Here is a 119,887-nt window from a genome sequence, read left to right as displayed (position 1 = left end):
AAACCTGATGTTTTTTCTTTGTTTGCTCAGGGATAGCACCGCTGCCAGTGCAGAACAAATCCACTTTCCGGTACAGATTGGGTTGTAGCAACACATGGAACCAAGATGTACATCTGTTTACCGTACTTTTTTTTTTTTTTTTAATTGTATAGTCACTTTATTTATAAAAAGATTGCTTGCTGATGAGTGGTGAGAGGATGTAGGACTTAAGAACCTTTCACAGAAAACTGAAGTCTGCAAACGTACTTGTGTATATTTGTTTGTAAATACATATACACAAAAACACTCCTGTACAAAAATGCTCTGTGGTACACCATCTTTGGCATAAAACCAACAAAAAAAAAACAACAAAAAAAAAGAATTTTTCATTAGCATACAGTTTTATTTCCTATGAATTTATGGTAGTATTGATACTGTGATAATGGATTTTGTTGACTTGACTCTTAGGATTACACAGAGCTGAGTGGTGTTGAGGACGGACACGCCAACCTCTTAACCCTTAGTACTCCACACTAACTCCACAGTAATACTAACTAACTAGGGCTGTTCAATTCTTCACAGTATGGTGACAAGCTGATTTTCAGAGTTAAAGATTTTTTTTTTATTTATCTAATTTATGGACCAGGTTTGAAGGTGTTGATAATTTGACTGCTTTTGATTCTGTCATGTTTGAAATGCTCCTTTTTCTCATGATGGAGCAGACTTGAGTCTGAACTGCTGTAAGAAAAAAAAAATCAAAAAAACAACAAAAAAAAACAAACAGATGTCTGGTATAGTAAGGACTTTTATCTCTCCTTTCTCTTTCTATTGAGACATTTTGAGTCGTATTTGCCATCACATTCTGCATCCATGATAATACTGTTTCTTTAGGAGCCCTCACATTCATTTTGTTTTGATTTCTTAAAAAAAGAAAAAAAGAAACTTGTATTTCTTCTTGGTTTATAGACGCAGCGCTGTAATGCATACATAGAAAATGTACAGTACGAACGTAGATGGACTTTTTTTTTTTTTTTTTTTTAAATCAGTGGTTGAAGACCTACACGGTCCATGCTTGCTATTTGTAATTTAACACACAGTTCTGTTGTTGGTTTTTGCTCTGTTAATTTCCAGTTTTTGAGGCTTGCTTTGATAGTGCCAGTGAAGTGCAGATATACTTTTTTGGTCTTTGACCTTTTCTACAGGTGACTTCATTCTTCATCCTCATTAAGGGCTATCACAGTGCGTCTGGCATCAGACAGTGGCGAGTACAGTACAGGACCACAGTGAACCCAGTCATCCGTGGCTAAACCTCCAACAGCTGTAGGCAGAGTGTGTGTAGGGACTGTGTCCAGTCTCCTTTGTGTATTTCTTTGTCATGTGGCTTTTTGGTTAATCACACAAACCCAGTATGTGGGTGCAGACCTTCACTATTGGAATCTGGCACTTCTGTCATTTAGTTTGGAGTGAACAATTGAGGCTGCATTGTGTGGTCAAAGGGGGGCGCTATAGGCTACGTTCCACATCATTGTAATAAACAGAATATAGCTGCTGTTGTCCATTAAAATAGTTGTGATGTTTTTTGAGGATAGATGAGGAATATTTTGGTCTATTCATCAGTACACACAATATATATAGTGTGACAAATATCTAATCAATAATTAGACTGAAATGATCACTGTGGAAGAATTTGAGAGTCATTTCTGTTTTCCCCTTAATGCACATTCACTCTCTTTTATTTATTTATTTTTTTTAAAAGTTAAAACCTACAACAGCGTATTAGGGCCACCTAGGAAAAATAAAAACACTTGTCACTACAAAAATAAAGTCATATTTTGAAAATAAAGCCATAGTATCATGAGAATAAAGTCGTAGTTTTTAAAAAAAAAAAAAGCTCATAATTTAATGAAAATGTCATACTTTTATGAGATTAAAGTTGTAATATATTGAAAATAAATTTACAGTAGTGCGATTAAAATGTCATAATTTAGAAATTGTAAGCCACTAAAGAGGCAATTTGCTCCAAATTGGTTCGGTTCTTACAACAAAACAAACCCAAACGTGTGTAAACTGTGTTCAAAGTCCTTCGACTAATGCCAATGAGTTGATGGTGGGCGGGGCTAATAGGCTCAGTATTTGGCCATTGTGCATAAACCCCAAATGAAAGTAGAACCTCACAAAATGTTACAAGTTCTACATTAATGCGACGAGTGTGTATGACTTCATTCTCGTAAATTAGGATGTTTTTCCCGCCTGTTTTTAAATTACGATGTTATTCTTGTAGTATTACAACTTCATTCTTGGAAAATTATGACTGTATTCGTCTTTATTCTCATAAAATTATTGGTTTTATCTCAATATTTTACAACTTTATTCTCGTAGTGATGAGTGGTTTTATTTTCTTATTTGGCCCTAATAAGCCTTTGTAAAAACCACCTCAAGCAAGTTTTTTTTTTTTTTGTGTGCTAATTTCACAACATTTCTTTTTTTACTATTTCCATAAACATGTCTTAATATGAAAGTTTAGAAACACATTAAATATGTTTATGGAAATGCTCCTAGTGTTACCTGTCATACCTCATGCAGTATAGACACTAATCATTACACACTACTACCCAAACACCACAGAGTATTGCTTCACCCGACAAAGGTTGGAGACTACACTAGTGTCTTTGCACGTTTGTCCAAATCTGACTCATTGTTGGACAGTATTCCACTTTAAACACCTGTAGAGCTTGTTTTTCAGTCAGTGTTAATATTGGCTTCTAGAATTAATGAAATTCTGTCCGATGGGTTTTTCAGGTACACGTTTGCGTCGTTCAGCGGAGCTCAAAGTGCTCTGGTCAAGCCTTTGATGATTGGCCCAATGGGGGTGGAGTTCTGTCAGCTGTAATGATCAGTATCAGATTTGTTACCAGGTGTAGGTTTCACAGAAATAGACGTTTCCTAGTATGCTAAGCTTCACCCATTACATATTTGGCCTTTAGCTACCTGACATTCAGTGGCGACTATGGTCATTTGTTGCGTTGAATCTTTGCTTCTCACTTGAAACATATCCACTAGTATTTTGCTGTTAGTGTGTTGTGGCTGTGGAGAAAGTAACTACGTCATGCCCAACACAAGCGTAAAAGGAAAAAGTCAAAAGTGGAATTCTTAAATGAGTATGAAACTAGGGTGAAAGGTAGAGAACCAGTCTGAAACATGGGGTTTGTGGTATCTGTTTATCTGAATACCATCAGTATGTTCTCTAGTGCCACTGCACCTGCTGAAAATGACAGTAACCCAGAGCAAAGGCAGCTGAGGTGTGGACGTGTCAGGACGCCAGTATTTAAGCAAAGCGCACCAATGTGGATACCCAAGTATTTATCAGTAATAGTATTCAGATTACTGTAGCGGTGACTTACAGCCGTCACTCATGTTAAAGCTGACAATACAGCTGTGGCACACGGCCAAAGGGCTGACGGGCTGTTGGTGTGGGACTGTCAGCAGCACGGTGTTGAAATGTGTGTGTGTTTTATGACACTAGAGCTAGAAAGGGGAAGACAGTCTGTTAGACACTACCATCTCCTTTATATTCTTTGATTCTTGTCCGTTCAAACAAACAGAAAGACTGGATGTGTTTGTCACTGCAGCTCTCTTCTGTTTTGCCTTTCATTGCCTTGAATAATGACATCACTGGTCCTTTCATGGCTGTGGAGCACAACCTGTGACCTGTACTTCATAAGAAAATGTATGTCACTACCCAGTTTCTTCAGTGCATGTACTCAAATACTACTTCCTGTTAGCTGTGTTACACCCAAGGTTATTATCATTAATGAAAACTAACGAAATGACAAAAACTAGAATTGTAAAAACATTTTCATTAACTGAAACAAATAAAAACTATGATTAAAAGAAATAAAACATAACTAACTGAAACTGTATTATGTGTTTACAAAACGAACTAAAATGGATAAAAATTATGGATAAAATTCCCTTCGTTTTCGTCTTTGTCAATGTCAGATTGATATAAAATCGATTTATTTCCCTCAAGCAATTTTTCTTGTGGTTTCCAGTCGTCTTCTGGTCCCCACTCTACCTGGAAACATGGAGACTAAAGTTGGGAGAAAGCAGCAGAGTCCTGTCTGGGATTTATTTGAATACGACGGAGAAGAAGAGAAAAGATATGACAAAACTAAAATTAATACTAAAGCTAAACTAAAACGAAGCATTTAGAAAATAACAAAAACTAATAAAAACTAGCAAACCTGCTCTAAAAACTAATAAAAACTAACTGAATTAGAGAAAAAAAAGTCAAAACTAAAACTATTATAACCTTGGTTACACCAATATATGTTCCAGTAATTTTTAATAATTGTAGTTTTTTTTGGTTGTAGTTATTGAAATGTCAGATTCTGCTCATACACATACAGGTACCCAACCTTACACAGTGAGGCAGATTTAGCAAATATCAGCTACTGAGGCAGAAGCAGCTAATGTTAGCTTTTGAGCGAGCCACAGTTAGTGGTCAAACTGCACGAAAGAAGAGGTTCAGTTACTTAAAGGTTTTCATTAGGCATATTTGAGACACTCTTTACAAAACAAAAACGTTAATTTATTATATCCCAATAAATGGACTTTTGGGGATATAATGGCTGTACACCGTCCACCGCCGCTGGATCTCCTTGGTGTTTTGGCGATAACTCGACAGATTTAGTTGGATTTCTTCTCCTTGATAACCAACATAGTGGACCCCTGGTGGAAGAACCCTGTGCATTTCAGCTTCTCCATGAGTATTATAAGTCATCCGCTTTAGTTGAAAATCGGTTCTTTGGACATAAATCAAGCAATAATAGGCTGACTGAGATAAAAATGACAAATGTCCCTGTTCTGTCTACCATCCAGAGTTCAGATGGGGTCATTTTCATTCACTAGGTGGAGTTTTGTTTGAAAAATTGGTTCTTTGACCATTATTCTGCCACTATCAGGTCCATGTAGCTCAAACTGAGTTCATATCGATTGTCTGTTAATTATCGTGAATAGATTTCTCTATAGAAGAGGACTGGGGGGATTTCAGGGATATGCCCTTGCTGTTGCCCCCTGACAGCATAAGCCTCGTTTAATTAGAACTTGTATGAATCTTCTGTTTCATCACTAATAAATGAACAAATGAGATTACCTCATAAAAGTACACGTGGAAGGATGTAAACCTCATCTGTGTGTGACGGCTGTCGGCTGGAATTTTCAACAAGAAATTTCCCTTTGATAATGAACTACATTTATAAGCAAAATATAGAATTCAATCAGTCGTGATTTTCGTGAATATTAGAGAGTGAAAAAATAACCAGAGATTAAAGACCTGATTATTTTCCTGTCTGATATTCAGATACAGTCTAGACCGGGGGTGTCAAACATACCCCCAACAGCGGACTGCCGTAGGTTCCATTCTGGCCCGTGGGATGAATTTGCAAAGGGCAAAAAAATTACAAGTCAAGTTTAGTTCTAAACCTGCAAAATTTATGATCTGTGATGCACATGGAGAAGTGATAAGTTGAGTAGTAATTTTGTTGAAATGACTCATAAGCTGCTTTTCGTAAGAAATTTCAGGTTTTTCACATTTTATTGTGAAAGGGTAGTTTGTAAATGTAAACATTTTCATAATATAATTTTACTTAAACAAAGAGAAACATTTGGAGTGGTCATTATTTACAGGCTGTTCAGCTGTTATTTTACTGATCCAGTCCATTTGAGACCAGACTGGACTGAATGTGACCCCCCCTGGTCTAGACATTAGAAACTACACCATCATCAACATAACAATGGACCAATAATGGAGCAGACACACAGGAGGAGGAGGAGACAGGGTGTTCCAGATGTCGACATGAGTTCAACCCAAAGTTCAGCTGTTTGTTCGATCTGTTTTCACAGAAGTAACAGCAACAACAAACTGCCACCAGTAAAGTGAACTGCACTGTAAACTCCAATAAGTTGATTTAACTAAAAAAAATAGTTGAAACTTATCACATCAAAATTTTTAAATAATGTAACTCTAAACCCGTTGCCTTAAAAATTTCAGTAATGAGTAATGAAAACTTGAGTGGATTAAACTTAAATGCTTGATTTGAATGGAATTACGATTTTAAGTACAACACACTAAATGCCAAGTGAATTTAACTTAAAATTTGTTCCAATGTCAATTGCTTTGTAGAATCATTAACTTAATATCAGTTCATTGAATTAAATTCAAAGTTGATTTAAATTAAAATCTTCTGCAATATAAATTGCTTTGCATAATTATTAAACTTAATACATTGTAGCATGGATGGACATTAGGCAGGGAGTTAGCTTAATATAATTTACCAGTACAGGAAGTGCTTTTAATTTGGCAAAGCATAAAGATTTACACTGAACAGGAACAATATAAGAAGAACAGTAAATCCATAGTTCTTCCTGTGGCTCTGACTCACGGTGCAGCTGTGCAAAAATACAAAACCAAACACAAAAAGGCCAATAAACTGACACACACACATTCAGTCCAAATGAACACTAGCAGCACAACCCACTGAACCCCTGCACAGAAAAAGAACACATTTACAACAACATGAACAATACCCACAATGAAAATAAATGTAAAAAAAAAGATGTGGTCAGGACTAAAACGTAGTGATTTAAATCCATTCAACTTCAACTGTTTTCGTACGTTTGACTGTGTCTACAAATTAGTAGAATATACTGAACATTTTATAGTAATGGAATAAAACTGAAATCATTTAAGTACATTGGAATTAAAACCTTTTAGTAAATACGAAGTCCAGGTTTACAGTGTGTAGATCAGTTCAAACCAAATCCGCCTTCACCTGAGCTCTGAAACCACCACGTCTTAAATATCCAGTGTTAGAGTTTAGTGGATCTGACAAAGGACCAAGTTTTCCACAGCCAGCTCCTGACCGTCTGTGTCAACAGTGGAACCTTTTCTGGACTGAACTGATGCTTTTTTTCAGGGTTTCAAATCTTCTGTCATGTTATAAACTCTGAGCTTGAAGCAGACCAGTGGATCCACCACAGACGGGTCATTAAATGTGGAGCAGGTTTTACGTCGGTGACAGGAACTAGTATTTGAGTGTTTGCGGTGTGGACCAGGTGGTGGCAGTGCACCTTCCTGTGGGCCGTTCTGAGTCGGGGTCCGTGAAATCAAACGTATCATTCACACGTGGATGTTGTCGATGCATATTCAGAACTTTTGGCTCAGCTTTGTTTAGTTTGTTCCTTTTGATTTGCTTTCTTTGTATGATAAAGCATTACCAGAACACTATTATTTAGGACCACTTGATTTATTTTCCTCACTCCAGTGTAACCTGAAGGTCAATTGTGTAGTGGTGTATAAAATTTTGTTTTGTTTTTTTTTTGTATGTAAACCAAATGTAAATTGTGTATCATACTGAGTGTGCCAACCCCACTCTGTAGAGCCAGGCTCTCTGTAAGTGCCAAAGCTGTGGTCATCACTGAAGGACGACCACCTGAGATGGTCCCCCTTTTAAATCAAACACACCAGAGACTAAAACGATAGCTGATTTAAGTTCACACAAAGACTTTATTATCTGTATTTAAGATTGAAGATTTAAAAGATAATCTGCTGTTTTTAAAGAAACTGTAATTATAATGCATGTGCTGTTTATTTTTGTGTTGGAGGTGAGGGCTTGGATGTTTTCAATGAAGCAGAGCCCTTCTGACAAAAGGGTTTGAGTTGGTTATTATCGATTCTTGATTTACATAACTCTTGCCATATTTTTTTAAGTGTTTCATGTATTTGTTTCAACCACTGTTGCCTGATCCTCATTCAAACATGAACATGATTATGATCATTGCCGCCTTCTAAGAGAGAAACATAATGACAAGGTATTTGTTTTAAATTGAAATAAATTTGTTCCTATACTTGCTGACTGTGTTTGTGTTGAGTGGGTTTCATCTTCTTAACACTTTAAATCAGTGGTTTCCAACCTTTTTATGCTCCTGACCCCATTTTAACATCACAAATTTCAGGCGACACCAGACGTTCAAAACAGAGACGTTTTATTTGGCTGAAATTAATTTGTTTTTGATCATGTAATAGTTTGTTATACTATGTTGCAAATACACTTTAATTTGAGACATTTAGACCAGGCATGTCCAAAGTCCGGCCCGGGGGCCAATCACGGCCCGCGGTCAGATTTTATACGGCCCACAGCTTCAGTTTTAGAATGTATTATTTATGGCCCGCTTGGACTGTTGAACCGAGTGCATGAATCATAAAAGGTTCAAAATGCAGTTCCTCCTTTCACCTCATGGTGGCAGCACCACTCTAACTCTATCTGGATCTGTGACTTTGCCGTGAACCCTTTTAGCTAATTTCTAACCACGGCGCCTGTAAATAAAAAAAAAAAAAGTTGACAGTGAGGGCCACCGCTTCCAGGAGAGATGGGAATTACAATTTTTTTTTCACTGAAAATCAAGGCGATTATGTTTGCCTAATTTGTCAAGAGACTGTTGTCTTGTTTAAGGAATTCAATGTAAAGAGACACTAGCAGACAAAACAAGCTAACACGTACAACAAGCTAGCAGGGAGTGAGCGCTCCGAAAAAGTGAAGCACATTCCAGCTGCTTTAAACTCACAACAGTGACTCTGCATGTGAACCTGGGAGTTCAATGAACTCACCACCAAGGCAGGATACCAAGTTGCCAGGTTAGTTGCCTATAACTGCTGGTGTTATGTACTTGTAGATGTGACACAAAATATTACTTTCTGAAGGATTTTGTGGAAGACAAGAGTAAGAGTCATATGTTTTCATCTTAAATGTTAACAGACTTTGCATTACTGAGTAATATATGAGTAATGATTACTTATATAAGTCATGTTTAAAATGAATGTGGGGTTAAGATTTTTATCAACTTCTTGGACGTTTAAGATACTCCACACAGTTTGTTCTATGTTATCTGACTCCAGATGTGAAAGGAAGGCAGAATTTTTTTTTTTTTTTTTTAATTTGTTCACACCTGAGTGGCTTAGATTTGGTTACATTGCCATTTAAAAAAAATGATATTGTGACAATGAAAATAAAATTGTTGTAGAACAGCGCTTTTATATGTAATTTTTACTGTTTAAAAAACATCTGAAGCGACCACTGGCCCCTGGCAATCTCCACATTATGAGATCTGGCCCTCTTTAAAAAAAGTTTGGACACCCCTGATTTAGACTATATAATAGGCCTGTAACGGTACACAAAATTTTCGGTTCGGTACGTTTTCGGTTTTGAAAGCCACGGTTCGTTTTTTTTTTTTTTTTTTTTCGGTTCAGTACGGGAAGAAAGAAAACCCCTCAAAATGTCTTTAATCCATTTATGAATTTTTGAACATTCTTCCACCGATTTTTGGAGACAATAGAATATAGAAAAACAGGAATTATATAATTCTGCTGCTATAAATCAAATAGAAAATAAAATATTACTAAATGTATTTTAAACATTAGTATTGCACTTTTCCCTGAAAGGGAGTTTTGAACAAACAAAAATCTAATCACAGTTCTGTCAGTTCACATTCTGCTTTAAAATAACAAAAAAAAAAAATTCCACATGAAGTGCAACATTAACAAGAGAGCAAACCGGTATTCTGTTTAAACAAACTGAAGAGAAACACTGACAAATAAATTAACCTAATTATTTATTTTAGGACAGATAAACTGTTTAGCCCACTGTGTGTGTGTGTGTGTGTGTGTGTGTGTGTGCTGGGTGCGATTTGTCAAAACACAGAGGGGGGGATTTCTTTTATTTGTTTTTGCTGGGGGGGCTGTTATATGTAGGGGTGCGGTCCATAACTAACGCTGCCGTGAAACGAAAGTGAAACTTTACATCCTTTCAACTCCTTCACAACTTCCAACTCCCAGGTTCTATTCCTCTATTATACAGTGTGTGAGAGAGAGAGAGAGAGAGCTAGTGTCAGTGTTTCAGAACTACCGTAGTTCCTCGGGGCCAAACAACGTCCGTCTTCTCTCCGTCTCTTTCCTGGTTGTTGTCTTTCACCTGAACCTGAACTGATCCAAACTGGACTGGACTGATGCTGGAGGGTCTGCAGTCTGTTCCCTTCAGGTTCACATCAGATTTGTTGTTTTTTTTTTTAACCTTATATCAGCTGTTATTTCAGATTTCGGGTCGTTGTGCACTAGTTCCATATGTCCGTGTGGAACTTGTGCAGATTTAAAGTTGTGCATCGAACGACGCCTTTCGTTCCTTTTTCTTTTTCTCATCATTCTGTGCTGTTTCAGAACAGCTGTGTACCGAACCGAACAGGTGTGTACCGAAAGGGTTCGGTTCGGTACATGAACCGTTACAGGCCTACTATATAATATACATTTTTATTAGTAAGTTTAATTTTTTACATTTTTTAAAATAAATTATTAGAAATTTCAGGCGACCCCAGACATTCAAAACAGAGACATTTTATTTGGCTGAAATTAATTTGTTCTTGATCATGTTATGGTTTGCTATAATATGCTGCAAAAAAAGTTAATTTTAGACAACATTTAGACTATATAATGTACATTTTCATTAGTAAGTTTTAATTTTTCCTTTTTTTTTTTTTTTTTTAAATAAATTAGAAATTTCAGGCGACCCCAGACATTCAAAACGGAGACTTTTTTGGGGGGGGGCTAAAATTAATTTGTTTTTGATCATGTAATAGTTTACTATACTATGTTGCAAATAAATGTTAATTTTAGACAACATTTGGACTATATAATGTGCATTTTTATTAGTAAGTTTTAATTTTTACATTGTTGTTTTTTTTTAATAAATTATTAGAAATTTCAGGCAACCCCTAACATTCAAAACAGAGACATTTTATTTGGCTGAAAATTTGTTTTTGATTGTGTTATGGTTTGCTATAATATGTTGCAATTAAACGTTAATTTTAAACAACATTTAGACTATATCATGTACATTTTTATTCTTCAGTCTCAGTGTAAATACAGCTGTTCTGTGAAGGCCTGAGAGTTTCGGCAGTGAGCAAACAGCAGCATGAAGGCTGAAAGAACAGCCCAGTTTAAAGCAGTTTGAACATGTCACAGGGATCTGTTCAGTCCATACGTCACAGAGGATGGCACAAGTGTAGACCTACCGAGACATGGACGCGCATCTACGGCCTGGACCAGGACGACTTTAATCTAAGACGCACCTCAAAGGCTCATGGGAACTGAGGAGGAGCTGCACAGATCCACAGCTCAGCTGGGACGGGATGTCCATAGACAACTATCGAGCACTCCATAAATCTGGCTTTTATGGAGGAGTAGTAGCTCAAAGAAAGCCTGTTTGCCCAAAGCCATGTAAGACACACAGGTTTTTAGCCTACATGCAAAACACTATGTGTGGCAAAACCCACAAAAACACTGTCCATGAACACACCGTCCCCACTGTGGAACATGTGGTGGCAGCATCACACTGTGGGGATGCTGTTTCCTTCCACTTCACACTTATGACCTACATCGTCTTGGTCCATCACATAAAATCCCAATAAAATACATTTAAGTTTGTGGTTATAATGTGAAAAATGTGGAAAAGTTCAAGGGGGATGAATAGTTTTGGAAGGCAGTGTGTCCGTCCTGTGGTGTGACCAGATACTGATGTGTACAGTCGGATTCTGATTCAGATCACATTCACATTTATTTGTCATTTCAGCATATAGAATACACACAAATGAAAAAAACATTGTACACTCAGGTCCCTGACTGTCAGCAAAATAATAAAATACTGATATAAAAACAATAACAACCCCCCGCCCCCCCCCCCCCCCCAAAAAAAAAAAACAACAACAACCTATAAATAACTAAAAAGTTTTATTTTCAAAGTGCACAGCTGGCGCACTGCACGGGTTACTTCAGTTAGGTTTCTATTCCATCATTATTTCACCACATCTCTGACTGACTTTTACTCTAACTGATAATACTACGCCCTCTAGTGGCCACAGCCTGCAGTAGAAATGATAACGTCCCTCTGCTAACATCCACCCATTCATAGACAGATTTCCATCCAACCTATCAGCATGTTTTCCTTTAACCAAGAAATCATTTACATGAAATGGTAACTTAATAGTAAGGGCTCTAAACTACGGTGGCCCAGAGGTGCAACGGCCCAAAAATTATCCACTATAAGAAAAAAATAAAAGAGAACAGCCCAAAAAATTATCCACTATAAGAAAAAAAAGAGAACAGCCCAAAAAATTATCCACTATAAGAAAAAAAAGAGAACAGCCCAAAAAATTATCCACTATAAGAAAAAAAAGATAACAGCCAAAAAAATTATCCACTATAAGAAAAAAAGAGAACAACCCAAAAAATTATCCACTATAAGAAAAAAGATAACAGCCCAAAAAATTATCCACTATAAGAAAAAAAGACAACAGCCCAAAAAATTATCCAAAAAAAAAAAAAAAAAATAGAACAGCCCAAAAAATTATCCACTATAAGAAAAAAAGAGAACAGCCAAAAACATTATCAACTACAAGAAAAAAAAGAGAACAGCCCAAAAAATTATCCAATAAAAAAAAAAAAAAAAAGAGAACAGCCCAAAAACTTATCTACTCATGAAACATGTAGAATATTCACTATCATCACGGCTTATGAAGACAGAGGTATTTTGTTGGACCCATCTTTGTGCATGAAAACACAGACACACTTTTGACTTTCAGACTTTTCGCTGTGGAAACACACAAAACTAACAAAGCCTACGCTGGATCCACATTGTAGGCTGCGAACTTTGGGTTGATTTTCTGAGTAAATATAAACTCGTATTTCTGTATCAAATCCCGTCTTCCTTCCTTTCTTTTTCACTTCTGCAGTCTCATAGTGTTCAGGACTTCCTGTGTGCACCACCCCCACTGCCGCTTTTAATTCACAAGTATTTTTATCTTGTCATTTGGCGCCTTCACATCTCAGACCATGGTGAGGGGTAGCAGCAGCTGAAGGGGCGGAGCTTGTGTTTATAGAGAGCACAAGTCATTTTGCAACGCACGCCAACATTCAGATTGTTTGTGGACTGGAAGAAGAAGAAGAAGTGTGCACAGTTAGAGACAGACGAGTACTGCTATGACTGACCGACAACAGGACACACCAGACACAGACCTGAACCCCCCTTTGGACCGTGGAGACGACAGCAGAGAAGACACAGATATGGACTCTGTGGACAAACAACAGGATTCCGCTCCACATGAAGAGGACTCGGAGTGTCCTGGCTGTCAGACTCGGGGTGTCGTGGTCCTGCCCTGTGGTCATAAACTGTGTCCCACATGCGTCAAACTGAGCCAGGGGGAACTGGGCCAGGCCGGGTGCACCATCTGTTATGGGTCCCAGTTAATGGATGCGGTCCTCCGCACTCTGCTGGACGCCCTGTTTCAGGACCAGCCCAGGAGGCGCTCGGCCACACACGGAGACACCGAGCAGAAGGTCAGAGGTCAAGAGGATGGAGTCCAGACCGGCGACGCACATGTGACCGTCGGGAGCGAGGAGTTGTGTGAGCAGCATGTGGAGGTGTTGAGTGTGTTCTGTTTGGAGGAGGAGGAGCCGCTCTGCTGCCGATGCCAGACAGAAGAACATGAAGACCATCAGAGCTGTTCCATAGGAGAGGCAGTTCTCCACTGTAAGGTCAGACACACATGAGGTGCACTCAACTCCTCCAACTGCTCCACCTGCTGCCTGAGCGCTAGTTTGTCCCTCTAGAGCAGGGGTGCCCAACCCTGGTCCTCGAGGGCTACTATCCTGCATGTTTTAGATGTTTCCCTCTTCCAACCCACCTGATTCAAATGATAGGCCTATCATCAGGCTCTGCAGAAGCCTGATAATGACCGTCAGGTGTGCTGGGAGAGGGAAACATCTAAAACGTGCAGGATAGTGGCCCTCGAGGACCAGGGTTGGGCACCCCTGCTCTAGAATCAGCTGCTTCTGTGTCCACTTTTCCTTATTTTGAGAAAACAGTTTGTAAACGTCACCTGTCTGATCTGTGATGTTTGCGGAGTTCTCCATCATCTTCTGTGTGGAACAGTGTTGACTGTGGAAGGAACCCTAAACAGATTGTTCACATGTTCTAAATCTCCACAGGCTTACAGATAGAAGAAGTTAAAAATGGACATAGAACTTTGTGATTCCAAGGTGTGGAAGTGTTCCCTGGTCCACATGTTCTATGTCCACCAGAGGAGCTGGTGCCTTTACAGGTGTCACTGATGATCCACATCAGGAAGTTCTATGTCCACCACAGCTGTTTGAAAAAAGTTATGAACAAACTAAGAACGTTTTAGTCACTGATTACATGGATTTTAGACTGAGGTCACAAATGACACAGTCAAAACCATCCTCTGCTAGTGTTTTCAATCCACATGGATTTAAGGTGGACAGCTCAAATGAGCACATCTGTCCTTTTTCATTAAAGGTAGAATGGTGAATAAAGGTGTTGGGACACCTGGAGGACCTGAGGAAACTGTGTTCACTCAGTTTTCATGGAAAACAACCATTTTCATCCATACTTCAATCCTCAAAGGAGGAGAATTAGTTGTGGGATGGAGGCAGATGATGTGGAACAGCATGAACCACCTTTAAGACTGAGGAGTGATGAGGAGTGAACATTCTGAGTCCACTCAGATGAAAGTCCATGAATGAGACACATTCTCATTTGAACCTGACACCAGACCACACTGACCACTGGACCACAGTCTAGAACAGAAACAATAAACATGAGAAAAAAGTGGATAAAATGCACAAATTGCATCCAAATTCAATCTCCATTCACGGATAAAAGGATTCTATCAAATCAATGACAAGTCTGTAAATGAGACACATTCTCATTTGAACCTGAGGAGGACAATATTGGACACTTGAGCAAAATCTAGTCTGAAAGAATGAAAGGATGAAAAAGAAAACTGATCCACAAATGACACACTTTGCGTCACAATGCCTCATCCAGTCCAGTCTAAAGTGACTCAAACACTGGTTTATCTGTGAGCCTCCTTCAGACCTGACTGGACAGCCTCGGCCGTCTAAAAAGGACACATTTGAACACTGAACTACTGTGAACAAACATCAAACTAAACTATTTCCATGACAGCCCTGTTCAGAACAACCATTTCCAACTGTTCCCAGGATCCAGATGCCGTACTGAGGCATCAACGGCAGAAAGGAAACATGGCTCAGTCCGTTTCAGATCCCCTCTGTGTATTTTCTGAGCATACATCTTTTTTGAGCGAATGTCACATGATCCAGGTCTGGCCCCTGATTGGCTCCTCTTGGACGTAGAACGACCTGATCTGAAACCAGCTCCACTCAGGACATAGAACTACATGTTTGTAGGTGTGAGTGTGTGGAGATGTTTACCTTGGAGCTCAGAACTGTGGGACACAAACTTAAATGGTTTTAGAATGTCCTGATATGCTTAACTCCATTTCTGCAAAAAGTGGACGTAGAAGCAGCTGATTCTCAAGGGACGAGTTTTCAATGCACCGGGTCACAGGTGTCAAACATGCGGCCCGGGGGCCAAATCTGGCCCCCCGCTGAAGGTCCCATTCCAGCCCGCAGGATGAAAGAGAGAGAGAATTCACCAGAATGTTGCCCAACACATGCACTGCTGTAGTTAGATGGAACCTAATGGGTCTTCCCTAACATCTCCTCCACAGAGAGAGCTGCGATCCACCATCAGAAACCTTCAGGAGCGCTTCCAAACGTTAACCTCCATCAGACAAACCTGGGAGGATACAGCAGCACACATCAAGGTACGAAATGATGTTCCAATCACTGAACCACAACCTCTGAAGAGAACGAAGACTAATGATAAGAGACTCATTTTAGTTTCAGTTATGAATAGATAACGGGGTTAGAAAACAGAGAATGTGACAAAAACAATGTTACTTTTATCTTTATTTCTTCATGCTTTATAGTGACATTATTCTGACTCCAGATTAATAACAGATTTTGATAGTTATGTTTATGCATACACTGTAAAAAAAAAAAAAAATCTGTGATTTAACAGAATTTTCACTGTTTATTTTACATATTTTTCCTGTATTTTTAAGATACAAGAAAATATCAATGAAATTACAAAAATAGACTGTGATTTTACACGTCAAATGTAAAAAAAACAAGTAAAAACTGTAACTGTGAATAACCAAAAAATTTCCATTTTTTAAAAGATTTTTTTTTCTTTTTTCACAGAAAAATACAGTTCAAATCCATTTGCAAATGTATTGTAATTTCACAAATATTTCTTTTCTATTCATGAGATTAAACTGTTATATATATATATTTATATATGTATATATATATATATATATATATATTTCATAATTGATTCACGTATAATAAAAATGAAATATGTGTAAATAACATTACAAGTTAGGGGAAATATTTTATATATTATTATTATTATTATTATTATTATTATTAAGTAAAATTTGAAATAATGTAAGTACACAAGTCAACAAAATATAGGACAGTTATGTAAAGTGAGCGTTTTAATGATTTTAAGAAGGAAATGTTCATATTATTACATTATTATTTCCATACTTGTTGATTTGTGCAGGGTTTGTCATCATAAGCAGTGGTGGTGACTGGTAATTATTGGATGTACTATAACCACATATCATCACCAGGGTACACCAGCACACCACTGTTTTAAAATATGACTTTAAATATAAATAAAAATACACAGTACTACTAAGATCCCAATGTGCGTGTAATAATTTGCGTGTACAATCTAGAATTTTGTGTGTGGGGTTGAACTGGTGAGTGAGGTGAGTTTCAAAGAGTGAATGTGTGAATGACAACAGGTGCAAACGTGGTGGAGACACGTCTGTTTAACCCTTTGATGCATGAATTATGAGGACATTTTGTCAAGATTTTTTTCCTGAGTGTTTTATTCCTCTTCAGGCATGAAAACCATACCATGCCATACCATACCATACCATACCATACCATACCATACCATACCATACCATACCATACCATACCATACCATACCATACCATACCAACTTTACTTATAAGCACTTTAAGAACTTCACAGCTGGCCAGTGCCGTACACGAAACATAAAACAAGGAAATAAATAAATAAGTGAAAAGTGATAACACAGGGTGAAAAGGTGGGTTAAGAACAACAAAATCCAACCATCATAAAAACAAAGACTGATAAAAACAGCATAGGAAATATAAAAAAACAAAAAAAACTCCAATATGATTAAAAATTTTTTATGAACCTGTTTTGTATGGAGTTACAAAAATGTCCACTCAGCTGGACAGCATGCAACAAACACGTATTTAAAACAAAATATCAGAAAATGATACACTGTGTGAAAACTAGGATTTTTTTTTTTAGTGCAGATAATCGGATGTTTTCTCACATTTTAACATACTCTAATACTAGGTATTACTCACTTCATGGAGATAATATGAAAAAAAACCAACAACTTTTTGTTTAAGAAAACTCTTAATTACGTCTAATAACAAATAGCAATTGATTTCCACTCAAACATGTTAGTGCAGATCAGGTTTATCAAGAACAGCAAAATTACAGTAATAGTATGAATTACAGTGTATGAGATGATGCATGAGCGTCCACTGTGTTGTCTGATATGGAACTATAACTGGAATAAACAAGAGAACAGCAGGAGAATAACTGTCCACTGTGGTGACCACTAGGCATGAAAGGGTTAAATGAGGGTTTGTGTGTTTTTTGTTGGTTTGCAGCATGGAGAGTTTGGAGAGATGAAAGCACAAAGCTAAATTCAACCGTATAGAATTAGAGGTGTTGGTAGATGAAACCAAGGAACACTTAAATGTGCTACAGCGAAGAAGCCTGGTTTGGACTCATTCAAGGAGTCCAGAGTGTGTGAAACCTCATAAACCTGGACATCCGCTACGACATGGCATTTAGGACGCACGACAGCACATCTGAAAAACAGGAGGGGGGGTCCAGCTGGAACAGCTGCCGTACGCTGGAATGACCCAGATGTAAAACTAATGTCAGCTGTCCAGGAGTTCAGTCGCTGCAGGTATTCTGCGACTCCTTCTCGTGGCTGGTTCCAGGTCAGTCTGACGTCCTCCAACAGCTCCATAAGCACCAGGCTGGAGAGGACACATGTTTACCTCCGCCAAGGAGGTTCTGTTTAGGCCGCCGTTGGTTTGTCTGTCGGTCTGTGTGCAAGATAACTCAAGATAATTGGCTTAGAGTCTGGTTTTGACCAACTCTATATGTAAAGTGTCATGAGAGAACTTTTGTTATGATTTGGTGATATATAAATAACATTTGATCGATTTGATTGAAAAAGATATGGACAGATTTGGATGAAAATTTCAGGAAATGTTGATACTGGCACAAGAAGCAAATGATTACATTTTAGTGATGATTGGGGGGGGTGTTGAAGGGAGGGTATTGAAGCCCACGCTGCCACTCATCTCCCTCTTTCTGCCACTCAGTGGGCGTAACCACAGTGACTTCCACTATCGGTGACATCACATGCATACTCTCTATAACTCGTTTATTGAAATATTCATAAATTTTATGTGATTCCTATTGTCGTCCTCTTCATGTGGTGGGGCAGCACCTTAGCGCCCTCTATTAATGATCATAGGTAATACTGCATCAGTCTTTAAACCTGAGTGTGTGTGTGTGTGTGTGTGTGTGTGTGCGTGTGTGTGTGTGTGTGTGTGTGCGTGTCATACCCTGAACCTCAGAACCAGTCGGTACAAACAGCCCAGTTTCTGAGGGAGGAGTTTGAGAAGATGCACCAGTTCCTGCGTGATGAGGAAGCCGCTCTGATGTCCAAGCTGAAACAGGAAGAAGACGAGAAGAGTCAGAGGATGAGAGACAAGCTGGATAAGATCAGCGCTGACATCCAAGCGCTGAACCGCAGTATCAGAGGAACCCAGGAGGCCATGGGATTAGAAGACATCCCATTCCTCAAGGTCATTTGTTCATCATCCTCACTCACTGTATCACAAATGCATGGATCACGAATGGATATAACGCCAGAGTTAAGCTGTGATTAGGATTGTGTGTTAGCAAGAATCTGCCAATACGATACAAATCACAAACCTAGGATCACGATACGAATAGAGATGGAACCATATGAAAAGTTCATATCACGGTTATTGTGACCAAAATCATCACAGTTATCATTATTAACACGGTATTGTTGAAACTGTGCTCAAAATGTTCAAAAAGTACTAATACACACACTGAAATAATTTAACCAAGTTGTATTTAAAAAAAAAAAAAAAAAAAAGAAACACACACAAAAAAAAAACCAAGTAAAATAATCAGAAAAGTCATTCAAATATTAACCCTTAGTGGTCTGAGTCTTTTTTTGTCTGTTTTTCAGTCCTTTTGATTTGGCCTTTATATACTATAGAAACAAATGTTTACTATACCCATGTTTGGATCTGTTTTTTCAGCACAACTTCATCTGTCTATTATTTTTTCACTTTAACCTACTATAAAAACATAAAAGGCCAGAAAACACACAAAAAATTATAAAATCTGATTTGAAAAATGTATATAATTTATTGCATAAATAACACAAAGATGCTTAATAAACCTTTCCAAAGACTTTAAAAGTGAATATTAGTTCCAAATATTAGGTATAGAAAATTAAAATTATAATAAATTCAAACTATACTCAAATATTTGACATAAAAGCAGATCTTTGTACAGGCGTTTTCTCTGGAAAAGTGCGGTAATCAAACACAGTTATCATGAGAATTGGAATTTAAATGGTAATACTAACTGTTGGCAATTTTACCACGGTTTATCGTTATATCAGTAATCATAGATACGATAGATAGGATATATCACGATATATCATGATACTGTTAAAAAGACAATTTTTTGTTTGTTTCTTTTTTAAATGATTATTTTCTTGAAGAATTGAATTACAGCAGAAATCTGCACAAATACTAAACACATTTTTGTTTGATCACAACAGGATCTAATGTTCTATCACAAAATTTTCCTGTGTTAAAACTGAAATTATTTTTTACAGACATTACAGATTAAGACCCTGTTCAAATGTTTATATTCTATTAGTTCAGAACTAACATCAGAACAGTATTTTTGTGTGATCTCAACAAAGGAACTCCCATCTGCCTCTCAGACAGTAAAAAGTGCTTTTAGGATGATTCAAATAACAATTATTTAATATAAAACAGTGTTAAATAATAATAAATACGATATAAACAATAAAGAAAAACAAAAAAACAAAAATGAACCTCCGCCATACCTGCATTTGAATAAATACCTAAAAATATCAATACAGTACTTTTTAATATTGATCCAGTATTGTGCAATGAAATATCGTGATATACTGCAGGACTGATATTTTCTTACAGTCCTAGCTGTGATGTGAGCCATTTGAGGAAAACAGTCATTAAAACAGTCAAAAGGTTTGCTGTTTGATTAACCTAACTAACCTGTGAATTAGGGAATTCAACAGAAAAGTCTGTATATTCTGATCAGTAAAGATTATAGTAACGACAGCAACAGATGAAACACATGGTACTGAAAACACAGATGTTTGATGGGACTGTCCTTAGACCATGTTTAGTCGGTACAAATCACCACAGACCTACAGTTTTGGTGATGATCTAACTGAGTCGTTTAGTCCTCACAACTTGGCCCATGTTACTCAGATCCTTCTGCGGCCCACTTTGAAGCTCATCAACATCAAGGGTTAGATGTGCATTTACCTGTGGATGCTTCTATGAAACTGGGTTTATTTTGGTATCTCACACTTTTCCAGCTTTTTAGACTCAATAATAAAAGGTAAATGCAGACATATTTCCCCGCAGGATGGACCTAATGATGACCTCAGATAAATGCAAGAACAATGCTCTGAGCAATCCCATATTTAATGAATTTTTAATCAAATATTGGGTCCAAAAATAGGACCCAAATATGGATATTAAAGCTCCCTAGGTGTCAGTGCATTAGATGTGAAAATGTGTGTAAATGCTCTTCTATAGACACTAAATACAGACACTGTGTTCAATGTGTGGATCCTAGTGGTTTGTCTAATCCACACATGTGGGTGTGTCATCAGTCTCAGTCTTATTCCAGGTTTGGTTTGGAACCCATCGTGTCCACTGGTGTTACATGCAGAACCTGCCCAGTTAAACGTACAAAAATCACAAATGATTTTGCAATAGTGGTCATTTTGTCAAACACTCTGACTTGCATAATTACTTCAATTCCAAAAATGTACCTGTGAGAATAAAAAGAGCTATTAACCTCCTCAGACCCAGCTATGGGTTTTCTGTCCACGTTTGTGGACAAGAGTTTCACAACTTTACACAGAAAAAAAGAAAAGAAAACTGTCCACCACAAAGGACATTCCATAAATATTTTAAAAAACAAAAAAAGCTTGTACTTTGCTGACGTTTCCTGGGTCTTAGGAGGTTAAAAAAATAGTAGCACATAATTTCCATGTCCTTTTGACCGTGTTCCAAACAGATTTTTGTATTAAATATAATGTAAAATAATATAAAAATGTGTTGTATGTGAAAAATAGTTTCTCTTTCACCTCAGTAAGTATTTATTTTTCAAATAGACCCAAAGTGCTTCCAAACCTGCTTCATAACATTCGTCTCCTCTGTCCAGTCTCACAGAAGTACCCTGTACATTCCACCGTTGTTACCAGATAATCAACATTAACACCACTTCACCTTCACTATGCTGTGGGGGATTGACTATACTGAATATATCTGATAATACTGGCTGTCAAAAAGGGATCAGATACATTTGTCATATTTAGAATTACTGATCATATATTGCACAGAAATATTAATGCAAAGGTATAACACAGATAGTTGATTATCATTCATCAGAAAGCACTGATGAATGCTGCACAGACTGCTGTAGGTCAGGGCAGTGACGAGTCTCATCACAACAGAAGTGCCTTTTAAACATGATGCTGTAAAACAGGATTATTACTGCAATTAACACACATGAGCTACACTTATACTGCGGTATGTTCCATGTTGGACAGCTGAGGACAGAGGAGGGGAAGCAAGTGTGTACGGAACAAGTGAGTGTGATGGCTTTGAAGGGTACAACTAACTGTGTTTGTTCCTGTGTCCCCTCAGAACTACAAGCAGACCTGTGAAAGGTGAGCTCCTTCAGGTACAGCTGACAGTCCTGTGTGACTAACGGATGCCTTAGTTTCACTGCACTGACACGAGCTCTGCTGCAGAGGGGTCAAAGTCATGTTAGTGCAGGGCCACATTCAGCCCAACAGGATCTGAAATGGACCAGACCAGGAAGAATGAAGGAAATCTGAATGAATGAATGAAATCTGAATGAATGAATGAAATCTGAATGAATGAATGAATGAATGAATGAATGAAATCTTTATTATGAACATGTAGAGCAGGGCTGTCAAGCTCATTTTGGTTCAGCGTCCATATTTAGCCCAATTTGATCTCAAGCGGGCCAGACCAGTAAAATTATGACTTAACCTACAAATGATGACAATTTTTTCTTCTTGTTTTAGTACAAAAAAAACAAAAAAACAACACCAATTAAATTATGAAAATATTTACATTTTACAAAAAAGATGTGAATAACCTGAAAAAACTGAAATTTCATTTGAAAAATTAGTGCAATTTTGACAATATTATGCCTGGACTTATTATTTATACATGCAAATTACACACAATATTACATAAACATTTGGTAACAGGCAGAATATTGTTAAAATTTTGGAGTTTGGAACTAAAATTTGAACAATTTCGACAATATTACAGTGAAAAAATGTAAAATTACATTATGATCAGGTTTACATCTACGTTTCCTTAAAAAGCTGAAAAACATGAACAACATGAATTGCCTTAAGAAAAACAAGTGCAGTTTTAACAATATTCTGCCTCGGTTTATCAGTTTATCATTTACACAAGGGCATTACAATCACAAAAAACATTTAGTAACAGGCAGAATATTGGTAAAATTGCATTTGCTTTTCTTAAGACATTTCCATTTGTTCATTTTTGTTCAGGTTATTCATGTTTTTTGTAAAAGTAAAGTTTGGTAATGTAAACATTTTCATGTAATTTTACTTTTTTACGCCAAAAAACACAAAGAGAGAATTTGGGGTTGTCATTATTTATAGGTTTTTATGATAATATTTTACTGGTTCTGACCCACTTCAAATCTAATTCGACTGTATGTGTCTGTATGTGGAACCTGAATTCAAATGATTTCGACGCCATTGACTGTTAACGTCTTTAGTGTAATTTTTGCATTTCACAAATTCATCCTGCGGGCCGGATTAGACCCTTTGGCCGGCCAGATTTGGACCCTGGGCCACATGTTTGATAGCAAAAATCAACCAACAAAACATAAGTAGGTACATAAATGATTGATAAGGAAACAAACAACTAAATAAATAAATAAATGCTTACTAATAATAGTAATAATAAATCAATCAATCAATCCTACTATATAAAGCACATTCTGTGTCCAATCGATCGATGTTGCAGCACAGGAGGGCGTCTGTACAGATTTTCCTCAGCCTTCACAGGCCTGATCGCTGCCAAACTCGTTAAATGAATACTAACATTACCTGACTATCTACTAGGCACAATTTAATGTCCATATTCAAATGTTGTGAGGTACGTAGGGGGATTTTAGCTTCTCTCTACTGTGAATTCTTCATCCCAGCTGCCATACTCCATGTTGAAGAATGTAAATAGGCAGTATTTCACTGCATGTACCATAAACTGATGGTAATGAAATAAGCAAACTGCCTAAATGCATAATTGTGTCTTGAAAATATTCCTTAAATATCCACTCCCAAATAAAGTGAACAAATAACGACAGTTTTTTACAAAATTGCTGCTGCTCTTGCTGTGTCCATTTACAATCATGTATCGGCACTTTTCACACACAATGGCATTACGGGTACAATGCTGCTAGTAAATAAATAGTAATAATAAGATAAATAAAACAAATGAAATGAAATTATAGATGCTCGAAAAGGAGTAGGAAGAAGTATAAACTTATGTACTCCTAACAGTGGAAAAAAATACAGTTATATTATACAAATGTATACACAAAGTTTGAAAATCTAAATAACATCAACAACTTCAAATGCGTTAAGAAAAATAAGTGCAATTTTAACAATATTATGCCTCAATTGATCATTTACACATGTGCATTAGAACTTACATTACAATTACAAATACACAAAATATTTAGTAACAGGTATAATATAGTTAAAATTGTATTTACTTTTCTTAGGACATTTCAGGTTGTTCATATTTGTTCAGGTTATTCACATTTTCTGTAAAAGGATATTTACCTCCGCCGAGGAAGTTCTGTTTTGGCCGGTGTTGGTTTGTCTGTTTGTCTGTCTGTGTGCAAGATAACTCAAAAAGTTCTGGACGGATTTGGGTGAAAATTTCAGGAAATGTCGATAATGGCACAAGGAACAAATGATTAAATTTTGGTGGTGATTGGGGTGGGGGGGCACTGATCTGCCTTGGTGGAGGTCTGCGCTCTCTGAGTGCTTTTCTAGTTTGAAAATGTAAAAATTTTCATGTAATTTAACTTTTTTTTTTTTTTTACATGAAATCAAAGGGAAAATGTGTGATTTTCCTTATTGATAGGCTATTATGATGGTGTTTTGCTGGTCCGACCCACCTGAGATTATATTGGTCTGTATGTGGAACCTGAATCTGAATTAAGATGATTTTGACACCACTGATTGTTAATATCTTCAGTGTAATTTTTGCATTTCACAAATTCAGTGCACAGGCCGGACTGGACCCTGTGCACATGTTGGACACCTGTGATCTACTGTGAACTTACTATGGATGATGACGGAAATGTTCATTGCATTATGAGGTGCCTTTGTGTGACAGGCTGCAGTCTCATTTGTAAAACTGTCTTATTAACCCTTTCATGCACAGTGGTCACTACAGTGGACAGTTCTTCTCCAGCTGTTCTCTTGTATATTCATGGATTTTGTTGTTTTAGTTCCATATCAGCCAACACAGTGGACGCTCATGCATCATCCCATACACTGACATTCAGACCATTACTGTAACTTTGCTGTTCTTGAGCTGCACTGACATATTTGAGTGTAAATCAGTTGCTTGTTATTGTGATTAGACTGTAATCAACAGGTTTTTTAAAACAAAAAGTTGTTTTTTTTAATATTATCTCCATGAAGTAAGTAATACCTAGTATTAGTGTATGTTAAAAGGTGAGAAAACATCAGATTAGCTGCATTAAAAATGTTTTTATGCCATAGTTTTCACACAGTACATCAATAAATACATTTCTTTGCTTCAAAAATTTAATGCATGGTGTCCAGCTGAGTGGACATTTTTGCAACTCAATGAAAAATAGGTTCATAAAAAAATTTCAATTGCATTGTTTTTTTAATGCCTAGATCAGGAGAAAAATCTCAATTAAGGCTCGCAAAAATTAATGCATGAAAGGGTTAAGACCATCAGAGGGTTTCATACAGGGTGGGGAAGCAAAATGTACAATGAACATTTAGTTGTTTTTTCTCAGCAGACACTACGTCAGTTGTTTTGAACCCAAACATATATTGATGTCATAATCATACCTAACACTATTATCCATACCTTTTCAGAAACTTTTGCCCATATGAGTAATCAGGAAAGCAAACGTCAAAGAGTGTGTGATTTGCTGAATGCACTCGTCACACCAAAGGAGATTTCAAAAATAGTTGGAGTGTCCATAAAGACTGTTTCTAATGGAAAGAAGAGAATGACTATGAGCAAAACTATTACCAGAAAGTCTGGAAGATACTATTAAAGAAGAATGGGAGAAGTTGTCACCCCAATATTTGAGGAACACTTGCTCAAGTTTCAGGAAGCGTGTGAAGGCAGTTATTGAGAAAGAAGGAGGACACATAGAATAAAAACATTTTCTATTATGGACATTTTCTTGTGGAAAATAAATTCTCATGACTTTCAGTAAACTAATTGGTCATACACTGTCTTTCAATCCCTGCCTCAAAATATTGTACATTTTGCTTCCCCACCCTGTAGATTCAGAGTCCTCAAATAACTGTCTTCTTTCTTCAGTTTTTACTCAGTACGAAAAAAATGAAGTTTAAATTCTGAAAAGAAATAAGGATTTTTTATTTTTCATGATAATTATCTGTATCAACTCAACTCAGAATGTCTGATTGTCCAACTCTGGCTTGTGCATCAAATGGAATGACTCCTAAGACACTGCAGCTGATGGCTTCCTTCTCGTTGGTCACAGAGCTCAGTGCACAACAGATGAACCTGCAGAAGAAGCTGACACTTTGCTTGATGTGGCCAAACTTCAGGGTTGTGTGCAACACCGAGTTTGGGACAAGATGCAAAGGATCATCCAGTACTGTGAGCGAACTAAACTGTCCCATCAGAACATTGTTAAAGTATGTTTCATGACAAGCTGTAAATTACTCTGCAGTGGCTACTGCCACAGCACTGTGGTACGAAATATTACCACAGAGCCAATCACATGATCTGAATTCTGCACTCGGAACATTGTCCCAGGGGCTGATTTATATTCCTCAAAAACCCGGCAAATTCCTCATATGAGGCAAAACAGTGGTCATGTTTCATGTAGTTTACCTGCATGATGAAACTGAGAGTGTGAACAGGCACACGCCAGCCCCCCTTAACTGGTCCCCCTGTCCTGTTCCTGACCCGGATAGGCCCAGGGCATGTGTGATGTGGTCTCCACTGTGCACTTTTCTACAGCATCGTCAACCTGTGATGAGTGTAAATCCTTAAATATTCATGCTGGATTTTGGGCACTGGCCTTTAGTTTCTCTTCTCGTTTTAATGATCTCTGTCCCTGTGTGCCTCAGTTCCAGTGGTCTTGGACCCAAACACATGTTCGGTGTGTCTGAGCGTGTCCTCTGACCTGGCCAGTGTGTTTGTGGGTGAGGAGCAGCATCTTCCAGACAATCCAGAGAGGTTCGTGAGCACCCAGAGCATCCTGGGCTCTGAGAGCTTCACTTCAGGGAGACACAGCTGGGAGGTGGAAGTGGGAGACAACAGTCACTGGGCTGTGGGCGTGGCCAGGGAGACGGTCCACAGAAAAGCCTTGTCTAACGCTGACCTCAGCCCCAGCTCTGCCTCTGGCTCAGACACAGACCCTGAAGACAGCATGTGGACACTGTCCCTCCACTCTGGAGAGTACTACAGCTCATCCAGCCCAGGGACCCCCCTCAAACTGAGGCGCAGACCCTGTAGGGTCCGGATTCAGCTGGACTGGGAGAGAGGCTGTCTGACTTTCTCCGATGCCAATGATAATACTTTGATCTGTCGTTTTAAAAAGCAGTGGAGTGGCCCGCTCAAACCCTACTTCTCGACTACTTGTTCCAAACATCCACTGAAAATCGCAGCCGGGAGAGTTACCGTTACTGCCGAGTAGGCTCACATGTGTTATTAAAAGGTGGTGGTGGGTAAAAGCCGCTCATCACCCACTAATGCCGCCTTTCCACTACATGGTACTGGCTCGACTCAACTCGGCCTTTTTGCGTTTCCATTACAAAGAAGGACCTGGAATCTGGTACCCGGTACTAGTTTTTTGGTATCACCTCCGCCGAGGTTCCAGGACTGGGGACCAGATACTAAAAGGTGACGTGTAAACACTGCAGACCACTGACTGGTCAGAGTCGTCTCTGTGACCCACTGTTTTACAAAAAACAGATGCAGAAGTTGACAGTAAATATGTTGGTAGGTGAATCCACATGATGACAGTCTGTAAAACTACACCATGGTTTGTTGAGGAGGTTCAGATGTAAAAATTCAGCATGAGCTTGATGAAACAACACGCATCGAGCGAGTTTATCAGCAACTCTCTGAGCAGACGACACGGAAGTAACGCACTGCATCGCTATGACGTCCAGGTACTGTGAAGTCGGTCCTGTCCTGTAATGGAAATGGTCTCCAAGAATAGGACCTGGTAGCCGAGTCGAGTCGAGCCAATTCCACGTAGTGGAAACGTGGCATAATTGATGATTAATAAAAACAGATGGACTCAAAACCATGGATACAGAGCTTATCACCAGATGGAGGATGCAAAATAAAGAAAACTCCACAATTCAGGTTTGCTCTTCAAAACACATGTTCACACTTTGGTAGAAACAATCCAGCTGCCTCAAGCATTTCCCGTAATTTTCATTCATTAAAGCAGTGTATGACTTTAATCTCAAATTTTTTTGGAATATGTCATAGTGTAGGCTTATCATACACGTACTGTAAGGAGCGAGTGAGCGGTGAGGCCCCGCCCATACCCTGTATGCTTGTGAGGCACAAACGATAAACCTACACAATGACATATTCTGAAAATGCCATGAAACTAATGCAGTGTTTTTCAACCTTGGGGTCGGGACCCCACATGGGGTGGCCTGAAACTTCTAGTAATTGATAAAAATAAAAACTTACAGATAAAAAATGTATGGTGAGGTGAGAGAGACAGTCACTATCCATAAAAGACATGACAAACTGAGAGTGTGAAACTGCAGCACTGTGGTTCTGTTCATCTGTCAAATGTTCACTGTGGTCAGTTTCAGATGCTGCAGCTCTTTCATAATTCATAGTTTCAGTTCTTGTTTGTTCAGTATTAATTGTCCTCCTTGTAAATCACAGCTGGACTGACTGGACAGATCCTGACCAAGGAAAATAAAGTTCTCCCTTTGTGCAGTAATCTACACCTGGATTTACTGCCTCTGTCCACAATAATATACATTACATAGACTAAATGTCCTCTAAAATTAATGTTTATTTGCAACATAGTATAGCAAACTATTACATGATCAAAAACAAATAAATTTTAGCAAAAAACAAAAAGTCTCCGTTTTGAATGTCTGGGGTCGCCAGAAATTTGTGATGTTAAAATGGGGTCACGAGCCAAAAAAGGTTGGAACCACTGAACTAATGTCTAAGTATTGTTTTTCGCCCCCACACACCCCGTATTATAAGATGACCATTGGTTTACAGTGATTCCTTCCATTTCTTCTGACCCGATAGCAGACACAGTTTCATTACTTGTCTCCATGTTTGTTGCTGCTGCGGCTGTGAGGAATTCTCATTCCCACAATGCACTTTGCGACAAAATTTCAGTTAAGGCCCGAGTGACGTATCGGTTTGGTATGTAAACAAACGGACTGGTTGTGATGGGGTCATCTTCAAAGTTGTTCACCATGAGGGAAGGGATTCAGGTGCACGGAAAGACGAATGGATTAGTGATAATTAGGCTATCACTGGGGTTTTACGAATTTGATGAAAAATTTGTGATGAAAGTCCTACACTGCTTTGAGCTTCTTCATTAAACACAAAATCATAAAGACACAGAATTAGCACGGCACTGAGCGAACGCATATACTACTTATTTAACTGGTCACCACTCATGACAAACTACTACCACCACATTGTCCTTCCCTTTGACACATTTGATTTCAAGCAGTATTTTATTCAAGGCTGATCTTCAATGGAGTAACATAGTGAAAGGGGTTTGCTACAAGAACAACAACAAAGTCCTCTATTCCCTCTGCCATCAGGCTGCGAAATGATTCAGGTGTAGAAGTTGGTTCTGAATAAATTAATGTGTGTGTTGACTATCTTACCTGTGTTTGATAAGCCGCTCTCACTGTTTGATGTGATGTACGTCTGAAATGGTCAGTGTCTTGTGCATATATTGTATTTATGATTCACTCCCTGAACCAAAACTGGAGACTGCTAAACTGAGTTGCCCATGGTGGGATAAATAAAATTATCTATCTAAAAAAAAGTGTAGAGCAGGGCTGTCAAACTCATTTTGGTTCAGCGTCCATATTTAGCCCAGTTTGATCTTAAGTGGGTCAGACCAGTAAAATAATGACTTAATAACCTATAAATAATGACAAATTTTTCTTTTTGTTTTAGTACAAAGAAAACCCAATTACATTATGAAAATATTTACATTTTACAAAAAGATGTGAATAACCTGAAAAAACAAAAATTTCATTTGAAAAATTAGTGCAATTTTAACAATATTGTGTCTCGACTTATTATTTATACATGTAAATTACACACACTATTACATAAACATTTGATAACAGACAGCATAATATTTTAAATTTTTGGAGTTTGGAACTGAAATTTGAACAATTTCTACAATATTTCATCTGTTATTATTAACACTACTACAGATCACATCGGATCCATAAATGCACAAAACATTTACTAACAGGCAGAATATTGTTCAAATTTCACATTTCGGGTTGCTCATTTTTGTTTTCATTTATTTATTTATTTTTGTTTTATTGTGAAAGAATAGTTTTGTAATTGTAAATATTTTCACAGTGTAATGTTATTTTTTTCACTTAAATTTTTCCACATAATTTTTCACAAAGATAATTTGTAGTTGTCAGTATTTATGGGTTATTGTGTTGTTATTTTTACTGTAGATCACATTGGTCTGTATGTGGAACCTGAACCAAAAGGATTTGGACAAGCTGGACTGTTCAGGTTCATTTTTGCACTTTCATCCTGCAGGGCCGGAATGGAACCTTTGGCGGGCCAGATTTGGCCCCCGGACCGCATGTTTGACACCTGTGATGTAGAGAATAGTGTCATTTAACATCTTTGAACAAGTCAATTAGATGTTGTTTTAAAATGGACTGTAAAGTCCTGTCTGTCCCAGAGGACACAAATCCACAAGTGACACAACTACAGCTCTCATGAAGGCAATCAGTAAAGTGGTCTCAAAGGCTCATGGGAACGGCGTTTGTTTGGAGGCGGTGCAGCACTGGAGTCACAAACAGAATAAACATCACCTGCTGCCGTCTGTCTGTTTTAAAGTCTGTTTGTCCACTTCTCAGCAGCCACAAGCATCTTTCCATCTGTCCTTCTGAGGGAAAACCTCTTCTGGAAATGTCTGTGCAACATGACACTGGCATGTTCACATTCTTAGGAGGATCTGGCACATACACATGGATCTGACCTTTTCCACTACGCAATATGCACTCACCCTCTCCTCACCCACACACACATACACACCTTACTCAGAACATAAAATACCCCATCCCAGTGGGGAACAGCTCCATAAACACTGCCCCATCACCACCTGTAAGGGAACCTGACATCAGCCTGTCATCCTGAGCGCTGTTGTGTTATCCAGTCAGTGGTGTGCCATGGTCCTTGGTTGCATGCTATTATATCCGACTGCTATATGCCGAGTGTAGAAGCATAAGGAAATTACAAACCTGAGTTACGTTTCAATGTGTGTTTATTTTAGCTGTTCGGCATGTAACAATAGGCATCACCACATCTGGTTCTCCCATCATACATTGCCCTTGTACGGCCAGCATACATAACACATGTCGTTCTCTTTACTTTCTTTTGCCGGTGCCTCATGTTCTGCCCATTATTCCTCCATGAGCTGAATTCCTTTTCGGTGTATTTCCATCCACCCGCTGAAACACCAGAGTTTTCTCCTCTGCTGTAAGGTTCAGGTGTTCCATTCAGTCCATTTTGGGTACTGTCAGAGCCAAGTCCAAATAAAAGTAACCAAGTGAGTTTTCCTAGATCTAATAACTCCACCACCAGGTTTTCTCTTAAAGCATCTGTTCGTTTTTCTTGGCTCTACCTTTTCTAAATGTGGACACATGTATCTGCTACTAATAAACAATGTTATATGATATATCTGGAGTCCCCTGGGAAGCCCAGTGAGAGTCATGTTCTTTGACTTGTCCAGTGCATTCAACACCATCCAGCCATCACTGCTGCAGGGGAAGATGGAGGAGGCAGGTGTGGACCAACATCTGGCTGAGTGGACCACTGACTGCCTCAGCTACAGACCACAGTACATGAGACAACACAACAGTGTGTCAGATGTAGTAGTCTGCAGCATGGGGGTGCCCCAGGGGACGCTGCTCTCACCATTCCTATTCTCCTTAGACTTCACATATAACTCCACACATACATCTTGTTTTCCACAAAATTGCCAGGTTACAGCATAAACACTTTGGCAACCACGTCAGTTTCATTTCTTTACCCATGGCTTCTCATTGTCTCTGACTCGGATTTACCCCGACATGCATGCATGTATGGGAGGTGGGCACTCCCCAGATTCCAGCACCTGTCTGCACATGAGAATGCATGTTGCAATAACAGGATGGCTGCAACCTGGGAAGTTTAAATCCATCCTGCCATACTCATCTTTCCGTATCTCCCTCCATCCCATTTCCACGCCTAAACAAGTTGAATTGACTTTGAAAGGCAGGAACAGCTGCCATGGGTAAAGAAATAAAATTGACACGGTGGCCAAAGTGTTAATGCTGTAACCAAGGTTCTAATTTTGGATTTTTCATTGTAGTTTAGTTTTATTTAGTTTTGACTGTTTTTTCTGTAATTCAGTTTGTTTTAATTCGTTTTTAGAGCAGGTTTGCTAGTTTTTATTCGTTTTCGTTATTTTCTAAATGCTTGGTTTTGTTTAGTTTAAGTTTTTTATAGCTTTTCTCTTCTTCTCTGTGCTCCTATTCAAATCAATCCCAGACAGGACTCTGCTGCTTTAGTCTCATGTTTCCAGGTAGAGTGGGGACCAGAAGACGACTGGAAACCACAAGTGAACACAAGTGACGGAGCAAAAAGTGTCGTATGGAGACAGCAGCTAAAATTGCTTATGGGAAATAAATCAATTTCATATCAATCTGATATTGACAAAGATGAAAATGAAGGGAATTTTATCCATAATTTTTTTATCTTTTTTAGTTAGTTTTGTAAACACTCAATACAGTTTCAGTTACTTATTTTTGTATCTTTTAATTCTAGTTTTTATTTATTTTAGTTAAAGAAAATGTTTTTACAATTGTAGTTTTCGTCATTTCGTTAGTTTTCATTAACGATAATAACCTTGGCTGTAACCTGGCAATTTTGTCAAAAACAAGATGGATGCCCATTGTCTCCTCCCATGACCTTTAATTGGAGTTAAATCCCACCGCTACTTTGCGTAAACCAGTTTTAACTTGGATTGCGCAATTTGCCCCTGCTCACTCATGCATGAAAACCTAGGTCTGTAAATTTGGACAAATATCCACCGATCCCTTACCTACCGACGTCCATAAAAGAAAATTCAGAAAATTATTAAATGCAGAACTGAGGGTAATTTTTCAAAATGTATAGTTTGTACTCTGTCAGGGTCAGGGTTAGGGTCGGGGTTAGGGTCAGGGTTAGGGTCAGGGTCAGGGTCAGGGTCAGGGTCATCGTTAGGGTCAGGATTAGGGTCAGGGTTAGGGTCGGGGTCAGGGTCAAGGTCAGGGTCAGGGTTAGGGTCAGGGTCAGGGTTAGGGTCAGGGTTAGGGTAGGGGTCAGGGTCAGGGTCAAGGTCAGGGTCAGGGTTAGGGTCAGGGTTAGGGTCAGGGTCAGGGTCAGGGTCATCGTTAGGGTCAGGGTTAGGGTCAGGGTTAGGGTCGGGGTCAGGGTCAGGGTCATCGTTAGGGTCAGGGTTAGGGTCAGGGTTAGGGTCAGGGTCAGGGTCATCGTTAGGGTCAGGGTTAGGGTCAGGGTTAGGGTCAGGGTTAGGGTCAGGGTCAGGGTCAGGGTCATCGTTAGGGTCAGGGTTAGGGTCAGGGTTAGGGTCGGGGTCAGGGTCAGGGTCAAGGTCAGGGTCAGGGTTAGGGTCAGGGTCAGGGTTAGGGTCGGGGTCAGGATCAGGGTTAGGGTCAGGGTCAGGGTCAGGGTTAGCGTTAGGGTTAAGGTCAGGGTCAGGGTCAGCGTTAGGGTCAGGGTTAGGGTCGGGGTCAGGGTCTGGGTCAGGGTTAGGGTCAGGGTCAGGGTTAGGGTCAGGGTCAGCGTTAGGGTCAGGGTTAGGGTCGGGGTCAGGGTCAGGGTCAGGGTCAGGGTTAGGGTCGGGGTCTGGGTCAGGGTTAGGGTTGGGGTCAGGGTTAGGGTCGGGGTCAGGGTCAGGGTTAGGGTCAGGGTCAGCGTTAGGGTCAGGGTTAGGGTCAGGGTCACGGTCAGGGTTAGGGTCAGGGTTAGGGTTAGGGTCAGGGTCAGGGTCAGGGTCAGCGTTAGGGTCAGGGTCAGGGTTAGGGTCAGGGTTAGGGTTAGGGTCAGGGTCAGCGTTAGGGTCAGGGTCAGGGTTAGGGTCAGGGTTAGGGTCAGGGTCAGGGTTAGGGTCAGGGTTAGGGTCAGCGTTAGGGTCAGGGTCAGGGTTAGGGTCAGGGTTAGGGTCAGGGTCAGGGTTAGGGTCAGGGTTAGGGTCAGCGTTAGGGTCAGGGTCAGGGTTAGGGTCAGGGTTAGGGTCAGGGTTAGGGTCAGGGTTAGGGTCAGCGTTAGGGTCAGGGTCAGCGTTAGGGTCAGGGTCAGGGTTAGGGGACTCTGTCTGGATAACTCTTCCCACTGAGGCTGGCAGCCAAAGCGATTTGATGTGAAGAGTTAAAGGTGATGCGCAGGCCTGCGATGATCACACAGATAATGGCTGATCTATAAATGCTGTGTAGTTTGGGAGATGCACATGCAGTCATAGAAATAAACAATGTGTTGTAGTCTTGGAGGATATTAAAACAAATGTTTAAATCATCATAAAATAGGCAAAAGGAAAAGTCTAAATATTTACTTATAAAACAGGATTTTGTTAAAACTACAGACAGATTAAGATATTAAATGTCTCACTAAACCCATCTGAATGTAAACTAATATCTACATTATTAATTTAATTGTAATCTATTGTGAATTTAGGAAAATCGATGTGTTTTCTTGGTTCCTATTTAAGAAAAATAATCTGAAACCATGTAGTTTTAACCCATGAGTGTTAGAAAACATAAACAGGATTTAGAAGTGGGATGCGTTGTATATCAGTCGACCACGACTGGCTTCATTCAGCCTATCCTGTCTACATAATAACACCCATGGCATTCAGAGGATGTACAGATAGTAAATTGATACTGTTATTATTGTTGTTATTAGTATATTTAAATATCATATCTTTGTGTTTATACAGTATTTGTGTAAACATAAAAAAAGAATCATTGTTTAAGATGAAAAAGTCATTCCTTAAGTATTAGAATTAAAACAATATATGTGTGTAAACCTAAATCTCAACCCTAATAAGTACATAAAATGTTACATGTTAAATATTTAAAAAGCAAGATTTGGAAGTGGGACATCCCATTACATCGATCAACCTCAGCTGGCTCCATTAAGCCTATCCCACATCCAGAGGATATACAGATAGTGAAATGGAGAAAAACATAAATGGTAAGGGTCAAGATTAGGGTTTAAACAACCGGATACTTGTTACACCTGTAACTCTTAATGTTATCAGCCTAGACACTGTTATTTTTATTATAATAGGCTACTGTTGTGTTTAAATATGTGTAGACCTCCATTTAGAATCAGAGCTGTTGTGTTTGAGTTCAAGTCAAGTTGTGATAGTAAACATATCTGTGAGATTCTTCAGAAACATGAAATGAGAGATGTTGTTCCTTTAAACAACCACTTTTTAGAAAAAAAAAACAGACAAAAAAAATAATTGTATGTTCCTGACTGCACACACGCACACACGCACACACGCACAGACGCACACGCACACACACACACACAAACACAACACACACCTGGATAAAGCTTATGTGAAGGGATAAAGCAGTGAACCATGGTTCTGTGGGTGGAAAAGTAGTAATGGACCAAAACCCAAAGCAAAGACACAAGACCACCTGAGCACAAAACTAATCTGAAAAGATCTGCTTAGACTGAAAATATTACTGAGTACAAAAATGGACCAAATTTCAGTCCTTATTGTTTTAGTCATCTATGGACTTGACATTTTTCAGTGTCACATTTGAAGATGATTCCAGAAGTGGACGTTTGTGGACCAAAGTTCACCCGGTGTGATGGTCCTGATGGAGCTGCACTGACTCCTCCAGACTAGCAGAGGGATCTGCAGGCCTCTGTCCTGGAGGACTCAGACACATTGGACATGTTTTCAGTGGAACCTTCCATCCCATCCAGCTGGACGACTGTGTGTTTGACAGACACTAGAAGGAGGATTTTATTCCTGAGTGAGAGTTGGAAAAAAAGGGAAAACAGGGTGACACGTGGTTTAATATAATAATAATTTGTTGTCAGAATGGGACATTTATTTCAGAAACATAGAGGAAGAACATTTTAAAGTATTCCCATGAATGAATGAATGAATGAATTAAATCTTTATTTCGAACATGTCGACAGTGAAATAAAAAAAAAAATCAACCAAAAAACTATAAGCACTGGTACATAAATGACTGATAAGCAAACAAAGACCTACCTAACTAACTAACTAACTAAATAATAATAATAATAATAATAATAATAAATAATAATAATAATAATAATAATAATAATAATAATAATAATAATAATAATAGTATAATAGTAACACACATCCTTTTTCCTGTATACGCTAATATGATAATACCCATTTACAACTTATCCTACTAGATATTAATAAAAACTAAAAACAAAACAAAAAAAGAAATAAAAAAAAAAACAGAAACACATATACATACATAAAATATATACATATAATATTCTATATTGTCCTCCAAAGTAATAATATATTCAGAGTCTGAAAGCACCATCGGTGACATTTTTTACCCCCGGCGGGTGACCGGCCACATGAGAAATGTGTGAGCAATCTCTATTTGGGGGATAAGCATGCACCAAGGAATTCGCCCACGAGGCTTTTCTCCTCCTCCTCCCGCACTGACTGTCGACGGTTGCGCCCTCTGATTGGCCCAGGGCCCCGGTAAAGAGACATGGTTTTCCATAGCCTTACTTGTCTTGAAACTACCGGGCGAAATCTTACCTAGCCAGCATGGGCGGGCATTTAGATATCCCAGTGGAAACTGACGTTTAAGCCTAATCAAAAGGGACCATCCCGTTTGAGCCACCACCCTGTGGGGTGCCATTCGGGGCCGAGAAAACACACTCAGCGGTCCAGGTAAATCTCGGCCCGGGCAAAGTGAAACGGAGCGGCACAACATTTCAGAGACTCTCTCCCACCGTTTGTGAGTGAATTGCAAGGCAGTGGTTTAACCAAAGCCTTTTCCAAGGAGACACACACAAACAGCGGTTGTGTTGGATGTCTAACGAGGTCAACAGCAAGCTCTTACCATTTGACACACAGAGAAAAAGTGTCACACCATTCCAGGAAGCACTGGAATACCAGGTCGATGCATGGAGCGGATGGAGCAAGCCCCTACTCCAGCTCCCTGAGCCAAAAAGCAATTTAATATATGGTCCCCGGGTAGGGGACGTATCAGATATTAAACTGATAAGAACAGATACTACACTTGATCTTAGCCAAAAGGCCGAGAAGCGATGCGAGATGGAGGTCGACAAGAGCGGCCCATTCTCCGCATTGCAATTCTCCGTCACGGGTTAACGGAGTGTAACCTGAGCCGACGGACGCATTCTTATGGGACACTGGCAGTACAGTCAAACGTGGAAACAAAGGTACGCTACGAGTGTCCGTTTCTTCCAGAAAATTAATAAAACCACCAAAGACACATCATGGCATTTCTAGTCATGTGACTTGCAACTGTCTAACTTGGCGACATCTGCCATCTTAAGCCCAGCCCAAGCTTTTTCCTTTCAGTCACCCAGTACATGTACACGGTCCCAAAAGAAACAACATACGCTGGCTAACAGCTTAGCAAAGCTCCACGTTGCAAGCGGCTTCTCGGTGGAACTCTGAGCTCCGTCCGCTCTCTTGAATGGGAAAAAAAAGACAAAGTCAACTGTTTGTTCTCTGCCGCGCCCTCCCTCCGTCTGAGCCTGAACTCATCCTTAAAGGTGCACCGACCAAAGTGACACGCTAATCCCTACAGGTTAGCTCGGCATGACGGTAAGTCCATGCTTTTAAGAAAAAAAAATAAGTGGCACACAGTTAGTAAACCTGCGGAGCAGGACACAAAAGGTATTCCGCAGGTAAAAACTGAAATGAAAGCTATTTCATCACATGTTAACGATGATGTGAATTGCCCCATTTCAGAGCTGTTGACTTGTTCCATTCTCTAGCGAGGACAGAGTCACTGCGCTTTCTCGCAGGGCCGCAGCCCCTTTTCTTCCTTTGGCGCATACCTTTTTATTTTATGCCCCCCCCACTTTCTTTCTTTGAACATACTTTGAGGGGAGAGCGCGAACGCAGTCCCCCACTGCCAGAAATAATGCAGTCGAGATTCCCACATTTGGGGAATTTGCAGGGGTCAGCGCAACCTCAGTGCAATGGTTGAGCCTCGCCCTGGGTGAACCACCTTCTTGATCATGGTGTCTCCCCTGCCAGGTAAGTATGAGGCACAAGCGCGCCACAAAAGGGGGTGTTTTACAGACAGGCCCAGCTGACCTATGGCGCCCATCATTTACGCGGCACCCAAAGCACAGTCTGAAAGCACCATCGGTGACATTTTTTATCCCCGGCGGGTGACCGGCCACATGAGAAATGTGTGAGCAATCTCTATTTGAGGGATAAGCATGCACCAAGGAATTCGCCCACAAGACTTTTCTCCTCCTCCTCCTCCTGCATTGACTGTCGACGGTTGCGCCCTCTGATTGGTCCAGGGCCCCGGTAAAGAGACATGGTTTTCCAAAGCCTTACTTGTCTTGAAACTACCGGGCGAAATCTTACCTAGCCAGCATGGGCGGGCATTTAGATATCCCAGTGGAAACTGACGTTTAAGCCTAATCAAAAGGGACCATCCCGTTTGAGCCACCACCCTGTGGGGTGCCATTCGGGGCCGAGAAAACACACTCAGCGGTCCAGGTAAATCTCGGCCCGGGCAAAGTGAAACGGAGCGGCACAACATTTCAGAGACTCTCTCCCACCGTTTGTGAGTGAATTGCAAGGCAGTGGTTTAACCAAAGCCTTTTCCAAGGAGACACACACAAACAGCGGTTGTGTTGGATGTCTAACGAGGTCAACAGCAAGCTCTTACCATTTGACACACAGAGACAAAGTGTCGCACCGTTCCGGGAAGCACTGCAATACCAGGTCGATGCGTGGAGCGGATGGAGCAAGCCCCTACTCCAGCTCCCTGAGCCAAAAAGCAATTTAATATATGGTCCCCGGGTAGGGGACGTATCAGATATTAAACTGATAAGAACAGATACTACACTTGATCTTAGCCAAAAGGCAGAGAAGCGATGCGAGATGGAGGTCGACAAGAGCGGCCCATTCTCCGCATTGCAATTCTCCGTCACGGGTTAACGGAGTGTAACCTGAGCCGACGGACGCATTCTTATGGGACACTGGCAGTACAGTCAAACGTGGAAACAAAGGTACACTACGAGTGTCCGTTTCTTCCAGAAAATTAATAAAACCACCAAAGACACATCATGGCATTTCTAGTCATGTGACTTGCAACTGTCTAACTTGGCGACATCTGCCATCTTAAGCCCAGCCCAAGCTTTTTCCTTTCAGTCACCCAGTACATGTACACGGTCCCAAAAGAAACAACATACGCTGGCTAACAGCTTAGCAAAGCTCCACGTTGCAAGCGGCTTCTCGGTGGAACTCTGAGCTCCGTCCGCTCTCTTGAATGGGAAAAAAAAAGACAAAGTCAACTGTTTGTTCTCTGCCGCGCCCTCCCTCCGTCTGAGCCTGAACTCATCCTTCAAGGTGCGCCGACCAAAGCGACACGCCAATCCCTACAGGTTAGCTCGGCATGACGGTAAATCCATGCTTTTAAGAAAAAAAAAGAAGAGGCACACAGTTAGCAAACCTGCGGAGCAGGACACAAAAGGTATTCCGCAGGTAAAAACTGAAATGAAAGCTATTTCATCACATGTTAACGATGATGTGAATTGCCCCATTTCAGAGCTTTTGACTCTTTCCATTCTCTAGCGAGGACAGAGCCACTGCGCTTTCTCGCAGGGCCGCAGCCCCTTTTCTTCCTTTGGCGCATACCTTTTTATTTTATTCCCCCACCTTTCTTTCTTTGAACATACTTTGAGGGGAGAGCGCGAACGCAGTCCCCCACTGCCAGAAATAATGCAGTCGAGATTCCCACATTTGGGGAATTCGCAGGGGTCAGCGCAACCTCAGTGCAATGGTTGAGCCTCGCCCTGGGTGAACCACCTTCTTGATCATGGTGTCTCCCCTGCCAGGTAAGTATGAGGCACAAGCGCGCCACAAAAGGGGGTGTTTTACAGACAGGCCCAGCTGACCTATGGCGCCCATCATTCACGCGGCACCCAAAGCACAGTCTGAAAGCACCATCGGTGACATTTTTTATCCCCGGCGGGTGACCGGCCACATGAGAAATGTGTGAGCAATCTCTATTTGGGGGATAAGCATGCACCAAGGAATTCACCCACGAGGCTTTTCTCCTCCTCCTCCCGCACTGACTGTCGACGGTTGCGCCCTCTGATTGGCCCAGGGCCCCGGTAAAGAGACATGGTTTTCCAAAGCCTTACTTGTCTTGAAACTACCGGGCGAAATCTTACCTAGCCAGCATGGGCGGGCATTTAGATATCCCAGTGGAAACTGACGTTTAAGCCTAATCAAAAGGGACCATCCCGTTTGAGCCACCACCCTGTGGGGTGCCATTCGGGGCCGAGAAAACACACTCAGCGGTCCAGGTAAATCTCGGCCCGGGCAAAGTGAAACGGAGCGGCACAACATTTCAGAGACTCTCTCCCACCGTTTGTGAGTGAATTGCAAGGCAGTGGTTTAACCAAAGCCGTTTCCAAGGAGACACACACAAACAGCGGTTGTGTTGGATGTCTAACGAGGTCAACAGCAAGCTCTTACCATTTGACACACAGAGACAAAGTGTCGCACCGTTCCGGGAAGCACTGCAATACCAGGTCGATGCGTGGAGCGGATGGAGCAAGCCCCTACTCCAGCTCCCTGAGCCAAAAAGCAATTTAATATATGGTCCCCGGGTAGGGGACGTATCAGATATTAAACTGATAAGAACAGATACTACACTTGATCTTAGCCAAAAGGCCGAGAAGCGATGCGAGGTGGAGGTCGCCAAGAGCGGCCCATTCTCCGCATTGCAATTCTCCGTCACGGGTTAACGGAGTGTAACCTGAGCCGACGGACACATTCTTATGGGACACTGGCAGTACAGTCAAACGTGGAAACAAAGGTACGCTACGAGTGTCCGTTTCTTCCAGAAAATTAATAAAACCACCAAAGACACATCATGGCATTTCTAGTCATGTGACTTGCGACTGTCTAACTTGGCGACATCTGCCATCTTAAGCCCAGCCCAAGCTTTTTCCTTTCAGTCACCCAGTACATGTACACGGTCCCAAAAGAAACAACATACGCTGGCTAACAGCTTAGCAAAGCTCCACGTTGCAAGCGGCTTCTCGGTGGAACTCTGAGCTCCGTCCGCTCTCTTGAATGTGAAAAAAAGACAAAGTCAACTGTTTGTTCTCTGCCGCGCCCTCCCTCCGTCTGAGCCTGAACTCATCCTTCAAGGTGCGCCGACCAAAGCGACACGCCAATCCCTACAGGTCAGCTCGGCATGACGGTAAGTCCATGCTTTTAAGAAAAAAAAGAAGTTGCACACAGTTAGCAAACCTGCGGAGCAGGACACAAAAGGTATTCCGCAGCTAAAAACTGAAATGAAAGCTATTTCATCACATGTTAACGATGATGTGAATTGCCCCATTTCAGAGCTTTTGACTCTTTCCATTCTCTAGCGAGGAAAGAGCCACTGCGCTTTCTCGCAGGGCCGCAGCCCCTTTTCTTCCTTTGGCGCATACCTTTTTATTTTATGCCCCCACCTTTCTTTCTTTGAACATACTTTGAGGGGAGAGCGCGAACGCAGTCCCCCACTGCCAGAAATAATGCAGTCGAGATTCCCACATTTGGGGAATTCGCAGGGGTCAGCGCAACCTCAGTGCAATGGTTGAGCCTCGCCCTGGGTGAACCACCTTCTTGATCATGGTGTCTCCCCTGCCAGGTAAGTATGAGGCAGAAGCGCGCCACAAAAGGGGGTGTTTTACAGACAGGCCCAGCTGACCTATGGCGCCCATCATTCACGCGGCACCCAAAGCACAGTCTGAAAGCACCATCGGTGACATTTTTTATCCCCGGCGGGTGACCGGCCACATGAGAAATGTGTGAGCAATCTCTATTTGGGGGATAAGCATGCACCAAGGAATTCGCCCACGAGGCTTTTCTCCTCCTCCTCCCACACTGACTGTCGACGGTTGCGCCCTCTGATTGGCCCAGGGCCCCGGTAAAGAGACATGGTTTTCCATAGCCTTACTTGTCTTGAAACTACCGGGCGAAATCTTACCTAGCCAGCATGGGCGGGCATTTAGATATCCCAGTGGAAACTGACGTTTAAGCCTAATCAAAAGGGACCATCCCGTTTGAGCCACCACCCTGTGGGGTGCCATTCGGGGCCGAGAAAACACACTCAGCGGTCCAGGTAAATCTCGGCCCGGGCAAAGTGAAACGGAGCGGCACAACATTTCAGAGACTCTCTCCCACCGTTTGTGAGTGAATTGCAAGGCAGTGGTTTAACCAAAGCCTTTTCCAAGGAGACACACACAAACAGCGGTTGTGTTGGATGTCTAACGAGGTCAACAGCAAGCTCTTACCATTTGACACACAGAGACAAAGTGTCGCACCGTTCCGGGAAGCACTGCAATACCAGGTCGATGCATGGAGCGGATGGAGCAAGCCCCTACTCCAGCTCCCTGAGCCAAAAAGCAATTTAATATATGGTCCCCGGGTAGGGGACGTATCAGATATTAAACTGATAAGAACAGATACTACACTTGATCTTAGCCAAAAGGCCGAGAAGCGATGCGAGATGGAGGTCGACAAGAGCGGCCCATTCTCCGCATTGCAATTCTCCGTCACGGGTTAACGGAGTGTAACCTGAGCCGACGGACGCATTCTTATGGGACACTGGCAGTACAGTCAAACGTGGAAACAAAGGTACACTACGAGTGTCCGTTTCTTCCAGAAAATTAATAAAACCACCAAAGACACATCATGGCATTTCTAGTCATGTGACTTTCGACTGTCTAACTTGGCGACATCTGCCATCTTAAGCCCAGCCCAAGCTTTTTCCTTTCAGTCACCCAGTACATGTACACGGTCCCAAAAGAAACAACATACGCTGGCTAACAGCTTAGCAAAGCTCCACGTTGCAAGCGGCTTCTCGGTGGAACTCTGAGCTCCGTCCGCTCTCTTGAATGTGAAAAAAAGACAAAGTCAACTGTTTGTTCTCTGCCGCGCCCTCCCTCCGTCTGAGCCTGAACTCATCCTTCAAGGTGCGCCGACCAAAGCGACACGCCAATCCCTACAGGTCAGCTCGGCATGACGGTAAGTCCATGCTTTTAAGAAAAAAAAAGAAGTTGCACACAGTTAGCAAACCTGCGGAGAAGGATACAAAAGGTATTCCGCAGGTAAAAACTGAAATGAAAGCTATTTCATCACATGTTAACGATGATGTGAATTGCCCCATTTCAGAGCTTTTGACTCTTTCCATTCTCTAGCGAGGAAAGAGCCACTGCGCTTTCTCGCAGGGCCGCAGCCCCTTTTCTTCCTTTGGCGCATACCTTTTTATTTTATGCCCCCACCTTTCTTTCTTTGAACATACTTTGAGGGGAGAGCGCGAACGCAGTCCCCCACTGCCAGAAATAATGCAGTCGAGATTCCCACATTTGGGGAATTCGCAGGGATCAGCGCAACCTCAGTGCAATGGTTGAGCCTCGCCCTGGGTGAACCACCTTCTTGATCATGGTGTCTCCCCTGCCAGGTAAGTATGAGGCACAAGCGCGCCACAAAAGGGGGTGTTTTACAGACAGGCCCAGCTGACCTATGGCGCCCATCATTCACGCGGCACCCAAAGCACAGTCTGAAAGCACCATCGGTGACATTTTTTATCCCCGGCGGGTGACCGGCCACATGAGAAATGTGTGAGCAATCTCTATTTGGGGGATAAGCATGCACCAAGGAATTCGCCCACGAGGCTTTTCTCCTCCTCCTCCCGCACTGACTGTCGACGGTTGCGCCCTCTGATTGGCCCAGGGCCCCGGTAAAGAGACATGGTTTTCCATAGCCTTACTTGTCTTGAAACTACCGGGCGAAATCTTACCTAGCCAGCATGGGCGGGCATTTAGATATCCCAGAGGAAACTGACGTTTAAGCCTAATCAAAAGGGACCATCCCGTTTGAGCCACCACCCTGTGGGGTGCCATTCGGGGCCGAGAAAACACACTCAGCGGTCCAGGTAAATCTCCGCCCGGGCAAAGTGAAACGGAGCGGCACAACATTTCAGAGACTCTCTCCCACCGTTTGTGAGTGAATTGCAAGGCAGTGGTTTAACCAAAGCCTTTTCCAAGGAGACACACACAAACAGCGGTTGTGTTGGATGTCTAACGAGGTCAACAGCAAGCTCTTACCATTTGACACACAGAGACAAAGTGTCGCACCGTTCCGGGAAGCACTGCAATACCAGGTCGATGCATGGAGCGGATGGAGCAAGCCCCTACTCCAGCTCCCTGAGCCAAAAAGCAATTTAATATATGGTCCCCGGGTAGGGGACGTATCAGATATTAAACTGATAAGAACAGATACTACACTTGATCTTAGCCAAAAGGCCGAGAAGCGATGCGAGATGGAGGTCGAAAAGAGCGGCCCATTCTCCGCATTGCAATTCTCCGTCACGGGTTAACGGAGTGTAACCTGAGCCGACGGACGCATTCTTATGGGACACTGGCAGTACAGTCAAACGTGGAAACAAAGGTACGCTACGAGTGTCCGTTTCTTCCAGAAAATTAATAAAACCACCAAAGACACATCATGGCATTTCTAGTCATGTGACTTGCAACTGTCTAACTTGGCGACATCTGCCATCTTAAGCCCAGCCCAAGCTTTTTCCTTTCAGTCACCCAGTACATGTACACGGTCCCAAAAGAAACAACATACGCTGGCTAACAGCTTAGCAAAGCTCCACGTTGCAAGCGGCTTCTCGGTGGAACTCTGAGCTCCGTCCGCTCTCTTGAATGTGAAAAAAAGACAAAGTCAACTGTTTGTTCTCTGCCGCGCCCTCCCTCCGTCTGAGCCTGAACTCATCCTTCAAGGTGCGCCGACCAAAGCGACACGCCAATCCCTACAGGTCAGCTCGGCATGACGGTAAGTCCATGCTTTTAAGAAAAAAAAAGAAGAGGCACACAGTTAGCAAACCTGCGGAGCAGGACACAAAAGGTATTCCGCAGGTAAAAACTGAAATGAAAGCTATTTCATCACATGTTAACGATGATGTGAATTGCCCCATTTCAGAGGTTTTGACTCTTTCCATTCTCTAGCGAGGAAAGAGCCACTGCGCTTTCTCGCAGGGCCGCAGCCCCTTTTCTTCCTTTGGCGCATACCTTTTTATTTTATTCCCCCACCTTTCTTTCTTTGAACATACTTTGAGGGGAGAGCGCGAACGCAGTCCCCCACTGCCAGAAATAATGCAGTCGAGATTCCCACATTTGGGGAATTCGCAGGGGTCAGCGCAACCTCAGTGCAATGGTTGAGCCTCGCCCTGGGTGAACCACCTTGTTGATCATGGTGTCTCCCCTGCCAGGTAAGTATGAGGCAGAAGCACGCCACAAAAGGGGGTGTTTTACAGACAGGCCCAGCTGACCTATGGCGCCCATCATTCACGCGGCACCCAAAGCACAGTCTGAAAGCACCATCGGTGACATTTTTTATCCCCGGCGGGTGACCGGCCACATGAGAAATGTGTGAGCAATCTCTATTTGGGGGATAAGCATGCACCAAGGAATTCGCCCACGAGGCTTTTCTCCTCCTCCTCCCGCACTGACTGTCGACGGTTGCGCCCTCTGATTGGCCCAGGGCCCCGGTAAAGAGACATGGTTTTCCATAGCCTTACTTGTCTTGAAACTACCGGGCGAAATCTTACCTAGCCAGCATGGGCGGGCATTTAGATATCCCAGTGGAAACTGACGTTTAAGCCTAATCAAAAGGGACCATCCCGTTTGAGCCACCACCCTGTGGGGTGCCATTCGGGGCCGAGAAAACACACTCAGCGGTCCAGGTAAATCTCGGCCCGGGCAAAGTGAAACGGAGCGGCACAACATTTCAGAGACTCTCTCCCACCGTTTGTGAGTGAATTGCAAGGCAGTGGTTTAACCAAAGCCTTTTCCAAGGAGACACACACAAACAGCGGTTGTGTTGGATGTCTAACGAGGTCAACAGCTAGCTTTTACCATTTGACACACAGAGACAAAGTGTCGCACCGTTCCGGGAAGCACTGCAATACCAGGTCGATGCATGGAGCGGATGGAGCAAGCCCCTACTCCAGCTCCCTGAGCCAAAAAGCAATTTAATATATGGTCCCCGGGTAGGGGACGTATCAGATATTAAACTGATAAGAACAGATACTACACTTGATCTTAGCCAAAAGGCAGAGAAGCGATGCGAGATGGAGGTCGACAAGAGCGGCCCATTCTCCGCATTGCAATTCTCCGTCACGGGTTAACGGAGTGTAACCTGAGCCGACGGACGCATTCTTATGGGACACTGGTAGTACAGTCAAACGTGGAAACAAAGGTACACTACGAGTGTCCGTTTCTTCCAGAAAATTAATAAAACCACCAAAGACACATCATGGCATTTCTAGTCATGTGACTTGCAACTGTCTAACTTGGCGACATCTGCCATCTTAAGCCCAGCCCAAGCTTTTTCCTTTCAGTCACCCAGTACATGTACACGGTCCCAAAAGAAACAACATACGCTGGCTAACAGCTTAGCAAAGCTCCACGTTGCAAGCGGCTTCTCGGTGGAACTCTGAGCTCCGTCCGCTCTCTTGAATGGGAAAAAAAGACAAAGTCAACTGTTTGTTCTCTGCCGCGCCCTCCCTCCGTCTGAGCCTGAACTCATCCTTAAAGGTGCACCGACCAAAGTGACACGCTAATCCCTACAGGTTAGCTCGGCATGACGGTAAGTCCATGCTTTTAAGAAAAAAAAATAAGTGGCACACAGTTAGTAAACCTGCGGAGCAGGACACAAAAGGTATTCCGCAGATAAAAACTGAAATGAAAGCTATTTCATCACATGTTAACGATGATGTGAATTGCCCCATTTCAGAGCTTTTGACTCTTTCCATTCTCTAGCGAGGAAAGAGCCACTGTGCTTTCTCGCAGGGCCGCAGCCCCTTTTCTTCCTTTGGCGCATACCTTTTTATTTTATGCCCCCACCTTTCTTTCTTTGAACATACTTTGAGGGGAGAGCGCGAACGCAGTCCCCCACTGCCAGAAATAATGCAGTTGAGATTCCCACATTTGGGGAATTCGCAGGGGTCAGCGCAACCTCAGTGCAATGGTTGAGCCTCGCCCTGGGTGAACCACCTTCTTGATCATGGTGTCTCCCCTGCCAGGTAAGTATGAGGCACAAACGCGCCACAAAAGGGGGTGTTTTACAGACAGGCCAAGCTGACCTATGGCGCCCATCATTCACGCGGCACCCAAAGCACAGTCTGAAAGCACCATCGGTGACATTTTTTATCCCCGGCGGGTGACCGGCCACATGAGAAATGTGTGAGCAATCTCTATTTGGGGGATAAGCATGCACCAAGGAATTCGCCCACGAGGCTTTTCTCCTCCTCCTCCTCCCGCATTGACTGTGGACAGTTGCGCCCTCTGATTGGTCCAGGGCCCCGGTAAAGAGACATGGTTTTCCAAAGCCTTACTTGTCTTGAAACTACCGGGCGAAATCTTACCTAGCCAGCATGGGCGGGCATTTAAATATCCCAGTGGAAAGTGGCGTTTAAGCCTAATCAAAAGGGACCATCCCGTTTGAGCCACCACCCTGTGGGGTGCCATTCGGGGCCGAGAAAACACACTCAGCGGTCCAGGTAAATCTCGACCCGGGCAAAGTGAAACGGAGCGGCACAACATTTCAGAGACTCTCTCCCACCGTTTGTGAGTGAATTGCAAGGCAGTGGTTTAACCAAAGCCTTTTCCAAGGAGACACACACAAACAGCGGTTGTGTTGGATGTCTAACGAGGTCAACAGCAAGCTCTTACCATTTGACACACAGAGACAAAGTGTCGCACCGTTCCGGGAAGCACTGCAATACCAGGTCGATGCGTGGAGCGGATGGAGCAAGCCCCTACTCCAGCTCCCTGAGCTAAAAAGAAATTTAATATATGGTCCCCGGGTAGGAGACGTATCAGATATTAAACTGATAAGAACAGATACTACACTTGATCTTAGCCAAAAGGCCGAGAAGCGATGCGAGGTGGAGGTCGACAAGAGCGGCCCATTCTCCGCATTGCAATTCTCCGTCACGGGTTAACGGAGTGTAACCTGAGCCGACGGACGCATTCTTATGGGACACTGGCAGTACAGTCAAACGTGGAAACAAAGGTACGCTACGAGTGTCCGTTTCTTCCAGAAAATTAATAAAACCACCAAAGACACTTCATGGCATTTCTAGTCATGTGACTTGCAACTGTCTAACTTGGCGACATCTGCCGTCTAAAGCCCAGCCCAAGCTTTTTCCTTTCAGTCACCCAGTACATGTACACGGTCCCAAAAGAAACAACATACGCTGGCTAACAGCTTAGCAAAGCTCCACGTTGCAAGCGGCTTCTCGGTGGAAGTCTGAGCTCCGTCCGCTCTCTTGAATGTGAAAAAAAGACAAAGTCAACTGTTTGTTCTCTGCCGCGCCCTCCCTCCGTCTGAGCCTGAACTCATCCTTCAAGGTGCGCCGACCAAAGCGACACGCCAATCCCTACAGGTCAGCTCGGCATGACGGTAAGTCCATGCTTTTAAGAAAAAAAAAGAAGTTGCACACAGTTAGCAAACCTGCGGAGCAGGACACAAATGGTATTCCGCAGGTAAAAACTGAAATGAAAGCTATTTCATCACATGTTAACGATGATGTGAATTGCCCCATTTCAGAGCTTTTGACTCTTTCCATTCTCTAGCGAGGAAAGAGCCACTGCGCTTTCTCGCAGGGCCGCAGCCCCTTTTCTTCCTTTGGCGCATACTTTTATATTTTATGCCCCCACCTTTCTTTCTTTGAACATACTTTGAGGGGAGAGCGCGAACGCAGTCCCAAACTGCCAGAAATAATGCAGTCGAGATTCCCACATTTGGGGAATTCGCAGGGGTCAGCGCAACCTCAGTGCAATGGTTGAGCCTCGCCCTGGGTGAACCACCTTCTTGATTATGGTGTCTCCCCTGCCAGGTAAGTATGAGGCACAAGCGCACCACAAAAGGGGGTGTTTTACAGAAAGGCCCAGCTGACCTATGGCGCCCATCATTCACGCGGCACCCAAAGCACAGTCTGAAAGCACCATCGGTGACATTTTTTATCCCCGGCGGGTGACCAGCCACATGAGAAATGTGTGAGCAATCTCTATTTGGGGGATAAGCATGCACCAAGGAATTCGCCCACGAGGCTTTTCTCCTCCTCCTCCCGCACTGACTGTCGACGGTTGCGCCCTCTGATTGGCCCAGGGCCCCGGTAAAGAGACATGGTTTTCCAAAGCCTTACTTGTCTTGAAACTACCGGGCGAAATCTTACCTAGCCAGCATGGGCGGGCATTTAGATATCCCAGTGGAAACTGACGTTTAAGCCTAATCAAAAGGGACCGTCCCGTTTGAGCCACCACCCTGTGGGGTGCCATTCGGGGCCGAGAAAACACACTCAGCGGTCCAGGTAAATCTCGGCCCGGGCAAAGTGAAACGGAGCGGCACAACATTTCAGAGACTCTCTCCCACCGTTTGTGAGTGAATTGCAAGGCAGTGGTTTAACCAAAGCCTTTTCCAAGGAGACACACACAAACAGTGGTTGTGTTGGATGTCTAACGAGGTCAACAGCAAGCTCTTACCATTTGACACACAGAGACAAAGTGTCGCACCGTTCCGGGAAGCACTGCAATACCAGGTCGATGCGTGGAGCGGATGGAGTAAGCCCCTACTCCAGCTCCCTGAGCCAAAAAGAAATTTAATATATGGTCCCCGGGTAGGGGACGTATCAGATATTAAACTGATAAGAACAGATACTACACTTGATCTTAGCCAAAAGGCCGAGAAGCGATGCGAGATGGAGGTCGACAAGAGCGGCCCATTCTCCGCATTGCAATTCTCCGTCACGGGTTAACGGAGTGTAACCTGAGCCGACGGACGCATTCTTATGGGACACTGGCAGTACAGTCAAACGTGGAAACAAAGGTACACTACGAGTGTCCGTTTCTTCCAGAAAATTAATAAAACCACCAAAGACACATCATGGCATTTCTAGTCATGTGACTTGCAACTGTCTAACTTGGCGACATCTGCCATCTTAAGCCCAGCCCAAGCTTTTTCCTTTCAGTCACCCAGTACATGTACACGGTCCCAAAAGAAACAACATACGCTGGCTAACAGCTTAGCAAAGCTCCACGTTGCAAGCGGCTTCTCGGTGGAAGTCTGAGCTCCGTCCGCTCTCTTGAATGTGAAAAAAAAGACAAAGTCAACTGTTTGTTCTCTGCCGCGCCCTCCCTCCGTCTGAGCCTGAACTCATCCTTCAAGGTGCGCCGACCAAAGCGACACGCCAATCCCTACAGGTCAGCTCGGCATGACGGTAAGTCCATGCTTTTAAGAAAAAAAAAGAAGTTGCACACAGTTAGCAAACCTGCGGAGCAGGACACAAATGGTATTCCGCAGGTAAAAACTGAAATGAAAGCTATTTCATCACATGTTAACGATGATGTGAATTGCCCCATTTCAGAGCTTTTGACTCTTTCCATTCTCTAGCGAGGAAAGAGCCACTGCGCTTTCTCGCAGGGCCGCAGCCCCTTTTCTTCCTTTGGCGCATACTTTTATATTTTATGCCCCCACCTTTCTTTCTTTGAACATACTTTGAGGGGAGAGCGCGAACGCAGTCCCAAACTGCCAGAAATAATGCAGTCGAGATTCCCACATTTGGGGAATTCGCAGGGGTCAGCGCAACCTCAGTGCAATGGTTGAGCCTCGCCCTGGGTGAACCACCTTCTTGATTATGGTGTCTCCCCTGCCAGGTAAGTATGAGGCACAAGCGCACCACAAAAGGGGGTGTTTTACAGAAAGGCCCAGCTGACCTATGGCGCCCATCATTCACGCGGCACCCAAAGCACAGTCTGAAAGCACCATCGGTGACATTTTTTATCCCCGGCGGGTGACCAGCCACATGAGAAATGTGTGAGCAATCTCTATTTGGGGGATAAGCATGCACCAAGGAATTCGCCCACGAGGCTTTTCTCCTCCTCCTCCTCCCGCACTGACTGTCGACGGTTGCGCCCTCTGATTGGCCCAGGGCCCCGGTAAAGAGACATGGTTTTCCAAAGCCTTACTTGTCTTGAAACTACCGGGCGAAATCTTACCTAGCCAGCATGGGCGGGCATTTAGATATCCCAGTGGAAACTGACGTTTAAGCCTAATCAAAAGGGACCGTCCCGTTTGAGCCACCACCCTGTGGGGTGCCATTCGGGGCCGAGAAAACACACTCAGCGGTCCAGGTAAATCTCGGCCCGGGCAAAGTGAAACGGAGCGGCACAACATTTCAGAGACTCTCTCCCACCGTTTGTGAGTGAATTGCAAGGCAGTGGTTTAACCAAAGCCTTTTCCAAGGAGACACACACAAACAGTGGTTGTGTTGGATGTCTAACGAGGTCAACAGCAAGCTCTTACCATTTGACACACAGAGACAAAGTGTCGCACCGTTCCGGGAAGCACTGCAATACCAGGTCGATGCGTGGAGCGGATGGAGTAAGCCCCTACTCCAGCTCCCTGAGCCAAAAAGAAATTTAATATATGGTCCCCGGGTAGGGGACGTATCAGATATTAAACTGATAAGAACAGATACTACACTTGATCTTAGCCAAAAGGCCGAGAAGCGATGCGAGATGGAGGTCGACAAGAGCGGCCCATTCTCCGCATTGCAATTCTCCGTCACGGGTTAACGGAGTGTAACCTGAGCCGACGGACGCATTCTTATGGGACACTGGCAGTACAGTCAAACGTGGAAACAAAGGTACACTACGAGTGTCCGTTTCTTCCAGAAAATTAATAAAACCACCAAAGACACATCATGGCATTTCTAGTCATGTGACTTGCAACTGTCTAACTTGGCGACATCTGCCATCTTAAGCCCAGCCCAAGCTTTTTCCTTTCAGTCACCCAGTACATGTACACGGTCCCAAAAGAAACAACATACGCTGGCTAACAGCTTAGCAAAGCTCCACGTTGCAAGCGGCTTCTCGGTGGAACTCTGAGCTCCGTCCGCTCTCTTGAATGGGAAAAAAAGACAAAGTCAACTTTTTGTTCTCTGCCGCGCCCTCCCTCCGTCTGAGCCTGAACTCATCCTTAAAGGTGCGCCGACCAAAGTGACACGCCAATCCCTACAGGTTAGCTCGGCATGACGGTAAGTCCATGCTTTTAAGAAAAAAAAAGAAGAGGCACACAGTTAGCAAACCTGCGGAGCAGGACACAAAAGGTATTCCGCAGGTAAAAACTGAAATGAAAGCTATTTCATCACATGTTAACGATGATGTGAATTTCCCCATTTCAGAGCTTTTGACTCTTTCCATTCTCTAGCGAGGACAGAGCCACTGCGCTTTCTCACAGGGCCGCAGCCCCTTTTCTTCCTTTGGCGCATACCTTTTTTATTTTATGCCCCCACCTTTCTTTCTTTGAACATACTTTGAGGGGAGAGCGCGAACGCAGTCCCCCACTGCCAGAAATAATGCAGTCGAGATTCCCACATTTGGGGAATTCGCAGGGGTCAGCGCAACCTCAGTGCAATGGTTGAGCCTCGCCCTGGGTGAACCACCTTCTTGATCATGGTGTCTTCCCTGCCAGGTAAGTATGAGGCACAAGCGCGCCACAAAAGGGGGTGTTTTACAGACAGGCCAAGCTGACCTATGGCGCCCATCATTCACGCGGCACCCAAAGCACAGTCAGAAAGACCCATCGGTGACATTTTTCATCCCCGGCGGGTGACCGGCCACATGAGAAATGTGTGAGCAATCTCTATTTGGGGGATAAGCATGCACCAAGGAATTCGCCCACGAGGCTTTTCTCCTCCTCCTCCCGCACTGACTGTCGACGGTTGCGCCCTCTGATTGGCCCAGGGCCCCGGTAAAGAGACATGGTTTTCCAAAGCCTTACTTGTCTTGAAACTACCGGGCGAAATCTTACCTAGCCAGCATGGGCGGGCATTTAGATATCCCAGTGGAAACTGACGTTTAAGCCTAATCAAAAAGGACCATCCCGTTTGAGCCACCACCCTGTGGGGTGCCATTCGGGGCCGAGAAAACACACTCAGCGGTCCAGGTAAATCTCGGCCCGGGCAAAGTGAAACGGAGCGGCACAACATTTCAGAGACTCTCTCCCACCGTTTGTGAGTGAATTGCAAGGCAGTGGTTTAACCAAAGCCTTTTCCAAGGAGACACACACAAACAGCGGTTGTGTTGGATGTCTAACGAGGTCAACAGCAAGCTCTTACCATTTGACACACAGAGACAAAGTGTCGCACCGTTCCGGGAAGCACTGGAATACCAGGTCGATGCGTGGAGCGGATGGAGCAAGCCCCTACTCCAGCTCCCTGAGCCAAAAAGCAGTTTAATATATGGTCCCCGGGTAGGGGACGTATCAGATATTAAACTGATAAGAACAGATACTACACTTGATCTTAGCCAAAAGGCCGAGAAGCGATGCGAGATGGAGGTCGACAAGAGCGGCCCATTCTCCGCATTGCAATTCTCCGTCACGGGTTAACGGAGTGTAACCTGAGCCGACGGACGCATTCTTATGGGACACTGGCAGTACAGTCAAACGTGGAAACAAAGGTACACTACGAGTGTCCGTTTCTTCCAGAAAATTAATAAAACCACCAAAGACACATCATGGCATTTCTAGTCATGTGACTTGCAACTGTCTAACTTGGCGACATCTGCCAGTCTAAGCCCAGCCCAAGCTTTTTCCTTTCAGTCACCCAGTACATGTACACGGTCCCAAAAGAAACAACATACGCTGGCTAACAGCTTAGCAAAGCTCCACGTTGCAAGCGGCTTCTCAGTGGAACTCTGAGCTCCGTCCGCTCTCTTGAATGGGAAAAAAAGACAAAGTCAACTTTTTGTTCTCTGCCGCGCCCTCCCTCCGTCTGAGCCTGAACTCATCCTTAAAGGTGCGCCGACCAAAGTGACACGCCAATCCCTACAGGTTAGCTCGGCATGACGGTAAGTCCATGCTTTTAAGAAAAAAAAATAAGTGGCACACAGTTAGTAAACCTGCGGAGCAGGACACAAAAGGTATTCCGCAGGTAAAAACTGAAATGAAAGCTATTTCATCACATGTTAACGATGATGTGAATTTCCCCATTTCAGAGCTTTTGACTCTTTCCATTCTCTAGCGAGGAAAGAGCCACTGCGCTTTCTCGCAGGGCCGCAGCCCCTTTTCTTCCTTTGGCGCATACCTTTTTTATTTTATGCCCCCCCCCTTTCTTTCTTTGAACATACTTTGAGGGGAGAGCGCGAACGCAGTCCCCAACTGCCAGAAATAATGCAGTCGAGATTCCCACATTTGGGGAATTCGCAGGGGTCAGCGCAACCTCAGTGCAATGGTTGAGCCTCGCCCTGGGTGAACCACCTTCTTGATCATGGTGTCTCCCCTGCCAGGTAAGTATGAGGCACAAGCGCGCCACAAAAGGGGGTGTTTTACAGACAGGCCCAGCTGACCTATGGCGCCCATCATTCACGCGGCACCCAAAGCACAGTCTGAAAGCACCAGATATGGGTGGGATAAGCCTTTAGTTCAACTCCCCTGTCTATTAATCAAAACAATATATGGTCCCTGTGTAGGGTTAGGGTTAGAGTTAGGGAAGATCTATGTAATAAAGAGGACAATGAAGTGACGCAGATTTTTTAATGAGTTCTATTTTACCTGTGGTCCTCTACCACATTTGAAACTGTATTTGGGTCCCATCACATCTTTTCTTTTTACTCGATTAGTCAACTCTACATTATTACAATGTACTAAGAACCAACTCCACGATACTGAATGGAGCTGCGATGCTCTCTAGTGGGGAAGTAAGGCACCTGAAATCAGATACAATTAATACAATAGATACAATTAATACTTTATTTAGTCTGTTGTATGTTTTGTTATTAAGCAATTTTTAGGCATACATAGTTGTGGAGAATAACTTATTTTTGTTTATTTCTACATATTGTCATGAGGAAGTATAAGCCCAGTCAACATTTGGGAAAGTTACTGAGGTCAGCACAACTTCAGTGTAAGGCTTTAACTACCCACCTGATTGTGAAGTTTCTCTTTTCAGGTAAGTATGAGTGTGACAGCTCATAGACACAGCAGTCACTGACAGAGCCACCATGTTGGGTCAGGGTCATCAGTCAGACTGGACCAAAGCCACAGTAGAACAGGTCCCGTGTGTGGGTAGGATTATGGAGCACAACAAGTCCTCCTGTCAACACTCACACAGCTGAGGCAGCTCTGACTGCATTACAACTACATTTACCTGCAACAATGTACACGCTGTCAGGACTTCCCTGGCTGTCACTTTTGTTTCCTGTTTATGTCCTTACTGGTAGCGCCACCTATTGGTCTGGAGTCTGAACTACAGCTGCACCTCCTTTGGACGGCCACTAGTTGGAGACAAAATAATCCACTTTTAATAAGTAAACCGGCTGAAAAAAAAAAAAAAAATCACATTAATACTGACCACATGTTTAACTGGGTGGAAATGTTACATTTATAGAATAAGTAGAAACAAAGTCAAGAAACAGATGTTTTTAACAAGAAGGATTGAGTGGTGTGGATGAATGACTGATCTGTTGTGAAAAATTCCAACTAAATATTAAAATATATGGATGTTTATTCGTATAATTTAGCCACTGATGACAATTACTGAGCAGAAGATGATAGTATTTACAGCAAATGTGAATTTGAACAACATGCAAATGCTTGTATTTTTCTACTTTTGATTTTCTTAGTTTCATATTAGCACTTTTTAAGTACTGTAAATGTTAAAACAAAGAAATAAGAATAAATTCAAAATATAATGTTACAAAAATATACAAAATATGCGTCTGAAAATTACTGATTTCAAAATGTAGGAAAATGTAAACTTTTGGACTTATTGACACAAATTTAAAGTAACACGGTTTCAATTCTTGATCCTGATATAATGTTAAGACCAATGTGTCTGGAAAACAAGTCCAATATTTTTAATAGAAGCATTTATTAAACATCAGAGAAAAAATGTAACATAAATGCATCCAGAACAGGATCAGATAAACTTGTTTTTTCCTCACAGATGTACATGTTTCCTTCCTTCCCTGACCCTACTGCTGTATTAATATGTATATACTACTATCACTCACATACTCATACTCATACTCATCATCTTCTCCAACATTGATTCACCAGTAAAACCCATGGAGTTGGATCAGTGCCAGTGGATGGACACACTGGGTTTATGTTCAGTTAATGACAGATTGAACTGAAAAAAACACAGTTTATTCAGTTTGATCTGTTTCTGATAGAAGAACCATCAACTGTAATCTGAGCTTTAATGAACATCTACATGATCAGTGAATTAAATATTGGAAAATATCTGATTTATACTGATAAAATACAAACTACAGAAGATAATATTATAACAAATGGAGATAGATCACTTCAGAAAGGTCAGATATAGAGAACATTCATTAGTGAACTGACATTAAAGTAGTACTGGACCTTTATGGGTTCATGAACACTGTTCAGTGTTTGGGTTCAGATTCTTCATCTGATCATTTCAGATGGTCCATGCTGACTGTCTCATCAGTGTTGTGTCTCAGTGGTCTGGTTCTGGTTCTGGTTCAGTCCATGACTCCTGAGTCTATCGGACCTCTGGAATCTGTCAGCTCCGATCACAAGGTGAACCACAGCCTCTATTAACAACCACGTTTTACATCAGATCTGTGTCCAGAATGTCTCTGTATTTCTGAGGTTGTGCTGCTGAGGTTTTGTGTTGACAGCTGAACTGTCTGGTGTGTTTCTGGGGACAGGGGGTCTACCTGGGGCCAGGGGGTCAACCTACCATCCTTTTCTCCTGACCCCATACTCAGACCCCCAGGAACCACATCAGGCCTACAGTCATGTCCATGCCAGGACAAGGACCAGGATCCAAACGACCTTTGACCTCCTGAAGGAACACTTTCACTGTCTGCACCACTTAAGGGTCAGCCCTTTGAGGTCATGTGACATCACTGTGGCCTGGACTGTCCTCCACAATGTGGTCTGAGGAAGGAGAGGGAGGGAGGGTGCCCCCCCCTCAAAAAAGTGCATCACACATGGACTGGGACAATCCTGCCATCTTCCCTGATGACCACAGTGGTCAGCTGGTCAGCTGGTCAGGGACCAATATGTGTTCAATTATTTTAGTTCACGTGCATGATTTAAGTTAAATGTGTCCTGCAGGGGCAGAGGAATTTGTGTTTTTTGTTTTTTTTTTGTTATTCAATTTAAATTGATTTGGCCTGTTTTGATGTTTGTGTTACATACTGTGTATATACTGTATGTATACTGTATTTATACTGTGTATATACTGTGTATATACTGTATGTATACTGTATTTATACTGTGTGTATACTGTATGTATACTGTATTTATACTGTGTATATACTGTATGTATACTGTATTTATACTGTGTGTATACTGTATGTATACTGTATTTATACTGTGTGTTTACTGTGTGTACTGTGTGTTTACCGTGTGTACTGTGTTGCAGGGAGGCTACTGCATCCATTCATTTGTCTGTTCATTTGTTATGTATGGATTTGTCTTGTATTTCTTTCAGTGTACAGACATGTGTATTTCTTTCAGTGTACAGACATGTGTATTTCTTACAGTGTACAGACATGTGTATTTCTTTCAGTGTACAGACATGTGTATTTCTTACAGTGTACAGACATGTGTATTTCTTTCAGTGTACAGACGTGTATTTCTTTCAGTGTACAGACATGTGTATTTCTTTCAGTGTACAGACATGTGTATTTCTTACAGTGTACAGACATGTGTATTTCTTTCAGTGTACAGACATGTGTATTTCTTACAGTGTACAGACATGTGTATTTCTTTCAGTGTACAGACGTGTATTTCTTTCAGTGTACAGACATGTGGGCTGTATTCTACCTTTGAATGTGTATTTCTTCTTCTGTTCTCTCACATGCTTTGGTTCTGTTCTTTCTCTCTTGTACAGTCTCTGTGTGACTTCAGTTTTAAAGGAGCTGATCGTTTTACATGCTTTGATTGATCCTTATTCAATAAAGGAACATCATGTTACTCTTTGTGCATTTATATTTATATGACATACATAGCCTATGGGAAACTGTCAGTTTCCTAAGTATAAATAATACAGAGAATGAAAGGGTCAATGTAATCAAATTCCTTGGAGTAACTATACAAAAGAAGTGAAGATGTTGTAGTTCATGGAGGTGTGGGTGAATACTGACAGAACTAACACAAATCCAATCAGCATTCAGAAAAGGCCAATACCACTGATCAATACAGTGTCCTATAGGAAACACACACACACCAATTTATGATCAATTAAAAGTTTTAAAGTTCAGTAACTTAGTCCACTTTAAAACAAAACAATTCATGTTGAAAATTTAAAAAATCTGTTGCCCGTTCATATTCAGAACTTGATTAAAATATGGGAAATTATTTCTAATTTCAGAGGATGTCATGTGTTCAATAAACCTTCTGTTAGAACAAATATGAACAAATATGAACATATTTAGTCTGTGTGTTGGAGGAAATGTTTGGAACAAGTTCAGTCCTGAGTTCACAGACTGTCCAACACTATTTATGTTTAAAACTATGTTTAAATGTCATGAAAATATATGAAGAATGTGAATGTTCATTTTTCCACTCAAACTAATGAATTGTTTAAGTTTTTTGTTGTTTCTATTGTTACTAAGCTAAAGGCATTGGTATCTATTTTATTTAATTTTATTTGGTGATATGAATGGGGGGGGGGGGCAGAATGATCTTAGGCTTCAGCCTATTCCTTTACAGACTCTTTAGTTTTTAAAAAAAAATATCTGCATAAATGTCTAATGTTTGAAATGTCTGAATAAACACAATTGAACTGAACTGATCTAATGATTGCAAAATCATCTAAAATCATCATTTATGTAAAATTATTTAAATTAATAATCACAAATGTTTAAATACTGACAGTGGGTCCAGTTACTGTGATTCCATTGTTTAATGGGCAGTGGAAGAACTACTGGTTTCTATTTGTGGAGACTGTTGACTGAGATGAGGGATGAGATAAAATAAATCCTGGAACTTAGCCTGGTCTGGACCAGGTTAGCTCCACAGAATAAATCTTCGTGGTAACTTATATCAGAACATATCCTGCTTTTGTGAAACCGGATCATGGATAAGTTGAGCCAGGATAGCCAACATATCCCGGCTTAATCCCTTATCCTAGTTTTGTGAAACAGGCCCCAGGTTTGTAATAATAATAATAATAATAATAATAATAATAATAATAATAATAATAATAATAATAATAGTAATAATAATAATAATGACTTTTATTTGTTATGTTATTTAGAGCATGTATTTGCAGAACACAAACATGGTCCAAATCCCAAACAGATGCAGTGTTTTCGGACTCAAAAATGTAAATCAAACCAGAGGCCTGTTAGCAATAGCCCTATAATATATAAAGTTGAATAATTTTACAAAGTAATTAATGTAGCAATACACTTAATTTAAATCTACTTGGAATTGAGTCCAATGAACTGATGATGTTAAGTTAATGAATATACAAAGCAATTGATATTGGAACACATTTTTAGTTAAATTAACTTGGCATTTAGTGTGTTGTATTTAAAATAGCAATTCTATTCAAATCAAGCATTTAAGTTTAATACCCCCAAGTACCAATACCCCCTTCATTACTCATCACTTAAATTTTTTAAGATGAGTTACCTCAGATTTTTTAAGTAAACTCAACTTATCCGGTCTTACAGTGCAGAGATTCTATGATGCATTGTTGTAAATTCAACCTGACATCGTCTGTAAATGTGACCAAATGCCTTAAACCTCTGCAGCTGTGGACTTAGTGACCTTATCATCGGACCTTACAGTCAGTAGATTTAGTCGATCTGTAGGTCATAACAGACTACGCTCACTGTGGACAGATAGTGCCAAACTCTCTTCAGTCAATTATCATAAGAAGCACACGTCTCAACTGAAAAAAATAAAAAATAAAAAATCACTTCTTTGTACAGAAAACACATAAAAACGTCCTTTTTCCCATTAAATCACATTGAGAATTGAGTTGAATTAATCATAATAAATATGAGTAGAACATCTGATTAGATCCAGACTTTAACAGCTCTAATCAAACGACACAAAAACATTAATTAACTGAAGTCATTCAGAAAAGAAAGAAAATAATCAACGTAATCATGTAAAACAACAGAAGGCACTGTGAAATTATAACATTTATTTTATGACAGTAAAATAATACACCAGTGAGTGAATGTGGGTAATGTCCATTAATGTCCACTAGATGGCAGCAATGGATCACCTAGTAACATTCAATAAAAGTACAAGCTCCACCTCAGAGGAAATGATTTAACATATATATTTGATTTTCGTTTGTCTTTGTCTCCACAGATCTGTTGGCATGTATATGTGTACGTCTGCTATTTTCTCTTTGGTTTGACACTGTCGTTCTCTGACTGTCTCTGTGGGTGTGTTAAAATGTACATATGCATGGAATAATGGGTACCATTTCATTTGGCTTTGGTTTGATGGCCTGCCTGTCTGACTGCATCACTGCTACATCTGAATGGTAGATGTAATGGATAAGTTCCACAAGCAAAACAACTGATGATTCTATTGTGCAAAGTTTTATAGTGTTAGTGAGCGAGTGTTGATCTTAGTAAATCAGGCTCGTCGTGTTTTGTCTTTCTGCTGCTGTAAACTCTGCAGTTTACCCACGGGTGGATCAGTAAAGTCAGATCTGATTTTATTGAAAAACTCAACTCACAAGCAGGGGCGGTTTCTCATATGGGCAAAGTGGGCAATTGCCCAGGGTGGCATTTCATGAGGGGAGCTCTGATGGCCGTGCCCACAGCCACACAAAAGGTCGCAGCAGCCGCACTCTCAAACACCACCACATGTTGAGTTATGTTGAGCCGCAGTCACTTAAGTATACATACAACACTCATTGTTTTTTGTTTAAAATGGATTTATTTGCATTTGATAATACACTGGCACTAGATGGAACATGCACATGTAGTTTACATTGTTTGTCATTTTGCTATTAATTAATTTTTCTTTTCTTTGAGTTACCTGCTGCTGGATGGCATTTCCTGCTGCAGACAAAAGATGGGGCTGAGGGTGGAGCAGGGTTTTCTGCTGAAGTCCCCCCCATGGACCAGACCAAGAGCATGTACATCAGAGGGAGGTATAGGGTTTCTTTGTGTTAGTTTGAGTTTATGTCTATTTACTTTCCCCTGTGTGTTAACTGTGGTTTGCTCTTTTGGTACATATATTGCCCCAGTGTCTCAGTCTGGTGGGTCTGTTAGTTGCGTTGATGTCTAGTTTTGCGGGCATTTTTCTTCAGTAGAGTTATATTTTGTTGACCTCTTTTAAGGGCCCTTTAAGGGCCCTTTAACCCCTTTTTCAGTTGTCTTTTTTGTAAAGATTTTTTTCCAGGAAATAAATCCCTTTTTCCAGATCTTTAAACCTGTGTTTTGTGCTTTGACTTTTGGCTTTGGTCCACGACAGGCGCCGTGCCACAAGCTCTTAAAAAAAACTGAGTCCATCTATCACGGTGTGCCAGGGAACTGGCACAGTAACGCCCCCTCTATTGCGCAGGCGCCCCTGCATGCTGTGGTGGTGCCGTGTGGCGCGTGCACAGAAGCGGCGAGAGAAGAAGGAAAGAGGGAGGGGGAGGGAGGGAGGGAGGGACAGTTGACCTGTGGGTCTGTCAGGTGTTCAATTTAGAAAAAGAAGAGGAGAAACGGGCAAAAGATAAAGGTATGCACATGTTCTGTCCATATTACTGTGCAAGTTCTGAAAACAGGGCTAAGGTTCATCAGGCAGGTTCGAACTCTTTGTTCGCTTTATCTATGATGCTTGTGATACTCTACTACAACAATATTTAGGCTGAACTGAACTAACAAACATAATATAGAATTTCACCATAATGTGTCCTGCAATAAGACTGTTGGTGCTACAAGTTCAGTTATTATTTCTATCGATCATTTGGGTTAATGTCATGTCCTGAAATTAGCTAACGGAATTTACAATGCAGTCGTTTCAAAGACGAACATTTGTTAATTTCTAAAACTCTATTTTGTGATAAAGGTAGTGTATATCTGAACAGGTCATCACTGAGAGTGTGTCCTGTTCCTCCCTGAGAGTTAGATTAATAGTGTGTAAGGACAGACAGTAATAGGATACAATGGTATGTTTATTTAAGTGTACAGTTCATGGATGTTTTAGATCAGATTCACAGTTCTATTTAATGCCTTTTGATGATATCTCAGGGGCACTTCTAAAATATTTGGGATCATCCCATGTCACTGGTCAGGATGAGTTGCCATCCACCCCCTCAGCTTCTGGAATGTTGTCAGTGCCTCAGGATGAGGTGCTGCCATCGACCTCCTCGGATCCACGGGCCTCTGGAATGAGCTGGACACTTCAGGGACAGACACCATCTGTGTCCTCACAGTGTCTCCACTAATGTCATACGGAGGATACAGACTGGTTTGCTCCTACTTCTCCCCAGCAGGAGGATCCTTCAGGTCGGTTTATGCAAATGTGGGTGTGTGTGTGTGTGTATGTGTGTGTGTGTGTGTGTGTGTGTGTAGAAGTTGACTGATATATTTAGATTTTCATTTAATTTCACATTTTTATTTCAAACCTGCTACCACATTTGAACACTTGACAACACATGGTTTGAAAGGGGGATGGAAGAAGCACTGCTTTTAACATTCCAAACCCTCACACCACACAACCCATCACAACATTTCACTATACCAATACGAAACAATACAGAACATTATAGAACAAAACAGAACAATACAAAGTATTACCCAACAAAACAGAATAATACAGAACATTACAGAACAATACGGAACAAAACAGAACAACACAAGACATTATAGAACAATACAGAACATTACAATAACACATCCTCACAAGACAGGAACATAAACAGGCCCGGACACACTCTGACCCCATACCCACTCCCCCTAATGGCACCCACGCTGTTTAGAGCATCAGTGTCACTGTCTCTCCTCCATGTACTTCTTCATTATGTGTTTTTTAAACATTCTTTTAAACTGAAAAATCGCTCAAGGGGTTTTTTGCCCAGAGCGTCATTCAAGATGAATGTGATTCATCTTGTGCCATTTTTGATGCTTCCTGGTCCGATGATAGGTGCTTTACATGATGCATCAGATGGTGAGTCAGCTTGTTTGGGTTTCTGTTCATGCTAACTCGTGTCTGAAGTTATGTGGACATCGACTCCATTTGAAGCTGAACATTTTCATGCAACAGAACATTCTTATCAGCGTTCTCATGGTATTTGATCGACTGTGCTGATGAACCTGTCAACAGAACGTGTGTGGTCGTATTTGGGCTGTAGGTCAGATGGTCAAATGTGGATAAAGTTAGCTTCTGTTAGCTTCATCTGTTAGCTTAAAGTTAGCTTCTGTTAGCTTCATCTGTTAGCTTAAATTTAGCTTCTGTTAGCTTTGCAGTCGAGGCACACACCCATGTGGTGGGTGAAGAACCTAAACCTGTTGAAGTTGAAGGTGTTTCCTCTGATTCCATCTGTAGTTTACATCTACTGGACCTTCTTTCATGATAATACATCAAACTGACACAAGTAAATATTAAACTAACCCCAACGGGACTCGTTCAGATGCTCAGATGTAACAACGGGGCCTGTAGAACCAACCTGGGCCTACACTCAGCCAGGCCAAACCTGCTCATGTACTAAACATAGATATGAGCTGAACAAAGACCACCATTCAGGACCCCCATATTAATGACAACCACATGATTCTGCTATAACCACAAGGTCATTTAACACTAGCATTAGCGGCTTCCTGATAATCCGAGCAGTCCGGGATACTAACGCAAGCGGCAAGAAAAGAGGAGGGTGGTGGCCCTGCTTATTAACAACAGATGGTGTAACCCGGGACACACCACCATCATGGAGCGGATCTGCAACAGAGACATTCAACTCCTAGCAGTGAGTATGAGACCCTATTACCTGCCGAGGGAGTTTACAGTGGTCATCGCCATTGTTGTTTACATTCTGCCGTCGGCGCATGCTGAAACTGCATGTGACGTCATACACGCAGTTATCGCGAGATTCCAAGCCAAATACCCAGACGCATTCATTCTCCTGTCTGGAGATTTCAAACACGTCTCTCTTTCCAGCACACTCCCCACCCTCAAGCATTTTTTGTGGGCTGTCATTTAAGAGGAGATAAAACTCTGGATCTATTGTTTGCTAATTTGAAGGGTGCATACAAATCCACTGTGCTGCCTCCTCTTGATGACTCAGACCACAACCTGGTTCAACTCTCCTCCAGCTACACCCCCATGTTAAAAGAATCCACCAAGACTGTTAAGTGCTGGTCCCAGAAAGCAGAAGAATCTCTGCAGAGCTGCTTGGAACTCAGAGACTGGGACGTATTCTGTGAGTCACATGGGGAGGACACTGATGGACTAAAGCAAAGGCTCTACAAAAAGAACTCAAGGTGAAGATTGTGGAAGGGACACAAGCCTACAGGGACAGACTGAACATCAGCTGCAGCAGGACGGTGTGAGACAGGTCTGGACTGGCATGAGGAAGATCACTGGCATGGAGCAGAAGGGTGGGCCACTGATGGACGGAGACCAGGACCTGGCTGACAGCCTGAATCTATTTTTTAACAGAGTTGATGGTGCCACCCCATCCTGTCCGCTGCCTAGGGTGCAAACCCCCCCACACACCCCCCACAAGCTCATTCTCCACCACATCCATAACTTTCCAGACATTTCAGGTTAAGAGACAACTGGACAGACTGAAATGGGGAAAAGCAGCTGGACCTGATGGTATCAGCCCCAGACTGAGGATCTGTTCCAGTCAGCTCTGTGGAATCCTCACTCATCTTTTCAACCTCAGTCTGCAGCTACAGAAGATCCCCGCCCTGTGGAAGACATCTTGTCTTGTCCCTGTCCTCAAAAAGAGGCATCCAGCTGACTTTAATGACTACAGGCCTGTAGCCCTCACCTCACACATAATGAAGACACTTGAAAGGCTGGTCCTCTCCCGTTTTAGACCCAGTGTGAGGATGCACATGGATCCTCTACAGTTTGCATACCAGCCTAACATCGGTGTGGATGATGCTCTCATCCACATGTTACAGAGGGCCCATGTACAACTGGACACCTCTGATGCAGCTGTGAGGATCATGTTTTTAGACTTTTTTTTTTTAATTCTCTTTTTATTGAAAGAAATCTGATTTTTTTTTTCATACATTGAAAAAACAAACAAATACACAAACTATGCACATCCAGAGAGTGGGTGTAAAAAAAACAAACAAAACAAAAACATTTACAGCAGCTCATCGTGGTCCTGGCATACAGGATCTCAAAGTAAAGAATCAATGCCTAAATAAAGATAAACAAAAACACAAAAACATGTTTCCTCCAGATGATTTTGGGTTCATATTCATGCATTCATCACAGCAAAATCAGATCTCATAGGCTTCACATATCTCAAGGAAGAGCTGGAGGAGGTGTCTTGGGAGAGGGAAGTCTGGGCGTCCCTGCTTAGACTGTTACCCCTGCGACCCTGTCCCGGAAGAAGCGGAAGAAAATGGATGGATGGATAATCCTATTTAACTCTGTTTAACTATATTTAATCATATTGAATTCTATTTAATCCTGGTAAAGTTGGTTGTTTTTTGTAAATATTCCCTCATTTTGAATTGAATTGATCACGTTCCTTCATTGAACTGATCAGATTCCTTTGAGGTCTGGACTTTAACTCCACAGAGTGATGGTCATGAATCCTTCAGATGTAATGAGGCCTTTAAATGAACATCAGTCCTGCCTGGTTCTGTGACCCTAACCCTGTCCCTGACCCTTTCCCTGAGCCTGGTCCTGAACCTGTCCCTGTCCCTGTCCCTGACCCTGACCCTGACCCTGTCCCCGATCCTAACCCTGACCCTAACCTTGACCCTAACCCTGACCCCAACCCTATCCCTGACCTCTAACCTCTGTTTTCCTCTTTCAGGTGTTTGGTCCATCTCAGCTGATGTTGGAGATGACATCACACTGCCATGTAACACTTCAGATGATGTAGACTTTGAAGATGTTGCTGTAAAGTGGACCAGACCAGACCTGGATCAGTACGTCTTCCTCTACAGAGATGGTAGACCTGATCCACATGACCAGCACCCATCCTATGAGGACCGGGTGGATCTGGTCCACAGTCAGCTGACGGGTGGAGACCTGTCAGTGGTTCTGAAGAACGTGACGACGAACGACTCTGGAACGTTTGAGTGTCGTCTGATCCAGGCGATGATTAGGAAACGAAGAAAGAGATCCAGGTCTGACTCTGGACCCATCAGCACCATCATCCTGAAGGTCTCAGATCCAGGTGAGTTCAGTGTTTCCTCTGAGTCTGATCAAACATCAGCTGATACTGTGACCTCTGACCTCTGACTGATCAAACACCTGGATGTTCTGCAGGTTCCTCTGGAAACAGGAAGGAGACAGGAGACGAGGGAGGACATGAGGACAGTGGTAACCTCGGACTCACCACTGGTCTGCCGGTCACTGTGGTCATCGGGGTCACTGTGGTCATTGGGGTCATCGGGGTCATGGGGGTCATCGTGGTGGTTCTTCTGGTGTACAAAAGAAGACGAGACATGAGTCGACGAGTCAGCAGTCTCAGCTGTCCTGTTGAAAGCAGTGGAGACCAGGAGGACCGATGTTCCACTGTGTGTGAGTCAGTGGTGACCGTGGTCTAAATGTGCCATGTTTCATTTCAACATTTATTTATCATTTTTTGGCGCAGTTTTAAGTTAAATTGAACATTTGAGTGTTCCATTTCAGAGGCACAAAGCATGCCACCACCCCCCCCCCCCACACACACACACTCCTGGTCCTACAGAACAGATGTAATGATAGTGATAAAAAATAGCAAAGGGCTCATAGAACAAAACAGATAAAATGAGGTGAGGTAGAGCTGGGTGTCATCCGCGTAACAGTGAAAGTTGATATTGTATTTCCGGAAAATATTGCCAAGGGGAAGGAGGTAGATGATAAAGAAGAGGGGCCCCAGTACAGATCCCTGGGGCACACCTGAAGTGACGGGGAAATGGTGGGATGTGAAGGATTTGATCTGAATAAACTGAGTGTGACCAGAGTGGTCTGATTTAAACCAGTCTAATGAAGTGTGGGTGATGCCGATGGAAGATAATCTACTGAGAAAGGTGTTGTGACAGATGGTATCGAAGGCCGCATTCAGGTCAAGGAGGATGAAGATGGTGAGTAGACCAGAATCTGCTGCCATGAGGAGGTGTTTGGTGATTTTTATAGTGCTGTTTCTGTGAAGGGGGTGGAAACCAGACTGGAACTGTTCATACAGATTATTGTGAGATAAATGGGAATGAAGTTGAATAGCTACTGTTTTCTCAAGAATTTTGGAAATGAAGGGTAGATTGGAAATAGGGCGGAAGTTATTGAAGTCAGTTGGATCTGCACCAGGTTTTTTCAGAACTGGGGTTATTGCAGCGGTTTTGAAGGATGCAGGAACAGTTCCAGTGGTGAGAGAAGAGCGAATGATTGCAGTGATAAAGGGGACCGGAGAAGGAAGGCATGCTTTCACCAGGACTGTGGGGAGGGGGTCCAGCTGAAAGGTGGATGGCTTGGACTTATGAATAAGTTCTGATATTTCATCGAGGGAGGGGAAGTCAAAGGAGGCTAGTGAATGTGTGGGTGGATGAGGTTCAGGTGTGACGGTGGAGGAGTTTGAACCAAGGTTGAGATGGATCTTCTGGATTTTGCTGATAAAAAAGGAGATGAGTGAATTACAGAATGTGGTTGAGTGCAGGTGAGATGGTAAAGAGTCCAGGGGTTTAGTGATATTATTGAGCAGTGAGAACAGTGACTTGGTGTTACCTTCATTTAAACAGATTATGTTGGTGTAATAGTTAGATTTGGCGGTGCAGTCCTTGTAATGCTTAATATGGTTAGCACACATTTCCTTATGAACAGCCAGTCCAGTTTTTCTGAAGAGCCGCTCGAGTTGTCGACCTTCAGCTTTCATGTGCCAAAGTTCAGATGTAAACCAGGGAGCAGAGACAGAAAAGGAGACAGATCTGGATTTTAATGGAGCGAGGGAGTCAAGGATGCTGTGGAGAGTAGTGTTGTAATGTGAAACCAGATCTTCAGGGTTGGATAGATGGACAGTGTTCATGAGGGAGTCGATACTGGATGAGAGAGAGTCCATGTTAATGTCCTTGATTTTATGGAATGTGATGATACGGGGAAGCTTAGTAACGGAGAGTGTGAGTTTTACATTGAATGAGAGGAGAAAGTGATCAGAGATGGGAAGTTCGTCAGCTGCACAGTCAAGACGGGTGACACCAGAGCAACAGATTAAGTCCAAGATGTGTCCTTTAGAATGTGTGGGAACATTTCTACAGTTCCTTCAACCACAGGAGTGTGTGTGTTTCCTCCAGGGTCTGTTCTCTGATTGGTTGATGAGCTTGTCTGTGGACCAACCAAATAATAAACCAAGTATTTCCGATCATTATTCGATCAGTATTTCTAATTATTATTATTATTACAAACAAAATTAGAATTATACATCTCCAGATTTTACATCCCCTATTTCCCTTCAACGCTATTTTGTCTCAATTTTCTGACGTGGAAGAAATGTGTAACTTTTGTCATTCTTGTCGTGAAACTACTCCACACTTATTCTTTCTATGTGAACACTCTTCTAACTTCTGGTCTAAAATTGAAAAATGTATCATGTCTAAAACTAATGAAAAAATAACTATAACATCTCAAAATGTGATTACATATTTTGAACATGACATTCGTGATTTAGAATTTGTTGTAAATTTGATCATTTTATTTGGTAAATTTCATATACACAAAATAAATATACCAGAACACACCCACATTTTAAAATCTTTCTGATGGAATTTGAAAATATATTAAATCATTAGAATGTATCTTTAACAAAAAAAGCACTAGCACCCTGGAAATGTATAAACAGTTCTCTAAAATAGACTGAACTCTGATATATTTATTTATTTTTTGTTAAATATGTTTTTTGTTCAAATGCTTTTTCTTTTTGACGTTTGATGTTTGTTCAAAATTTATATGTCTTGTATACCCAAATATTTTCAATAACAAAAAAATAAATAAAAAAAAAAAGAAAACAAGCATTTCATCCCTCCTGGTCTCAGAGCAGTGACTGAACATCCCATAATATTCTATATGTGGACATGAATGAAACTGTCAGAACCTTAGTTCAGGTTCAGTGGATGATGTGGTGAACAGGACGGAAACACGGAAAATGATCACAGACACATCTGGAGAACATGTAGAACCATGAACACAACAACCATAACAAGGTTCTACTGTAGGAAGGAAGATTCTACTGTAGAAAGGTTCTACTGGGACGAAGGTTCTACTGTAGGAAGGAAGGTTCTTCTGATGGAAGGTTCTACTGGGATGAAGGTTCTACTGTAGGAAGGAAGGCTCTACTGACGGAAGGTTCTACTGGGACAAAGGTTCTACTGTAGGAAGGAAGGTTCTACTGAAGGAAGGTTCTACTGGGAGGGAGGTTCTACTGTAGGAAGGAAGGTTCTTCTGATGGAAGGTTCTTCTGTAGGAAGGAAGGTTCTACTGACGGAAGGTTCTACTGGGACAAAGGTTCTACTGTAGGAAGGAAGGTTCTACTGAAGGAAGGTTCTACTGGGAGGGAGGTTCTACTGTAGGAAGGAAGGTTCTTCTGATGGAAGGTTCTTCTGTAGGAAGGAAGGTTCTACTGACGGAAGGTTCTACTGGGACAAAGGTTCTACTGTAGGAAGGAAGGTTCTACTGAAGGAAGGTTCTACTGGGAGGGAGGTTCTACTGTAGGAAGGAAGGTTCTACTGGGACGAAGGTTCTACTGTAAGAAGGAAGGTTCTACTGTAGGAAGGTTCTACTGGGAGGAAGGTTCTACTGTAGGGAGGTTCTACTGGGAGGAAGGTTCTACTGTAGGGAGGTTCTATGATAAACTTGGGTTTTCCTCACAGATGTTCATATTTCCTTATCCTGACCCTACCATTGTAGTAATATGTATATACTCTTGTCAAACACATACTCAGGGGAGTACACTGATACTGGAAGTACTGCAATACCAGGTAAATGCATCAAGTGGATGGAGTAAGCCCCTATTCCGTCTCCCTGTTCCAAAAATCAGTTTAACATATGATCCCCAGATAGTGAACATATCAGTTATTAACCTGATAAAAACCGACACTATACTTGATCTTAGGCAAAAGGCAGAGAAGCGATACAAAAAGTAGGTGGATCAGAGAGCCTCATTGTCCTCAGTGTAATTCTCAGTCACAGGTCAACAGAGTGGAACAAACCAACAGACACATACTGATGGATCACTCACAATAAAGTCAAAAACTGACACAAAAGTATGAGAAAAGTGTGCGTTTCTTACAGATAATTAATAAAACCACTTGTAGCCAAAGACACTTCCTGACATTTCTGGTCATGTGACTTACTACTGTCCAATCAGCAACAAGTGCCGTCCCACTCAAAACAGGGACAGTGTTTCCTTTCAGTCACTGAACATGTACGTATACTTAGTTATATACAGTATGTATACATATATACAGTACATATATATATATACAAATATAAACTATAAACTTCATTCCAATAACAACATGTGCTACAGAAGCAGATGCACAGCTTCAGTTTCATGGTTTTCTCGGTGGAACTGTGAGCTCCGTCTGCTCGGTTCAAAACATTCAAACAGTCTTTTTACTTGGATACTCCCACCCTCTGATTGAGACTCAACTCATCCTTCAACCTGAGCCAAATAAAACAACACCACACTGATTACAGATCTACTCCACATAATGCACTGGTTTCCAGTTTAGTTCCAGACATTTGTCAAACTGGAGCTTTTACAGCACATCATGTTAGCGGCACAACTGTTTCCACATCTGGTTCAGGAAACCGGGTCTAACAGAGTAAAGGGATGTCGGACCCCCCTCCAAAAAAAAAAAAGAAAAAAAGAAGCGCTGTCCATACCAAAAAATAAAAGGGAAAAAAAAGAGCTGTCTGTACCACCACCTTCCTGCAACACAATATACACACAGTATACACACAGTATACACACAGTATACACACAGTATGTAACACAAACATCAAAACAGGCAAAAATCTATTTAAAATGATCTCTCCTTCCTCAGACCACATTGTGGAGGACAGTCCAGGCCACAGTCATGTCACATGACCTCAAAGGGCTGACCCTTAAGTGGTGCAGACAGTGAAAGCGTGTCTTCAGGAGGTCATAGGTCATTTGGATCCTGGTCCTTGTCCTGGCATGGGCATGACTGTAGGCCTGCTGTGGTTCCTGGGGGTCTGTGTATGGTGTCAGGAGAAAAGGATGGTAGGTAGACCCCCTGTGTCCCAGGTAGACCCCCTGTCCCCAGGTAGACCCCCTGTGTCCCAGGTAGACCCCCTGTTCCCCTGGTAGACCCTCTGGCCCCCAGATAGACCCCCTGTCCCCCAGAAAAACACCAGACAGTTCACCTGTCAACATAAAACCTCATAACTCCAGTTCTATTGTGGACACAGATCTGATGTAAACAGTGGTTCTGGTTCTGGTTCTGGTTCTGAACAGAGGTTGTGGTTCACCTTGTGATCGGCGCTGACAGATTCCAGAGGTCTGATAGACTCAGGAGTCATGGACCGAACCAGAACCAGAACCAGACCACTGAGACACAACACTGATGAGACAGTCAGCATGGACCATCTGAAATGATCAGATGAAGAATATGAAACCAAACACTGAACAGTGTTCATGGACCCATAAAGGCCCAGCACTACACTAGTGTCAGTTCACAAATGAATGTTCTGCATATCTGACCTTTCTGAAGTGATTTATCTCCATTTATTATAATATTATCTTCTGTAGTTTGTATTTTATCGGTATAAATCAGATACTTTCCTATATTTAATTCACTGATCATGTAGATGTTCATTAAAGCTCAGATTACAGTTGATGGTTCTTCTGTCAGAAACAGATCAAACTGAATAAACAGTGTTTTTCAGTCCAATCTGTCATTAACTGAACATAAACACAGTGTGTCCATCCACTGGCATTGATCCAACTCCATGGGTTTGACTGGAGAATCAATGTTGTAGAAGATGACGGTGTAATTACGGAGCCTCTGAATGTCCAAATATGGTCATATCTGATGACCATGAAAAGATGAAGAACTGTATTTGACACCAATTATTGACATGGATTGACAGGACGAGTGGATCAACAGGAATTAAACAGTTTAGATCAGTAGATGGTTTTGGTTGGTGATGGATGTTTGGGTCTTTATGGGTTAATTGACAACATCAGAAAGTCATGAATCATAAGACAAGATAAGATAACTTTATTTATCCCAAAGGTAAATTCACTGAAGTCAGTGAGTTCATGTATTTATCAGATTTATTCAATTTGTTGCAGTTACATTTCCACAGTTTCACTCACATCTACAGTCAGTTTCACTTATAATTTCACAACTCCGTTTTCACAGATGTTCATTAACTCTTTGGGATATAATTGTGATGGTTTCAGTGGAACAGTCAGGTGTGTTTGTGCTCTACTAACTCATTCAGGTGGTCTGTAGTCCTTTACCGCTGTCTCTGGTTGTTTTTGTAACTGTGATGGTGTCTTTGGTTTTTTTGATTTGATCCTTTATTTCCTCGTTAGTCAAAATCCCCCTACAGGTTTATTAGACCACTCCCCCTGCAGGTTTATTAGACCACACCCCCTGCAGGTTTATTAGACCACTCCCCCTGCAGGTTTATTAGACCACACCCCCTGCAGGTTTATCAGTCCAGTTCCTCCACCAGTTATTAGAACTGCAGAAGTCTGTTGGACGACAGATGAAACCTTTTCTCCAGAGCTAAACCAGTCCAGCTGAACCCAGAAGAACCACCAAGGAGACATTATTGTGTTTCTGTTTCAGAACATTTTTGACAAACCAATAGAATATATTTTGTCGTATACTTCATACCACAGACTTCAGCGCAGACTGAATTTCTACTGAATATTCTGAGTAGATTCTGAGGGTGTTTTCACACCAGGAAGGTCTGATAGTCCAAATGTGTTTTTTTCTTTTTTTTTTGTGGTGCAGTTCACTTTCACATTGTACATTTTTGTAAGTGGACCAAAATCTGTAAACCAAACCATGTGTGTTGAGGTCATTCGGCCATCGGACAGAAATGAGCAGTGTTGATTAAAGCACTCAGTCCAAAGTGAAAGGACAGAATCATGGACATTTTGCTGTTTTTGTTTTCGTCATAGCGATATGGTTTTTATAGATGCAGACGTTTGCACAAATGTTTGAGCAGCAAGAGTGTTTGATGCAACGTCAGGTTTACAATATTGTAGAATTCATTTGTCAACGATGAAGACACAGACAGATGTCTACGGAGGACAGCACTCATGTGAACACATCATGTTGTGACTGTTGTTCTTATTCACGTAGACGTAACAGGTCTGTAGTGTGACTTCTGCTAGTATTGCTAGTATATCACACACTGTTCTCCAAAAGCATTAGTGCTCCGTACTGCTGACCTGTGTGTATCTATCCTATATCACTGTTCAGTTTAGCCAGGGACAGAATTCCTTAACGCAGGTACAGTTTGCTGGGGCTGATGAAGTCGTTTATTATTTTTCTTTTCAAGCACAACAGACAAATGTAACTGCAGTTCTGAAAATGAAATGTCCACATGTTACTGTTTTGCATAAGCACTGAATCCAACCCATACCCACACTGAAGCTCAGTTACTGGGAACATAAACAAAAAAAATGATACTGGCTTTGACCTTTGACCTCTGCCTTTCTACGGTGTGAATATGAACTAATAATGCACCATTTACACAAGAGTAAAAAAAAACTGCTGTGTCGGATCAGGTCCGGTCTGCTTTCACACCTCAAACAAACCACACCAGGGTTCATGTGGAACTGCGCCCAGACCACCTCCTCAGCTGGGTCTGGGTTCACTTGTTTGGTCCGGAATAGAGTTTGGTGGTTTTTATTCACAGCAGCCCAAAAGGTCTGAACCAAGGGAGCAAACGAACTCTGGTCTGTTTGAAATGAACCAAACAAAGCAGGTGTGAACCCACCCTGAAAACCTGTGTGTCACACCTCCCTGTAAAATGGATGAGAAAGGAAAAGATATGATGAAAGTGTGAACTGACAGATGACATAATGGACATTTACCTCAGCACATGTTCCAGGATGTGAAAATCACAAATGGTGTTTAGTGTTGGTGCTGTATTTAATGTGTCTTTATTTGGACACTGTGATGCATTATTGTCTCTTTATTGGACGTTTACTGAACACACTGGAAACATCAGACATGAATGAATTATTTTGTAATTTAATTTCTTTTTTTCTAGTGTCTTTCAACCATGTTCATTTCAGTATTCAGAGACAGGCAGTGATGTGGACCAGGAAACAGGATATGGTCTTCTGTCTCTATGGTAACCACACACCACCCACTTCCTGCTTCTGCCACCTTTAAAAGTATAGAGTGGGTTCAAATGAGCTGTCAATCAACTGGAGCGGCTCAGAGAAGAGAAGACGGTCTGACTGGACATGGAGCACACCCCATATGTCCTGCTTTTCCTTTGCATGTCCATTCAAGGTAGGTGGAATGACGGACGGACACACAGCTGAACATGGACACACATTTGTGTCTTTATTCATCAATGAAAAAGAATAGATTTGAAATGAAAAAAGAGATTTGAGAGCAGAAGAAAGTAAGAGGCAAGAAAATAACAGATCATTCTGTTAATAAATCACTCCTCTTTGTTTGTGAGTTAAAACTTTTACTTGACACTTCCAAAGTTTGGCTTGTGAATTTAAGTGCACTTAGTGGGCTACTGATCAGCCTTGGCGGAGGTCTGCACCCCCCCCCGTGGGCCCCCCCACCCCCGATCACCACCAAAATTTAATCATTTCTTCCTTATCCCATTTCCAACAAACCCTGAAAATTTCATCAAAATTTGTCCATAACTTTTTGAGTTATGTTGCACACTAACGGACAGACAAACAAACCCTGGCAAAAACATAACCTCCTTAGCGGAGGTAATAAAAGAAAATAAAAGTCAGGGATATGACAAAATACAATCATTAAGTAGTTGAAGCTGAGTGAGATGAGGAGAAAGGAAAAGGAGAGAGAGAGAGAGAGAGAGAGAGAAGAAAAGAAAAAGAAAAGAGAAAAAAAGAGGGAAAAAAGGAAAACAGGGGGGTTAATAAAAAAAAAGTAATAAATGAAAATAACCAAATGTGATTCAAAGTACAATTTATCAGCATTTGATGCTATTGCCCACGCTGCTTCACCTCACCATCACAGCACTACTGCAGCTTTATTTATTTAGCCTATTAATTTATTTCCTTTTAAATTACATTTATTTATTTATTTATTTTGCTTTTTCAGTGGCGAAAATAAACTCCCAGCCTATGTTGGGAAATGTCTGTATGAAAGTGTCTGTGCTGTGCATTAAAAACACACAAGGTTGTTTGTTCACACTCCTTGCTTAGCCTCCCTCCTCATTGTGTGTGTATTATTTTTTGCTACATGTATGCACTGAAAAAAATATGACCAATGGTTACTTAAAAAAATTGTGGCAACAAAGTGACACATAATATAATTGAATAGATTTTAAGTTCTACAATTTTGATTAGAAAGTATTGAATTCATTAACTTAACTTAAACAAAAAATATTAAGTACATGTTAATCATAGCAACAGTTGAAATGTGTTGGATTTAGTAATAGCACGCAAAATGATGAGTTATATCGCCAAAAAATACTTAGTAAATCCTAGTCAATTTCACAAGGAAAGCTGATTTATATTTACTAAGTATCTGAGCAAAAATTATTTCGATTTACTAAATATCTGGGGGAAACTGATTCATATTTACTGATAATCTAGGTGAAACTGACTTATATTTATTAATTATACGGGTAAAATTGATTTACATTTACTAAATATCTGCATAAAAATGATTTGGATTAAGTAAATAAAATGAATTACATCAACTCATATTCTAGCACACTGTTGCTTAATTCAACACATTTACACTGTTGTTCTTATTTATCTGTACCTAAAATAATTGTTTAATTTTAAGTTTTAATTTGTATCACAGGACTTTAAATCTATTCAATAATATTGAATGTCACTTTGTTGCCATAATTTTTCTGTGTCTAATTTACTCAATATCCTGAACAAACTTAAGTAAACTGTGGCATCAAGTTACATCAACAGATCACAATGCATGAAACAGCAGCAGATAAACATTTATTTGTGCAGGTTTTTAAAACATGTTTATCCAGCATTCAACAAGTGCAAAATGGTTCTTGAATCAGTGGTGCCATCCAATAGCGTGGAAGCATTTAACAACATTGTAGTGTAATAACAGAAAAATTCAACATTTACATTGCACTTGTAATGTACTGCAAGAAAAAATACACATGCAGAAATCCAAACTTGACTGAAATTGCCCTAATGTACAACGGCGTATTAGGGCCACATAAGAAAAAAAACCTCACTTGTAACTACGAGAATAAAGTCGTTATTTAACGAGAATAAAGTCGTTATTTAACAAGAATAAAGTTGTTAATTAACGAGAATAAAGTTGTTAATTAACGAGAATAAAGTTAATTAACAAGAATAAAGCTGTTATTTAACGAGAATAAAGTCATTATATAATGAGAAGTTGTACCTACTCATCGATGTACAACTTGGAGCATTTTGTGAAGTTATACTTTCATGGGGGTTAGGCACAAAGGTTAAATACTGGGTCTGTCCTCCCCATAAACACATTAGTCTAAGGACTTTGAAGACAGTTTGCACACATTTGGGTTTGTTGTCAGAACCGAACAGATTTGTAGCAAATTTCCTCTTTTGTGGAGGACAAACTAATTAAGTGTTCATCTGTAGGACTATCAGTGGAAACACCAGAGAACTAAACACAGAGGGTTTGTTGCTTCTGAAGAAACTGTGGGGATTCTACTGTGTTTGAGTCCAGCAGAACGGAAAGTTGCTGCTTCGCTTGTTGCCTTCGCTGTAAAACCGGAAACTGTCGAATTTTCAAAATATTACGAGTTTAATCTCATAAAAGTACGACTTTATTCTTGTTAAATAATTACTTTATTCTCGTCAATCAATGACTTCATTCTTGTTAAATAAGTTTATTCTCGTTAAATAATGAGCTTTTTAAAACGACGACTTTATTCTCATAATTTAACAACTTCATTCTCATTAAATAACGACTTTATTCTCGTTAAATGAGTTTTTTCTTGTTAATTAATGACTTTATTCTCGTTAAATAATGACTGTACTCTCGTTAAATAATGAGTTTTTTAAAACTACGACTTTATTCTTGTTAAATAACGACTTTATTCTTGTAGTGACAAGCTTTTTTTTCTTATGTGGCCTTAATACGCCGTCATACTAATGTTAACTAACTTCACTGAAACTCAAGCATTTCACGAAGTCTTGTGTGTTGGTTTTAACAGTGACTTGTCAATTCCCTTTTGATTAGCAAGGGTCCCTTTTCTTGAGCCAGTAGCTTATTCCTGAGGCTGTTCACTTTGGGGGAGAGCTTTGAACTATCAGGCCCAAGGAGAAGTTTCTGAAACACTTCAAACGTGTACCTGAGCTCCTTTGGATAGGCAAGATTCACAGCATACACCAACCCAATGAGCAGGGAGCAAGCCCTTGGAAAGTTACCCAGAGCAGTTAGAACTTTCATGCCCTCCACCACGATACCGATGTTGTCTGGGTCTTCTGACGTGTTAGCCTTGATGTTGTAGATCTTCAGGTTTTGAACAGCAAGGTCCTGCGACACACTGTCTTCATCAGCATCCTGTAATAGCAAGAACATTGTGCATATCAGACAGTACAGCCAAAGGAGAAGGTCCTATTTCCCAAATTGCTTCCAACTGTTTGGACAAGAAAATCTGGAATTTGTCATAGTCGTTGCTTGTAATGCACTGTATTTATGTCAGTATTAAGACAAATCTGAGATAACACTTAAAAATCGTACATAAAAGCATATTTTCACACCAGGTAAAATGAAAATGATCCAATCAGCTCACCAACAAATCAAAACAATTCAATCACATGATGATGGGCTGAACAGAGTTACAGCTGTAAATATTTGTAAATGAAATTTCTGAAATGAAATCAATTACTTTATCATTTCTTCCTGGCACTGTATTGATGAATATCTTATTCTACATTCGCTAACAAAGACTGGCCACCTGTCAACCAATCTTCTGTTTGTATTTTCTCAAGAGCAAAATGTCGGAACTTGCTAACAACGGAGTGTGGACTACTGAAGAGGTACAGGCACTGCTCTGTATCATCGTGCAACAGGAGCTCGATGGCGCAGTGCCTGTACCTCTTCAGTAGTCCACACTCCGCCTACTACTGTAAGGGTCCCCTTATACAGTGTAACTGCAAAGCTACCTGTTACCGATCCGAACCATTACCATACCAATCCGTACTGTACTGTACCGTACTGATAGTGGAAACAAGACTTATGTGGCACTGTAAGTTCATTCCTGAAACTTCAAGTCTTCCACAGCAACTGGTTCAACTCTGCTCTCCTTCGCTTATTTAAGAAGTTGCCTCAGTCTCTCTGTAAAAATGTCTTTGTATTCACAAAGCAGCTCTTTGGCCAGCATTTCTTAGCTACCTTTTAGGGACAAATTATAAAGACTTTAAAAAAATAAGACTTATAAAAATGCAGTTGTTCGGTAAATCATTCTTAGGAAAAAGATTACATAAACTACTGACAAGTTTTAAATTCTGCCTATTGGTGAAATTAAATTGAGATAATAAGCACTTAATAACACTTCCTATTTCTGCACTAGCACTTAAAAATTTCTTAATGGAAAATAAAAACTTTTAAACACACTTAACAGAGGAGAATGATGTAGCTTGCCAAGAACTACTGGGAGAAATATAGTTATGACTTTTTGTGATTTGACTTTCCCAAGACATACCAAGTAGAAGAGATGAGCGAGATCACCTTCTTTATATTTGAACATGTACTTCAACTTACATCGTACTCTTTTAAGAGTTGATCTGTAGATTCCCCAAGGTACATCATCAAACATCGAATGACAACATCTCTGGTCATGTTGATGTCAGGATTGCTTGGAGTCTGAAATGAAAGAAATAAACACCAGGTGGTTTATATTACTGTTAATAAGCCCCTATCAAGGATCCTTCCTGTGCCATCTCAGGGACCAGTAGAATGAAACACTAATGAAACAAATTTTCATGCAGTTATTTCATACTCCATTTATAAAGAGAATCACAGGCTAACATTACCTCCTGTAAATTTAAGTAATGATATTCCAGCAGTTTGATCCCAAAATTCCTAGAATAAAATATTAGCAAACATAATGCTCAACAAGAAAAGCACTCGGAGAGCGCAAACCTCCGCCAAGACAGATCTGGCCCCCACCAAACTTTAATCATTTCTTCCTTGTGCCAGTATCATCATTTCCTGAAAATTTCATGAAAATCCGTCCATAACTTTTTGAGTTATCTTGCTAACAAACAAACACACACGCACAAAGCAAAGGGATCACAATACCTCCTGGTGGAGGTAATGAAGGATACCTTGAGTAGGATAGCCTGCAACCTCAACCCCATGCTTCTGCCCTTGGAGTGGAAGAGGTTCAGAAGCCGAGGAGTACATTCATCCAGCTTGGACTTGAACTTCGGTTCAAGATGCACCATTGTGATTCTGTGAAACTCATCCTGGATCTGAAAGACAAATCATGAAACCAGTTTTAAAGTGTAAAATATTACAAACATGCATACTCTTCTTATGACATTTTTCAAAAGCAATAAGCAACCTACTACAGATCATTTTTACAACCTCCATGTTTGTCGATTGTTTACCTTCTGGGTTAGACTCTACAGCATGTTAAATGGGTCATATTATGAAAAAAGTCACTTTTTTTTTTATTTGGGTCTCTGATATGCCTACTAACACAGAAACTGAAACAACAACTCAGTCAGTTTAATGTGGGCTGCTTGCTCTGTACTCATGTGATTAACAGAACCATTCAGATTTGTGGTTCCACTTGATGTCACAAGGGGCTTCACTGAATTTGTAACCACCGCTGCATCTTTCTCCACCCCATGGCTCGCTAGGTAGCTGAACTCTGGTTACGGTAAGAGGTGTGACACTAATCCTAACCCATTACATGTAAGAGATTGGGCACCTTTGATTTTAATATTTATTGTACGGCATTTGTTGATGGGCATATTACCTTAAAATTGGTTTCATATTTTGTCTGACATCATAAAGGGACAGTTGATTTTTTGAAGTGAGATTGTATGAGGTATTTATCCATAGTTAGTGTCTTACCTGCAGTAGATTGTGATCTACGTGTCCCCACTGTGGAGAAACAGACAATTATACTGGTACAGATGCTGTGCAATGTACTCCTCTAAAATAACTGAACTATCCCTTTAAGAATGTCTACAATAAACTTTTTTGCTGTCACATGACGAAAACATGATTAATTAGTGTTACAGGTGTGGAAAAGTATGTACAAACCATTAACTTAATTTAACTGTATGTCTATGAGAAACCTGTGATCAGTATTTCTATCTATTCTGCTGCTTTAATTTCAAATTCAGGTTGGAACTACAGGTTTTGAACATCACTAACAATTTAAACTGTAGTTAATCTGCTTTTTATGCAGCAAAAGTTGATACAAAAATAGTTATCAATTTCTACAATACAAATGCTATACAAACTTTTACACAGCATGTACTGTATGTGAAATATGGTATCACAGCATGTGGTGTATTACGCATAATGTAAGTGTGATACATACCTGTTCAGAACTTTTAGTCATAGATTCCTCATGCATCTGGAAATAAATTCATAACAGCATTTAATTAACACACACACACACACACACACACAAACAACAGGGAACATACTAATAGTAACTTAAACAATCGAAATTTACACTTGCTTGTCCACATACTGAATGATGAAAATTTGAGTGTTAAGAAACTTCCAAACATTGTCACTCGGATACCTGTAAATATCAGTTTATCATCCAAAGAGGGTTGAATCAAGGCAACTGGACTTGTTTTTAGATCTTGAAGACATTTCACCTCTCATCCAAAAGGCTTCTTGTTCTTTAAGAAACATCTTCAATACCTAAAAACAAGTCCAGATGCCTTGATTTAACCTTTCTTTGGATAACTATCCATGTATCAGATCTAAGTCCACTACATTCAGGTCTCTAATAACATGAGGACAATAAGAGAACATTTGTTTAGGGGCGCAAAGCAGAAAGAGGTCCATGATCTTACTAAAGTAAAGAACCATATTTAAATAACCCAGTAGCCTCTGAAAGACTAGTTAGACACTTACAGTAGACTTACTTCCATGAAAAACAAAAAACATAGCAAATCATAAACAAACAGTGGCATGAAATAACTGTTGAAGCTTAATGACCTTTGTACATCCTTTACCTTAAGAGGATGTTAATAACACTGAAACATGTCATGTAAATAAGAATGAGGCTAAGAATAACCCTAACAAAGAAAATTTATAATATAATATAATTAAAAGATCTTATGCTTCATCAAAAGTTGTCTTTTAAACCTACAAGTCTTTGTTCCCTTCTTCACTTTCACCTGAGGTGAATGAAACATTATAAGGCAAATTATTTATAAAAGGAAATGTATTCTGATCGTTTTCCCATGTGGATATGGTCTCTTTTTCTGGTATTTATTTTGGTCTCATCATTCTATAAGAATGTCCAATGCTAAACTGGGTGATTTACTCTGTGGATACACACTGTTGGCAGTAGGACTTCTATAACGTTAGTGGAAAAAGGAGACATTGCGTAGCATTTGGATATGTTGAGCTTGGCATGTTAACATAATAATAAAATGATGCACAGTGTGTACAGTGTTAAATGTGTGGTCGCAAACAGACAGACTAACGAAGCCTCTCTCTGGCAGCTCAGAGTCCGGACCAAGCTCTATGCACTGATCTGAACCCAGCATTCACACACACAGCTGGGTGTAACTGTTTATCTGTCAGTGTGAGCTGCAACCACAGACTGAAAACATAACGTTACTCCGAGAAAACTGAGTAAAAAACCAAGGAAGGCCGTTCATGCCATCCTAATGGAACTAACGGAATGTTAATGCTGAGCCTTGGTGAGAGCTGGTGAACTGGGGATTAGCAAAACACCAGCCATTGTGCTCAAAACACATTAACAGACGTTCGATGAAAATAACTCCGAATTAAATTAAGAAAGACGAAACCGCGCACTTTGTTTTAAAATGTAACGACACAAAAACGACTGATTTTTCTTCCGAAATGTGTATCATTACAAAAGCTGATAAGTATTCTGCTTTTAACAAGCTACTTGAGTAAAAATGTTACTCGAGTACAATTTAATAGTGCAAACTAAATGCAGTAACTTTAAACCAAACTCCTAAGTTTGATTACTCACCATTAACAGAAACGTTAGTTCCTCCATCACAGTGTGGGCGCGTGCTAGCTAGCTTGTTCTGGTGGGGGAGGGGGAGCTTGGGCTGAGGCCCCAAAACTACATGAAATAAAATATTAGCTTGTATTTTACGGCCATTATATAACGGTATTACCTTATACTAGGAAAAGTCACATTAAATTGTGACCTTGAGACTACTTTTTCAATCATTGCAATGCTTTTAGTCGAATCAAAGACGACGCAGACTGACTTCGAATCACTAACACTATAACTTAATTTTGACTTACAGTGCAGTAAAGTTGGCATGTTTGGTAATTTGCAGTAACGCAAAACAATGGTTAACTGTTACAGACACTTGAATTGTTAGTTAACTAAGAACAATTAAACAGGTCTTACCTTTAAGCAAACGGTCGTCCGTGAAATGGTGGCAGATTGATGTCCTGATGAAAAATGCCTTAGGTGGGAGGTGGTTAAAATTAAGAGCTCCCAATGAGTAAAATTTACCAATTTTCTGCAATTTTGACTTTCCTGATAAACATAATTAAATTCTACTCACTGGTTCTCAGCTGATTTTATTTTTTAAAAATCTGAGTAAAAAGCAATTAATAAATTATTCAAATTTGGTGAATTCAGCTCAGTGTGATTCGAAACTGCACACAGTCTTTTTTATTATGTATAGTTTACTCTTATTTATTTAGTAAATATTACTTAACCCTGATCACAGTTTTTACAGTGTGGGTGCCATTTATTTATCACCATTAAAAAACATTGCACCTGTTGGTGTAAAATGAGTCAAATTTACAGAAACTAGGGTTGAATGTGGGAATAAGGGGGCAGAACCAGGTATATGATGGCAAGAGGGGCGACAGCAGCAACAACAACACCAATAGTACACTAACAACACTATGTAACTATTGTATTAATACTATAATATATTGAGGATGAGAATAAAGAGAATGGAAAAAAGAAAGAGAGGAAACAGAAAGACATGAGGAAAAAGAGAAAAAAGAGAGAGAGAAAAAAAGGATGAAAAAGAGAGGAAAAGATCAATACATAAGAAGAACATTTAGAAGGAATGAAAGAGACCGGAAAGGAGAAAAATTAAAAATAAAAATAGAAGAAAAAGAGTAATAATGATAATTTGAGCAGGTATGTGTACGTAAGTGTGTGTGAAGATGATAAGAATTTGAAATTGTGAGTGGCATATGTAATTTTAATAAATAAATGATAGATATTGACGTAAGGCTTAATGAAAGCAATTATGTTATCAGTGTTGAGAAATGATTGAGGTTAATGTTGTAGTGGTTAATGAATGGTTATTTGGATGAATGAGTGGTTATTATGTCCTCATCGTTATGGCGTTATGACAAGCTGTTATTAGTGAGGATGTTATGTATTGGTTAATAGAATTGGTCCAATGACATATTAATTGAGTGTTTTGATTTCCAGTTTTTCAGAATTGTTTTCTTGGTGACGGTTACAGATGTCAGTCGGCTGTTCTTGTGTGTGGACGGTGTGGTAGTTGTTGTGGTGAGACCAAGTAAACAGAGAGAGGGGAGAAGGGGGGGGGGAGAAGGGGGGGCTCTGCAGATCAGGATATCTGTGAGTTTGTGAGTGATGGTGTTCCAGAAAGTCTGTACACAAGTGCATTCCCAAAGTGCATGAAGGCAAGTGTCTGTGACTCCCATGGTGCATTGTGAGCAAATGGCTGTGTCAGTTAGTCCCATTTTTTGCATCTTGTATGGTGTAACGTGTCCTGTGAATAACTTTATATTGAATGAGTTGCAGATTGGTGTCGGATGTCATAGAAAAACTGTTTTTGCAGATTTCTGTCCAGTGTTCATCTGTGAGTGTTGTATCGAAGTCCATGTTCCATTTTCCCGCTGGTGTGTGTATTGTTTTGTCTGAGTTGATGTGTCTGTATGATTTGGAGGTAAGTTTTTTCAGTTCTTTAAAGTTCTTTATATTTTCTAGCATTTGGGATGGGTTCAGTGTGTTATGGGTTATGTTAATTTTACTTTGGATTATAGATTTAATTTGTAGATATTGGAAGCTGTTCTTACTGTCAAGTTTGAATTGTTCTGTGAGCTGTGTAAATGTGATGAATTTGTTATTATTGAATAAGTGTTGTAGGTGAGTGATGCCTTTTAGCTCCCATGTGTGATAGTGAAGAGGTGTGGTGCTAATATGAAAGTCTGGGTTCTGCCAAATAGGGGTGTATTTACATGGTGATGTGGAAGAGTGGGTTAGTTTGAATGTTTTCCACCAGGCTGTCAGAGTTGTTGAGATGACTGTGTTTTTAAAGCAGCAATGTTTTTTAGTGTTGTGCTTAAATATGGTATATCTGCCAAAGAAAGGTTTGTGAGGTATGACTGTTCCAGTTGAATCCATGTGTTATTGTGTGTTGCTTTTGTCCATTCAACTAAGTACTGTAATTGATTAGCCAGAAAGTAGTGGATGAAATGTGGTGCGTCTAGTCCGCCTTGACCTTTATTTTTCTGTAAAGTAGTGAGTTTGATTTTTGCTTTTTTGTTTTTCCAATAAAAGTGTGTGCACAATGAGTTGAGTTTATTGAACCATTTGTCAGGAGGTGTAACCGGGATATTGGAGAATAGATCATTTAGTTTTGGGAGGATTTTCATTTTTACTGATGCTATGCGTCCAATGAGTGTGAGTGGTAAATTTGTCCAGCGTTCCAGATCATCTTCTACTGTTTTGAGCTGGGGGTTGTGGTGAAGTGAAAACAACTCTGACAGCCTGGGGGAAATGTTCATACCCAGATACCTAATATTGCCAACTTGCATTTCAGGAAGTGAGTTCTGAGCTGCAGAGTCCCAAGCATTGTTTGAGAGTGGGAGTATTGCTGATTTGTTCCATTTGATGCTATAATCAGATATGGATGAGAATGTCTTAATGATTTTGAATGTTTCCTGCAGTGATTGTTGGGGAGTTTGTAGGTAAAGACGAATATCATCTGCATATAAAGTGATTTTGTGTTGTGTACCTGAGACGTTGATTCCTTTTATACTGTTAGTCTGATGCATTGCAGTTGCGAGGGGTTCTATGAAAAGTGTGAATAGGGAGGGAGAGAGTGGGCATCCTTGTCGTGTGTCCCTATGCAGTGTGAATGTGGGAGAGGTGATACCGTTAGTAGTGACTGTGGCGTTTGGTGATGTGTAAAGTGTATTAATCCAGTGGATGAATGATTCCCTGAAGCCAAATTGATGAAGTGTATGAAGTAAGAATGTCCAGTTTACCTTGTCAAATGCTTTTTCTGCATCAAGTGAAGTTATGATAGTGTTGACATTTGATTGTTGAGAGACGTTAATGAGGTTGAATAGTCTATGGAGATTGTTGGATGATTTTCTGTTTTTGATGAATCCTATCTGATCTGGGTGAATTAATACCAGAGTAACCTTTTCTAGCCTGGAAGCGAGTGCTTTTGTGATGATTTTTAAATCAGTATTAATTAGTGAGAGGGGCCTGTCGCTAGTGGGTTGAGTTGGGTCTTTATCCGGTTTGAGTAATAATGTTATAGCTGCTGTGTTCGTATAGGGTGGAATTTGGGAGGTGTTCTTGATTTCAATTATTGTGCGGATGAAAAGTGGAGATAATAGAGACCAAAACTGTTCATAAAATTCAGGAGGATAACCATCAGGACCAGTGGGCTTTGTTATTTGGCATCAGAAGGAGGGCTTTGTGTAGGTCTTGCAATGATAAGGGCGAGTCTAAGAAGTTTACCATGTCTGGGGGAAGTTAGGGCTAGGGTTAGGGTTAGGGTTAGGGGTAGATAAACCTAAACCTAACCGTAAACCTAACCTAACCTAACCTAACCTAACCAAACCCTAACCTAACCCTAAACCTAACCCTAAACCTAAACCTAAACCTAACCTAACCTAACCTAACCAAACCCTAACCTAACCCTAAACCTAACCTAACCCTAACCTAACCCTCAACCTAACCTAACCCTAAACCTAACCCTAACCTAACCTAACCCTAAACCTAACCCTACACCTAAACCTAAACCTAACCTAACCCTAAACCTAAACCTAACCCTACACCTAAACCTAAACCTAACCTAACCCTAACCTAACCTAACCTAACCTAACCTAACCTAACCTAACTCTAAACCTAACCTAACCCTAAACCAAAACCTAACTCTAAACCTAAACCTAACCTAACCCTAACCTAACCCTAACCTAACCCTAACCTAACCCTAAACCTAACCTTATGAACTGTGAGGTTCTGGTTCTGTTGGTTCCGCTCCACACTACTGTTTAAAACCAGCCCTTTGTTGTAATAGTAGTAGTGCCAAGTGCAAGGGCTGAGTGGGGAGGGGCCCTAGTTCGCCTAGGGGTGAACTGGAATTGGCCCTAAATGTGTGTGAATATGACAGTAAAAACTGTAATAAATCTAGTCATGTTTTGTTTTTTCTTTTTTCCTGGTGGGTCTCCTCTTCACCTCATCTTTACCTGCTGCAGGTCAGTCCATTATCCTGTGTTCAATTTCAGTTCACACTGGGTCAAATATTTAATATAATATTCATTGTATGTGATGTTTTGTGTCTGATAGGAGTTCAGATCAGACTGGTTGGTCCTGGTTCTACTCGGTGCTCTGGTAGAGTTGAGGTCTTCTATGGTGGTACCTGGGGAACAGTCTGTGATGATGGATGGGACTTAAATGATGCTCAGGTGGTTTGTAGACAGCTGAACTGTGGGTCGGCAGTGCATGCCCTAGGCTCCGCCCACTTCGGTCCAGGTTCTGATCCAACTTGGCTCGATGATGTGGACTGTTCGGGGAGTGAGAGTTCTCTGACTGAGTGTCGACACCCAGGATTTGGAACAGAAAACTGTGGACACAATGAGGACGCTGGTGTCATTTGTTCAGGTGAGAAATCCTTTTCCACTGTTGTCCATAAAGTTGGAATACAATACTTGGACCTTTCCTCATGAGATGCTTGTGCCAGTGTGGTTTATTCTGAACAGATAAAGTGGAGCTGGGACTCAGTATGTGATCACCACCTGGTTAAAGATGATTAGTGACTGTATGAATAGAAACAAGAGGTTTTACTGTTTTCACATCTAGAATTTGTGTGGATGCTATGTGCCTCCTGTTCCTATTCCTGATGTCTTTGGTATATTTATATTTACATGTTTATGTTTCTATCTAAGTTGGGGGTGTGGACTTATGTTTAGAAGGACAGTAAAACTGTACACACTGTATGATGCATCCATGTTATGATGTTGAAAATCCACAAATAAAATTATAATAAAAGTTATGAACAGAACTGGTGACAAAGGGCAGCACTGGTGGAGTCCAACCCTCACCGGGAACAGGTCCGACTTACTGTCGGCTACATGGACCAGGCTGACACTCCTTTAGTACATGGACTGAACGGCCATGAACAAGAGGCCATCCACCCCGTACTCCTGGAGCACCCCCCACAGGATCCCCTGGGGACATGGTCATAAACCTACTCCAGGGGCTCGTTTCTGCACTAGCTCGTTAAATCGTTAAGCCCAGCGCTACGCAAAATGCATCCATTTAACGCATTTTGCGCTGTCCCGCTTCTGGGCTCGCTCTTTGTTCGTTAACAACTAACGCAACGCAAAATGCACTTTCCCGTTAATGGGCTAGTTGGTTAAAAGTGAGTGCTCACCTAGTTCCTCGTTTCAGGGCTGACTTGTTAGAAGGAGGATGTATTCTTGTAGCTTCATTTCACTTCATTTCTGTCACGTATTTCCTTTGAAACATTATTTACAATTGAAAAAGAAGATTTTTAACACAAGTTTAACAATATCTTTGATGATATCAGATTTTTCCCATGGACATTTGCACTGATAAAAACGAATTTACCGAGTGAGGACTGATCCACTCACTGAATTTTATTCTCGATCGATTTTTGGATAAATATAGATTAGTTCAGGACAAAATGTGTGTGGCTTTGAGAGAAGAATGAATGAATGAATGAATGAATGAATGAGAACCGTATGTGGCCAGAGTCACTGAACTGGTGACACACACACCAGTGGGTGTGTGTGTGTGTGCGCGTGTACGTGCCTAAGGAGATATGAGTGCATGGATGAGAGGAATGGAACAGAGTTCAGTTTTTCTATCTAATCTGTTTGTCCTGTTGTTTGGTGTGGTTACGACCAACAGTGACCGTTTAGAGTTCTGTTAATAAAGTCACCTGCGGAATAACTGGGGTCATCCTTAGATGTCCAGCTGGACACACGATATATAAGTGTAAATAATTCAGTTCAGTTCAGTGTGTGTGTGTATGTGGGGGGGCAGTTGAGGGGGTCCATCTATAGTCAGATGAGGGTGAGGAGGTCCATCCAGACAGGTGAGGGTAAGGGAGGAGGTCACAGATCTGGGCTCACAGATAGCCTATAATACTTCTATAATTCTGTCAGATGACTGGAAACAGCTGGAGCAGAGGCGTTCATTCTGGGTTAAATAGTGAACGCACCTTTTTAAGCGCACCCCTGAACGCAAATAGTGAGCGAACGATGGCTTAGTGAACGCAACGAGCACAGAAACGGATTTTGCATTCGTTAATCCTCTGCGTTCGCCAACCCATCGTTCGCTCACTATTTGCGTTCAATGGTACGCAAACGGCTGTGTTCACTATTTAAGCCAGAAACGTGATCCAGATCCACAAAACACATGTGGACTGGATGGGTAAACTCCCATGCCCCCTCCAGCACCCTAGTGAGGGTAAAGAGCTGGTCCACGGTTCCACGTCCAGGATGAAAACTGCACTGCTCCTCCTTAATCTGAGGTTCAGCTATCGACCGTACCCTCTTCTCCTCTACCCTGGTGTAGACCTTACCGGGGAGGCTGAGGAGTGTGATGCCCGTACAGTTGGAACACACCCTCTGGACCCCATTCTTAAAGATGGGGACCACCACCCTGGTTTGCCACTCCAAAGGCACCGCCCCTGATGTACACACAATGTTGCAGAGGCGTGTCAGCCACGACATTCCTATAACATCTAGAGCCTTGAGATACCCAGGGTGGATCTCATCAACCCCCCCAGCTCCACCGATGCGGAGAAGTTCCACTACCTCTGCAACTTCTGCCCCGAAGATTGGTCCATCTGTCTCCTGGTCTCTCAGCTCTGTTTCCTCCATGTGTTCCTCCATGTGTTGGTGGGATTGAGGAGCTCCTCAAAAGATTCCTTCCACCGCCTGACTATATGCTCAGTTAAAATTATTATTATTATTATTATTATTATTATTATTATTATTATTATTATTATCACATTTTCAATTTGATCTTGGTCAGCATTTATATGACTTGGTGAGATAGCGATTCTTAAAGAAATAAAAAACATAGATGATTCTGGCTTGAACAGGACAGGTGGTACAGTCATTAGTACAGGTGCCTCCTAACAAGAAGGTCGTGGGTTCGACTCCAACACCAGTCATGACTGATGAGATGTAATAACAGATATGAATTAACCAAACTAGTAAACATCTGTCTCCACCAGGGGTGTCCAGTCCTGGTCCTCTAGAGCTACTATCCTGCATGTTTTAAGCCTATCATCAAGCTCTGCAGAAGTCTGAGAACGACCGTCAGGTGTGCTGGAAGAGGGATCCACCTAAAACATGCAGGATAGTAGCTCTGGAGGACCAGGACTGGACAACCCTGGTCTACACCATGCAGTGTTAATTCAGATGGATTACATTTTTTTTTTCAAACAACTTAATAACATGTTCAACTAATGAACAAATCTTTGTCCAAGAAAAAACAAACGTAGACACAAGAAATGATATTTCATTGAGAAAACACGACGTACGTCAACAGAACAAGTTCTGTTTTTTCATTTGACATAAAAATGTAAGGTAGCCCTTTTACTCATAGTTTCACATTGAAACAAAAACTCCTATTTTACAGTATGTGTGTGTTTCATTGTAATGTGAGTTAAGAGTGGAAAATAATAGTGACTGTTTTACTGATTTTAATCACACATTTTTAATTTAGGCTGTACTTGTTTGTTTTAATCCAAGACCTTTAAAATGTTTGGTAAATATGTGTTTTCTGTTCCTAAAGATCACATCAGACTGGTTGGTCCTGGTTCTACTCGGTGCTCTGGTAGAGTTGAAATCTTCCATGGTGGTACCTGGGGAACAGTCTGTGATGATGGATGGGACTTAAATGATGCTCAGGTGGTTTGTAGACAGCTGAACTGTGGGTCGGCAGTGCGTGCCCTAGGCTCCGCCCACTTTGGTCCAGGTTCTGATCCAACTTGGCTCGATGATGTGGACTGTTCGGGAAGTGAGAGTTCTCTGACTGAGTGTCGACACCCAGGATTTGGAACAGAAAACTGTGGACACGATGAGGACGCTGGTGTCATTTGTTCAGGTGAGAAATCCTTTTCCACTGTTGTCCATAAAGTTGGAATACAATACTTGGACCTTTCCTCATGAGATGCTTTTGCCAGTGTGGTTTATTCTGAACAGATAAAGTGGAGCTGGGACTCAGTATGTGATCACCACCTGGTTAAAGATGATTAGTGACTGTATGAATAGAAACAAGAGGTTTTAATGTTTTCACATCTAGAATTTGTGTGGATGCTATGTGCCTCCTGTTCCTATTCCTGATGTCTTTGGTATATTTATATTTACATGTTTATGTTTCTATCTAAGTTGGGGGTGTGGACTTATGTTTAGAAGGACAGTAAAACTGTACACACTGTATGATGCATCCATGTTATGATGTTGAAAATCCACAAATAAAATTATAATAAGTTATGAACAGAACTGGTGACAAAGGACAGCACTGGTAGAGTCCAACCCTCACCGGGAACAGGTCCGACTTACTGTCGGCTACATGGACCAGGCTGACACTCCTTTAGTACATGCACTGAACGGCCGCTAACAAGAGGCCATCCACCCCGTACTCCTGGAGCACCCCCCACAGGATCCCCTGGGGACATGGTCATAAACCTACTCCAGATCCACAAAACACATGTGGACTGGATGGGTAAACTCCCATGCCCCCTCCAGCACCCTAGTGAGGGTAAAGAGCTGGTCCACGGTTCCACGTCCAGGATGAAAACTGCACTGCTCCTCCTTAATCTGAGGTTCAGCTATCGACCGTACCCTCTTCTCCTGTACCCTGGTGTAGACCTTACTGGGGAAGCTGAGGAGTGTGATGCCCCTATAGTTGGAACACACCCTCTGGACCCCATTCTTAAAGATGGGGACCACCACCCTGGTTTGCCACTCCAAAGGCCCCGCCCCTGATGTCCACACAATGTGGCAGAGGCGTGTCAGCCACGACATTCCTATAACATCTAGAGCCTTGAGATACCCAGGGTGGATCTCATCAACCCCCCCAGCTCCACCGATGCGGAGATGTTCCACTACCTCTGCAACTTCTGCACCGAAGATTGGTCCATCTGTCTCCTGGTCTCTCAGCTCTGTTTCCTCTGTGTGTTCCTCAATGTGTTGGTGGGATTGAGGAGCTCCTCAAAAGATTCCTTCCACCACCTGACTATATGCTCAGTTAAAATTATTATTATTATTATTATTATTATTATTATTATTATTATTATTATCACATTTTCAATTTGATCTTGGTCAGCTTTTAAATGGCTCGGTGAGATAGCGATTCTTAAAGAAATAAAAAACATAGATGATTCTGGCTTGAACAGGACAGGTGGTACAGTCATTAGTACAGGTGCCTCCTAACAAGAAGGTCGTGGGTTCGACTCCAACACCAGTCATGACTGATGAGATGTAATAACAGATGTGAATTAACCAAACTAGTAAACATCTGTCTCCACCAGGGGTGTCCAGTCCTGGTCCTCTAGAGCTACTATCCTGCATGTTTTAAGCCTATCATCAAGCTCTGCAGAAGTCTGAGAACGACCGTCAGGTGTGCTGGAAGAGGGATCCACCTAAAACATGCAGGATAGTAGCTCTGGAGGACCAGGACTGGACAACCCTGGTCTACACCATGCAGTGTTAATTCAGATGGATTACATTTTTTTTTTCAAACAACTTAACAACAAGTTCAACTAATGAACAAATCTTTGTCCAAGAAAAAACAGACGTAGACACAAGAAAGGATATGTCATTGAGAAAACACGACGTACGTCAACAGAACAAGTTCTGTTTTTTCATTTGACATAAAAATGTAAGGTAGCCCTTTTACTCATAGTTTCACATTGAAACAAAAACTTCTATTTTACAGTATGTGTGTGTTTCATTGTAATGTGAGTTAAGAGTGGAAAATAACAGTGACTGTTTTACTGATTTTAATCACACATTTTTAATTTAGGCGATACTTGTTTGTTTTAATCCAAGACCTTTAAAATGTTTGGTAAATATGTGTTTTCTGTTCCTAAAGATCACATCAGACTGGTTGGTTCTGGTTCTACTCGGTGCTCTGGTAGAGTTGAGGTCTTCTATGGTGGTACCTGGGGAACAGTCTGTGACGATGGATGGGACTTAAATGATGCTCAGGTGGTTTGTAGACAGCTGAACTGTGGGTCGGCAGTGCGTGCCCTAGGCTCCGCCCACTTTGGTCCAGGTTCTGATCCAACTTGGCTCGATGATGTGGACTGTTCGGGAAGTGAGAGTTCTCTGACTGAGTGTCGACACCCAGGATTTGGAACAGAAAACTGTGGACACGATGAGGACGCTGGTGTCATTTGTTCAGGTGAGAAATCCTTTTCCACTGTTGTCCATAAAGTTGGAATACAATACTTGGACCTTTCCTCATGAGATGCTTTTGCCAGTGTGGTTTATTCTGAACAGATAAAGTGGAGCTGGGACTCAGTATGTGATCACCACCTGGTTAAAGATGATTAGTGACTGTATGAATAGAACAAGAGGTTTTACTGTTTTCACATCTAGAATTTGTGTGGATGCTATGTGCCTCCTGTTCCTATTCCTGATGTCTTTGGTATATTTATATTTACATGTTTATGTTTCTATTTAAGTTGGGGGTGTGGACTTATGTTTAGAAGGACAGTAAAACTGTACACACTGTATGATGCATCCATGTTATGATGTTGAAAATCCACAAATAAAATTATAATAAAAGTTATGAACAGAACTGGTGACAAAGGGCAGCACTGGTAGAGTCCAACCCTCACCGGGAACAGGTCCGACTTACTGTCGGCTACATGGACCAGGCTGACAGTCCTTTAGTACATGGACTGAACGGCCATGAACAAGAGGCCATCCACCCTGTACTCCTGGAGCACCCCCCACAGGATCCCCTGGGGACATGGTCATAAACCTACTCCAGGGGCTCGTTTCTGCACTAGCTCGTTAAATTGTTAAGCCCAGCGCAACGCAAAATGCATCCATTTAACGCATTTTGCGCTGTCCCGCTTCTGGGCTCGCTCTTTGTTCGTTAACAACTAACGCAACGCAAAATGCGCTTTCCCGTTAATGGGCTAGTTGGTTAAAAGTGAGTGCTCGCCTAGTTCCTCGTTTCAGGGCTGACTTGTTAGAAGGAGGATGTATTCTTGTAGCTTCATTTCGCTTCGTTTCTGTCACGTATTTCCTTTGAAACATTATTTACAATTGAAAAAGAAGATTTTTAACACAAGTTTGACAATATCTTTAATGATATCAGATTTTTCCCATGGACACTTGCGCTGATAAAAACAAATTTACCGAGTGAGGACTGATCCACTCACTGAATTTTATTCTCGGTCGATTTTTGGATAAATATAGATTAGTTCAGGACAAAATGTGTGTGGCTTTGAGAGAAGAATGAATGAATGAATGAATGAATGAATGAATGAATGAATGAATGAGAACCGTATGTGGCCAGAGTCAGTGAACTGGTGACACACACACCAGTGTGTGTGTGTGTGTGCGCGTGTACGTGCCTAAGGAGATATGAGTGCATGGATGAGAGGAATGGAACAGAGTTCAGTTTTTCTATCTAATCTGTTTGTCCTGTTGTTTGGTGTGGTTACGACCAACAGTGACCGTTTAGAGTTCTGTTAATAAAGTCACCTGTGGAATAACTGGGGTCATCCTTAGATGTCCAGCTGGACACACGATATATAAGTGTAAATAATTCAGTTCAGTTCAGTGTGTGTGTGTATGTGGGGGGGCAGTTGAGGGGGTCCATCTATAGTCAGATGAGGGTGAGGAGGTCCATCCAGACAGGTGAGGGTAAGGGAGGAGGTCACAGATCTGGGCTCACAGATAGCCTATAATACTTCTATAATTCTGTCAGATGACTGGAAACAGCTGGAGCAGAGGCATTCATTCTGGGTTAAATAGTGAACGCACCTGTTTAAGCGCACCCCTGGACGCAAATAGTGAGCGAACGATGGCTTAGTGAACGCAACGAGCACAGAAACGGATTTTGCATTCGTTAAGCCTCTGCGTTCGCCAACCCATCGTTGGCTCACTATTTGCGTTCAATGGTACGCAAACGGCTGTGTTCACTATTTAAGCCAGAAACGTGATCCAGATCCACAAAACACATGTGGACTGGATGGGTAAACTCCCATGCCCCCTCCAGCACCCTAGCAAGGGTAAAGAGCTGGTCCACGGTTCCACGTCCAGGATGAAAACTGCACTGCTCCTCCTTAATCTGAAGTTCAGCTATCGACCGTACCCTCTTCTCCTCTACCCTGGTGTAGACCTTACCGGGGAGGCTGAGGAGTGTGATGCCCGTACAGGTGGAACACACCCTCTGGTCCCCATTCTTAAAGATGGGGACCACCACCCTGGTTTGCCACTCCAAAGGCCCCGCCCCTGATGTCCACACAATGTTGCAGAGGCGTGTCAGCCACGACATTCCTATAACATCTAGAGCCTTGAGATACCCAGGGTGGATCTCATCAACCCCCCCAGCTCCACCGATGCGGAGAAGTTCCACTACCTCTGCAACTTCTGCCCCGAAGATTGATCCATCTGTCTCCTGGTCTCTCAGCTCTGTTTCCTCCATGTGTTCATCCATGTGTTGGTGGGATTGAGGAGCTCCTCAAAAGATTCCTTCCACCGCCTGACTATATGCTCAGTTAAAATTATTATTATTATTATTATTATTATTATTATTATTATTATTATTATTATTATCTCATTTTCAATTTGATCTTGGTCAGCTTTTAAATGGCTCGGTGAGATAGCGATTCTTAAAGAAATAAAAAACATAGATGATTCTGGCTTGAACAGGACAGGTGGTACAGTCATTAGTACAGGTGCCTTCTAAGAAGAAGGTCGTGGGTTCGACTCCAACACCAGTCATGACTGATGAGATGTAATAATAGATGTGAATTAACCAGACTAGTAAACATCTGTCTCCACCAGGGGTGTCCAGTCCTGGTCCTCTAGAGCTACTATCCTGCATGTTTTAAGCCTATCATCAAGCTCTGCAGAAGTCTGAGAACGACCGTCAGGTGTGCTGGAAGAGGGATCCATCGAAAACATGCAGGATAGTAGCTCTGGAGGACCAGGACTGGACACCCCTGGTCTACACCATGCAGTGTTAATTCAGATGGATTACATTTTTTTTTTTCAAACAACTTAACAACAAGTTCACCTAATTACCAAATCTTTGTCCAAGAAAAAACAGACGTAGACACAAGAAAGGATATTTCATTGAGACAACACGACGTACGTTAACAGAAGAAGTTCTGTTTTTTCATTTGACATAAAAATGTAAGGTAGCCCTTTTACTCATAGTTTTACATTGAAACAAAAACTTCTATTTTACAGTATGTGTGTGTTTCATTGTAATGTGAGTTAAAAGTGGAAAATAACAGTGACTGTTTTACTGATTTTAATCACACATTTTTAATTTAGGCTGTACTCGTTTGTTTTAATCTAAGGTCTTTAAAATGTTTGGTAAATATGTGTTTTCTGTTCCTAAAGATCACATCAGACTGGTTGGTCCTGGTTCTACTCGGTGCTCTGGTAGAGTTGAAATCTTCCATGGTGGTACCTGGGGAACAGTCTGTGATGATGGATGGGACTTAAATGATGCTCAGGTGGTTTGTAGACAGCTGAACTGTGGGTCGGCAGTGCGTGCCCTAGGCTCCGCCCACTTTGGTCCAGGTTCTGATCCAACCTGGCTCGATGATGTGGACTGTTCGGGAAGTGAGAGTTCTCTGACTGAGTGTCGACACCCAGGATTTGGAACAGAAAACTGTGGACACGATGAGGACGCTGGTGTCATTTGTTCAGGTGAGAAATCCTTTTCCACTGTTGTCCATAAAGTTGGAATACAATACTTGGACCTTTCCTCATGAGATGCTTGTGCCAGTGTGGTTTATTCTGAACAGATAAAGTGGAGCTGGGACTCAGTATGTGATCACCACCTGGTTAAAGATGATTAGTGACTGTATGAATAGAAACAAGAGGTTTTTGCTGTTTTCACATCTAGAATTTGTGTGGATGCTATGTGCCTCCTGTTCCTATTCCTGATGTCTTTGGTATATTTATATTTACATGTTTATGTTTCTATCTAAGTTGGGGATGGGGTCTTACGTTTAGAAGGACAGTAAAAATGTACACACTGTATGATGCATCCATGTTATGATGTTGAAAATCCACAAATAAAATTATAATAAAAGTTCTGAACAGAACTGGTGACAAAGGGCAGCACTGGTAGAGTCCAACCCTCACCGGGAACAGGTCCGACTTACTGTCGGCTACATGGACCAGGCTGACACTCCTTTAGTACATGGACTGAACGGCCATGAACAAGAGGCCATCCACCCTGTACTCCTGGAGCACCCCCCACAGGATCCCCTGGGGACATGGTCATAAACCTACTCCAGGGGCTCGTTTCTGCACTAGCTCGTTAAATCGTTAAGCCCAGCGCAACGCAAAATGCATCCATTTAACGCATTTTGCGCTGTCCCGCTTCTGGGCTCGCTCTTTGTTCGTTAACAACTAACGCAACGCAAAATGCACTTTCCCGTTAATGGGCTAGTTGGTTAAAAGTGAGTGCTCACCTAGTTCCTCGTTTCAGGGCTGACTTGTTAGAAGGAGGATGCATTCTTGTAGCTTCATTTCACTTCGTTTCTGTCACATATTTCCTTTGATACGTTATTTACAATTGAAAAAGAAGATTTTTAACACAAGTTTAACAATATCTTTGATGATATCAGATTTTTCCCATGGACATTTGCGCTGATAAAAACTAATTTACCGAGTGAGGACTGATCCACTCACTGAATTTTATTCTCGATCGATTTTTGGATAAATATAGATTAGTTCAGGACAAAATGTGTGTGGCTTTGAGAGAAGAATGAATGAATGAATGAATGAATGAATGAATGAGAACCGTATGTGGCCAGAGTCACTGAACTGGTGACACACACACCAGTGGGTGTGTGTGTGTGTGTGTGCGTGTACGTGCCTAAGGAGATATGAGTGCATGGATGAGAGGAATGGAACAGAGTTCAGTTTTTCTATCTAATCTGTTTGTCCTGTTGTTTGGTGTGGTTACGACCAACAGTGACCGTTTAGAGTTCTGTTAATAAAGTCACCTGCGGAATAACTGGGGTCATCCTTAGATGTCCAGCTGGACACACGATATATATGTGTAAATAATTCAGTTCAGTTCAGTGTGTGTGTGTATGTGGGGGGGGCAGTTGAGGGGGTCCATCTATAGTCAGATGAGGGTGAGGAGGTCCATCCAGACAGGTGAGGGTAAGGGAGGAGGTCACAGATCTGGGCTCACAGATAGCCTATAATACTTCTATAATTCTGTCAGATGACTGGAAACAGCTGGAGCAGAGGCGTTCATTCTGGGTTAAATAGTGAACGCACCTTTTTAAGCGCACCCCTGAACGCAAATAGTGAGCGAACGATGGCTTAGTGAACGCAATGAGCGCAGAAATGGATTTTGCATTCGTTAAGCCTCTGCGTTCGCCAACCCATCGTTGGCTCACTATTTGCGTTCAATGGTACGCAAACGGCTGTGTTCACTATTTAAGCCAGAAACGTGCCCCAGATCCACAAAACACATGTGGACTGGATGGGTAAACTCCCATGCCCCCTCCAGCACCCTAGCAAGGGTAAAGAGCTGGTCCACGGTTCCACGTCCAGGATGAAAACTGCACTGCTCCTCCTTAATCTGAGGTTCAGCTATCGACCGTACCCTCTTCTCCTCTACCCTGGTGTAGACCTTACCGGGGAGGCTGAGGAGTGTGATGCCCGTACAGTTGGAACACACCCTCTGGACCCCATTCTTAAAGATGGGGACCACCACCCTGGTTTGCCACTCCAAAGGCCCCGCCCCTGATGTCCACACAATGTTGCAGAGGCGTGTCAGCCACGACATTCCTATAACATCTAGAGCCTTGAGATACCCAGGGTGGATCTCATCAACCCCCCCAGCTCCACCAATGCGGAGAAGTTCCACTACCTCTGCAACTTCTGCCCCGAAGATTGGTCCATCTGTCTCCTGGTCTCTCAGCTCTGTTTCCTCTGTGTGTTCCTCCATGTGTTGGTGGGATTGAGGAGCTCCTCAAAGTATTCCTTCCACCGCCTGACTATATGCTCAGTTAAAATTATTATTATTATTATTATTATTATTATTATTACTATTATAACATTTTCAATTTTATCTTGGTCAGCTTTTATATGACTCGGTGAGATAGCGATTTTTAACGAAATAAAAAAACATAGATGATTCTGGCTTGAACAGGACAGGTGGTACAGTCATTAGTACAGGTGCCTCCTAAAAAGAGGGTTGTGGGTTCGACTCCAACACCAGTCATGACTGATGAGATGTAATAATAGATGTGAATTAACCAAACTAGTAAACATCCGTCTACACCAGGGGTGTCCAGTCCTGGTCCTCTAGAGCTACTGTCCTGCATGTTTTAAGCCTATCATCAAGCTCTGCAGAAGTCTGAGAACGACCGTCAGGTGTGCTGGAAGAGGGATCCACCTAAAACATGCAGGATAGTAGCTCTGGAGGACCAGGACTGGACAACCCTGGTCTACATCAAGCAATTTTTAATTCAGCTGGATTACATTTTTGTGAGTTCAAACAACTTAAAAAGGAGTTCAACTAATGAACAAATCTGTGTCCAAAAACAAGAAACACGTAGACACAAGAAAGGATATTTTATTGAGACAACACGACATATGTTAACAGAAGAAGTTCCGTTTTTTCATTTGACATAAAAATGTAAGGTAGCCCTTTTACTCATAGTTTCACATTGAAACAAAAACTTCTATTTTACAGTATGTGTGTGTTTCATTGTAATGTGAGTTAAGAGTGGAAAATAACAGTGACTGTTTTACTGATTTTCATCAAACATTTTTAATTTAGGCTGTACTCGTTTGTTTTAATCAAAGGTCTTTAAAATGTTTGGTAAATATCTTTTTTCATTGCTTAGGTTCTCAGATCAGACTGGTTGGTCCTGGTTCTACTCGGTGCTCTGGTAGAGTTGAAATCTTCCATGGTGGTACCTGGGGAACAGTCTGTGATAATGGATGGGACTTAAATGATGCTCAGGTGGTTTGTAGACAGGTGAAGTGTGGGTCGGCAGTGCGTGCCCTAGGCTCCGCCCACTTTGGTCCAGGTTCTGATCCAACTTGGCTCGATGATGTGGACTGTTCGGGAAGTGAGAGTTCTCTGACTGAGTGTCGACACCCAGGATTTGGAACAGAAAACTGTGGACACGATGAGGACGCTGGTGTCATTTGTTCAGGTGAGAAATCCTTTTCCACTGTTGTCCATAAAGTTGGAATACAATACTTGGACCTTTCCTCATGAGATGCTTGTGCCAGTGTGGTTTATTCTGAACAGATAAAGTGGAGCTGGGACTCAGTATGTGATCACCACCTGGTTAAAGATGATTAGTGACTGTATGAATAGAAACAAGAGGTTTTACTGTTTTCACATCTAGAATTTGTGTGGGTGCTATGTGCCTCCTGTTCCTATTCCTGATGTCTTTGGTATATTTATATTTACATGTTTATGTTTCTATCTAAGTTGGGGGTGTGGACTTATGTTTAGAAGGACAGTAAAAATGTACACACTGTATGATGCATCCATGTTATGATGTTGAAAATCCACAAATAAAATTATAATAAAAGTTATGAACAGAACTGGTGACAAAGGACAGCACTGGTGGAGTCCAACCCTCACCGGGAACAGGTCCGACTTACTGTCGGCTACATGGACCAGGCTGACACTCCTTTAGTACATGGACTGAACGGCCGCTAACAAGAGGCCATCCACCCCGTACTCCTGGAGCACCCCCCACAGGATCCCCTCGGGACATGGTCATAAACCTACTCCAGTGGCTCGTTTCTGCACTAGCTCGTTAAATCGTTAAGCCCAGCGCAACGCAAAATGCATCCATTTAACGCATTTTGCGCTGTCCCGCTTCTGGGCTCGCTCTTTGTTCGTTAACAACTAACGCAACGCAAAATGCGCTTTCCCGTTAATGGGCTAGTTGGTTAAAAGTGAGTGCTCACCTAGTTCCTCGTTTCAGGGCTGACTTGTTAGAAGGAGGATGCATTCTTGTAGCTTCATTTCACTTCGTTTCTGTCACGTATTTCCTTTGAAAAATCATTTACAATTGAAAAAGAAGATTTTTAACACAAGTTTGACAATATCTTTAATGATATCAGATTTTTCCCATGGACATTTGCACTGATAAAAACGAATTTACCGAGTGAGGACTGATCCACTCACTGAATTTTTATTCTCTATCGATTTTTGGATAAATATAGATTAGTTCAGGACAAAATGTGTGTGGCTTTGAGAGAAGAATGAATGAATGAATGAATGAATGAATGAGAACCGTATGTGGCCAGAGTCACTGAACTGGTGACACACACACCAGTGTGTGTGTGTGTGTGCGTGTACGTGCCTAAGGAGATATGAGTGCATGGATGAGAGGAATGGAACAGAGTTCAGTTTTTCTATCTAATCTGTTTGTCCTGTTGTTTGGTGTGGTTACGACCAACAGTGACCGTTTAGAGTTCTGTTAATAAAGTCACCTGTGGAATAACTGGGGTCATCCTTAGATGTCCAGCTGGACACACGATATATATGTGTAAATAATTCAGTTCAGTTCAGTGTGTGTGTGTATGTGGGGGGGGGGGGTGTTGAGGGGGTCCATCTATAGTCAGATGAGGGTGAGGAGGTCCATCCAGACAGGTGAGGGTAAGGGAGGAGGTCACAGATCTGGGCTCACAGATAGCCTATAATACTTCTATAATTCTGTCAGATGACTGGAAACAGCTGGAGCAGAGGCGTTCATTCTGGGTTAAATAGTGAACGCACCTTTTTAAGCGCACCCCTGAACGCAAATAGTGAGCGAACGATGGCTCAGTGAACGCAACGAGCGCAGAAATGGATTTTGTATTCGTTAAGCCTCTGCGTTCGCCAACCCATCGTTGGCTCACTATTTGCGTTCAATGGTACGCAAACGGCTGTGTTCACTATTTAAGCCAGAAACGTGATCCAGATCCACAAAACACATGTGGACTGGATGGGTAAACTCCCATGCCCCCTCCAGCACCCTAGCAAGGGTAAAGAGCTGGTCCACGGTTCCACGTCCCGGATGAAAACTGCACTGCTCCTCCTTAATCTGAGGTTCAGCTATCGACCGTACCCTCTTCTCCTCTACCCTGGTGTAGACCTTACCGGGGAGGCTGAGGAGTGTGATGCCCGTACAGTTGGAACACACCCTCTGGTCCCCATTCTTAAAGATGGGGACCACCACCCTGGTTTGCCACTCCAAAGGCACCGCCCCTGATGTCCACACAATGTTGCAGAGGCGTGTCAGCCACGACATTCCTATAACATCTAGAGCCTTGAGATACCCAGGGTGGATCTCATCAACCCCCCCAGCTCCACCGATGCGGAGAAGTTCCACTACCTCTGCAACTTCTGCCCCGAAGATTGGTCCATCTGTCTCCTGGTCTCTCAGCTCTGTTTCCTCCATGTGTTCCTCCATGTGTTGGTGGGATTGAGGAGCTCCTCAAAAGATTCCTTCCACCGCCTGACTATATGCTCAGTTAAAATTATTATTATTATTATTATTATTATTATTATTATTATTATTATTATTATTATTATTATTATCATTATTATTATCACATTTTCAATTTGATCTTGGTCAGCTTTCAAATGATTCGGTGAGATAGCGATTTTTAAAGAAATAAAAAAACATAGATGATTCTGGCTTGAACAGGACAGGTGGTACAGTCATTAGTACAGGTGCCTCCTAACAAGAGGGTTGTGGGTTCGACTCCAACACCAGTCATGACTGATGAGCTGTAATAATAGATGTGAATTAACCAAACTAGTAAACATCTGTCTCCACCAGGGGTGTCCAGTCCTGGTCCTCCAGAGCTACTATCCTGCATGTTTTAAGACTAACATCAAGCTCTGCAGAAGTCTGAGAACGACCGTCAGGTGTGCTGGAAGAGGGATCCACCTAAAACATGCAGGATAGTAGCTCTGGAGGACCAGGACTGGACAACCCTGGTCTACACCAAGCAATTTTTAATTCAGCTGGATTACATTTTTGTGAGTTCAAACAACTTAAAAAGGAGTTCAACTAATGAACAAATCTGTGTCCAAAAAAAATGAAATACGTAGACACAAGAAAGGATATTTTATTGAGACAACACGACGTACGTCAACAGAACAAGTTCTGTTTTTTCATTTGACATAAAAATGTAAGGTAGCCCTTTTACTCAAAGTTTCACATTGAAATAAAAACTTCTATTTTACAGTATGTGTGTGTTTCATTGTAATGTGAGTTAAGAGTGGAAAATAACAGTGACTGTTTTACTGATTTTAATTAAACATTTTTAATTTAGGCTATACTCATTTGTTTTAATCAAAGGTCTTTAAAATGTTTGGTAAATATGTGTTTTCTGTTCCTAAAGATCACATCAGACTGGTTGGTCCTGGTTCTACTGGGTGCTCTGGTAGAGTTGAAATCTTCCATGGTGGTACCTGGGGAACAGTCTGTGATGATGGATGGGACTTAAATGATGCTCAGGTGGTTTGTAGACAGCTGAACTGTGGGTCGGCAGTGCATGCCCTAGGCTCCGCCCACTTTGGTCCAGGTTCTGATCCAACTTGGCTCGATGATGTGGACTGTTCGGGAAGTGAGAGTTCTCTGACTGAGTGTCGACACCCAGGATTTGGAACAGAGGACTGTGGACACGATGAGGACGCTGGTGTCATTTGTTCAGGTGAGAAATCCTTTTCCACTGTTGTCCATAAAGTTGGAATACAATACTTGGACCTTTCCTCATGAGATGCTTGTGCCAGTGTGGTTTATTCTGAACAGATAAAGTGGAGCTGGGACTCAGTATGTGATCACCACCTGGTTAAAGATGATTAGTGACTGTATGAATAGGAACAAGAGGTTTTACTGTTTTCACATCTAGAATGTGTGTGGGTGCTATGTGCCTCCTGTTCCTATTCCTGATGTCTTTGGTATATTTATATTTACATGTTTATGTTTCTATCTAAGTTGGGGGTGTGGACTTATGTTTAGAAGGACAGTAAAACTGTACACACTGTATGATGCATCCATGTTATGATGTTGAAAATCCACAAATAAAATTATAATAAAAGTTATGAACAGAACTGGTGACAAAGGACAGCACTGGTGGAGTCCAACCCTCACCGGGAACAGGTCCGACTTACTGTCGGCTACATGGACCAGGCTGACACTCCTTTAGTACATGGACTGAACGGCCGCTAACATGAGGCCATCCACCCCGTACTCCTGGAGCACCCCCCACAGGATCCCCTGGGGACATGGTCATAAACCTACTCCAGATCCACAAAACACATGTGGACTGGATGGGTAAACTCCCATGCCCCCTCCAGCACCCTAGTGAGGGTAAAGAGCTGGTCCACGGTTCCACGTCCAGGATGAAAACTGCACTGCTCCTCCTTAATCTGAGGTTCAGCTATCGACCGTACCCTCTTCTCCTGTACCCTGGTGTAGACCTTACCGGGGAGGCTGAGGAGTGTGATGCCCGTACAGTTGAAACACACCCTCTGGTCCTCATTCTTAAAGATGGGGACCACCACCCTGGTTTGCCACTCCAAAGGTACCGCCCCTGATGTCCACACAATGTTGCAGAGGCGTGTCAGCCACGACATTCCTATAACATCTAGAGCCTTGAGATACCCAGGGTGGATCTCATCAACCCCCCCAGCTCCACCGATGCGGAGAAGTTCCACTACCTCTGCAACTTCTGCCCCGAAGATTGGTCCATCTGTCTCCTGGTGTCTAAGCTCTGTTTCCTCCATGTGTTAAAATTATTATTATTATTATTATTATTATTATTATTATTATTATTATTATTATCATTATTATTATTATTTTTATTATTATAACATTTTAAATTTGATCTTGGTCAGCTTTCAAATGATTCGGTGAGATAGCGATTTTTAAAGAAATAAAAAACATAGATGATTCTGGCTTGAACAGGACAGGTGGTACAGTCATTAGTACAGGTGCCTTCTAACAAGAAGGTCGTGGGTTCGACTCCAACACCAGTCATGACTGATGAGATGTAATAACAGATGTGAACTAACCAGACTAGTAAACATCTGTCTCCACCAGGGGTGTCCAGTCCTGGTCCTCTAGAGCTACTATCCTGCATGTTTTAAAGTAGCTCTGGAGGACCAGGACTGGACACCCCTGGTCTACACCATGCAGTGTTAATTCAGATGGATTACATTTTTTTTTTCAAACAACTTAATAACACGTTCAACTAATTAACAAATCTTTGTCCAAGAAAAAACAGACGTAGACACAAGAAAGGATATTTCATTGAGAAAACACGACATACGTTAACAGAAGAAGTTCAGTTTTTTCATTTGACATAAAAATGTAAGGCAGCCCTTTTACTCATAGTTTTACATTGAAACAAAAACTTCTATTTTACAGTATGTGTGTGTTTCATTGTAATGTGAGTTAAGAGTGGAAAATAACAGTGACTGTTTTACTGATTTTAATCAAACATTTTTAATTTAGGCTGTACTCGTTTGTTTTAATCAAAGGTCTTTAAAATGTTTGGTATATATGTGTTTTCTGTTCCTAAAGATCAGATCAGACTGGTTGGTCCTGGTTCTACTCGGTGCTCTGGTAGGGTTCAGGTCTTCTATGGTGGTACCTGGGGAACAGTCTGTGATAATGGATGGGACTTAAATGATGCTCAGGTGGTTTGTAGACAGCTGAACTGTGGGTTGACAGTGCGTGCCCTAGGCTCCGCCCACTTTAGTCCAGGTTCTGATCCAACCTGGCTCGATGATGTGGACTGTTCGGGAAGTGAGAGTTCTCTGACTGAGTGTCGACACCCAGGATTGGAACAGAGGACTGTGGACACAATGAGGATGCTGGTGTCATTTGTTCAAGTGAGAAATACTTTTCCGGTGTTGCCCATAAAGGCGGGTGCGGTTGCTGGTCCTTGGGGCCCTCTTTGTCGGCCCCTGGTCCTTGAAGGGGGTGTGGTTTTGGTTCCATGTCTGTGTTCTTCAGTCTCTTTCCTTGTTCTCTTTCTTCACTCGGTCAAAGCAGATTAATGTGAACAGCTGATGTTGGGTGGATTTGTTACTGGTGTTATTTGGGCAGATGTTTATGATGTTATGTTCATGTTTTCTTTTCTTATATCCATCATTTAATAGGTCTTATTTATTTTAGTTTATTTGTAATTTTCTTTCTTTCTTTCTTTCTTTCTTTCTGCCCAGCTTTACTCAGTTCTGCTTCTAGTTATATTTTCCATTATAATTATCACCATGGTTGTTATTGTTGATATTTTCTTGTGAGGGTCTTTGCCACCTTTTTCTTCCTCTTTCTCCCCCCTCCACCTTTAACCCTTAAAGACCCAAATGTCCACCTTTAACCCTTAAAGACCCAAATGTCCACCTTTAACCCTTAAAGACCCAAACGTCCACCTTTATCCCTTAAAGACCCAAACGCCCACCTTTAACCCTTAAAGACCCAAATGTCCACCTTTAACCCTTAAAGACCCAAAGGTCCACCTTTAACCCTTGAAGACCCAAACGTCCACCTTTAACCCTTAAAGACCCAAACGTACACCTTTAACCCTTAAAGACCCAAACGTCCACCTTTATCCCTTAAAGACCCAAACGCCCACCTTTAATCCTTACAGACCCAAATGTCCACCTTTAACCCTTAAAGACCCAAACGTCCGCCTTTAACCCTTAAAGACCCAAATGTCCACCTTTAACCCTTAAAGACCCAAACGTCCACCTTTAACCCTTAAAGACCCAAACGTCCGCCTTTAACCCTTAAAGACCCAAATGTCCACCTTTAACCCTTAAAGACCCAAACGTCCGCCTTTAACCCTTAAAGACCCAAATGTCCACCTTTAACCCTTAAAGACCCAAACGTCCACCTTTAACCTAAACCATCTCCTGATCTAAACTGTTTTATTTCTGTCGATCCACTAACCCTATCATTACGTATCAATAATTGGTGTAAAATAAAGTTTTACACCAATTATTGATAGAATAAGATGTACAAAAACATGTAAAATGAGAATAAAATGAGCAAAACACTTGAAATATTTGGAAATAATTTTCAAAAATGGTGGTGGATGGTGTGGTGTGGTTCTGGACTGGACTCTGACTGGTCTGTCTTATTTCTACAGAGTCTTTCCACTTCAGGTTGGTGGGAGGAGCCAGTCATTGTCATGGTGACCTGGAGATGAAACAACAGGATGGAAAATGGAAACCAGTCAATGGATATTACTGGTACAGGAAGTTAGGAAACAGAGTTTGTGCAGAACTGGACTGTGGATCTGCAGTTTCACTGAGACAAAGAGACACTGATTCAAATATAGATAGTTGGTGGATCAGACCAGTCTGTGATGAATCTGAACTGAGGAACTGTTTTACATCTACTTCGTCTCTCTCTTCGTTCCTGGAGCTGAACTGTTCAGGTAAGAGCATGAACACTGAACCCTAACCCTTCCGTCTTCATTTGGACCAGATGAGGCTGAAAACACAAACAGATTTCCCATTCGTCTCATTTAGGACAAAAGGACCAAATGTTGACATGTGAGACTGTAAAACCACCACATGTGTGTCCTGTTTTTACCCATAATGCCTTTGGAGGTCAGCTGTGCTCTAAATGACCCATTCCTCATGTTTTCATTGGTCAGTGTTCATCCCATCCCAAACTCCTGTGGATCAGATCCATCTGTGTCTCTGAGGAGGATGGATTCTCTGACTGCTTGTTTGTGCTCATGTGTGCTGCTTGGTCCAATCATGTCTCTGTGTGTGGACAGATCTGCTGCCTCAGCCCAACATCTCCCTGTCTGACGGGGTCTTTGAGGTCTACCAGCAGGGGTTCCGGGTGCTGGTGGGCTCCGACTTCACCGTCACATGCTCCGTCCAACCACAGTACCCAGGAGGCTCCTTCCAGCTGATCTCCGACACCGAGGAGCCGCTGAACCTCCCCCTGCCGGCTGTCAATCACTCCGCCCACTTCCTGTTGTCTGCCATGGGCTACGCCCACCGAGGGAACTACACATGTGTTTATCACGTGGATGTTTATAACCACAGCTTCTCGTCGTCTCAGAGCCCCGCCCTCTATCTCACTGTCGGAGGTAACGTCAGGACAAACACACACAAAACACCCACAATGCATCAGTAACAGTCACATGACCATGTTCCACAACGTTCCCAGTGAGCAGAGTGAACAGGTGTGAGCAGAACCACGATGGTAGAACTGAGATCAGGTAAAGCCGGTCCAGTTGAACCTGTCAGAGACTGGGCTGAACCAACAAACACTCCTTTAATCTGAGCTCAGTTCAAAGCACAGCTGAGTTTAAACCCAGGTTTAAACCCAGTCCATCCAGTTGAATGTGAAGCCCAGTTAGTGTCCACAGTTCAAGGTGCATCTGTATGTGTGTGTGGTCCACATGTCCAGGGTCTAGGGGGGTCATGTCTGATCAGTAGTCCAAATTTTCTCAGATATTTGATCAGGCACCTGTGTGGGCAGCACTTTGGAAGCATTTTTGGTGTTCTTTGATTGGAAGCTCCAAAGACGAGTTCAGGACGCACTTGGTCTCAGTTTAAGAATTTATTCGGATCACATGTGAAACCTAAATGCCAGTGCTGGTCTTTCTGGACAAGGGCTCCCACAGGAACTCAAGTCCCCAAAAAGCCCCGAATTCCGTGTCCGACTGATAATTTCCTTCTTGGATGTCTCCACCCCGAACAATAGGTTGGACTTCGCAACGTTATCCAACTCCGTCTTCTCATTGGACCTCACCTATTGACGCCACTTGCTGACCGTCAGTTCACGTCTTTGCTACTCGAACGTGTCACGCAAAGTGTTGTGATTGTCATGGAAGACGTGTATCTATTGGAGTGCGAGTTCCCAGCCTCTGTAGACACAACATCTTCTCCAGCGAACCGAACTGACCCTGAACTTATCGGTAGTGACGTCCATGAGTTGAACTGGGAGGCAAGCTTCACCAGTAGAGAGATACATGAGGTGACTGGGACACTTTAGAGCAGCTCACAGCAAAACTGGATTTATTCAAGAGTTATTCTTCAACTTGAACTGAGATAAATGTTCAAACAGTACTATGTGTACGTGGATTAATCATGTCATTTATATCGCTGCATAAAAATCTTCATTATTGTTTCAACTGTATTTTACGGTCAGTGTGCTTTCAAAAACATCAAATATGGGCCTCAGATATCGGCCGTAGATATGGGTGACGGTCTGAGCACATTGTCCAAAACGGGCGTGGGCCTCAGACTGACCCCTGTGGGTGGACATGGACCTTGTTGCTGTGAGGCCACAGTGCTGTCCACTGCACCAGCGCCACCACCAGGACTGAACAGATTCTGTTCCAACACTAACCGTTGTCTGTGTGAACTCAACTCCCATTTAGCCCAAATCCAACTGCAGTCTGAAGTCCAACACACAATCCCACTGAGCTCAGCACAAACAGCCTCATGATGGGAATGTGTCCCGTTGGTGCAGAGGTTCTTCACACTGAACATGTTCCATCAGTAGATGTTAGGGTGCATCAAACCCCCCCATAAAAAAATATTGCCATGGCTATATAATAAAAATGTTCTATCCCTAGTAAAAACACACAGTGTAAATTATTTTGAAATTTGGATAAATTCTACTGGGTCCACGTGGGCCATGAAAATGTAAAATAATGGCTATATTCGAAACTTTGAAATTGCTGATTATAAACTGCTGCAAGCACTAATGTTTTCATTTTCCCAGAATTTAAAGTGGTTATTAGTAGTTATATCAGCCTTCTGCACTGTCACTTTCATTCTTCCAGAAATATATTGTTTCTAGAGGCATTGCTTTGTGCATTGACATAGCTAATAAAGCAATGAATACTCGTGGATCTGCTGCTATATTTGGTCTTGGAGCTGGCATAACAGAAAGATGAAGAAATCACAGGCTGCAGGCTTCCAACCAATGAGCAGGTCATCAGATGTTACATGTTTCATCGGCGTGAAGGATCAGTACAAGGTACAGCATCCAACAGAACAAAAAGGGACAATGCAAAGATTGTTCTGGATAAGATAATTCCATTTTATCTGAAAGGAAACATCTCTACAATTTCAGAGAAAAGAGGTTGTGAGAAAATTATAGAACTTGTTGAGAAGAATGCTAAAATTTGAGAAATACCAGTAGACCGCCACTCATATCCAGGTGTACTGGCTAAGCTGAAAGACATGGAAAGTAATCTGCAGAAGACTTTTCCTCTGTGGACTAGAGATGCAGAGCAAGTTATGAAAAACCAAGAAGATATTCAGTTTCTTCAGTCAGTGAAAACTGACAGAATTGCTTCATTTGGTGTTCATGATCAGGCATGGGCGTCCCAGATCAAGTGTAAAGAATCGCAAGCACTAAAAGAAAGGAAATTCCAAGAGAAGGTTGAAAAAGAAAGAGAAATTGTTCAGCTGGCTCACAGTGAAACCAGTCAAGATGAGGATGACAATGGTGAAGAAATGGTCACTCCTGTGATACTGAACTTCAGAAATAGCACCGCTTGCACTCTTAGTGACTTAACTCCATCAGATGAGTGCCGTAAGTTGGCTGAGAGGCTGTTGACAGTGAAATCTGAACATGGTGACATCCAGGACACACCTAGAAGTCGCTTTGGTACAGGTTTTGGGAAGCCACACTTTCCAACTACCATCACCCAATCTATGACACTAGCAGATTTTGTTGCACATGACTCCTGGTTCATCTTTAGTCTGCTGTGTCTGGACTGTGATTTCCTGATCAAAGAACTTAGTGAGTGGATGACTTTGCCATCTTACCTGTCTTCAAAAACAAAGATCAACACCATTAACATTATTAATGACTGTGCCGAAAGCGGAGTGAAGCTAAGTGCCGACTTTACTGGTGCTGCTAAGTCAGAAGAGCACTTTCAGAATGTCCTACAAGTAGTGGAAACAGACAGGAAGGAGAGACCCAACCTCCGGAAGAGGAAGCTAACTAAATAGTGCATAAAAGTGTGAAGTTGTGAGGGACTTTCTGGATCTTTATGGTTACCCTTGATACATAGACCGTCAGATAAAAACTCAAATAACATTTCATGAAAAAGTATTGTGTTTTAATTGCTTTTTAATATCATGTGTTCAGTAAAGTGTGAAAATACTTCTGAAATTACGTTTTTTCTTTTTTTCTTCAGTGTGTTATTATTTTCCATTTTTTCAGTCTCGATGTGGACCCAGTAAATGTTTATCAAAATTTATGAAATTTTGACCAAATTATTTTTTCATGAGGTAGAACGTTTTTATTATACCGCCATTTGAATATAAAGGCATTTTAAAAATCAAGGGGGGTCTGATGCACCCTAGTAGATGTGCATGTGTTCCATCAGTGGATGTGCATGTGTTCCAACTGTTGTTTGGATTGGTTCTGTTCACACTGTGATCAGCAGAATAGTGTCAAACAGACGCAGTTTATCAGCTTTTCCAGACATCAGGAGTCTTCAGCTCCACTCTGATGGTTGTTGTTGTTGTTGTTATTGTGTTTCAGACTTGGTGACAAACCTGATCATCAGGGTGGTGCTGGTCCACTTCATCCTGATCACAGGGACCATTTTCCTCTACTTCTACTGTCGGGTCAGTTCACAGTTTTATTCAACACTAACACACTTCAACGCTGACATGGGATGCTTCTGCCAAACTGGGTTTACCTCCAACATCTGACACATGTTTGTGAAGATTTCACAGGCTCATGGTGTGGACCAGACAATCACAGAAGAAGGGACGATAACGGAATAACAACCGATAACAGAATAACGGCTGATAATAAAATAACGGTCCAGAACCCATAACGTAATAACTTATTATGTTATTGTCCTGGTAAAAAAAAAGTTCTTTGCAAATGTTATAACTGAGGTAATAACGTAATAATATATGAATAAAACTGTGTTTAAGTTTGATTTATTAGATAGAACTGAGATAAAATCACAGAGAGAGAGAGAGAGAAAGAGGGAGAGAGAGGATGGGTGGGTGGGTTTACCAGGCCAATAAAGTACGGCCAAAAGTTCTTCAGTTATCGGTGGTTCTTCCATTATCAGTGGTTATTCCGTTATCAGCCCTTATTCCGTTTTCGGTGGTTATTTCGTTATCGGTCATTATTCCGTTATCTGTCATTAATCCGTTATTGGTCGTTATTCTGTTATTCCGTTATCGGTCGTTCTTCCATTATCGGTGGCTCTTCCGTTCTCGGTCGTTATTCTGTTATCGGTGGTTATTCCATTATCGGTGGTTATTCCATTATTGGGGGTTATTCCGTTATCAGTCGTTATTCCGTTATTGGTCATTACTCTGTTATTCCATTATTGGCGGTTATTCCGTTATCAGTCGTTATTCCGTTTTCAGTGGTTCTTCCGTTCTCGGTGGTTCTTCCGTTATTGGTGGTTCTTCCATTATCTGTCGTTCTTCCATTATCGGTGGTTATTCCACTATTGGTGGTTATTCCATTCTCAGTGGTTCTTCCACAACAATGGTTCTTCCACTATCGGTGGTTCTTTCGCTATCGGTGATTATTCCGTTCTCGGTGGTCTTCTGTTATTGATTGTTATTCCGTTATCGCTCATTATTCTGTTATTCCGTTATCAGTGGTTATTCCGTGATCAGTCATTATTCCATTATCGGTGGTTATTCCGTTATTGGTGGTTATTCCGTTATCGGACATTATTCCGTTATCGGTCATTATTCTGTTATTGGTCATTATTCTGTTATTCCGTTATCGGTGGTTATTCCGTTATCAGTGGTTATTCTGTTTTCGGAGGTTATTCCGTTTTCGATCATTCTTACATTATTGGTCATTATTCTGTTATTCCGCTATCGGTGGTTCTTCTGTGTGCTTTCAGAGCCGTCCCATGTCAGCGTTATGTCACCGATCAGCTGATTGGATTCAGTGTTTGAATGGACTGGACATGGACTCACACACACATGAGTGACAGCAGCACATGATGATGACATGTTTGTTCCAGGCCAGTAGGGGGCGGAGCCGACTGAAGGCACGCAACACAGCACCGCAGCAACCACCACAGCAACCACCACAGCAACCACCACGACCACAGCAACCACCACGGCAACCACCACAACAACCACCACAGCAACCACCACAGCAACCACCACGGCAACCACCACGTCCACAGCAACCACCACAGTAACCACAATGGCAACCACCACAACAACCACCACAGCAACTATCAAAGCAACCACCACAGCAATCACCACAGCAACCACTACAGATACAGCAACCACCACAGCAACCACCATGGACACAGCAACTACCACAGCAACCACCACGTCCACAGCAAAGACCACAGCAACCACCACGTCCACAGCAATGACCACAGCCACCACCACAGCAACCACCACGTCCACAGCAATGACCACAGTAACAACCACGTCCACAGTAACAACCACAGCAACGACCATGGACACAGCAACATCCACAGCAATGACCATGCCCACAGCAACCACCACAGCAAACACCACGCCCACAGCAACCACCACGGACACAGTAACCATCACAGCAACCACCACAGCAACCACCACAGACACAGCAATGACCACAGCAACTACCACAGCAACCACCACGTCCACAGCAAAGACCACAGCAACCACCATGTCCACAGCAATGACCACAGCAATGACCACAGCAACCACCACAGCAACCACCACATCCACAGCAACGACCACAGTAACAACCACGTCCACAGCAACAACCACAGCAACGACCACGGACACAGCAACGTCCACAGCAATGACCATGCCCACAGCAACTACCACAGCAACCACCACGGACACAGCAACCATCACAGCAACCACCATGGCAACCACCACAGACACAGCAATGACCACAGCAACCACCACAGCAACAACCAGGCCCACAGCAACCACCACGGACACAGCAACCATCACAGCAACCACCACGGCAACCACCACAGACACAGCAATGACCACAGCAATGACCACAGGAATGACCACGTCCACAGCAACGACCACAGCAATGTCCACAGCAATGACCAAATCCACAGCAACCACCACAGCAACAACCACGTCCACAGCAACCACCACAGCAATGACCTTAGCAACGTCCACAGCAATGACCATGTCCATAGCAACAACCACAGCAATGACGACAGCAACATCCACGGCAATGACCACATCCATAGCAATGTACAGAGCAACCACCACAGCAACAGCAACGACCACAGCAACAACCACAGCAACATCCACAGCAATGACCACTTCCACAGCAACAACCACATCCACAGCAACGTCCACAGCAACCACCACAGCAACAACCACAGCAACATCCACAGCAATGACCACGTCTACAGCAACGTCCACAGCAACAGCAACGACCACAGCAATGTCCATGTCCATCCTGCAGAATAGTTGTGTGTGTGTTGTTTGTGTTGCAGAATAGTTGTGTGTTGAACTGTGCTCAGGGCCTACAGTTGAACCTCTCCAGCTGAACCTCTCCAGTTGAACCTTTCCAGCTGAACCTCTCCAGCTGAACCTCTCCAGTTGAACCTCTCCAGCTGAACCTCTCCAGTTGAACCTCTCCAGCTGAACCTCTCCAGTTGAACCTCTCCAGCTGAACCTCTCCAGTTGAACCTCTCCAGTTGAACCTCTCCAGTTGAACCTCTCCAGCTGAACCTCTCCAGCTGAACCTCTCCAGTTGAACCTCTCCAGTTGAACCTCTCCAGCTGAACCTCTCCAGCTGAACCTCTCCAGCTGAACCTCTCCAGTTGAACCTCTCCAGCTGAACCTCTCCAGTTGAACCTCTCCAGTTGAACCTCTCCAGTTGAACCTCTCCAGCTGAACCTCTCCAGCTGAACCTCTCCAGTTGAACCTCTCCAGTTGAACCTCTCCAGCTGAACCTCTCCAGCTGAACCTCTCCAGTTGAACCTCTCCAGCTGAACCTCTCCAGCTGAACCTCTCCAGCTGAACCTCTCCAGTTGAACCTCTCCAGCTGAACCTCTTCTGTATTAAATCTTCTCGTCCTGTGGCTTGAGGCTCTAAAGTCAAACCAGCTTAAATGCTTCAGGATGTGATGTCACTTGTATTTGACAGATGTACAGGATGCTGGCCGTTGCCATGGAAACGCCAGCCTTTGTCCGACTCTGGACCTGCTGACGTGTCTGATAAACCTGTCAGGTTTCATTTCTGTCTCTGTACATATTTGAGGTATTTGTCAGGACTTCTTGTATGATTTTTTGTTGTTGTTTTTATCGCTGTCTTAGATTCTTTGTTTTCCTGTGAAGCAGGTTGAAGCTCAGATGAAGACAGCAGTCTGAGTTTTGGATGAACACATTTATAACATGTATCTGATTACATTCCCTTTGATACTTTTCTGTCTTTAATACTCCGTGTGTCCATATATGGTCCTTTGACTCCGTCTGTTCATTATTATTCTGACTTGTATTTACTCCTGATTCATGTCCAATCAACAGTTGTATTAAAGTGTGTGTGTGAACAGCTGTGCCTGATTCATTACAGCTTTAACAGGTTTCATCACTTCCATATAGAATGTATTGTTAATATAGGTCATATATTGTTTTTTTTTAGGGTGCCTATTGTCATCAGGCCGGGGACTACAGCAGGATACTGGCCATGTTGGCTAAAGCTGCCCTTTTTACTGTTATGGATACATTAAATCAACTGGGATTGTCCACGATAGAATAAACTGAAACTAAAAACTAAACTACATGAATGACAGGTGGTTCCAGACGCAACAAGCCCCGCCCCTCACACGTACCTTGTATCTTATTTGGTCATGGATCCAGCTGATGTCATCATGTCTATGTGTGTGCTGATGTCATATCAACTGCCTCTGTATATGAGGGAAGTCTGAAGGAAATTCAAACAAAACTGACGTTTTTATAGACATTGGAAATTTCACCAAATACAAGTAAATGGAAGAAAAAAAAGATTCAAAAATTCATTAAAAAAAAAAAAAAAAAGGGACCTTTGGCCTACTTTTACCAAAATGTGATGGAATCTTTCCTGGGTCACTGGTAATTTATAAACACAATTAGGACTGAATTCAACCAATAGTTTTGCTGCTAAAGTGTAAACAAACAAACAAAGACACAAACTGAATGAAAAACAACAGCCCCTTCCTCCACTTTGAGGAGGAGGGGGCGGGGGGGGGGGGGGTCATAATATGAGTCTACCAAAACAGAGCTGTAGGTACCACTCAAGGGTTCAGTGAAAAAAGTTTCTTCATCACTGTTTTATTCTTTCTTATTTGATTTAAATGGATAATCCAGCTCTAGGAGGTCACTGTAAACATATCACATTATTGGGGTGGATTGTTAATAATAATAATAAAAAAAATAAATAAATAAAAAAAACATCTGCTTGTTGATTAATGAAATACTCATAACAGCAGATTCTAGGCCAGGGAGTTAAGCATGCGGCCCGCGGGCCAAAAGTGGCCCACCGAAGGTTCTGATCCGGCCCCTGCGTTGAAAAATTCCACTGAAGGGATTAACAGTCCAGGGATGGAACCATATGAAAATTTCATATCACAGTTATTGAGACCAAAACTATCATGGTTATCATTATTATTGTGGTATTGTTGAAATTGTGCTCAAAATGTGCAAAAAGTACTGATACACACACTGAAATAATTTAACCAAGTTGTATTTTGAAAAAGAAAAAAACACAACAACAAAAAACAAAATAATTGACACAATGTCCCTTCTGTGTCAGAAACATTCAAATACAGTCTACTCTCGTTAAACCGCCCGCCGTTATACCGCCATTTTCGCTCACCGCCGACCAAAACCGTTGCACAAAAATCCCCAATGCATTATTCCATTAGCTACCGCCATTTCCGCCTATCGCCATCCGCCAGCCCAGTTCCATGCACAAACAACACTTATACCATTGATTTCCCGACCGTTATACCGCCAGCGTGATTGCCATCGAGTACACATAAATTTTAACAATGCACTGAAACAAACGCGCCAGACGCTGATCGCGACAAGCTACGAGTAGGTCTACGGAACGGCCACCGTTCATTTATCGCAGAACACTCAGTAGGTCAGGATGTCGGGAAGAGGACGTGGGATTAAGCCAAAGCCTCAAGATGATGGGGTGTCATTTCCCGACACGGTATAATAATGCTTCAAATGTTTCCCCGCTTTAAATGATCCCTTACAACATAACAGAATCAAGATTTATTTAGAAACGCAATTAGAACGGGTTAACGGAGGCAGCATAGACATCATATAGTAAAGACATGCACATTATGGACGCAACCCGTTGTAACGCCATTTTCGCTATACCGCCAATTTGGCCGTGAACGGAAGTTGGCGGTATAACGAGAGTAGACTGTATTAACCCTTAGTGGTCTGAGCCTATTTTGTCCATTTTACAGTCCTTTTGATTTTGTCTTTATGTACTATATAAACAAATGTTTACTATACCCATGATGAACTATACCCAGGATCTGATTTTTCAGCACAACTTCATCTATATCATCTGCCTATTATTTTATTCACTTTAACCTACTATAAAAACACAAAAGACCAGAAAAAAAATATAAAATCCGATTTGAAAAATGTATATAATTTATTGCATAAATAACACACAGATGCTTAACAAACCTTTTCAACGACTTTAAAAGTGAATATTGGTTCCAAATATTAGGTATAGAAAATCAAAATTGTAATTAAATTAAAACCATACTCAAATATTTGATATAAAAGCAGATCTTTATATAGGTGTTTTTCCCCTAAATGTGCGGTAATCAAATGCGGTTATCATGATAATTAGAATTTAAATGGTAATATTAACCACAGTTTATCGTTATACTGGTAATCGTTACATCCCTGTAACAGTCAAGGGTGTCCAACTGGTCTGAGTTCCGGTTCCACATACACACCAATGGGATCTGGTAAAATAATGACATCATCTAGAAATAATTGACAGCGACACATTTTCTAATTGATTCAATGTGAAAAAAAATAACACTATGACAATATTTACATTTACAAACTATCCTATAACAATAAAATGTGAATAATGTGAACAAATATGAACAACCTGAAATGTGTGAAGTAAATTCTGTGGAATTGGACAAATATTCAGTCTGTTCTTAAATGTTTGGTGCATTTGTCGATCTACTGGGATCTGTACGCTGGGTTCAAAATAAACGCTGATGTAATTAATGTTGTAGAAATTATTCTTATTTTAGTTCCAAACTCCAACATTTTAACAATATTCTGTCTGTTACCATGTTTTTCAGGTTATTCACTTTTTTTTGGTGAAGGTTTGTAAATGTAATTATTTTCATAATTTCATGTTTTTATTGCACTAAGACAAGGAGGAAACGTTGTCCTTATTTCTAGGTTATGTCATTATTGGACTGGTCCGGCCCGCTGGAGGTCAGATTCATTTGAATGTGGAACCTAGAAGACAATGAGTTTGAGACCCAGCAGGAGTTTCACAGCTTTACCTCCAAAAATAATACAAAAACACTGTTCACTGAAAAATACATTCCATTAAAAAAAATAGAAAATGTATCTGAAAACTACAAAAGAGGATTAGGGCCAGAGGGAAAAAAATAAAGGTCCAGTATTTGTGTTTATTATTCTTAGGCTCTTTTCCACTGCAGGAACTCTGAGGATTACCTGGTACTTTGAAAAACCTTGGTGTGTTTCCATCTACATTACCTGGTAAAATTATTTCCCTTGCCCTTAAACTTTCCCTGAAGACGTTCCTGGTAGGGAAGTCGTACTTTTCAGATTACCTGGAATTCTGGAGGGGCGGGGCTGTGTGCTGGAGAACACTGATTGGTGGACTACACTAGCAGTGTTCTGCATTCCCTTCACCCACCACTAAGCCACTGCACCGCAGCAAACTGTTTTTTTTTTTGTTTTGTATTTTTTTAATTTCATTTTCACAAGCTTTCTATTTTGATCATTTGTAAAATGGACCAAAAAAAGAAGCTATGACAAGTGGATGAATGACAAGGTCCTGGCTCTTTTGAGTGTTTTTGTGGAGGAGGAAATTCAGACAGACTTTGAATCGCCGACATGAAACGATCAAGGTTCGAGTAAAATTAGCCAACATGCTGTCGGAGCTAAATGTAAGACACAAGCCTAAAGAAATATGAGAAAAGAAGAAGAAACTGATGCAGAATTAAAAGAAACGAAAGGACCACAGTGGTCGCAGTGGATTCAAACAAACCAGGACTCCCTTGGAAAAGAGGTTCTTAATCTCAATGGGATCTTTTTCCTTGTTAAATAAAGGTTAAATAAAAAAGAACAAAAAAACATATATGACAGAAATATTCACTGTTTAGTTGGTTCCATGATGTAACAGTAGTCAGTGGAACATCAGCTGTTTAGTCAGAAGTCCAGTTAATAGTGTTGTTCCATCCGACACTGAAGCCCCGAAGCCCGTGTCAAGCCCAGATGAAGCCTGCCTCGAGGCCTGTATCATGAGTGACAGTCTCATGTGACAAAAGGCAAACGAAGCCCCGTTTTCTGAAATCATGTGATTGTCTCGTTATGTGATGCGATTCGT

The 119,887-nt window shown here is 41.8% G+C and overlaps 1 protein-coding gene and 21 non-coding genes across 22 annotated transcripts; 1 reads left to right on the top strand and 21 right to left on the bottom strand.

Moving 5' to 3' along the window:
• The first annotated feature begins 13,019 nt into the window (after nucleotides 1-13,019).
• LOC115414025 (tripartite motif-containing protein 35) lies at nucleotides 13,020-27,572 on the top strand. Its single transcript, XM_030127212.1, has 6 exons — nucleotides 13,020-13,618; nucleotides 15,637-15,732; nucleotides 18,688-18,918; nucleotides 22,093-22,115; nucleotides 26,249-26,367; nucleotides 26,844-27,572. Exons 1-6 carry the CDS (start codon nucleotides 13,064-13,066, stop codon nucleotides 27,410-27,412), a joined length of 1,593 nt encoding a protein of 530 aa, XP_029983072.1. The 5' UTR covers nucleotides 13,020-13,063; the 3' UTR covers nucleotides 27,413-27,572.
• A 9,565-nt stretch (nucleotides 27,573-37,137) lies between these two features.
• LOC115414448 (U2 spliceosomal RNA) lies at nucleotides 37,138-37,328 on the bottom strand. The gene has a single exon (XR_003934650.1). It is a non-coding gene; the product is annotated as a U2 spliceosomal RNA (small nuclear RNA).
• An 806-nt stretch (nucleotides 37,329-38,134) lies between these two features.
• Nucleotides 38,135-38,298, bottom strand: LOC115414424 (U1 spliceosomal RNA). Its single transcript, XR_003934632.1, has one exon. It is a non-coding gene; the product is annotated as a U1 spliceosomal RNA (small nuclear RNA).
• A 660-nt stretch (nucleotides 38,299-38,958) lies between these two features.
• LOC115414442 (U2 spliceosomal RNA) lies at nucleotides 38,959-39,149 on the bottom strand. The gene has a single exon (XR_003934644.1). It is a non-coding gene; the product is annotated as a U2 spliceosomal RNA (small nuclear RNA).
• Nucleotides 39,150-39,954: 805 nt separating this feature from the next.
• On the bottom strand, nucleotides 39,955-40,118 carry LOC115414432 (U1 spliceosomal RNA). The gene has a single exon (XR_003934639.1). It is a non-coding gene; the product is annotated as a U1 spliceosomal RNA (small nuclear RNA).
• Nucleotides 40,119-40,775: 657 nt separating this feature from the next.
• LOC115414439 (U2 spliceosomal RNA) lies at nucleotides 40,776-40,966 on the bottom strand. Its single transcript, XR_003934641.1, has one exon. It is a non-coding gene; the product is annotated as a U2 spliceosomal RNA (small nuclear RNA).
• An 802-nt stretch (nucleotides 40,967-41,768) lies between these two features.
• LOC115414404 (U1 spliceosomal RNA) lies at nucleotides 41,769-41,932 on the bottom strand. Its single transcript, XR_003934614.1, has one exon. It is a non-coding gene; the product is annotated as a U1 spliceosomal RNA (small nuclear RNA).
• Nucleotides 41,933-42,589: 657 nt separating this feature from the next.
• On the bottom strand, nucleotides 42,590-42,780 carry LOC115414441 (U2 spliceosomal RNA). Its single transcript, XR_003934643.1, has one exon. It is a non-coding gene; the product is annotated as a U2 spliceosomal RNA (small nuclear RNA).
• An 803-nt stretch (nucleotides 42,781-43,583) lies between these two features.
• Nucleotides 43,584-43,747, bottom strand: LOC115414443 (U1 spliceosomal RNA). The gene has a single exon (XR_003934645.1). It is a non-coding gene; the product is annotated as a U1 spliceosomal RNA (small nuclear RNA).
• Nucleotides 43,748-44,404: 657 nt separating this feature from the next.
• Nucleotides 44,405-44,595, bottom strand: LOC115414440 (U2 spliceosomal RNA). The gene has a single exon (XR_003934642.1). It is a non-coding gene; the product is annotated as a U2 spliceosomal RNA (small nuclear RNA).
• An 803-nt stretch (nucleotides 44,596-45,398) lies between these two features.
• LOC115414465 (U1 spliceosomal RNA) lies at nucleotides 45,399-45,562 on the bottom strand. Its single transcript, XR_003934662.1, has one exon. It is a non-coding gene; the product is annotated as a U1 spliceosomal RNA (small nuclear RNA).
• Nucleotides 45,563-46,219: 657 nt separating this feature from the next.
• LOC115414444 (U2 spliceosomal RNA) lies at nucleotides 46,220-46,410 on the bottom strand. Its single transcript, XR_003934646.1, has one exon. It is a non-coding gene; the product is annotated as a U2 spliceosomal RNA (small nuclear RNA).
• Nucleotides 46,411-47,213: 803 nt separating this feature from the next.
• LOC115414423 (U1 spliceosomal RNA) lies at nucleotides 47,214-47,377 on the bottom strand. The gene has a single exon (XR_003934631.1). It is a non-coding gene; the product is annotated as a U1 spliceosomal RNA (small nuclear RNA).
• Nucleotides 47,378-48,037: 660 nt separating this feature from the next.
• LOC115414446 (U2 spliceosomal RNA) lies at nucleotides 48,038-48,228 on the bottom strand. Its single transcript, XR_003934648.1, has one exon. It is a non-coding gene; the product is annotated as a U2 spliceosomal RNA (small nuclear RNA).
• Nucleotides 48,229-49,031: 803 nt separating this feature from the next.
• On the bottom strand, nucleotides 49,032-49,195 carry LOC115414427 (U1 spliceosomal RNA). The gene has a single exon (XR_003934635.1). It is a non-coding gene; the product is annotated as a U1 spliceosomal RNA (small nuclear RNA).
• Nucleotides 49,196-49,852: 657 nt separating this feature from the next.
• LOC115414450 (U2 spliceosomal RNA) lies at nucleotides 49,853-50,043 on the bottom strand. The gene has a single exon (XR_003934652.1). It is a non-coding gene; the product is annotated as a U2 spliceosomal RNA (small nuclear RNA).
• An 804-nt stretch (nucleotides 50,044-50,847) lies between these two features.
• Nucleotides 50,848-51,011, bottom strand: LOC115414426 (U1 spliceosomal RNA). Its single transcript, XR_003934634.1, has one exon. It is a non-coding gene; the product is annotated as a U1 spliceosomal RNA (small nuclear RNA).
• A 660-nt stretch (nucleotides 51,012-51,671) lies between these two features.
• On the bottom strand, nucleotides 51,672-51,862 carry LOC115414449 (U2 spliceosomal RNA). The gene has a single exon (XR_003934651.1). It is a non-coding gene; the product is annotated as a U2 spliceosomal RNA (small nuclear RNA).
• Nucleotides 51,863-52,666: 804 nt separating this feature from the next.
• Nucleotides 52,667-52,830, bottom strand: LOC115414425 (U1 spliceosomal RNA). The gene has a single exon (XR_003934633.1). It is a non-coding gene; the product is annotated as a U1 spliceosomal RNA (small nuclear RNA).
• Nucleotides 52,831-53,487: 657 nt separating this feature from the next.
• Nucleotides 53,488-53,678, bottom strand: LOC115414445 (U2 spliceosomal RNA). The gene has a single exon (XR_003934647.1). It is a non-coding gene; the product is annotated as a U2 spliceosomal RNA (small nuclear RNA).
• Nucleotides 53,679-54,483: 805 nt separating this feature from the next.
• On the bottom strand, nucleotides 54,484-54,647 carry LOC115414454 (U1 spliceosomal RNA). Its single transcript, XR_003934656.1, has one exon. It is a non-coding gene; the product is annotated as a U1 spliceosomal RNA (small nuclear RNA).
• A 15,753-nt stretch (nucleotides 54,648-70,400) lies between these two features.
• LOC115414455 (U2 spliceosomal RNA) lies at nucleotides 70,401-70,591 on the bottom strand. The gene has a single exon (XR_003934657.1). It is a non-coding gene; the product is annotated as a U2 spliceosomal RNA (small nuclear RNA).
• Nucleotides 70,592-119,887: the final 49,296 nt, after the last annotated feature.

This window comes from Sphaeramia orbicularis, chromosome 22 (assembly GCF_902148855.1).
Source record: "Sphaeramia orbicularis chromosome 22, fSphaOr1.1, whole genome shotgun sequence".
NCBI lineage: Eukaryota > Metazoa > Chordata > Actinopteri > Kurtiformes > Apogonidae > Sphaeramia > Sphaeramia orbicularis.
This window is presented reverse-complemented; position numbering and strand designations above follow the sequence as displayed.

Excerpts from the sequence above, each read along its gene's own strand:
- LOC115414025 (XM_030127212.1), top strand. The coding sequence starts at position 13,064 with ATGACTGACCGACAACAGGACACACCAGACACAGACCTGAACCCCCCT. Across the intron at positions 15,733-18,687 it reads ATACAGCAGCACACATCAAG|AACCAGTCGGTACAAACAGC; the intron begins GTACGAAATGAT and ends CCTGAACCTCAG. Across the intron at positions 22,116-26,248 it reads TACAAGCAGACCTGTGAAAG|AGCTCAGTGCACAACAGATG; the intron begins GTGAGCTCCTTC and ends CGTTGGTCACAG.